This window comes from Choloepus didactylus, chromosome 3 (assembly GCF_015220235.1).
Source record: "Choloepus didactylus isolate mChoDid1 chromosome 3, mChoDid1.pri, whole genome shotgun sequence".
Lineage (NCBI taxonomy): Eukaryota > Metazoa > Chordata > Mammalia > Pilosa > Megalonychidae > Choloepus > Choloepus didactylus.
The window spans coordinates 53,233,535-53,377,713 of NC_051309.1; the positions used below are offsets into that span (position 1 = coordinate 53,233,535).

A 144,179-nucleotide genomic window follows, 5' to 3' on the forward strand; every position below is an offset into this window, starting at 1 on the left:
TTCCTCTGTGTGGTGATTCAAGAACCCGGCTTCTTTCATCTTGTGGCTCAGCCTTCCCCCAGGGCCTCATTATACAAGCAGAAAAGGAAAGAGGAGGGGAAAGGCACCCACATTTCTGATCACATTCGATTGGTGAGAACTAGTTACACCAGACCTCACCTAGATGACAGGGAGTCTGAGAAATGCAGCCCCTGGCCAGAAACAACTCTATTTTCTGGCAGGTAGAGGATAAGTGGGAAGTTTTGGTTTATAGTTAACCTTCCTTTGCCATAGGGAGCCTCCACTTTCCCTCCAGTCAAGGAAAGAAACTTACATGTCTCACGTGGTGAGAGCAGCAAATTGCACTCCCCCATTTCTTTACAGTTAAGAACTGAAGTCTGTTGATCTCAAGCAAAACCCAAGTGCTCTGAAGACTGGCTAAAACAGAGACAAGGGCCATCAGCTCCATGGAGAAGTTCATTACTTCTTTTATGCTGTTGGAGACATTTAAACCCTCTCTTTGGAATGAACTGTACAGTAAAAAAAAAAAAGTTCAGATGTTTTCTAGGTAGCAAACATGGTTTTTTGAGTATTACCATAAGCAAAGCAACTTAAATGTCCATCCAAAGGGGGAATAGTTAAGTAAATTACATATAACCATGCTGTGGAATAATATATATCTATCAAAACTCACATTGCAGAAGGTCATTTATTGACATGAGAGAATGTTTTCACTATGTTAGGCAAAAAAAGCAAATCACAAAAGAGAATGAATAACTTAATAGATTACTAAATAAAATTTAAAGAACTAAACAGGACTACACATTCTTATAAAAAGAAGCCTGCAATAGAATGCATCATTGTTCAAAACACTTGTTGCTCCTCTTGTGTAAACCCTGCCCCACCAAGACCCATTTGGCCACTGTGTTTGCTGCTTGTGAGTGGAAATCATGGGCTCTTCCATGAGATCTAGATAGAGGCTGCTCCTGAGCCCCAGATTCATGAGGAAGGAGCACAGCTGCAGCTGACCTGCGATGGGCATGCGATGTGAGCTACAAATAGACTTTGTCCTTATAAAACATGAACCTAGCTTATCCTAAAATGGCACAGATGTCTTGTGAAAAATGAATGAGCATAATTGAGAACTTGAAGTGGCATGAAGGGTTTCCTCTTTATTTCTTCTTTTAGCTAGAAGCAGAATATCTTCATTATACCATAAAATCTTTTATCTCCTAGTGGAGATTCTTGCCTTCTGATAAAAAGAAAAATAGTCTCAATATGTACCAACTGAACTTTATGTGTTCATGCACCAAGAAATAGGGATGAAAAAAGAAGCAGTGGGCAGTGCTATAATAGACCTCATTCATTCCCATGTAAAATAAGAAAGCAAATGGCAACTTGAGGTCAAAGAAGAGACCTCAAATGAAACAAAATAAAAAGAGAAAAATGGAAAGACTGTGGCCTTCAAAGTTAAATTAAAACCAGATTGTACATATGAAAACTAAGGTAGCAACATGTTTACAATTTCATATGTACATATTTCAACTGTAAATATGAAAGTTGAGGTAATCCATTCACATAATGGATGCATTAACACAGAAGGTCAAACAGGAACTACTATAATGACACTGTTACCTTCAGTTATATAACTCATATCCTGTATGTCATGAGTAAAAATTGTATAGAAACTGTAGCTAATTAAATAGCAACAAAATTCAATGGAGGGCAAGGTAGTTAGTTCAAAGTTCATATCAGCATTCTATTTGAGGCATGATATTTGGGAATGAAAATAAAAGCATTGCTATAGGAACAATTATTCCAACTACACAGGAAAAGATCAGGAATCATGGTAAACTTTCATGCCACAATGTACTGCAGAGGGATAAAAATATCAAGTCAGAAAAATGATCACAAACAAAACGGTAACATTATTTTCTCTTTGTAGAAGAGTAAAAAAGACCTCTAATGATATTTCCCTGGTATGCTGAGTGCCATTCTTGCCTCTGTATTTGGGAAAAGGTCAGAATGAGTTACAGAAAGCTAAGAGAAGGCAATTAAAATGATCTCAGGATGGAAATGCTATTGATATAATTGCCAAACATGTACTGAAAACCTACCATGTGCTTAGCATAGGCTGAACATTACAGTGTAAACAAATAGTAATACAGGTGACCATTTACTGAACATGGGCTGGATGCCAGGCACTGTGCTTTCTTTATACCTCAAAACAACCATATATACATATATAAAGTAGGTTTTTGTAGCAGAGATGGCCAGCAATTACCAAAACCTGGTTTCTTTCTTTCCTGGGCATATAGTTAGAAAGCATTTTCCATACTTTCTTGCAGTAAGGTGTGATCAAAATGTTAAAAAGAAAAAACAATCACTAAGACCAAAAATTGAGTTCAGAGTGGAGAAAAAACACTGCTTTCTTAGTAGAAGTAAAGCTTTTCATAGCCCTTAGCTTTGAAAGGGAACAAACATCAACAAAGCACCTTCTAAGCACACAAAACATTTAATTAGACTTTTCATATGGGTGCATGGAAAATAAACATGTACAAGCAAAGAGGAAGGAAAATGCAGGGTCTGATGTTTTTAGCCACTGAAGTCTTTCATATGTTGAAGAATGCTCATAGTAAATGACTGGAACTCCAGGTGTGCTGGTTTGTATATATTATGTCCTCCAGAAAAAGCCATATTTTTTAATGCAATTTTGTGGGGCCAAGGGTATTAGTGTTGATTAGGTTGGAATCCTTTGATTCCATGGAGATGTGACTCAATCAACTGTGAATGAAACGTTTGATTGGATAATTTCCATGGTGTTGTTACCCTGCCCATTCAGTGTGGGTCTTAATTAAATCACTGGCTTCATATAAAAGAGTTCACAAACAGAAGGACCTCAGAGCAACTGAGAGTGACATCTTGGAGAGAGGTGCAGCTGACACAGACATTTTGAAGATGGCCATTGAAAGCTGACACTGACATTTTGGAGAACGCCATTTTGAAAAGCAGACACCAACCACGTGCCTTCCCAGCTAACAGAGGTTTTCTGGATGCCAATGGCCTTTCTCCAGTGAAGGTACCCTACTGTTGATGCCTTACCTTGGACACTTTGCAGCCTTAAGACTGTAATTTTGTAACCAAATAAAACCCCTTTATAAAAGCCAATCCATTTTCTGGTATTTTGCAAACAGCAGCATTAGCAAACAGGAACAGATTTCAGGAAAAACATTTTTGTAAAATATAAGTAGGATGAATTGTATTTTAAAACAGCTTTATTGAGATAATTCACATACCATAAAATTTGCCCATTTAAAGTATACAATGCAGTGTTTTCTAGTGTAATCACAGGGTTATGCAACCATCACCATAATCAATTTTAGGACATTTTCTATGGCTCTCATAAAAGAAACTCTGGACACATTAACCCTTTTTCTTCCCCAGCTGTCTCCCCAGCCCTAAGCAACAATTAATCTACTCTTGATTGTTGTGAATTTGCTTCTTTTGGGCATGTCATATAAATGGACTCAAACAATATGTAATCTTTTGTGACTGGCCTCTTTTACTTAGCACAGTTTTCAAGGTTTGTCCATGTTGTAGTATGTAGTATGTATTGGTACTTCATTCTTCTGATTGCTGAATAATAAACCAGTGTATGGATATGCCACATTTTGTTTATTCATTCCTCCATTGATGGACATAGAAGCTGTTTCCAATTTTTTGGATATTATGAATAATGCTGCTATGGACATCTGTGCACAAGTTTTTGTATGTTCTCATTTCTCTTGGTGGGTCACATCTCAATTTAAATAATCTAATCAAAAGGTCTCACCCACAGTAGGTCTACCTCCACAGGAAAGGATTAAAAGAACAGGATCTTTTCTGGGGTACATAACAGCTTCAAACTACCACAGCAGCTGTGCTGGTTTGGATATATTATATCCCCCACAAAGCTATGTTTTAATCCAATCTGTGAGATACTTGGATTAGTTTGTTTCCATGAAGATGTTACTCACCCAACTCTGGGTGATACTTTTGATAAGATTATTTCCATGGAGGTGTGGGCCCCGCCCATTCAGGGTGTGTCACAGACAGAAGGAGCTCAGAGCAGCTGAGCGAGACTTTTGGAGAGACACTTTGGAGATGACAGATGCTCAGAGATGCTTGGAGGTGTGGAGAGAAGGACATTTGGAGATGCTAAGCTAAGGACACACAGAAGCTGAGAGAGGAGCTGAAACACAACCTGGGATCAGCAGACACCAGCCACGTGCCTTCCCAGATGACAGAGATGTTCCAGATGCCATCGGCCATTCTTTAGTGAAGGTATCCTCTTGTTGATGCCTTAGTTTGGACACTTTCATGGCCTTAGGACTGTAAATTTGTAACCAAATAAACTTCCTTTATAAAAGCCAATCCACTTCTGGTATTTTGCATAATGGCAACTCTAGTGAACCAGAAGAGCAGCCTTGTCAAAAATCTATTGACAGTAAATGAGAAGGTTTATTTCTGGGCCCTCAAAACTGTTTCACTGATCTATCTCTCTATCCTTGTGACAAAGTGTACTTAGCAAGTAATTAAGTAATCTGGAACTCTTTCCTCAATACTGCTAAGAAATTATAGCCACCATTACTTTCAAGTAATTCTAATGCTTTTTTAGACCCTCCACCATTGTTTAATTCCAAAGCAAACTTTCCAGAAGTGATAAATGAACTCACTAAAAAGTAAAGCGAATTAAAATACATTGTTTTCAGAAGGTTCTTTAAAAATGTCAAATTTCCTGATATTTGGGGAGAAATGTCCTGCCCAGTTCACCCTACTATTAATTAAAACATCTCCCACCTTCTCCTTAAAGATGGGTACTCTCAAATATTCATGGAGCTGGGAGAGCAGTTTGCACTCACATCAGTTGTTTTCTCTCGCCTAACCATAGAAAATCCTGCCTTCTCCAGAATTTTTGGCCATGATTCCAGAACGCAAGTTGTTTGCTACCAAAAGCTGAGAAGGACTAGCGCAATCAGGTAGGACTCGCCAGAAACCGCAGGCCTCCGCAGCGCTGGCTTGGCCTTGACACCGCGCGGTCGCGTAAGATGCCCGAAGCTGTTTGGATGCCGGAAGCACTAGATCCGGTATCATGGGCTTTCTCCCTCAGCTCAAGCTGCCGGATCCGCGTCTCCAGTCTTTCCCCTCCATCTTCTACCTGCAAAGCTCCCCCGTGGCTTCGTTTCAAAGTGGGCACTGGTGGCACACCTGTCCCAAATTGCACTTGTTTCCACACGCTCGGCGCTGGTAACGCTCCGCCTACCAGGCTGCTCGGCGAGCGGCCCGGGCCACATCGTTCTTGCCCGACGGCAGGTTCCAAGGTCCCTAAGTAACCACGCCCGGACGCATGTCTCTGCAGTCTGTATTCGCGTCCGGGAGAAGGCAGTTGCTGGGACGCGGCTGGACTCGGGCAGAAACAGCCCTGCGAAGGAGCGGAGACTGGGGTTGCCCGCGGCGGAGGAGCGCGCACAGGCGGCGCCCGGCCGGCGCGGGCAGGTCTGGGTGTGGAGCGAAAGGGGCGGATGGGCCGCTGGCCGCACCCAGCTCTCGGCTCGGCACGCGGGCCGGCTGGCGGCGGACTCCACGTGGGAACTTGGGGTCCGGAAGCAGCCCCGGAGGACTCGGCTGTAGACGGCGCGCGCGGCTCCCACGCTCGGGGCGCAGGGCGGGTGCGGCAGAGTTGGCCCGCGGTGCTTTCCTGCAGAGCGCCTCTCTACGACGCGGCGATGCCCTCCCTGTGGAGAGAAATCCTCCTGGAGACCCTACTGGGTAAGCTGAGGCCGCCCTCGCCGAGGTCGCGGATTCCCGCGCCCCCTCGCCCCCTCGCCCTGCCTGGCGCCGCTGCGCTCGGCCGGCTTGGCTATGCTCCGGAAGGGAGTAAAGCGCCCTCTGTGCCCAGAATGGAGATGCTTATCGTCCCCTGGGAACTTCGGCTGTCGACGGGAATGAAAGAAAAGACCTAGATTTAAGTTCCGAAGCCGAGGATTCGGGAGTTGAGGCCCTCCCAGTTCCCTTGCAGCTCTGGGATTGCGCCCAAGGGGCACAAAGTCTCCACTTGCGGGCCTTGAACCCGCGCGGCCTTCTATCGCCCGGGAATCCCCTTACCCGTGACCTTTGAGTTTAACTTAATAAAATTCAGTACTGAACTTCAACTTTCGGAAGTTAAGGGCACCTGTTTCCCTCGGGGGCTGCAGGTGCGCACAGGCGGTAGCTGCTGCCATAAGCCGTGCGTGGGGGTGGGGGGTGCAGGAGTTGCCTCGGCGGCGGCTGCACACTTCGCATTTGGTGAGACGCATCGGATTCGAGTCCCCTTTGCTTACTTAGCAGCTTTGCAAAAAGTCTCAAGGACGATTAATAGTGTAATCCTGCTGGGGCGGTAAGATGAAAATCATAGTTCCCAGACAAATGTTTGAGAGATTGCTAGAGCCCCACGCCCTCTGGCCTGGGAGGGGCGCCTTCTTGAGAACTTAATTCTCTTGGAACCAGTGATGCTCAGGAGGGTCCCAGGCTCTTTCTCTTTTTCCGATTCAGTATCTCATAGGTAGCGAGGTGTAAAGCGACTAATTTAGGTATTAGGTGTTAGGTATTTCATATGCTTGATCTCCTTTAATCCTTCTAACAAACCTGTGAGGTGGTTAAAAGTCATATTTTGCTGATTAAAAAAGGGCGGCTGGGAGAAGTCACTTGGGAGAAAGTTTACCAAACAGTGAAAGTTTACTCTGCAGGCTATTTGGAGCCAGACTGCCTGAGTTTCAGTCCATTCTGCTATTTGCCACTTGTGTGACCTTAGGCAATTACGGAACTTTCCCAATCTCGGTTTTTATGTTACGTTGTTTTGTTGTTGTTTGCATTTGTAAGAGCGGAGTAAAAGTAGTACCGGCTTCATGGGGGTGTGAGAACTAAGAGAGGATCCCTGTTAAATACTTAGCTCACAGCCTAGCGCATGATAAGTGCCTGTTCGTATTAATTATTCTTATTGCTCAATATTACGCAGTTAGTAATTGGCAGAGATGAAACCGAGTTCAAATCTGGATGTTCCAGTATGCCTCACTACCTCCTCCTGGTTGAGTTTAACAGGTTTATACACAAGAAGATGATTGTCCTAACCAAAGTGGCTTTGGATGTAGTCTGGGGTAGGAGGAGGGAGTCCTGCTATGTTGTGCTCTTTTTAATTTTTGTGATTTATCACATTGGATAGGGGTCAATTTGCATAAGGAAAATTTTTTAAATGAAGACGTTTTCCTTTAATTTATCCAAACATTTCATGTTCATGAAGCCATTTATTTCAAAGCAAATCTTAGCTTATACTGTTAAAAATATGAGGACATTTAGAAGATGTTTGTCAGGGAAAACTCACTGGTATCAAAACTAGTTGCTCTGTATTTGACAAAGCTCCTTTCTCACACCCGTTTGTTTCGTTGAATGCTAACAGTTACCCTCTGAGGTAGGCAGTTTCTTATTAGTCCTGGTGGAAACCAAATTCATCTCTGGTAGTCAAAAGGAAGAGGCTTAAATAAAGGGACTACTTACAGGGTCATGGACAAGGTTAAAGGAACAAACAAGGGATGTTGAGGGTCTCGCAGCAGAAGGAAAGCCATTCTCAATCTGTGTCTGACTGGCAAAAGGGAAGGATTTTGTTACTGAAAGGAGGGCAGCCAGGAGGGACAGGGCTACTGTGTGAAATAAAGTGAAGTTACACTTGCTGTCTTTTAAAATTTTTTTATAGGGTATGTTTCTTGGTCTCTCTACCATGGCCTGGGACCAATGATCTATTACTTTCCTCTGCAAACACTAGAACTCACTGGGCTTGAAGGTTTTGGCATAGCCTCTCTTTCTCCAGTACTCCTAACAATGACTCCTTTCTGGAAGTTGGCCAACAAGAGGTGGATGCTAACTCTGCTGCGGCTAATTACTGTTGGTAAGGTTTAGAAGTGTTTCCTTTTTTTTTTTCAGTTAAAAATCAAGTGAATTTTTGTGTAAACTGTTCTTTGAAAGCTAAATGCTTGAATAAAAATCAAATAATTCTCTTCCCCTTACCTTACCTCAGAAGAGTTTTCGTAAAATTGGAAGATTAGATCAAGAGTGGACAGGTTTTACATTTCTAACTTTGCCAGGTTGGAAAAGCCTAAAAATCACTGAAAAGAGGAGAAGGAAGATACCTGAGAGTCAACTTAGGTCACTTCTTGAGCATATTGTGTTCTTCTTTTTTAAACATTTTATCATGGTAATATATATATATCATAAAATTTGTCCTTTTAACCATGTTAAGTGTACAACTCAGTGGCATTCAATATATTTGCAATATTATGCTACCATCACCACCATCTATTACCGAAACTTGCTCATCCCCCAAACATCCTCATTTCTTCTTAATTCTGATCTGCTTTCTGTCTCTATGAATTTGCTTATTCTAGATATTTCATGTAAGTGGAATCATACAATAATTATCCTTATGTGTTTGGCTTCTTTCACTTAGCATAGTGTTTTCAAGGTTCTTCTATGTTGTAGTATGTATCAGAACTACATTCTTTTTATTGACTGAATAATAGTCCATTATATGTATATACCACATTTTGCTTATCCATTTATCTGTTGTTGGACACTTGGATTGTTTCTTTTGTGAATGATACTGCTATGAATCTTGGTGTACAATCATCTGCTTGAGTCCTGATTCTCAGTTGTTAGGGGTATATACCTAGGAGTGGAATTGCTGGGTCATATGGTAATTCTATGCTTAACTTTTGGAGAAACCTCCAAACTGTTTCCTATAGCAGATATACCCTTTCACATTCTCACCAGCAATATATGAGGGTTCCAATTACTCCATATCCTTGCCAATGCTTGTTATCTATTTTTTTAAACAATTGCCTTCCTAGTGGATATGAAGTGGTATCTCATTGTGGTTTTGATTTTCATTTCCCTAATGGCTAATGATGTCGAGCAACTTTTCATGAGCTGATTGGCCATTTGTGTATTGTGCCAGTTTGAATGTATTGTGTCCCCCAAATGCCATTATCTTTGTGGTCTTGTGGGACAGACGTTTTGGTGCTGGTTAGATTTGCTTGGAATGTGCCTCACCCAGCTGTGGGTGGTGACTTCGGTGGGATACTCCTATGGAGGTGTGACTCCACCCATTCAGGGTGGGCCTTGATCAGTGGAGCCATATAAAACATGCTGACTCAAAGAGACTGAACACAGTGCAGCTGTGAGTGATGTTATTTGAAGAGGAGCAAGCTTGCTAGAGAGGAATGTCCTGGGAGAAGCCATTTTGAAACCAGAACTTTGGAGCAGATGCCAGCCATGTGCCTTCCCAGCTAACACAGATTTTCCAGACACCATTGGACATCCTCCAGTGAAGGTACCCTTTGTTGATGGACACTTTATGGCCTTAAGACTGTAACTGTATAGCCAAATAAACCCCCTTTTTATAAAAGCCAATCCATCTCTGGTGTTTTGCATTCCGCAGCATTAGCAAACTAGAACAGATTTTGGTACCAGGAGTGGGGTGCTTTTGCTGCTGAGTTTGCAAATACCAAACATGTTGGAACGGCTTTTTAAATGGATAAGGGGGAATTTCTGGAAGAGTTGTGAGGAGCTTGACAGAAAAGGCCAAAACTGCTTTAAAGAGACTGTTTGTGGAAATATGGACTATAAAGATACTTCTGATGAGGACTTAAACAGAAATGATGAATGTGTTGTAAACTGGAAGAAAGGCGATCCTTGTTTTAAAGTGGCAGAGAATTTGGCAAAATTGAGTCCTGGTGTCAGATGGAAGGAAGAATCTGGAAGCAACAACTTGGAATACTTAGCTGAGGAGATCTCCAGACTACGTGTGGAGGACGTATCCTGGCTTCTCCTTGCAGCTTATAGTAAAATGCGAGCAGAGAGAGAGAAACTTAGAACTGAACTCTTGGGTTCAAAGAAACCAGAAGTTGATGGCTTAGAAAATTACGGGCTTCCAGTGGGTAGAATCCCAGAAGCTACAGCCCAACCTGAGGACAAGCCAAGATTGGATAAGGAGTTAAGCAGAAAGGATTTGTGGAAACTCCTATTGTCTGATGGCTTTGACCCCTGCATGCTTCATGCAAAGCCAACAGAATTTTTGCGAGATCTTTATAGACGGAGCCATTGCCGGTCTGCACTGGAGGAGACAGACAAGGAAAAAATTAAAGGAAAAATCTCTTTAAAGACAGAGCCATGGAGGTTGAGGTCTGGAGTCAAGAGGTTTAGGGCTGGGAGAGCGGAGCAGCCCACATGCATGGAAAGGGTGAGTTTGCCCTGGAGGTCGAGGGCGGGCTTTCCGCCTCGATGCTCGGGAAGAGTTTTGCCACCTCAGGTCCCAAAGAGGGTGGAGCACATTTCCAGGGAATTGAGGAGAGCCTGGCTGCCACCACACTGTTCTGAAGGGGTTGAGCGTGTGCCCCGGAGATGGAAGGGAATCCGGGAGCTGCCCCGAGGTTTGAAGAGGGTGGGGCCGAGAAGGTGGTCTCCCCAATGTGTGGAAGTGTTGGAGCACTCACCCAAGCGTTTGGAGAGGAAAGGGCTGCCGAAAAGGCCCTTGGGAAGGGTTAGACTCCCGCTCTCTCAAGCCCCAAGGATGCAACATTGTTCTGTAAATGACTCTCAGACTTTGAAATCTAATGGAGTTTGTCCTGCAGGTTTTAGGAACTCTTTTGGTCCTGTTAACCCTGTTTTCCTTACTGTTTCTCCTTATGGCAATGGAAATGTTTATCCTATGAATGTCTCTCCTTTGTATATTGGAAGCACATAACTTGTTCTAGGTTCACAGATCCACAGCTAAAGGAAAATTATGCCTTAGGACTGACCACGTCTAAATTGATTTTGATGGGATTTTGTACTTAACTTTTGTTACTGAAATGATTTGAGTTTTTGTGGTATTGTGATGGAATGAATGTATTTTGTATTTGGAAAGATAATGTCATTTTGGGTTCCAGGGGGTGGAATGTGCCAGTTTGAATGTATTGTGTCCCCCAAATGCCATTATCTTTGTGGTCTTGTGGGACAGACGTTTTGGTGCTGGTTAGATTTGCTTGGAATGTGCCTCACCCAGCTGTGGGTGGTGACTTCGGTGGGATACTCCTATGGAGGTGTGACTCCACCCATTCAGGGTGGGCCTTGATCAGTGGAGCCATATAAAACATGCTGACTCAAAGAGACTGAACACAGTGCAGCTGTGAGTGATGTTATTTGAAGAGGAGCAAGCTTGCTAGAGAGGAATGTCCTGGGAGAAGCCATTTTGAAACCAGAACTTTGGAGCAGATGCCAGCCATGTGCCTTCCCAGCTAACACAGATTTTCCAGACACCATTGGACATCCTCCAGTGAAGGTACCCTTTGTTGATGGACACTTTATGGCCTTAAGACTGTAACTGTATAGCCAAATAAACCCCCTTTTTATAAAAGCCAATCCATCTCTGGTGTTTTGCATTCCGCAGCATTAGCAAACTAGAACATGTATCTTCTTTGGAGAAAGGTCTGTTCAAGTCCCTTGTGCATTTGTTAATTGAATCGTGTGTCTTTTTATTGTTGAGGATTTTTTATATAGTCTAGATATTAAACCTTGTCTCAGAATTTTTTATTTTTTATTTTATTTTTTATTTTTCATACAGTATTATGTATTATGTACAGTATTATGGAAACTGTTTTCTCCCATTATGTAGGTTGTCTTTCAGTTTCTTGATGATGTCCTTTGATGGACAACAGTTTTTAAATTTGGTGAAATCCAGTTTATCTGTTTTTTTTTCTTTTGTTGTTTATGCTTTTGGTATCATATCCAAAAATCCATTGCCAAATCCAAGGTCATGAAGATTCCCCCCTATGTTTTCTTCTAAGAGTTTTGTTTGGTTTTAGCCCTTATATTTATGTCCTTGATCTATTTTGAGTTAAATTTTGTATATTATGTGAGGTAGGGTCCAATGTCATTCTTTAGCATGTGGAAATCCTGTTTTCCCAACACCCATTTGTTAAAAAACTTTTCTTTCCCCATTGAATGGACTTGGTAACCTTGTCAAAAATCAACTGGCCATAGAAGTGTGAGTTTATTTCTGGACTTTCCGTTCTATTTTATTGATCTATATGTTGATCCTTATGCCAGTGCATTTTTCCTTTTAACTATGACAAGATTCAAGCACCATTAAAAATTGTTAAATGAAAATAAAAACTTCTGTATGACAAACACCACAAAACAACAACAAACTAGGTCAAACAGTGAACTAGGAAAAATACTTACAACTTTTGCTCAAAGGGTTAGTTTCCTAATATATATTGAGTCTCTACAGATCATTATTTTAAAAGATCAACAACCCAGTTAGAAAAGTGGGTAAAGGATATAATCAGTTCACAGAAAAGGATATATGTGCTGGTTTGAATCTGTTATGTACTCCATAAAAGACTATGTTCTTTTAATTCACTCTTGTGGGAGCAGACCTATTGTGGGTGGGATCTTTTGATTAGGTTGTTTTCATGGAGATGTGATCCCACCCATTAAAGGTGGGTCTTAATTAGTTTACTGGAGTCTTTAAGAGAGCTCAGGGAGGGAGAGAGGGCCCAGAGCTGATGCAGACCCAGGCACTTGGAGATGCAGACAGAGAGGCATTTTGGAGACAGCCGTTGAAACCAGAACCAGGAGAGAAGCTAAGAGATGAAATCCAGAGTTTGCCCTGGAAAAGCTAAGAGAGGATCCCCAGACACTTTAGAGAGAAATGCACTGGGAGAAACAAGCAAGAATGCACAGGAGCTGAGAGAGAGAAGCTAAGACAGAAGCCCAGAGACATTTTGGAGAAAGCAGTGGAAATCAGAATCTAACCCTGGGAGATGACCAGCAGACTCTGGCCATATACCTTCCCGTGTGACAGAGGAACCCCAGATGCCATCAGCCTTTCTTCAGAGAAGGTATCATCCTATTGATGCCTTAACTGGGACATTTTCATGGCCCTACAGCTGTAAATTTGTGAACTAATAAACCCCCATTGTAAAGCCAGTCCATTTCTGGTATTTTGCATTCTGGCAGCTTTAGCAAACCGGAACAATATACAATTGGTTCCTAAAAATATAAGAAGATGTATAACAATATAGATACACACATGAACATATATAGTTTTTTATATCAGATTTGAAAAAAACAATATCTGATAACACTGTTTGTGGGAGTGGGAAAACAAGCACTTATGTATTACCGGCAGGAATGTGAATTGGCACAATCTCTATAAAGGGTAATTTAGCAGTATTTACCAAAATCACAAATGTATATACCCTTTAACCCAGCAATTCCACTTCTAGCAATAGATACTGCAAATATACTCACAATGTGTAAAATAATAAAAATGCAAGGTTATTTAATCATTGCAGTGATATATATGTAACAAGATTGGAAATAACCTAAATGTCATCAATAAGGGATAGATTAAGTAAATTATGATTATGAAACTTGGAATACTATAGAATACTATTTAGCTATTAAAAAAGAATAGAACATTATTTATGTAATGAAATGGAATGTTCTTCAAAATATATTAAGTGAAAAAAGGAAGCACTGAACAGTGTTTACAGAATGCTAACATTTGTGTAAAAATGGTTGGATGAAAATATATTTAGTATTTGACTAAACATACATTAAATATCTCTCACAGGAGTAAAAAAAACTGATAGCATTAGTTGCTCACAGGGTAGAGAATACTTAGAGACAGGTATGGAAGGGAGACTTTACACTGTATACCTTTTGTTGGTTTGGAATATTGGAATATATTACTATGCCGGTTTGGATATATTATGTCCCCTAAAACTCCATTATCTTTGAAGCAATTTTGTGGGGGCAGGCATATTAGTGTTGATTAGGTTGGTTTCTTTGATTGAGTGTTTCTATGGAGATGTGACTCAATCAATGGGACGAGACCATTGATTGGATAATTTCCATGGAGGTGCTACCCTATCATTCAGGGCGGGTCTTTATTAAATCACTGGAGTCCTATAAAAAAGAGTTCACAGACAGAAGGATCTCAGAGGATCTAAGAGTGACATTTTGGAGAGAGCTGCAGCTAAGAGAGGGCAAAACGCCCTAAGAGCAACATTTTGGAGAACGCCATTTTGAAACGCAACCTGTGAGCAAAGGTATGCCAGCCACTTGCCTTCCGAGCTTACACAGGTTTTCCAGGGGCCAAGGCCATCCTTCAGTGAAGGTACCCTGTTGTTGATGCCTTACCTTGGACACTTTATGGCCTTAAGACAGTAACTTTGTAATCAGATAAACACACTTTATAAAATCCGATCCATTTCTGGTATTTTGCATAACAGCAACACTAGCAAACCGGAACAATTACATTGCCAAAAAATGACAATAAAATATTTTTAAATGTACACCATCAGAAAGAATTGAGATTTTAAAGAGTATTAATAGATATCTGAAGAAGTACTGGTAGTATAAGAGAAGATAAGTGTTCTAGTTTGCTAATGCTGCTGGAATGCAAAACAGCAGAGATGGATTGGCTTTTATAAAAAGGGGGTTTATTTGGTTACACAGTTACAGTCTAAGGCCATAAAGTGTCCAAGGTAGCACATCAGCAATCGGATACCTTCACTGGAGGATGGCCAATGGTGTCTGGAAAACCTCTGTTAACTGGGAAGGCACATGGCTGTCATCTGCTCCAAAGTTCCAGTTTCAAAATGGCTTTCTCCCAGCACATTCCTCTCTAGGCTGCAGTTCCTCAAAAATGTCACTCTCAGTTGCTCTTGGGGCGTTTTTTCCCCTCTTGGCTTCTCTGGAGCAAAAGTCTACTTTCAACGGCCATCTTCAAACTGTCTCTCAGCTGCAGCTACTCTCTCAGGTCCTGTGCATTCTTCAAAGTGTCCCTCTTGGCTGTAGCTCCTCTTCAAAATGTCACTCTCAGCTGCACTGAGTTCCTTCTGTTTGCCAGCTCATTTATATGGCTCCCGTGATTTAATTTAGACCCACCCTGATGGGTGGGGTAACACCTCCATGGATATTATCCAATCAGAGTCATCACCACAGTTGGGTGGGGCATATCTCCATGGAAACACTCAAAGAATTACAATCTAATTAACACTGATAGGTCTTCCCACACAAGATTACATCAAAGATAATGGCGTTTGGGGGGACATAATACATTCAAATTGGCACAGCAAGGTCATGGAGAAAAGGTTAGTAAACAAAACCACCAGACTCTAATCTGATTAAATCTGTGGCTGAAAACTGGACTTCTTGTCCTTCTGCTATGACTCAGTTGGTTTCTCTGAGTTTTTCAAATGGCCTTTGTTTATGACCCATGCCTTATATTTCTTTGGTCTGGAAATGGTCTTTTGACTTTTTTCCAGATATAGTGACAGGAATAACTATGAAATTGCCATCTGCTTTTCTGTTCTCAAAAAAAAAAGCAGAACATGGTAGTGCAGTGAATTCTTTGATTACCCCCAACTGTGTAGAGCTCTTGTTTTTGACAGTGGCTGGGCCCAGAAAGAACAACAGTAAGGATCACTGAAAAATACCCCCTTTATAAGATGGTGTCCATAAGAATTGAAAGGCTTGCCAAATGATCATGAAATTTTCAGCTCCAGAAAGAATAGAAATGAAGCTTTCTACCCTATTCTGAGTATAAAGTAATTGAGTTCAACTACTATTGGCTTACAGCATCCTTATGAGAATTATGCCCTGAGTGACTGTTGCAGGTTTCATTTTCTCATAGTGTTCCCCAGCTGGCTTCTGTGGTAATGATCATATCAGTGGCTCTGCTTCATCGCCTTGCTGAGTGCTGCCTGTGCTGGCCTTACCTGCAGAGCCACAGACTGAGCAGATGCTGGGAGAGTTCTTCATTATTCAAGTCCAGTTCTGGACCAGTAACTTCTGGTGGCCATATGGAATGTGATATTAACTACGCGCTTATGGCATTTGACTGGGACTTTCCCTGTTGTTCCCCACTCACCTCCATCCTCCATGAAAACCTGTCACCTTGAGCAAAAGTAGAATTATATTTGGGAAAGTGAAGTAAGTGGAAAAAGTGACTCAGAGTTGAGGGTGAAGAGGCCAGTGTCTGCCAAGTACTTTTCCAAGTAAGCATTGAGCTTTGTTGATACTAAACAGAGGCTGAAGCAATCCCTTCAGATGCTTCTTAAAACTCCCTTCAGATGCTCCTTAAGAATGTTAAACACATTGTTTTAAAGAGCATAAGGTATTCCTACATATCTACAGAGAAGGTCTGAGTGTTACTGTGCTATCTTGCCTCTGGCACTTCAGATAGCTTAGGTTAATTACTAGGTAATTATGGAACTAGTTCATTCTCCTGTCAATTTTTAAAATTCAATCTTATTGAGATATATTCACAAACCACACAGTCATCCACAGTGTACAATCATTTGTTCACAGTACCATCATATAATTGTGCATTCATCACTACAGTCAATTTTTGAACATTTTCATTACCACACACACAAAAAGAATAAGAAAAAAAAAATTAAGGTAAAAAAGAGCACCCAAAGCATCCCACATCCCCCATCCCTCCCTAATGTTCATTTACTTTTTTCCCTCAGTTTTCTACTCATCTTTCCTTACACTGGTTAAAGGGAGTGTGAGGTTTTCACACTCACACAGTCACACAGTGTAAGCTACATAGTTATACAATCGTCGTCAAGAATCAAGGCTACTGGGTTGCAGTTTGACAGTTTTAGGTCTTTCCTTCTAGCTATTCTAATACACTAAACATTAAAGAGGGATATCTTTATAATGCCTAAGAATAACTTCCAGAATGACCTCTCGATTCTATTTGAAATCTCTCAGTCACTGAAACTTTATTTTGTTTCATTTCTTTTCCCCCTTTTGGTCCAAGAAAGCTTTCTCAATTCCATGATGTCAGGTCCAGGGTATCCCTGGAAGTTATATCCCACGTTGCCAGGGAGATTTACACCCCTGGGAGTCATGTCCCACGTAGGAGGGAGGGCAGTGAGTTCACCTGTCGAGTGGGATTAGAGAGAAAGAGAGGGGCCACATCTGAGCAACAAAGAGGTTCTCTGGGGGAGACCCGTAGGCAAAATTATAAGTAGGCTTAGCCTCTCTTTTGCCGTAACAAGCTTCATAAGAACAAGCCCCAAGATCAAGGGCTTGGCCTACTATATTGATAGTTCCCAATGCTTGTGAGAATATCATTAATTCTCCAAGTGGGGAAGTTTAATATTTCCACATTTTTCCCCAGTCCCTCAAGGGGGATTTGCAAATACATTTTTGTTCTCTGCTCAAATTACTCTGGGATTTATCGGGGCTTCACATTAACCTGTACAAACCAACCAGATTTCACTTCCTATTCGAAGTTCCATGTAATTATGGTATTTGAACAAACTAACCATACAAGTTAAATTTTATAGTGTGTTACAGAAAATACAGATTTTGCACCTAATAAACATCTCTTCCTTTGGTTTCACACAGAAGTTGAAATTTTAAAACACTGTCAATATCATCTTTTACCCTTTAGTCTGATTTACCTTAGTCCTAATCAAGTGCCTTTCGTTCATATCTCTAATTGAAGTCTGATCTCTTTTTCAGACTCTTTAACATTTACTATATGGGGTAGTGCTGACATTCATAGCTGCTGGACTCTGGCTCTGTGTCTCAGGTACCACACAGATACCCAAAATTCCAGGGACCAACCAGGTTATACACAAAGAATTTAGAAATAGCCGTTACAACTCAGAAATAGATGTAACTGCTGTAAGAGTTTACAATCTAGGAACCTTTACAATAAGCCTTCCCCTGATAACCTATGCTCTCAGATTCAATTCTCAAAGTTTGCACATTATAGTTAGCTCATATTAGTGAGGCATTATACTGTTTTTCTTTTCATTTCTGGTTTATTTTACTCAACATACTGTCCTCAATGTCCATTCACCTCACAACTCCATTTCTTCTTGTAGCAGCTCAATATTCCATTGTATGTATATACCACAGTTCACCATTCCATTCATCAATGTACCCTTAGGTCACCTCCATCAACTGAATTGTGAATACTGCTGCCATAAACCCCATTGTGCAAATGTCCTCTTGTGTCCACTTTTCAGATCTTCCAAGTATAAACCAAATAACAGGGTTGCAGGACCATATGGCATCCTCATGCTTAGCTTCCCATTGAACCACCACACTGCCTTCCAGACTGGCTACAACAATCATCAACGGTGATTATGTACATCCCTTTCTACACATTTTCTCCAGCACTTGTATAGATGCTTTATTACATACCATATATTCCATCCTAAGTAAACAATCAATGGTTCCTTGAATAATCACATAGCTATGCATTCACCACCACTATCTATATGAGGACATTGCTGTTTCTTCCACAAGGAAAGAGGAAGAGGTGAAAAAAGAAAAAAGAAACAAAAAAAAAAGAAAGGAAAAAGTGACAAATAAAAAAGTAACAAAGAAAAAACAAAATTAAAATAAAATACAATAAAAAAGTCAGACAACAACACCAACACCAAGAATCCCATACCCCTCCCTTCTGTCTCCCTCTTATAGACATCCTTCTTTGGTATATTGCCTTTGTTACAATTAATGGAAGCATATTACAGTGTTACTGTTAACTATAGACTCTAGTTTGCATTGATTGTATTTTTTCCCCAATACCATCTCATTTTTAACACCTTGCAAAGTTGACATTCATTTGTTATCCCTTATGTAAAAACATTCTTACATTTGTACATTTAATCACAATCATTGAACACTCTAGGTTTCACTAAGTTCTTCCATCCCAGTCTTTATCTTGTATCTTTCCTTCTGGTGTCCTACATGTCCCTAATCTTCCTCTTTCACCCATACTCACAGTCATCTTTGTTCAGTGTACTTACCGTATGGTACTACCATCACCCAATATTGTGCTATCCATTTCTGGGTCTATACAATCAATCCTATTGAACATTCTTGCGGGGACTGAGCTTGTGCCTCGACTTACCAGGCCTGGGCCAGGGGACTTGATATCACCCCCTGGGGAGGGTAGTAGGTACGGGCGTGAGTGCCCTCTGCAGCCCCCCCGAGCCTGAGGAGCGAGGTCAAGGCAGCTCCCTTTTCCTCACCCAAAATGCCACTGGCAGGGGAGGCTTGCCGGAGGAAACCGCCTTTCTCCCAACTGCCCTTTCCCCACTACCTTATCTTACCCACCCACTCCCTGGTGCCAAGGCCACTCCTGCCACCGCCAGTGCGCATGCACCGTGGCCAGAACAACCCCCGCCCGCTGCAACGGCTCCTGAATCCTCTCAGAACCAATCCTAGCCCCTCTCCCTTCAATATTGCCATTTTAGGCTACTTCACCTCCTTTCCAGCCCTGCCCCTCTTACCAGCCTATATAACCTGTAATCACCCCTGAATAAATCTCTTTGGCGCATACCCCTACTGGATGAAGAGTGTTTTTGTCCTTATCGCCGCCCTCCTTGCACGCCTCTCGCCGAGGACTCTGGCCAACGTCCTCCGCCTCGCCCTCGCCTCCGGGAAAGAGCCCCCGCCGCCGGTACCCTTAAGCAGCCCCGAGAGCTGAGGGCTCGGCTACCGGCCGCCACTCCCCCTAGAAGCAGTAACCCCGACCGCAACTGGTGCCCCGTGTGAGGAACGTCTCCACACGACAGTTTGGCAGGTCACTCGCTCGCCCGGACGCCTCTCCAGCTTCCCATTTCCTCGCCTGCAAGGTAGGGCCGCCTCTCCCTCGCCGCTTCCGGAGCCGTGGGAGGTTCCTTGCTCCGAAGCCGCTCCTCCCTTCCCCCACGCTCTCTTCATCCAGTAGGAACTCCTCCCTTCCCCCACGCTCTCTTCGTCCTTTTGTATGCGCACTTCTATGACCCCCGTTCCTCCTAACACTCTCCCTCTTCCCCTCCATTACTTTGCTGTAGTTCTTTGTATCTTTATTTCCTCATTTGGTGCCGTGTGCCTCTTTGCAACTGCCCCCCCTGACTGCTCTCGTTGCCAAAGGGCACTGCTTTCCGCTCTCGCCGTCTCCTTCGGCCTTGCAGCCACAGTTTATCTCATTCTCTCTGCTCGATAAACTACTCCTCCTTCTCCTCCCTGCCAGCCGGCCGGCCCGGCTCGGGAGCAACTCCCCCTCCTCTCCCCTCAGCTATGGGTAATCGTATATCTACATGTCAGGCACCTCAAGTTCGTGCTCTGGCTGGTCTCCTAGACACGCATCGCTGTAAAGTGTCTGTCCGGCAGCTGCAGATATACTGGGATCTCCTGCTGCCCTTTAACCCATGGCTCACCACTTGCCATCTTTGGGACCCTGTTACTTATGATCGCCTTATTGATCGAGTCACTAATGCCATGGAACATGAGAGCAAGCGTTTCCCTCCCGGCTTGCTCCCCACCTTGATAACCATCCGCTCCTGCCTTCAAGGCTCCCTCCCCCCTGATAGAGGCCCCATTAAATCCAAAGAGGCCCTATCAACCCAGCCAACAGACTCAGATAGCAATACTAATTCAAATCATGACTCGGACACGGAGTCCTTAGTCGAGCAGATTAACAACGCGCTCGAGGTGACTCCCAAAAAGCAAAATAATACTGCGCCACGCCAAGATGGCGAACTTCCTCCTTCTTCTTCCATCGAGGGGAGGAAATGCTCCGGTGATGACATCAGCCCTAAGCTGGGCCGGAAACCACATATGCTTTACCCCGCCCTTCCACAGGGCGGAGCTAGTCCACCATCTTATGCCTTGGGCCCCACCCTTTCACAGGGCGGGGCTGATCCACCATCTTGTGTCTTAGCCACGCCTACCGCGCCGCCATCTTGCGACGCTTGGGGCCTCCCACTCCCGCCTCTCCCTCCGGCGAGCTCCCCTTCGGAGCCGCTACCGGCAGCTGCCGCCGCTCCTTCCACCCTGCCGACTAACAACCCCTGGCTGCCTTCAGCACCTCAAGGCAACCCTTGGGGCAACGCTCCCCCTACCCTCACTCCCGCGCCAAGCCCTCTGCAAGCGTGTCCTCCTTTCTCTCGTGCTTTTCGCTGTTTTCCTCTTAACCTTGCCCCCACCCCACAGAGGCCGCATGACTGGTATCCCATTGACTTAGATACTATCAAGCAGCTTCGCAAGGCCGTCAAGGAGGACGGGTTAGGTAGCCCATATGCTTCCCAAATACTACAGGATCTCGCCATGAACTATTGCATCCCCCAAGACTGGGCCTCGCTTGCCCGTTCAATTTTTAACCCCGGTCAGTTTGTTGACTGGCGTGCTCACTTCCAGGCAGAAGCAACTAAGCAAAGTGAGCAAGATGCAGCCCTTGGAGTCTATCATCCCCCCGAAGCCTATTTGGGCACTGGAGCGTTTCTAAATGCATCTACCTATATTAATGCACCTGCCACCTTTTGGCCTATCCTTTGGGGAATCGCCTTACGCGCGTTTGCCAATTGCTCTGCCTGTCGGCCTAATAAATTTACCAAGCTCTTCCAGGAGCCGAGTAAGCCTTTCACCACCTTTGTCTCCAGAGTCGAAGAAACCTGCGCTCGAAAGGTAAGTAATCCCCAGGCCCAATATTACATGTGCCCATCCTCAAATCCTGGAAAATCGTACTGTAATTCCCCCAACGAGTACTACTGTGCATACTAGGGGTGTGAAACACTAACCACTAATTGGAAGCCTCCTGTTCCTGATCATTACCTTACCTTAAAGTGGGCCCCTACAGGGTGCAAACTCCCTACTGTTAACTGGCTCGGCCAAGAAAGTAAGGAATCCTGCACACATCTTAATCTTACAGTGCAGCTCCCCACTGATCCCTCCTGGTTACTCGGTCAAACTTGAGGCTTCAGAATCTATGAGAAAGGAGTCGACCGAAGATCACTTATTCTTATAAAAAAGGAGGCTGTAAACCAACCAGGCCAAAATACTGCTTTGAAAACACCCTCTGGCATAGGTCCCAATAAAGTCATTAACCCCCTTTTTCCACAGCTCTCCAGCCGCACCTTAGTTCCAACTAAACGTACTTCAACTACATCTCAAACTCCACCACCCCAGCTTCCTCTGCCCCCCTCTCGTTATTCCTCTCCCCTCCTCAGCCTCATCCAAGCCGCCTTTGCCTCAGTAAACTCCTCCAACCCCAATTTTACCTCCTCCTGCTGGCTCTGCCTCTCCACCTCTTCCTCACTGTACGAGCCCGTTGCCTCCAACCTCTCCTTTTCAGAAAGCACAGAAGACAGCCCCTCGGAATGCAGTTGGAATACCTCTGCCGTCCCCCTGACCTTTCATTCAGTCTCCTATACAGGAAAGTGCGTCCGCCCTCGCTCCAGTAACTCTCCCGACCTCACTGCCTGTGCCAGCTACTCATCTCCCAGCAGCTCGGCAAAATTTCTCATTCCTCATAACTCCTCCCAATGGCTCTGCTCCTCTACAGGACTTACCCCCTGTCTCAGCACGAATATCATCAGCGAATATAAAGAAACTTGCCTCCTAATTGTCCTTATCCCTAGGGTCTTATACCACAGCGAAGAAGACTTCTTCCTCCGTCTGGAAAGAACTGCAGCTCCTACCCCACTGCGAAAGCGAGAGCCCATCACCGTCCTCACAATTGCCTCCCTCCTAGGTCTTGCCGGCGCTGGCACCGGAATCGCTGCGTTAGCCAGTCAAGGCTCCGCCCTAACTCACCTCAGGGCGGCTGTTGACGAGGACATTCGTCACCTACAAAACGCTATTTACCATCTAAAAAATTCTGTCAATTCCCTCTCTGAAGTCGTGCTCCAAAACCGCCGAGGTCTTGACCTTCTCCTCCTCAAAGAAGGAGGCCTCTGCGCTGCCCTAGGAGAAGAGTGCTGTGTTTATGCCAATTCCACAGGTCTCGTCGAGGACAGCCTGAAAAGAGTCCGAGAGGGACTGGAAAAGCGTAAAAGAGATCGTGAAGCCACCAATTATTGGTCCAGTTTTTTCACTCCCATCCTCCCATACATCCTTCCTTTTCTTGGCCCCCTATTAATAATTATTCTAGCTCTCATCTTAGGACCCTGCATCATACGCAAAATTGTCCAGCTTGTAAGAAAACAAACAGATGCCATTTTTTCCTCGTTCGTGCAAATCCAGTATCAGCGACTCGCCACCTCTGACGCCCCCCACTCCAAGATGACAGCCAACCCTCCGCGACCTCAACGCCACCGGTCAACCCATCGACCGCGAGGCCCTTCTCAATCACCTGAACATCGCTCTCACCTCGAGTTCCAGCTTCTCTGAACCCCTGAACTTTAAACCCATGAACTTTAAACCCCTGAACTTTAAACCCCTGAACTTTAAACCCCTGAACTTTAAACCCCTCACCTTCTCCCAGCCCGCTGCAGCGAAGCCATTGTCAAGCGCCCGGGCACCACACCAACACTGAGCTCCAGCCTCACTGAGCCACCGTCAACCCCTTTTTCCCTTCCCTTACCTCCCCCTTCCCTCACCCTTAGTGGGCCTCTCCGGTAAAGCCTCTTCCTCTAATTAGAAAAGAAAGGGGAATTGCGGGGACTGAGCTTGTGCCTCGACTTACCAGGCCTGGGCCAGGGGACTTGATATCACCCCCTGGGGAGGGTAGTAGGTACGGGCGTGAGTGCCCTCTGCAGCCCCCCCGAGCCTGAGGAGCGAGGTCAAGGCAGCTCCCTTTTCCTCACCCAAAATGCCACTGGCAGGGGAGGCTTGCCGGAGGAAACCGCCTTTCTCCCAACTGCCCTTTCCCCACTACCTTATCTTACCCACCCACTCCCTGGTGCCAAGGCCACTCCTGCCACCGCCAGTGCGCATGCACCGTGGCCAGAACAACCCCCGCCCGCTGCAACGGCTCCTGAATCCTCTCAGAACCAATCCTAGCCCCTCTCCCTTCAATATTGCCATTTTAGGCTACTTCACCTCCTTTCCAGCCCTGCCCCTCTTACCAGCCTATATAACCTGTAATCACCCCTGAATAAATCTCTTTGGCGCATACCCCTACTGGATGAAGAGTGTTTTTGTCCTTATCGCCGCCCTCCTTGCACGCCTCTCGCCGAGGACTCTGGCCAACGTCCTCCGCCTCGCCCTCGCCTCCGGGAAAGAGCCCCCGCCGCCGGTACCCTTAAGCAGCCCCCGAGAGCTGAGGGCTCGGCTACCGGCCGCCACTCCCCCTAGAAGCAGTAACCCCGACCGCACATTCTGTACTCTTTCAGCATCAAATACCTGATCTTTACCCTCTTTCTATCTCCTGGTATCATCATTTCTACACTCGTCTCCAAACCTCTCTCTCCTGTCTTTTCTATCTGTCTGTAGCACTCCCTTTAGTATTTCTTGTAGAGGAGGTCTCCTATCCACAAACCCTCTCAGTGTCTGTTTATCTGTAAATATTTAAAACTCTCCCTCGTGTTTGAAGGACAGTTTTGCCAGATATGGGATTCTTGGTTGGCAGTTTTTCTTTTTCAGTATCTTGAATGTATCATACCACTGCCTTCTCTCCTCCATGGTTTCTACTGAGAAATCCACACTTAGTATTATTGAGCTTTCTTGTGTGTGATCGATTGCCTTTCTCTTGCTGCTTTCAGAATTCTCTCTTCGTCTCTGACATTTGGCAATCTGATTAGTAAGTGTCTTGAAGGAGGTCTATTTGGATCAATTCTGTTTCAGGTATGCTGCGCTTCTTGGACCTGTAATTTTATGTCTTTCCTAAGAGTTGGGAAATTTTCATCATTTCCTCTATTATTCTTTCTGCCCCTTTTCACGTCTCTTCTCCTTCTGGGACACTGGTAACACGTATCTTCGTGTGTTTCATGTTGTCATTCTGTTCCCTGAGCCCCTGCTCATATTTTTCCATTCTTTTCCCTATCTGTTCTTTGTGTGTAGGATTTCAGATGTGCTGTCCTCTAGTTCAGTAATCCTTTCTTCTGCTTCTCCAAGTCTGCTGTTGTATGTCACCATTGTGTTTTTCATCTCTTCTATTGTGCCTTTCATTCCCATAAGTTCTGCCAGTTGTTTTTTCAAGCTTATGAATTCTTATGGTCACCCAGTGTCTTCTCTTTATCCTTCATCTCTTTTGTCACATTTTCTTTCAACTGTTGATTTGATTTAGAAGATTTGTTTGAACACCTTTAATTAGTTGTTTCAACTCTTGAATCTCAGTTGAAGTGTTGGTTTGTTTCTTTGATTGGGCCATATCATTGTGTTTCCTGGTGTGGCTTATGATTTTTTGCTGTCTAGGCATCTGATTTTTTTGGTTAGTTTATTGTGGAGGTTGTTTTCTCTCTTTTGCCTTGAGTTTTCTTGTTGGTTTTCTTTGATCTCTGTATTTCTTTGTTTTTCTCACTGGCAAGTTGTCAGTATTCCTTTGCACTTTCCAGACTGTCTAGAATACGGCACTGTTTAGTAACTTAATCGTCCTTAGAGGCTGCTTTGCCTCCAAGCATAGGCTGCATCCACTCGGGTTAACTGAAACGGTGGAATTTTTATGCCCTCACTTTGCTGGCCAAAATCTGGCTCGATGTGGGGCTACAGAGAATTCCCTCAGCAGGCCCAGTACTCTAGCCATCCCCAAGGCAAGGAAATGACTGTCGCTGCTGCTTCCCTCAAGGGTGGGGGAAGAGTTTTCAGACCCAGTCCCTGTATGTTTTCTCAGTCTCTTTGTCCCTCACTGACCTGGGCCTTGAAATGTCCTCCCCTATTCTCTGGGTTTCAAACAGTGGGGGTATGTCTCACTGCTGTGTGAGATTTTAAAATCTTTGTCCCTGGTGGGAGGGTTCCCGTCTTCTGATTCTCTGCCTCTTCTGCACTGAGCCCGGGTGAGGGGGATGGGAGAGGACTGGCTGGTTTGGGATGGAAGATTCCTACCTGATATTTCTTTTCTTTCTTCAATTAGGCATCTTCAGGGTCCTTCTCCAATCTATATCCTCCTCCAGAATTTCAAACAATTCAGAATTGTCCTTTTATTCATTGAATCTCTGGAGAGGAGTTTTCAGTAGCTGTTTATGTCACCATGTTGATGATGTCACCTCTCTCTCCTATCAATTTAAGTTATTTTTGACCTTAAAGATTTTGACACACTAGGATGGCTATAACAAAAAAGACAGACTATAACAAGTATTGGTGGGGATGTGGAGAAATTGGAACCCTCATTCATTGCTTGTGAAACTATAGAATGGTATAGCCACTTTGGAAACAGTTTGGCAGTTCCTCAAAAGGTTAAACATAGAGTTACCACATGACCTAGCAATTCCACTCCTAAGACTACATCCAAGAGAAATAACATATATTCACAGAAAAACTTCTAATGAATGTTAATAACAGCATTATTCATAAAAGCAAAAAGTGGAAACAACCTAAATGTCTTTCAGCAGATGAACTGATAGGCAAAATTGGTATATCCACAGAATATTATTATCCAACCATAAAAAGGAATGAAGTGGAGAATGAAGATGGTGGCATAGAGAGGAGTGGAAGTTAGTTAGTCCCCCTGGAACAACAAATAAACAACCAGGAACATCTAGTAAATAATCTGTAATAACTGCTGTGGGACAACCATGACTGTCCACACATCATACACCAACCTGGATTGGGAGGAATGCCTGAGATTGCAGCATAAAATCTGTAAGTAAAGACTATGGACTCAAGCTGGGAGCTCCCTTCCCCCACAGCAGCCCAAACTGTAAAACCTCGCTGTGATAGAGAGGAGCTGAACAAGCAAATATACCTCAGTCCAGCTCCAACTGGGATTTTGATTAACAAACATGTGCTGCTCAATACAAGCTACAAATCCCTGACAAGCAGAAAGAGGCTTTTAGTGACAACTGACCTTAAAGAACTGGAGGACTTCTCTGTTCCATGAGGAGGAGCTCAGAGGATTGGGTGCTGTCTCTGGCCAGCAGGTAAAGCTGGGGGGACCCCTAGACTGGCTCTGAAGTGGGTCTTTCTGTCCCTTTTTCTTTCTTTCCACCTGGGCAGTTCAGTGGAGAAAGCCACAGCTATTTTCAGTTCACAGCTCTCTGACCCAGACAAGGGTGGAGACAGCAGAGTCAGAGAGACAAAGAACCTATTTAAATGCTGATGATCACTCCCTAGGGTGTGTATCCTCCCTAAGAGGAAGGACGTGATGCCCAGTCCTACTACCGGCTTCCCATTCAGAACCAGACCCCAGAGCCTGGGGGAAAACAGCCAAAACAGAAACTAAGGACTAAGGGGGCCACACCTCCTTACACCAATCAGAAGTGACCAGGCTGACAGGTGCCACATGCTGGGCAGGTTAGGAAAAGCACAGCAGCTTGAAGCCTCACAGGGTGTGCTGGTTTGAATGTGTTATGTCCCCCAAATGCCATTATCTTTGATGCAATGTTGTGGGGCAGACATTTTAGTGCTGATTAGATTGGAATTCTTTGAGTGTTTCCATGGAGATGTGCCCCACTCAACTGTAGGTGATAACTCTGATTAGATATTTCCATGGAGGTGTGGCCCCACCCACTCAGGGTGGCTCTTGATCAGTGGAGCTATATAAATAAGCTGACAGGCAGAGGGAACTCAGTGCAGCTGAGAGTGACATTTTGAAGAGGAGCTACAGCCAAGAGGGACACTTTGAAGAAAGCACAGGAGCTGCAGATGAGAGACATTTTGAAGACAGCCATTGAAAGCAGACTCGTGCTCCGGAGAAGCTGAGAGAGGACAGATATCCCAAGTGCAACTAAGAGTGACATTTTTGAGGAACTGCAGCCTATAGAGGAACGTGCTGGGAAAAAGCCATTTTGAAACCAGAACTTTGGAGCAGACGCCAGCCATATGCCTTCCCAGCTAACAGAGGTTTTCTGGACACCATTGGCCATCCTCCAGTGAAGGTACCCAATTGCTGATGTGTTACTTTGGACACTTGATGGCCTTAAGACTGTAACTGTGTAACCAAATAAACCCCCTTTTATAAAAGCCAATCCATCTCTGGTGTTTTGCATTCTGGCAGCATTAGCAAACTAAAACACAGGGTGTGTCAATCTTCTAAGACACACCCTCAGGGAAACCTGATACTGAATATTTCTGCCTTCTGAAATCTGAACCTGTTCTGGTCTGGGAATACCTAATTGGGGTAACCAAGGAAACCAGATGCCTAGACAATAGAAAACTACAACCTATACTAAGAAAAACAAAGTTATGGCCCATTCAAAGGAACAAACTTACGCTTCAACTGAGATACAGAAATTGAAAAACTAAAGCTAAATCAATTAAAAAAGTTTAGGGAAGAGATGGCAAAAGAGATGAAGCGTATAATGAAAACATTGGGTGAATGTAAGGTAGAAACCAAAAGTTTGAGAAAACAACTGGCAGAATTTATGGAAACGAAAGACACAACACAAGAGATGAAAAACACAATGGAGACATGTAACAGCAAATCTCAAGAGGCAGAAGAAAACACTCAGGAACTGGAGAACAAGGCCCTGAAAGCCTACACACAAAAGAACAGATAGGGAAAAGAATGGAAAAATATGAGCAACGTCTCAGGGAATTGAATGACAACATGAAACACATGAATGTACATGTCATGGGCGTCCCAGAAGGAGAAGAAAAGGGAAAAGGGACAGAAGCAATATTAGAGGAAATAATCAATGAAAATTTTCCATCTCTTATGAAAGACATAAAATTACAGATCCAAGAAGCGCAGCGAACCCCAAACAGAATATATCTGAATAGGCCTACGCCAAGACACTTAATACTGAGATTATCAAACATCAAAGACAAAGAGAATCTTGAAAGCAGGAAGAGAAAAGCGATCCATCACATACAGATGACGCTTGATAAGACTGCGGATTTCTCAGCAGAAACCACGGAGGCAAGAAGGAAGTGGTGTGATATATTTAAGATACTGAAAGAGAAAAACTGCCAAGAATCCTATATCTGGCAAAACTGTCCTTCAGATATGAAGGAGGGTTTAAAATATTTTCTGACAAACAGACAATGACAGAGTCTGTGCACAAGATACCTAATCTATAGGAAATACTAAAGTAAGCACTACAGACAGATAGAAAAAGATAGAAGTGAGAGGTTTGGAACACAGTTTTGGGTGATGGTAGCACAGCAGTGTAAGTACACTGAATAAAGATGACTGCGAGTATGGTTGAAAGAGGAGGGTTAGGAGCATGTGGGACACCAGAAGGAAAGATGAAAGATAAAGACTGGGACTGTATAACTCAGTGCAACCTAGAGTGCTCAACAGTTGTGATAAAATGTACAAATATGTTTTTACATGAGGGAGAACAAATGACTTTCAGCCTTGCAAGGTGTTAAAAATAGGGTGGTATTGAGGGAAAATATAATCAATACAAGCTAGAGACTATAATTAACAGAAACATTGTATTATGCATCCTTTAATGCAACAAAGGCAATATACCAAAGCTAAATGCATATAAGAGGGGGACATAAGGGAGGGGTATAGGACTCTTGGCATTGGTGATGTTGTCTGATTCTTTATGCTACTTTAGTTTAATGCTCTCTTTCCTTTTGTTGCTTCCTAGCTGTCATTTTGTTTTGTTTTGTTTTCTTCTCTCTTTCTTTTTTCTTTTTCTTTTGTCTCTCTACCTTCTTTGACTCTTCCTCCTTCTTTGTGGAAGAAATGGAGATGTCCTTATATACATAGTAGAAAGTGTATTGTGATTAGATGTCCTTATATAGTTAGATAGAATACATAAATACGTGGAACCATCGATTGCTTACTTAGGACAGAATGTATGGGGTATGAACAAAACTGTCTTAAAAAAATGGTTTGATGAAGAAACCTTGAGGACACAATATTGAGTGAAATAAGTCAGACACATATTGCATGGTTTCACTGATATGAACTAATTATAATATATAAACTCATAAACATGAAATATAAGTTACCAGGATATAGAATGAGGCTTAAGAATGGGGAGTGTTTGCTTGTTATGAGCAGAATGTTCAACTAGGTTGAAATTAAGGTGATGGTAGTACATTGTGAGAATAACTGACAGTACTGAATGGTGTGTGAATTTGGTGGAAAGGGGAATCTCAGAGTCACATATGTCACCAGAAGGAAAGTTGGAGGTTTAAAGATGGGAATGTATAAAACAGTGAATCCTGTGGTGGGCAATGTCTGTGATTAACTGTACTAGAAATCTCTTTCATGAACTAGAACAAATGTATGATACTATAGCTAGAAGTTAATAACAGAGGGGCATATAGGGAGAAAAGTATACCTATTGCAAACTATGTACTACAGTTAGTAGTACTTTAACATTCTTTCACCAACAGTAACCAATGTCTATACCAATACTATGAGTCAATAATGGAGGAGGGGTGGTTAGGGGTATGGGAGGATTTGAGTTTCCTTTTTTTTTTTTGTCTCTGTTTCTTTTCTTGAGTAATGAAAATGTTCTAAAAATTAAAAAAAAATTAATTGTGGTGATGGATGCACAGCTGTAGGATGGTACCGTGGGCAATTGATTGTATACTTTGGATCTTGGATAATTGTATGGAATGTGAACAATCTCAATTAAAAAAAAAAAAGGAATGAAGTACTGATCCATGCCATAACATGGATAAACCTTGAAAACATGCTAAGTGAAAGAAGCCAGACACAAAAGATCACATATTATATGATTCCATTTATATGCGGTGCCCAGAATAGGAAAATCCATAGAAAGAGAAAGTATATTAGTGATTACCAGCTGCTAGGGAAGAGGCGGAAATGGGGAGTGAGTGCTAATGAATATGGGATTTCTTATTTGGGTGATGGAAAATCTGGACTTAGATAGTGGTGATAGTTGTATAACTTTGCGAGTATACTAAAGACCACTGAATTGTACACTTTAACATGGTGAATTTAATGGCATGTGAATTATGCCTCCATAAAAACATAATCATATGTTGACTTTATTTTTCCTGAGTATAAAGGTGGTATTAGACACAATAGTTCTCAAGTGCAGATAATCGAGTACCAAGAGTTACTCAGTGCATGACTGTCAGAAATGCTTAGCTCTCCTTACATTTGTTTGTAGGCAGCATAGCCTCCTTCGAGGCTCCAAGTGCTGAACTTCGACTGGCGGTCCTTGCACTTGGTGTGTCTTCCTCGCTGATAGTGCAAACTGTGACTTGGTGGTCAGGAAGCGGTTTGCAGAGGTACGGTTTATATCTTTTACACCTGTAGATGATCAAGCATGGCCAGTCACCAGTGGGAAACTTGGACATCACGAGTTCCAACAAAGTTTTGAGCTCCATTGTTTACATTCTGTATGGCCTCATAGAAGCCTCCCCACCCCACCTTTTTCCCAAAACTAGATGTAAATACTTGCCTTCAATCTCAGTAATGTTTTGAAAATTAAGGAATCATTAAAAATTGCCTATTAAAGGGCTATTTAAAGTATAAGTTATGAACAGTACTGCAAATGCTCGAGACTATTTCTGACACTCATTCTATGAAGCTCTATGAAATTAATGATGGACATAGCATGATGATTCCACATGAAAAGTCTTTTAAAATAATTTTACCCTTACAGGTACCTGAGAATCTGGGGATTCATTTTAGGACACATTCTTCTTGTTGTTCTCCGCATATGGTACACTTCACTAAACCCAATCTGGAGTTATCAGATGTCCAACAGAGTGATACTCACGTTAAGTACCATAGCCACACTTGATCGCATTTACACAGGTGAGCGTATGCCCAATTTATTTACAGATTTTTTTCCTCTGGCATAGTTTACCTTTCCTATCTATCTGAATGTAGACCTCTTGAAAAGATGACTTATAAAAATAGTTTTTTTGCACTATATCTCCATTTCAACTTTTTCTACTCTGAAATAGTAACTGGCACAGCTAGTGGGCTATTGTCTGAGCAAAGGCACCTTCTCCTTGCCAGTACTGACAGAGGGCAAAAATAAAAGAACCATCTCTGGCTTGTAACACCACAGCAGTGGGAGAGTAGAACAAGGCCTCATACTCCCAGCTCACTTCCAGGTCTGTCTTCTTCCTCCTTCCCTTGGGACTGTGCTTTCCAGGATGGGATCTTCCATCTCCCAACTTTCATGACACCCCAGGGCATCTCCAAATACTGTGGAATGTTACTTGTGAGCTTGGGTTGTGGGAACTGCTTCATTATTTTCCAGGGGCCTGAAGATAATTAAGCTCCAAATCTCAAACTTGAAAAGAAAGAAAATCTTGTGAATCCACATCACCTTTCAAATCACCTGGAATTGATTGCAAGATATATGCATACCCGACTTCGATATTTGTATCACACAGTAACTTGAGACATTTCTAAAAAGAAGGAAGAAGGGTTACTGGATTTTAATTTTCTTGCCCCTGGCTTTTTGTGTAACTCTCAGTCTGTCTCTAACTGTTCTTTTGTAAATTCAAGGAGAAAGCTCACAAATTAATGAAAGTTTAGAGGGTGGTGGCTCACTGTGAACAAAGTGCTTGCGTAACTCCTTTCTGTCCCCAAGTTTGGCATGAAATAAGGTTAGCGAGTATAGGGAGAAAGTATGCAAGTAATTTGGTCATGTAACATTAATTGGAATATTTAGAATTTGGTCTAGTCCCCAGTTGATGTTTCTACATCTTGAGGTAGAAACTCAGGCAGCAAATTACACACATTCAGCCAGATAAGGATCTTCCCTGGAATATCTGATCAGTTTTATGTGATTTTTACTGAAAATTTGTGGGGTTCTATGGGAGGGACACCCACCACAGGACACAGCATTTTACTTAGCAAATGCAGTTTAAGTACCTCTCTTCTCCCAAAACTCTTTGCTTAGCCCCAGGCCCCTGGCCTCGCTTTCATCTCTGCTCCTTCTTCCTCTGACTCCTCTATGGGCAGAATAGCTTTCTTCTTTTTTGTGAAATGGTGCAGCCAGCTAGACAGGCAGGCCCCAAGGCTTCTTTCTATTCTAAAGGGGGCTTCATGGTGTCACAAAGCATCTGTCCAACAGGCTCTCTGTCTCTACAAAGAAATTCTCCTGTTGGCATTTTCTCCACACAGTTACATTTTTGTATGTGAAGTCACTGATGCCATGAGTTGCAGTCTCTTAAATAATACCATGAAGTGTAGTAAAATGCACAGGTACTGGAGCCAGGCTGCCTAAGCACAAATCCCAGTTTATTTTTAGTAGCTGTGTGATTGTGGAAAAAGTTTCTTAATCACCCTGGGACTCAGTTTTCTACTCTGTACAATGGGATTAGTAATAGAGCTTACCTTTTAAAGTTGTTGTGAAGGTTAAATGAGTTAGTGAAAAGGACTCAGAGCAGTCCTGGGGCATAGTAACTGTTTAATAAATATACAATTAATACTCTGGATAGAGAGAGGGTTAGATGAGAGCCCTGTTATTTTGGAAGGAAGTAGCCTGGTTGTGATGATTAAGTTCATGTGTCAACTTGACCAGGTTATAGTGTCCAATTGTTTGGCCAAGTAGGTGCTGGCCTGATTGCTTCTGTGAGGATATTTCATGGACTTAAATCATCAGTAAGTTGACTGCATCTGTGGCTGATTACATCTACAATCAACTGAGGAGATTGCCTTCAACAATGAGAGATGTCTCATCTAATCACTTGAAGACCTTTAAAGGAGAAGTGATGATTCCAGCAGCCAAAAGGGAGAATTTCCTTCTCTATTTTAGTCAGCCAGCTACTCCTGGGGAATTCATCAAACTTTCAGAGTCCCTAGCTTGCAGCATGCCCTATGGAATTTGAACTTACCCATCTACACAGTCGTGTGAGACAATTCTCATAAAAAATCTCATTATATATATATATCCATCCTGTCAGTTCTGTTTCCCTAGAGAACCCTCACTAATACAGCTTTGGTACCAGGATTGGTTCATGAGGAACAGAATGTTAAGGGAGAGATTTCTGAATTGGTTCTGGGGTTTTTGGAATTGGTTCTCTGGTTCTGAGTAGATTCAAAGGCACTAAAGACTATTTCCAGCAATCAAGATGGCACTGATAGTCCATGGTGTGAGATGGCAGTAAAGATACACAAAATATCACCACTGGATATGGATGCTCAGATGCTTATAAGGGGCAAGGCTCTAGGTGAGAGTGTTTTTGACACCTTAATAGAGTTTTGTCAAATTAAAATATATAATAATGTTGGCTGGTTTTCCCTAAATATGCTGGATGAATAGAAAGGGATGAGCTCAAGGCTTCAAATTAGCTATTAAGCACTGCATGAAGGGCGTGAAAGTTTCTATGTGTGCCTTGAAAGAAAATCTTCTTGGGGTAGCTGCAGACTTGAGATTTCTGAAAACCAGACCCAGAGTCTTATTGTGCAAGTGGCCAAATTACAATGTAAATTGAATTCCTAACCTTGAAAGGTGTCTGCTGTTAAAAGTGAAGACATTAGTTCGAAAGGAATGGGATCCTGAAAGTTGGAATAGGGACATATGAGTTGGTGATGGCAGTGGGGACATTGAAACCCAAGATTCTACTGAGTCTTTCCCAGATAAACCTGTAATGGTCTTCCCTGAGGAACTAGCCTTCTGACCTCCAGTCTGCCATGAGGAACCTGCCATCCAGCCTCCATCTGGAGAGATGAACTCCCTGTGCCCGATAAACCTATAACCACCTTCCCTGAGGAAATAGCCCTCACTCCTCTGTCTGAAGAGATTAACCCTGTTTCACTGATGCAACTGCAAAAATGTCCTGAGATATTTGGTTTATAAGACACTTCTAATTTCTCTTGTGACCTACCCTCATCATCCCTCTTTTCTTCCAGCCCTATAACAAGTCTGAAGTCCCAACAGGCCCCAAAAGGTGAGGTACCAAGTGTGACCCATGAGGATGTGTGCTACACTCCAAAAGAACTGCATGATTTTCCAATTTATATAGAAAGAAATCGGGAATATATGTAGGAATGGATATTAATGGTGTGAGATAATGGTGGAAGGAACAAAAAGTTGAATCAGGCTGAATTTATTGATATGGTTCCACCAAGCAAAGATTCTGAATTCAGTGTTGTAGTTTGAGGGGTTATAAAAGGCTCTAACAATTTGAGTAGTTGGGCCAAAGCATGGACCAGAAGGTGGCCGACATTACCTGGGGTCAAAATGCCAGAACTGCCCTGGTATAATGTAGATGAGGGGATCCAAAAGCTTAGAGAGATTGGAATTTTAGAGTGGATTTCATGTAAGACCTGGTCACATTCCACAGGAATGTCGAGACACAGCTTTCACCAGGACTCTAATGAATAAATTTGTGAGACTAACTCCATCATCCCTGAAGAGCTCTGTAGTTGCTCTTCTCTGTAGATCAGATATTACTATGGGAACTGTTGTCACTGAACTTGGATCCTTAAACAAAATGGGTATCATCGGATCCCAGGTTGGCAGAAACCAAGTGCCCACACTTAATTGTCAAAGACAAGATGGGTGTGGCTACCATAGTGGATAACAGAGTCAAAGCAGTAATCAGAATAGTCCGACTTGATGAAGTAAGAATATAGGTGACTAGCCATCTATTTTACCTCTAAGTACTCCATGATCTACTAGCCAATGCCATAGTTCTCTGTGATTCTGAGAAACGGAATCTTAAGGGTGAGATTTCTGAATTGGTTGTAGGGTTTTTGAAATTGGTTCTCTAAGCTGATTAGATTCAAAGGCACTAGTGACTCTATTTCAAACAATCAAGATGGCACTGATAGTCCATGGTGTGAGTTGGCGATATACATACACAAAATTTAAGAACATGATCTTTTCTGAACATACAGCTTCAAACCATCACACCTGATCTGTTTAGTGGAGGAGTTCTAGGTCAAGTGAAAAAAAATCTAACTTGAATTACAGAAACAGAGTCATGGCCCCTCAGTCAATTCCCAGACTTGAGACAGTTTAAAGACCCAGAATCCCCTGAATGAAGGGAAGACTGGGCCTTTTTGGGGAAGGACCCTGCTATGCTTCCAAAAATATATACTGTTAATCTTCCTCCCAGCCTTCCCTAAAGGGATCTACAGCCTTTTACCAGGGTGTTTTGGTTTGATAAAGCTGCTGAAATGCAATATACCAGAAATGGATTGGCTTTTACAATGGGAGTTAACTAGTTCACAAATTTACAGTTGTAAGGCCATGAAAATGTCCCAGTTAAGGCAATAACAGGATGATACCTTCTCTGAAGAAAGGTCAATGGCATCCGGGTTCCTCTCTCACATGGGAAGGCACATGGCTGGCTCTGCTGAACCTTCTCTCCCAGGTTTAGCTTCAGGTTTCAGTGGCTTTCTCCAAAATGTCTCTGGACTTCTGTCTTAGCTCCTGTGGATCCTTGCTTGTTTCTCCTGGGGCATTTCTGTCTCTCTTAAAGGACTCCAGTAAATGATTAAGACTCACCTTGAATTGGGTGGGTCACATTTGATTATATTTTATGGCAACAAATATAATCAAAAGGTCCCACCCACAGGAGGTCTGCCCCCACAAGATTGGATTAAAAGAACATATTCTTTTAATAGATTTTAATAGGATACATAACAAATTCAAACCAGCACACAGGGTAACTGTGTTTGGGGAAAGGAAATGATCAGACATTTATGTGATTATTAGACACTGACTCAGAAGTGACATTAATTCCAGGAGACCAAAATGTCACCTTTGTCCACTGGTCAGAGTAGGGGCTTATGGAGGTCAGGAGTTTTAGCTCAAGTCCATCTCACAGTGGGTCTCTAGACCCATTCTATGGTTATTTCCCAAGTTCCAGAATTTGTAATTGGAGTAGACACACTCGAAAACTGGCAGAAATCCCCACATTGGTTCACTGATGGTAGACTGAGGGCTATTAGGGTGGGAAAGGTCAAGTGGAAGCCACTAGAACTTCCCCTACCTAGCAAAATAGTAAATCAAAATCAATACCAGATTTGTGGAGGGATTGCAGGATTAGTGCCCCATCAAGGACTTGAAGGAAGCAGGGGTGGTGATTCCTACCACATCCACATTCACTATCCTGTTTGGCCTGTGCAGAAAACAGATGGTTCTTGGAGGATGACAGTGGATTATTGTTAACTTAATCAGGTGGTAACTCCAAAATTGTAGCTCCTGTTCTAGATGTGGTATTGTTGCTTGAGCAAATCAACACATCGCTTGGTACCTGGTGCGCAGCTATTGATCTGGAAAATGCTTTTTTTCCCTTCAATTTCTCTTAGTAAAGGCCACCAGAAACAGTTGGCTGTCAGCTGGCAAGGCCAGCAATACACCTTCACTGTCCTACCTCAGGGACATCAGCTCTCCAGCCCTATGTCATAATCTAGTTTGCAGGGACCTTGATTATCTCTCCCTCCCACAAGACATCACACTGGTCCGTTATATTAATGATGTCATATTGATTGAAGTCAGTGAAGTAGTGAGCAAGAAGTAGCAACTACTCTAGATTTATTAGTGAGGCATTTGTGTGTCAGAGGGTAGGAGATGGATCCAACAAAACTTCCATCCACCTCGGTGAAATTTCTAGGTGTTCAGCAGTATGAGGTATGTTGAGATATCTCTTCTAATGTAAAGGATGAGCTGTTGCATCTGGCTCCTTCTACAACCAAAAAAGAGGCACAATGCCTAGCTGGCCTCTTTGGATTTTAGAGACAGCATTTTCCTCATGTGGTTGTGCTACTCCGGCCTATTTATTGAGTGATCTGAAAAGCTGCTAATTTTGAGTGGGGACCTGAGCAAGGAGATACTCTTCAACAGATCCAGGCTGCCATGCAAGCTACTCTGCCACTTAGACCATATGATCCAATGGATGCAATGGTGCTGAAATGTCAGTGGTAAATACTGGTGCTGTCTGGAGCCTTTGGCAGACTCCTATAGGAGAATCACAGCATAGACCCTTAGGATTTTGAAGCAAAGCTTTGCCATCCTCTACAGATAACTACTTTCCTTTTGAGAAACAGCTTTGTCCTGCTACAGGGCCTTAGTACAGACCAAACATTTAATGATGGGCCACCAAGTTACCATGAGACCAGAGCTGTCTATCATGAGCTGAGTGTTGTCTGAATGCCAAGTTAGCTGTGCAGAGCAGCACTCCATCATAAAACGGAAGTGGTATATAAGAAACAGGGATCGAGCAGATCCTGAAGGCACAAGTAAGTTACATGAGTAAGTGGCCCAAATGCCCACTCTTGCCACATTACCTTCTCTTTCTCAGCTTACAGCTGTAGCCTCTTGAGGAGTTCCTTACAATCAGTTGACTGAGGAAGAGATAACTTGGGCCTGGTTTACAAATGGTTCTGCATGATATACAGGTGCCACCTGAAAGTAGACAGCTGCGGCACTATAGCCTTTTTTTACGACATCCCTGAAGGACAGTGATGAAAGGAAATACTCCCAGTGGGTGGAACTTTGAGTAGTGTACCTGGTCATTCATTTTGCTTGGAAGGAGAAATGGCCAGAGGTGCATTTGTATACTGATTCGTGGTTATGGCCAATGGTTAGGCCAGATGATCAGGACTTGGGAGGAACATGATTGGAAAATTGGTGCAAAGAGATCTTGAGGAGAGGTGCATGTATAGACCTTTCTGAGTGGGCAAAAAACATAAAGATATTTGTGTCCCTATAATGCTCACCAGAGGGTGACTTCAACAGAGGGAGATTTTAATAATCAAGTGTTAAGTTGTTCTGTGGATACCAATCAGCCTCTTTCCCCAGCCAGTCCTCTCATTGCCCAATGGGCTCATAAACAAAGTGGTCATGGTGATAGGGATGGAGGTTATGCATGGGCCGCTGGTAGTCCTGTCTGGATTGGGTTGTTGTAGTTGTCCATGACTTTAATCACAGAACACAGTACTGCTAAGAGATGCCCTAGAGTATCTTCTGTATTCCAAGCAAACTCCTCCTTACCTCTAATGAATAGCAACATGGACTTCCACTCACTAAAGCCAACCTGGTCACAGCCACTGAGTGCCCAGTCTGCCAGCAGAAGAGACCCATACTCAGTCCCCAATATGGCATGATTCCCTGAAGTGATCAGCCTACTACCTGGTGGTAGGTTGATTATATTGGACCACTTCCATCATGGAAGGGGCAGCAGTTTGTTCTAACTGGAATAGACACATACTCTGGATATAGGTTTGCCTTCCCTGCAAACAATGCTTCTACAAAAATTACCATCTGTGGCCTTGCAGAATGCCTTATCCACCATCATGTTATTCCACACAGCATTGCTTCTGATTAGGGAACCCACTTCACAGCCATTTAAGTGTACGAATGGGCACATGCTCATGGAATTCACTGGTCTTACCATGTTCCTCATCATCCTGAAGCATCTGGATTGATAGAATGGTGGAATGGCCATTTGAAGACTCAATTACAGTGCCAACTAGGTGGCAATACCTTTCAGGCTGGGACAGTGTTCTCCAGGAGGCTGTGTATGCTTTAAGTCAGCATCCACTCTATTGTGTGGTTTCTCCCATAGCCAGGAATCACAGGTCCAAGAATCAAGATGCACCACTCACTAGTATCCCTAGTGATCCACTAGAAAAAAAATTTCTGTCCTGTCCCTGCAACTTAATCTCTGCTGGTCTACGGATCTTAGTTCCAAAAAGAGGAGTGCTTCCACCAGGAGACACAACAATGATTCCACTGGACTAGAAGTTAAAACTGCCACCCAGCAACTTTGAGCTTCTCATGTCTCTGAATCAACAGGCAAAGAAGGGTGTCACTGTACTAACTGGGGTGATTCATTCTGGTTATTAAGGGGAAATAGGACTGCTACTATTTATTAGAGGTAAGGAAGAGTTTGTCTGGAATATAGAAGATACTCTAGGGCATCTCTTAGTAGTACTGTATTCTGTGATTAAAGTCAATGGACAACTGCAACAACCCAATCCAGATAGGACTACCAATGGCCCAGAAACTTCAGGAATGAAGGTTTGGATCACTGCATAGGCAAAAAACCTTGACCAGCTGAGGTGCTTGCTGAGGGTAAAGGGAATAGGGAATGGGTAATAGAAGAAGGTAGTTACCAATATGAGCTACAACCAGTGACCAGTTACAGAAATGAGCACTGTAATGGTTATGAAAAGTTTTTCCTTGTTTTCTTATGAGTATGTTTGTATATATACATAAAGCAAACATCTTTGTTTTCTTCCCTGTCTTATCCCCTTATCATATGACGTAAGTTTCATTAGTTTCATGTCATGGTGTTTAAGTTATAGGATATCAAGTTTAAGACTGAATATTATCCCGGGACCTGCAGCCTATCCTGGGGGAGAGTTAATGTGTTTCTGGTTATATGCAGGACAGTTGAGTATTGTTAGGTGAAAATATGACTATTATCATTTTTATTTGGAGATTAAGTATGGTTTAAGTTGCCTGCCAAGTTGGCAAGGGGTAGACTGTGATGGTTAAGTTTGTGTCAACTTGGCCAGGTTATGTTGTCCAATTGTTTGGTCAAGCAAGCACTGGACTGAGTGCTACTGTGAGGATATTTTGTGGACTTAAATCATCATTAAGTTGATGGCATCTATGGCTGATTAGGTCTACAATCAACTGAGGAGATTGCCTTCAACAATGAGAGAAATCTCATCTCATCCGTTGAATTCTGATGATTTCAGCAGTCAGATGGGAGAATTTCCATCTCTACTTCAGCCAGCCATCTTCTCTTGGGGAATTCATCAAAAACCTTCATCTGAATTCCCAACTTGTGGCCTGCCTTACTGAATTTGGACTTGCCTATCCCCAAAGTTGCGTGAGACAATTCTTGCTACAAATCACATAATATTAACATTGTATATGTATATATATATATATCTCCTGTTGGTTCTGTTGCCCTAGAGAACCCTGCCTAATACACTGCTCTACTAGAAATGTTCCACTCAAGATGGATTATATTTGTTTCCCAAACATGCCATTTGCTTTTTCTGCATGTATTTTTGCTCATACTGGTAATTTCACATGGGGTCAATAATCTTTTGCATTTTCACTTGTCAAATTCCAAAATGGCTTGTTGTCTCTTAACCATTCCTGATCTAGCCCAAAATAATCTCTCCCACTGAATAGGTCTCAGAACATTTGTTTCACATAGAACTTGCATGTCTCATTTCCCTTTCTAAAGTAAGCTCCTTGAGGCCAGGTGTCATTTCTCACTGGGTAAAATTCTGTTAAACTAAATATGTGGGGTAAATTTTCATGTAACTGATTGTTCTTTATTTTTTTATTCTAGATGGTGACTGCAGTAAAACAGAGGGAAAGAAGACTGAGGAGGCGGTCAAGGGGATGGTCTCTAGACCTAATTGGTTGTTAACAGGGGCTGCCTTTGGTAGCCTTCTGTTCCTCACTCACTGGATTTTTGGAGAGGTCTCTCTTGTCTCCAGATGGGCAGTGAGTGGGCATCCACATCCAGGGCCAGATCCTAACCCGTTTGGGTGAGTTTGGATTTGGAAGCAATCAAGAAAAAAGACAGTTGTTCTTGGAGGAAGGAATCCCTCCTCTTTTGAGCAGTTAGGTCTGAGGTAGCCAGATATTTCATTGTCTACACTTTCTAGATAGCAGAAACATTGTATGAAATTATTGCTTACTCTGGACATGAAGGAGCCAGAATGGTATTTGCCTCTGTGCTGAAAGGTTGCTGAAAATGTGACCATACCCAGAAATGGAGGACTGAGGATTGCATGGCTAAGTAAGAGGTGCATAGAAGAGCACCGTCAGTGGCAGGGAAGGTATGGCATTCCCTGGCCATTTCTTCTCCTTGCTCCCACCTTGTAGGTATGGCCATTTGGGAGGAAGAGTCCAGAATGCTCTGATGAGAGGGTCCAGGTTGAGATACATATCTCTTCTTTGCAAAGGAGAGGAGCTTTAGAGGGCGTCTGATTCCTATGGCACCTTGGGGCTTTCTCCAATAATGGGACACACAGGGCATTAGCACCAAGTCTAAGTGCTTGGTCTTCATTGATCCTCTCTCTACTCTTCCTGACATCTCTTATCTCCTGTGGTCAGGTTCAGCCTTTCATAAGGAAGTTTGGAGGAATGCTTAAAAGATCTGCCACATAGGTCTTTTCTCTCTTGTAGTGCTGAAATGTCCACAACTGGATCTTTCCCCAGCAGGCACCTGAGCATATCCACAGGCTTCTCACACTCAGCACTTCCTTGTCTGGACTCAGTATTTTCCAGTCCCCCAAACATGCTCTTCTTATCCATGCCTTATCCACTCTGTCTATCTACCCCATCACCCAGGCCGGAAACAAAGTGTCATCCTAGATTTGTATGTCTTCCTCATTTTCCCCATCTAATTTGGCTCCAAGTCCAGTTGATTCTACTACTTTTCTCAAATCCATCCCTTCCTTTCTTTTTTCAATCACATCTGCTTTAGTAGAGCCATCATTATTTTTCTCCCAGGCAATTGCAATTGTGTCTTAATGGTCTCTCTTCAGTGTGGCCTTCTCCTTACTGCTCCAGAATGCTCCCTCTAAAATGCAAATCCGACTCCATCACTCTCTTGCTTAAAACCTTTAGCAGTTTTTCTACCCATGTAAGGACCCCCACTTACCTTTCCCGATGCTCCTTACCTTATCCCTTTGCCTCACCTGGTCTGAACCCACTTGCAGACCTGGGAGCCCCAGGCTGTTCCAGCGTCCACTGCATGCACATGCTGTTCTCTCAGCCTGGGGTGCCCTCCCCGCCTTGATGCCCTGGCAAGCTCTCATGCCCCCTTTACGATCCCCTCAAGCATCTCCTCTCTGAAGTCGGCTCTGATTATCCCAAGGGCCACATACTGCCTTGAATCTCTCTTTCTTTTATATCCCCTAATACTTTTCTCTCTTACAGTTACTTTTATATATTTCTCATCCTTTCTAGAAACTAAACTCTTTGATAGCAGGGAATGGGGAAAGGAACTAATATTTATTACTTACTCTGTTTCAGGCCCTGAACTAGGAACTTTTCATGTATTACCTCATTCAGATTATGGACTCTTCATCCTGACTGCTCTGGCACAGTCGGAGGGAGGGAAAGAAGGAAGAAAGGAACAAAGGGAGGGAGGGGAAGGGAATATGTTGTTTCTGAATTTCCCCATCAAAACAAGCATAAGTTGTGTGGAAGAGGAAAAGGAGAACTGAACCAGGAACCCAAGGCTGGATTCGGGGCTGGCAACTCACCATTCAACCTTGGGTCAATCACATTACCTCACTAGCCTTGTTTTTCTCACCTGTAAAATGAAGGTTTTCTTTTCAGACATTTTATAATTCTGTATGTTGGGAGGAGACATTGAAGGTGAAGATGTAGCTTATGAGACCAGCATTTTCCAAATTGTGTCCTGTGGTATGTTAGTTTCTTGACATGTTAATAGGCACTCTGGAAAGAAAAAGGCTTCTACATCAAATAGGTTTGGGAAAGCTTGCATTTCATATTCCTTTCTTTGAAAATTCACTCTATAAGTAATATATTAGAGGTCCTTGGAAGTCTTAAATCTGGCATTTCCCAAACTTATTTGAATGTGGAGTTTTTTTTTAAAGCACTTATTAACACCTCATAAAATTGATGTTCAGAACCCTGTTTGAGAAGTGTTGCATTAGACCGTCATTGCCCACCACCATTGTAGGAATTGCTTCCTAAAGTTCACTAGATTCCACTTAAAGGAAGGGTTCATAGATAAGTTTTGGTGGGAGAAAGGTGAGGGAGAGACTCAGCATGTGCTGAAGGGACCTTGGGAAACCAAAGGAGCAGTGCAGACATGTGCTGGGCCCCTAGAGGGTGAAGGAGGGGACACTGTCTTGGTCACACACTTTCCTGCTTTCTGTTTCCTACCCTAGCACTCCTGATCTCCTTCCCTCAGTGTCCTCCTTTGCAAAATGGAAACAATAACAGCTCTTGCCTTTATGCACACATAAAATTCTTAAAACAGTGTCTGGTATTAGTAAGTGCTATATATTTTAGCCTAATTTACATTTTAGCTACTGAATTGAGTGTGACATTGGAGCTATTATTGCCACTAGATTTCCTCTTAAAGTTTAATTAAATTCTTCCTTCCTCCTTCCACAAGTTTTTACCAAAAAAGCAGAAAGAATGAAATAATTTGGGGTTGTTTTAGAAGACACACAGCTATCAATTATTTATCAAACTGACACTATTCCCAGGGAGACAGACACTATAGATAAAAGCTATATTGAGGTAAAGAAAAGAAACAAAAAAAGGCAAACTAAAAAGAAACTATTCCTGATTATTTTTTATTCTGCCTTTTGGCAGAATCATTTTAAAATGGCACATGGCCAACATGGACTATAACTTAATAGTCTGAGAAAACTCAATTACTGTTTTTACGTTGACAGTGAAAAACTGCCGTTGTCATTTTTCTCATCAGAGTTTTTATTACCTCAATGTCCTGGATGTATATAGAATAGTTCTCAATGGGCTCTCATTATCTCATTTTATATTCATATCTCTTAGATGTACCTAAAAGTGGAGTATATTTCTGTTTTATACTTGGAACAATGAAATGTTAATCATATCAAATGTCTTAGAGCATATGCTTTTCGACAGAGGTGCAGTGCTGCTGGGCTTGGCGAGCGGATTGATGCTTTCCTTTTGTTCGTGGTTTCCTGGTATCACTTTCATCTGGTGGGTTACAGGTATGTTGAACTCACCTGCAGACATGCCAGTTATTCTGCTTGGTTAGTCAATTTACTTGTACATGTGTGCAACTAGGCTGGCAGTAAATGACTAAAACAGCCATACAAATACGTGCCGTTGCCAAGTGGGCTACTCCAGCCAGCCGTAGCAGCCATAACCCAGCTGTCACCAAGGTCCCTGGTGACTACTGGCTCCAGTTCCTGCTTCCCCCTCTTCTCCTGTGGCTGTCCCACTCCCCCTAGCTACCCTGCCACAATTCTCCCCTCAAAATGACTTACACAAAGCACTTGTAAAATTAGCAGATTTTACTGAAGGTTTGAGAAGATAGAAGGATTATACATTGCTACGTTGCCACCTCAAAAGTGATTTCCTAGGAATTGGTAAAAATGTTATATTGCTCCAGTGTTGGCTCAACAACATAAATTTACTAAGTGCCCACTGTGGACAGGCAGACTGCATAGCCCTCAACACTAGGTAGGGGCTGAATAATGAAGAAACTGACTACAGACTTGCTGAAGCAGAACATCTATAAATACTGCATCAGTCACTCTTCTTTTGGGCCATGTGGTTGGGTAGTAATTTACATATTATAGGACAAGGGGCAGCAAATTAAATGGAGTGAAATTTCTTTAGAAAGCTCCTTAACAAAAATGTCTGCAAACTACACTGATTTTCCATGTTTTCTGAAGTCTTGGATCTGGGTAGTTAAATTTAATGGATGTATTTTTGATAATTACAGATAATTTGTTTTTACTGGTGTTAAGATCTTAACACAAATAATCCAAAATTACTGCCTTCTCTCCCTCTGCCTTTCCTGAAAAAATAGCGTCAGACTGAGATTTACTAGTCCTGCACTCCACCTCTGTTTGTGTCAGAAACTAGCTCTGGGACCTCGAGCAAATCATTTTAACCTCTTAAGACTTCAGTTTTCTTATCTGTCAAGAGATTGGACCAGTTTACCCCTAAAGTCCCTTCTGGGACTTTCTAAACGGCTATAAATAGGTCATCCTATAATCCTATTGTGCTTATTTCTTCTTTTTTTAAATGGAAGCAACTATTGCTGTTTGCTGCCTGATTTCTTTTTTCTTCTCTTTCTTACAAACAGGGGTGGCTTCGGCTGTGGGTCTCCTTTACCTGCCCACGTGGGCAGCTGCTCTTTGCGGCTGTGTACTTGCCATCTTCACGACATCCATATGGCCTCAAGTGCTTGGACATCTAATCAGCTCAGGGACAAACCCTGGGAAGACCATGACCATTGCCATGATATTTTATCTTCTAGAAGTGTTTTTCTGTGCATGGTGCACAGCTTTCAAGTTTGTCCCAGGAGGTGTCTATGCTAGAGAAAGATCTGATATGCTTCTGGGTGAGTACATTTGAAATGCCTAGATTAAAGTAATTCTCAAAATATACTTCAGGACTGACCAAGATTTAGCACTTTACATGACTGGTGGAAATAAATAGGATGGTTGTGCCTCTTTTAGGAAAACAGACTTTCTTGATTAAAAAAACCTTGAAGAATGTCTAAATTATTACTTAAAAACAAATTTTTTAACTCATCAGTGAGTTTCAGTAATAATTATTACTGCATAGGCCTTTTTAGTGAATTAGTTGTGAAAAAATTCTAATCCATATTAAAGTATGAGAAAAGTACTGTTAACACTTGTATTATGATAAGTTGGGAAAAGGTATGATCAAGATGCTCATATTGCTACTTCAGTGTTAGGCTCATAAATATAGAGAGATTGTGAGTTTTTGTTCCCCTGAATTTTATCTGTGATTTTTATTTATCATATTTTTACCAATGAAATATATTTTGCATATATGTATCTTAGTGTAAATGATAAATTCCTAAATCACAGAATAAATACATTTTCTATTTTAGTGGAAATGAACTTATGTATCATATTTATTTTATTTTAATTTTTTTTAATCTTCATTTTATTGAGAGATATTCACATACCACGCAGTCATACAAAACAAATCGTACTTTCGATTGTTCACAGTACCATTACATAGTTGTACATTCATCACCTAAATCAATCCCTGACACCTTCATTAGCACACACACAAAAATAACAAGAATAATAATTAGAGTGAAAAAGAGCAATTGAAGTAAAAAAGAACACTGGGTACCTTTGTCTGTCTGTTTGTTTGTTTGTTTCCTTCCCCTATTTTTCTACTCATCCATCCATAAACTAGACAAAGTGGAGTGTGGTCCTTACGGCTTTCCCAATCCCATTGTCACCCCTCATAAGCTACATTTTTATACAACTGTCTTCGAGATTCATGGGTTCTGGGTTGTAGTTTGATAGTTTCAGGTATCCACCACCAGCTACCCCAATTCTTTAGAACCTAAAAAGGGTTGTCTAAAGTGTGCGTAAGAGTGCCCACCAGAGTGACCTCTCGGCTCCTTTTGGAATCTCTCTGCCACTGAAGCTTATTTCATTTCCTTTCACATCCCCCTTTTGGTCAAGAAGATGTTCTCCGTCCCACGATGCCAGGTCTACATTCCTCCCCGGGAGTCATATTCTACGTTGCCAGGGAGATTCACTCCCCTGGGTGTCTGATCCCACGTAGTGGGGAGGGCAGTGATTTCACCTTTCAAGTTGGCTTAGCCAGAGAGAGAGGGCCACATCTGAGCAACAAAGAGGCATTCGGGAGGAGGCTCTTAGGCACAATCATAGGGAGGCCTAGCCTCTCCTTTGCAGCAACCGTCTTCCCAAGGGTAAAACCTATGGTAGAGGGCTCAACCCATCAAACCACCAGTCCCCTATGTCTGTGGTCATGTTAGCAACCATCGAGGTGGGGTAGGCCAATACCCCTGCATTCTCCACAGGCTCCTCAAGGGGGCACTACATCTTTTTTTCCTTGTTTTTCTTTTTTTTTTTTTAACTTTCCCTTCTTTTTTAAATCAACTGTATGAAAAAAAAGTTAAAAAGAAAACAAACATACAATAAAAGAACATTTCAAACAGACCATAACAAGGGAGTAAGAAAAAGACAACTAACCTAAGATAACTGCTTAACTTCCAACATGTTCCTACTTTACCCCAAGAAAGTTACCTAATATAGCAACATTTCAGTGAACTTGTTCCTACTATATCCATCAGAAATTAACAGACCATAGTCATTCCTGGGCATCCCCAGAACGTTAAATAGCTTATCTGTTCTTCTTGGATTATTGTTCCCCCTTCCTTAATTGCTCTCTATTGCTAGTTCCCCTACATTCTACATTATAAACCATTTGTTTTACATTTTTCAAAGTTCACATTAGTGGTAGCATATAATATTTCTCTTTTTGTGCCTGGCTTATTTCGCTCAGCATTATGTCTTCAAGGTTCATCCATGTTGTCATATGTTTCACGAGATCGTTCCTTGTTACTGCCGCGTAGTATTCCATCGTGTGTATATACCACATTTTATTTATCCACTCATCTGTTGAAGGACATTTGGGTTGTTTCCATCTCTTGGCAATTGTGAATAATGCTGCTATGAACATTGGCGTGCAGATATCTGTTCATGTCACTGCTTTCCGATCTTCCGGGTATATACCGAGAAGTGCAATTGCTGGATCGAATGGTAACTCTATATCTAGTTTTCTTAGGAACTGCCAGACTGACTTCCAGAGTGGCTGAACCATTATACAGTCCCACCAACAATGAATAAGAGTTCCAATTTCTCCACATCCCCTCCAGCATTTGTAGTTTCCTGTTTGTTTAATGGCAGCCATTCTAACCGGTGTTAGATGGTATCTCATTGTGGTCTTAATTTGCATCTCTCTAATAGCTAGTGAAGCTGAACATTTTTTCATGTGTTTCTTGGCCATTTGTATTTCCTCTTCAGAGAACTGTCTTTTCATATCTTTTGCCCATTTTATAATTGGGCTGTCTGTACTATTGTCATTGAGTTGTAGGATTTCTTTATGTATGCAAGATATCAGTCTTTTGTCAGATACATGGTTTCCAAAAATTTTTTCCCATTGAGTTGGCTGCTTCTTTACCTTTTTGAGAAATTCCTTTGAGGTGCAGAAACTTCTAAGCTTGAGGAGTTCCCATTTATCTATTTTTTCTTTTGTTGCTTGTGCTTTGGGTGTAAAGTCTAGGAAGTGGCCGCCTAATACAAGGTCTTGAAGATGTTTTCCTACATTATCTTCTAGGAGTTTTATGGTACTTTCTTTTATATTGAGATCATTCGTCCATTTTGAGTTAATGTTTGTGTAGGGGGTGAGGTAGTGTATCATATTTAAAATTTCATGAACTTAGCCCAGTTTAATATTTTAAAAATTATTTTCTGGCAGTATTAAAGTTATTGACATATACCAGACCAACACAATGTTATCTATATTTTAGTTTAAGTAATATATGTCAAATGTTTCCAGAATAGACTCTGTGAATGAGGAGACAGAACGTACTAATAGTAGGATCCACTTCTTGTTTGTTTGCACATTGATTTTTCCATTTGCTTATTTATTCATTAACAATCTACTATGTGCAAGCACAATTCCAGGTGCTGGAGATTCAAGACACATACTGTCCCTTCCTGGAGCTCTAGTCTAGTGTGGGAAACACCATACATAAAATTGGACAAATACTTATAAAATTACAATTTGGGTTAGTGCTGTGAAGGAGAATTGTAGGCTACTTCTTATGTCTTTGGATGTATCCAACACTCTGTGCATTTTCATGTAAACTTTTAGGCCCCATGCTCTAGACAACTCTCAGAAGAGGCTGAATTGGAAGATTCATTTTAAAATTGCATGAAATATTTTATCAGCAACTTCTGAGGGTTTTATATGTTTGATAATTACCCAAGCTTTCAGTTAATTAGAGAAATACATTGCTGAATTTCCTCTGGTATAATCTTGCCCTTGCGGACTTTGTATTTCTTCTGGTTTCTTTCAGGAGTGTGTGCTCTGTCCTGCTCTCTCTTCCTGTCCAGTGCCCTGCTTTTTTTCTCACTCCAGCTTGCTTAGGGGTCTACCATGTGGAGAAAACAAATGAAAGTAAGAGCCCATAAATATTCCATTCTATGCATAAGTTGTTTCTTCAGAATGTTATAAACGATGAGTTTTTTGAGTTCCTTTTCACTGCTTATGAGGTTGCAGAAGCAATGCTTCGTTACAGCTTCATGCAACTGAGAATTTGTTTAGTAAGCATTGCCATTATACTGATAAGTCCACAAAAAACAGGGAACATTTGTAATGTTCACAATAGCTTTTATATCAGAAATTAGCTATAAATTTATTTTCTAGGCTTCTCCTGCTATTTCCTGGAAATCAGACAATTTTTTTTTGCTAGCCCTCCACTATGCTTTACCCTTACTTACCATTTTCTAACTTACATACTTTCAATCATACCTGTTTCCATTCTTATTATGTACCATTTTAGAAGTATGTAGACTTTATAAGCTGCATTGTAATGTGTCCTAGTTTAGCTCAGCTTTATTGGTGCAGTATGCATTCTGGCATGCATCCGCTGTGAGGACCCTGTGCCTAGATTCCCTGTATCCCAGGCCAGAAATACAGCCACAAACACTGCCATCTATAGGATCTGCAAAGGCTCTGGTGTGCTCTTGACCTTGATACATACATGGTCTCTTAGGTGGAGGAGACTGAGTTCTGAAGCCAGTTCAGAAGGCTCCTTGCTCTCGTGCTCCATCCTCCCCTGTCCAATCATCAGTCATTTCCTCCATGGTCAGTGGCTTACACTATCAGCAACCTAACAGCTAGGAAGCACTAAGGAAATTAAAAGAAATCCCTCATCAGGAAAAGGCTGGGTTTCCGTCATTTATAGCATGATACCTAGAATCCTGGTTGACTTCTTATGATCACCCTAATTTTCAAAATTACTACTAGAGTAATAGCTTAGGGACTGAAATTAACTTAATAATTGAGTTTTCAGGTTATGTTTATTTAAATGAAATCTCAGCTCCTGGAATTTACTATTTGAAGAATTTTGGGATGAAAATATATTTCTTTCTTCTTTTTGTCAGTAATTGACAATCTAACAGGCAGAAAATCAGTAAGGATGTAGTTGAACTAAACTGAACATCAATCAATTAGATCTGATTGGCATTTATGGAATGCTTCAACAATTGAGAAATACACCTTTACCAAAATAGACCGCATTCTGGACCATAAAACATATTTCAGCAAATTTTAAAAATAGAAATCATGCAAAGTGCTCTAGACCACAATGGAATCAAACTAGAAACCAATGACAGAAAGACAGCTGGAAAAATCCCCAAATATTTGGAGACAACACACTTCTAAATAATACATGGGTCAAAGAAGAAGTTTCAAGAGAAATGTGTTCTCTCTTTCTCCTTTTTCCTTTCTTTCTTTCTCTTCTAACAGGGGCAGTGATGCTACTTATTGGGCTGAATATGCTAATTGGTCCTAAGAAAAGCCTTGAATTTCTTCTTCAAACAAAGAACAGTTCTAAAGTTCTTTTCAGAAAGAGTGAAAAATATATGAAACTTCGTAAGTATAGTTTTGCTTTCTTTTTTAAAAGCATTTTATTGTATAAATTTTCAAATATATGAAAGAATGGTAATAAGCCTAAATGTACCCTTCACCCAGCTTCAACAATTTATCAACATTTGACCCATGTTGTTAACAGCTATCTTCCCTAATTTTTTCCTGTGGAAGTATTATAAAGCAAATTCCTGATGTCATATTTCATGACATCATATTTCATGAAATACCTCATGAAGTATTTCACCCATTGTTCTGGTTTGCTAATGCTGCCACTATGCAGAATACTAGAAATGGATCGGTTTTTATAAAGGGGGTTTATTTGGTTACAAATTTACAGTCCTAAGGCCATAAAAGTGCCCAAACTGAGGTATCAACAAGGTGGTGATACCTTCACTGAAGGACAGCCGATGGCGTTGGAACACCTCTGTTAGCTGGGAAGGCAAGTGGCTGGAGTCTGCTGATCCTTTGATCCCAGGTTGCGTAGCTTTCAGCTTCTGATTCCAGTGGCTTTCTCTTTAAGCATCTGGGAGTCCTCTCTTAGCTTCTGCAGGACAAACTCTGGGCTTCATCTCTTAGCTTAGCATCTCCAAACGTCCTTCTGTCCACATCTTAGCGTCAGCATCTGTGTTGGCTCTTGAGCTCTCTTAAGTAGTTCAGTGAACTAATCAAGACCCACCCTGAATGGGCGGGGCCTCACCTCCATGTAAATAATATAATCAGAGTTCTCGCCCACAGTTTGAGTGGATCACATCTCCATGGAAACACTCAATCAAAAGTTTCTGCCCAAATAAGACTAGATTACAAGATCATGGCTCTTCTGGGGGACATAATATAGCCAAACTGGCATGCCCATAAATACTTCTGTATTAGTTTTGTTTCACTTCTAACAGTTTTGTTTCACTTCTAAAGATGATTAACAGGTAAAATTTCCAAAATGCTTTATTCTAATATTTGGGACAATTCATTCCACTTCTCATTTTCTGTGGATTGAATGGGTTAATGTTTGGATTATGGATGTACTAGAAGATCAAACATGAAATTAGTTTTTTATTCAAGGTCTGACTTATTTCAAATGGACTGGATTAAATTAAAAAAATATTAACTGTCTACAATGTGAAGATAGTGCATTATGGTATAAAGAGAAAACAGTTTAAAAAGCTAAATAAATTTTCAATGTATTTCTTTTTTTTAAAATTCATTTTTATTGAGATATATTAACATACCATGCAGTCATTCAAAACAAAGCATACATTCAATTGTATACAGTACCATTATATAGTTGTGCATTCATCACCAAAATTAATTTTTGACATTTTCATTACCACACACACAAAAATAAGAATAAAAATTAAAGTGAAAAAGAACAATTAAAGTAAAAAAGAACACTGGGTGCTTTTTTTTTTTTTTTCCTTCCCTCATTTTTCTACTCATCCATCCATAAACTAGACAAAGGGGAGTGTGGTCCATATGTCTTTCCCAATCACGTTGTCACCCCTCATAAGCTACATTTTTATATAGTCATCTTCAAGATTCATGGGTTGTGGGTTGTAGTTTGATAGTTTCAGGTATTTACTGCTAGCTATTCCAATTGTCGATGTATATCTAAAAGAAATGTCACAAGTCAGTAAGAACATTGTATAAAAAGTTCATACGTATGTCATCATAATTTGAAAACATTATATTTAAATTCAGGAGAAAATGTTTTTTTCTTGTATTCTTATGTTTTAGATATACTTTGAAATCAGCTTCTGGCAGTTTTTGTTTGTTTTTAATTCTGACAATCCTTGTCTTTCAATTTGAGTGTTCAATCTATTTTTATTGTGATTACTGAAAAATATTACAATTTATTTCTATCATGGTTTTACTTTTTCTACTTTCTCTAGATATCTTTTTCCTCTTTATTCTTCTTACTTTTTTTTTTTTTTTATGTTGACCAGGTTTTGTTTTGTTTTGTTTTTCTTATCTCTCTCCCCCATACTCCTTGATCTACTTTGAAAGTTGTACCCTCAATTCCTATTCTTTAGTCATTAGTTAGTTTTCTCTCAGAACATGGAAGATACTATACCCTGTCTCTAGCTTCCACTTTTGCTCTTGAGAAGTCAGCTGTCAGTGTAATCACTGCTTCTTTGAAGATAATCTGCCTTTTCTCTCTGACCACTTTTAAGATTTTCTCCTTGTTTTGATGTTCTGAAGTTTCACTATGATATATCTGGATGTGGATTCTTTTTTCCATCCTATGTGAGAGTCTTTTGGCTTCCTGAATCTGAAGAGTGATGTCTTTTGTCAATTCTGGAAATTTTTCAGCTGTTATTTTTTTCAAATATTGCCTCTTCCCCCTTCTTTTTCTTCTCTCCTTTTGGACTCCAAATATATATATGGTGGAGCTTTTTATTCTCTTCCTTATGTCTGTTAACCATTTTTATATTTTTGACCTCTTTGTTTTTTACACTGTACCCTGTATAATTTCCTCAGATTTATCTTTCAGTTCACTAATTATCTGTTCAGCTTTGTCTAATCTGTTTATAATTTTAATTATTGTAATTATATTTTTAATTTCTAGAAGTTTATTTCCTCAAAATTTTTCCTAATTATTTATTATAGTCTCATGTACCTTAGTCATATTTTTTAATACCCTCTTTTATTTTTTAAAACATATTAACCATATTTTATATTCTGATTTTGAAAGTTCCAGTATCTGAAATCTTGGGGGCTTGATTCTGTAGGAGATTTTTCTTGCTATTTCCTGCTCATAGAGATTTGTTCTTCTCTATTTTATGATTTTTTTTTAAACTTGAAGCTTATGGTCCTTGGAACATTTTTATGTATGGGTTAGGTATGCATGTCACACATGAAAATTAACCCAAGGACTGAACATTTCCCCTTTGCAAGGATTAGACATTTTCCCTATTTGTGAATAGACTCAATACAATCATAAAAGTGATTTTTAAAAAATCAAACAGTCTCTTTTAAACAATTATTTCTTTCTGTTTAGTTTTGTGGCTGCTTGTTGGTGTGGGATTGCTGGGACTAGGACTGCGGTATAAAATCTATGAGAGGAAATTGGGCAAAGGGGTAAGTAAAATTTTGAAATAGTATTTTATATGATAGTATGTGTGTGCCTATGTACTCTGCCATTCTGATTCTTTTCTATACCTGAATCTGATAGCTTCAGGGCCCTGGATTTCATCTTCTTAAACTTTAGATCACAGGCTGATAATATAGTGGAATTATTTTATGAAGTTGCATTATTCAGATAGCATAGACCCATCTATTAGAGGCTAACTGCTCATCATTTTGCCACATGAAATTATTTTTGTCATTTATGAGTTAACAAATATGAATGATGTAATGAGGAACTATTTTGTTATAGGGTTGTCTATACTCCTTTATAGTATTACTGAAGAGAACAATGTGAGATTCTTAGATTTAAGAAAAATATTACGGACAATTCTTGATTTTACAGATTATGGGTTGTTTATGTATTAGGGCATTGTGAAAGTTTTCATGTCTCCTTCTTTCCCCTCTTGCTGTCTACAATTTAAAATATTTTATTGTCCCTTTCTCTTCTAGTTAGTTGGGCAGGAGCAAGAGAGTAAGTCATTGCAATGCAAGTCCATCTTCCCTGATTAAAAGTTTGATGCATTTAAAAATGAAGTTAGAGTTACAGTTTTGGCTAAAATGGAGGATATCTAATGTCATCCAGGGATTCTTTTTCAGAAGGACTAATTTGATTTGTATTCTATACCTGTTCTGTCATTTATCATTCATTCATTTGATAAATTTTTATTAAATGTTGCATATGTGCCTAGTGCCACAGATACGGAGATATACAAGTTGGATGAGATGCTTGCCCTCGTAGAGTTTACATTCTAGTACAGGAATGAGGCAGCATTCAGATGAACAAATAAATAAATCCCTTCACTTTACATAGGGATGCTTTGAAGGAAATAAGATTACGGAGTAGGGAGTAACTGAATCTGGGTGGTTAGAGAATGCTGAAGCTTGGTGAGCAAGGGGAAATGGTAGAAATGAAGTTGGAGAGGCTGGTGAGGGCCACATCACAAAGTGCCTTGTAGAACACAATAAGGAGTTCTCATTTTATTTTACTTGCATTGGAAGCCATTGGAGTATTTTAAGTAGAGAGTGAAGAAACCTGATAGACATCTTTGGCTGCTCTGTGAAGAATGAATTGTAGGGAGAAAAGAGTGAAAGCAGGGAGATAAGTTATGAGGCTTTTTCAGTTGTCCAGGAGAAAGAAAATGGTTGGTTGGGTGGGTATGGTGACACTGGAGATGGAAAGAAGTGGATAGATCCAGGATATATTTTAAAAGCAAATTGATAGGCTTTGCTGATGAAGCAGATGTTAAGGAAAAGAAGGAATCAAGAATGACTATTAGGTTTTTGGTTTGAGCAACTGGATGGATGGTAGTGGTATTTACTGACATGGGAAGAATGAGGGAATAATAGGGTTTGGAGTGATGAAATCAATAATTAATTACAGAAGTATAGTTATATGAAAAAGGATAGGTTGATGAAGATAACCATTGAGCTGTGAAATCTCTGTTGATGGTCCACTCCCTTTTTATGATAATCACAAAACTGAATAATCCTTCTTATATGAAGATGAACTGCCCAGACCATTTATAGTAGGACATGCACATTGAGCTGTTGAAATAAAGAGTGGCCCTCCTGTGCAAAGTTAGTACAACTTATCCTTCTCTCAACCTGTGCTTGTATGGTACAATTTGAGTTGTTTTTTCACTTGTGTTATTTTAATCCAGCCATTCTCTTTTACAGGATTCCTGTTGTAGTTCAGTGGGTATTCATTTGAGATAGATGGTTAGGGTTGGATGGTGCATTTTCTGACTAAGCTCATGGACGGAAAAGAGGAGCTCTCAAAAGGGGCTGTGCTCTTGAACCTTGCCTTCCTTGTATAGTAGAGGTGTAATACCATTCACAATTAGTTTAGAATTGTCAGACCACTTTATGAATATGCTAAAGATCCCTATATATCCCTTTGTGATTTCATTCTTCTCCCCTTATACTGTCTGAATATAGTGTTTATCATTTCCATGCATTTCATTTTCTATGATTCTTTTAGTAATAAGTTTTTTTGTTAGAGAAGTTGTACATTTACAGAAATATCATTCATAATATACACAGTTTCCATATACCACCCTATTATTAACACCTTGCATTTCTGTGGTACATTTGTTATAATTCATGTAAATGATTATGGTCCATCATTTACAATAGGATCCATTGTGTTGTACAGTCCTATGTTCTTTCTTTTAATTCCTATTCTAGTAAGATATATGTGATCTAAAATTTCTTATTTTAACCACATTCACATATATAATTCAGTGCAGTTCATAACATTCACATTGTTGTGCTACTATCACCACCATCCATTATCAAAACTGTACAATCAACACAAGTAGAAATTCTGAACAATTTAAGCATTGATTTACCATTCTCTACCCCCCACATGGATTTTGACTCTATGAGTTTGCTTATTCTAATAATTTTGTATCAGTGAGATCATAAAATATTTGCCCTTTTGTGTCTGGTTTATTTCATTCAACATGATGTGTTCAAGATTCACCTGTGTTGTTGCATGAATCAGAACTTCATTCTTTTTTTTTTTCTTAGTAGTAAGTGAAAATTTTAAAGCAGTTTTACTCAGATATATTCAGACTTCATACAATCCATCCAAAGTGTCCAACCAGTGGCTCTCAGTATAATCACAGAGTTGTGCTTTCATCACCACAATCAAATTTAGAATATTTTCATTACTCCAAAAAGAAAAATCCCTTACCCCATGTAATGCCCTCTTGTTGACACTTAGCATTGGTCTGGTACCCTTGTTACAACTGATGAAAGAATATTAAAACTTTACAGTTAACTATAGTCCATAGTTTGCATTAGGTGAATTTTCCCCCCATATACCACCTTTTTATTAACAACTTGTAATAGTGACATACATTTGTTCTAGTTCATGTAAGAACATTCTTATATTCGTACTATTAATCACAGTCATTGTCCACAACAGGGTTCACTGTGTTATCCAGTCCCATGTTTTATCCTCTACCTTTCCTTCTAGTGACATATGTGACCTAAACTCCCCCTTTCAAACCACATTCACACACAGCTCAGCCTGTTAATTATATTCACAATAATGTGCTACCATCACCTCTATCCATTTCCAAACATTTGCAGTCAATCTAATTAGAAATTCTGCACAAATTAAGCATCTGCTTCACATTCTCTACCTTCATTCTATCTCCTGGTAACCTACATTGTAGATTCTAACTCTATGAGTTTGCTTATTTTAATTAGTTCATATTAGTGAGATCATACAGTATTTATCCTTTTGAGTCTGGCTTATTTCACTCAACCTAATGTCCTCAAGGTTCATCCATGTTGCTCTGTGTGTCAGGACTTCATTCCTTTTTAATGCTGAATAATATTCCATTGTATGTATATACCACATTTTGTTTATCCATTCATTGGTTGAAGGACATTTGAGTTGCTTCCTTCTTTTGGAAATTGTGAATAAAGCCGCTATGAACATTGATGCATCCCTATGTTCGAGTCCCTGCTTTAAGTTCTGTTGGGTGTATACCTAGAAGTGGATTGCTGGGTCATATGGTAGTTCTGTTTAGCTTTCTGAGGAACTGCCAAACTTTCTTCCACGGCAGCTGCATTATTTTACATTCCCACCAGCAATGAATGAATGTTCCTATTTCTCCACATCCTCTCCAACACTTGTAATTTTCTGTTTTTTTTTAAAGTAGCAGCCATTCTAGTGGCTAATGGTGTGAAATAGTATCTCATTGTGATTTTGATTTGCATTTCCCATTAGGCTAATGATGTTGAGCATCTTTTCATGTGATTTTTAGCCATTTCTATATCCTCTTTGGAGAAATGTCTATTCGAGTCTTTTGCTCATTTTAAAACTGGGCTGTCTTTTTATTGTTGAGTTGGAGGATTTCTTTATATAATCTGTGTATTAAACCCTTTTTGGATATGTGGTTTCCAAAAATTTTCTCCCATTGTGTAGGTTGTCTTTTCACTTTCATGATAAAGTCCTTTAATGCTTAAAAGTTTTTAATTTTGATGAGGTCCCATTTATCTAATTTTTCTTTTGTAACTTGTGCTTTGGGTAAAGTCTAAGAAGCCATTGCCTAACACAGTATCCTGAACAAACTTCCCTATATTTTCTTCTAGGAGTTTTATAGTCCTAGTTCTTATATTAAGGTCATTGATCCATTTTGAGTTAATTTTTGTATGTGGCGTGAGATAGGGGTCCTCCTTCATTCTTTCGCACATTGGTATTCACTTGTTACAGCACCATTTGTGGAAAAGATTATTCTTTCCCAGTTGACTGGACTTGGCAGCCTTGCTAAAAATCAATTGGCCATAGATGTGAGGGTCTATTTCTAAACTATTAATTCAAGTCCATTGGTCCTTATATCTATCTATCCTTGTGTTAGTATCATGCTGTTTTGACTGCTGTAGCTTTGTAATAAGTTTTAAAGTCAGGAAGTGTGAGTCTTCCAACTTCTTCTTTTTCAAAATGGTTTTGGCTATTCAGCGCCCCTTACTCTTCCAAGTAAATTTGATAATTGGCTTTTCCATTTTTGCAAAGTAGCGTGTTGGAATTTTGACTGGGATTGTGTTGAATCTGTAAATCATTTTGGGTAGAATTGACATCTTGAAAATATTCAGTCTTCCAATCCATGAGCATGGAATGTCCTTCCATTTATTTAGATTTTCTTTGATTTCTTTTAGGAATAGTTTTGTAGTTTTCTGTGTGTAAGTCCTTTACCTCCTTGGTTAAACTTATTCCTAGATATTTGATTCTTTTAGTTGCTATTGGAAATGGATTTCTTTTTCTTGATTTCCTCCTCAGATTGTTATTACTAGTGTATGGAAACATTGCTGATTTTTGCATGTTGCTCTTGTACCCTGCCACTTTGCTTAATTTGTTTATTAGCTCTAGTAGCTTTGTTGTAGATTTTTTGAGACTTTCTATATGTAGGATCATGTCATCTGCAAACAGTGAAAGTTTTACTTTTTCCTTTCCAATGGATGCCTTTTATTTCTTTTTCTTGCCTAAATGTTCTGGCTAGAACTTCCAGTACAATGCAGAATAACAGTGGTAACAGTGGGTATCCTTGTCTTGTTCCAGATCTTAGAGGGAAAACATTCAATCTTTCACCATTGAATATGATGTTAGCAGTGGGTTTTTCATATCTGCCCATTATTGTGTTGTAGAAGTTTCCTTCTATTCCTGTTTTACTGAGTGTTTGTTTCAAGAAGGGATATTGGATTTTGTCAAATGCTTTTTATGCATTAGTAGAGATGGCCATATGGTTTTTCCCCTTCATTTCATTAATGTGGTATATTACATTAATTGATTTTCTTATGTTGAACAACCCTTTCATACCTGGGATAGATCCCATTTGATCATGTTCTGTAATTCTTTTAATGTGCTGTAGAATTCGATTTGCTAGTATTTTGTTGAGGATTTTTTCATCTATATTCATAAGAGAAATTGGTCTGTACTGTTTTTTCTTGTGGTATCTTTATCTTGCTTTGGTATTAGGGTGATCTTCACCCCATAGAACGAATTAAGTAGAACGAATTAGGTAGTGTTCCTGCCTGTTCAATTTTTTGGAAGTTTGAGCACAATTGATATTACTTCTTGAAATGTTTGGTAGAATTGACCTGTGAAGTCGTTTGGTCCTGGACTTTCCTTTTTAGGGAAACTTTTGATGACTGATTGAGTCTCTTGTGATTGGTCTGTTGAGAACTTCTATTTCTGCTAGAGTCAGTGTAGGTTTTTTGTCTCTGGAACTTGTCTGTTTCATCTAGGTTGTCTAATTCATTGGCATATAATTGTTCATATATACTTTTATAATCCTTTTTATTTCTGTGCGGTCAGAAGTAATGTCCCTGCCTCTCATTTCTGATTTTATTTATTTGCATCTTGTCTGTTTTTTTTTTTTTTTTCCTGTTAATCTAACAAAGGGTTTGTCAATTTTATTGAATTTTTCAAAGAACCAACTTTTGGTTTTGTTAATGCTCTCTATTGTTTTTTCTTCTCTGTTTTATTTATTTCTGCGCTAACCTTTATTTCTTTACTTATGCTTGCTTTGGTTTTGTTTGCTTTTCTTTTTTTTTAGTTAATCCAAGTATGCAATTAGGTCTTTGATTTCATCTTTTTCAGTGTAAGCATTTAGGGCGATGAATTTCCCTCTCAACACTGCCTTTATTGCATCCATAAGTTTTGATATGCTGTGTTTTCATTTTCATTCATCTCACCATATATACTAATTCAATTTGTAATTTCTTCTTTGACCCAGTGATTGTTTAAGAGTGTGTTATTCAACCTCCATGTATTTGTTGATTTTCCAGTTTTCTGCCTGTTACTGATTTCCAGCTTCATTCCATTGTGGTCAGAGAAGAGGCTTTGTATAATTTTAATCTTTCAAAATTTATTGAGACTTGTTTTGTGACCCACCATGAGGTCTAATCCTGGAGAATGAGCCATGAGCATTGAAAAGAATGTATATCATACTCTTTTGGGGTACGTTGTTCTGTAATGTCTAAATTCTGTAAATGAACTAAATGTAACTTCTCTGTTTCTTTATTGATCCTCTGTCTAGATGCTTTATCTATTGATGAGAGTGGTGTATTGAAGTCTCCAGTTGTTTTTTGTAGAGACATCTGTTTCTTCCTTCAGTTTTGCCAAGTGTTTGCCTCATTTATCTTGGGGCACCATGGTTAGATGTATAAATATTTATGATTGTTATTTCTTCTTGGTGGATTGACCCTTTTATTAATATATAGTGTCCTTCTTTGTCTTTTGTAACAGTTTTTGACTTAAAGGTCTATTTTGTCTCATATTAATAAAGCTACCTCAGCTCTTTTTTGGTTGCTCTTTGTATGGCTTATCTTTTTTGATCTTTTCACTTTCAACCTATTTTTGTCTTTGGGTCCAAGATGAGTCTTTTGTAAACAACATATAGTTGGATCATGGTTTTTTTAAATCCAGTCTGCCAATCTGTGTCTTTTGATTGAGGAGTTTAATCGATTAACTATTCAGTGTTATACTTTAAAGGCAGTTCTTACTTCAGCCATTTTGTCCTTTGGTTTTTATGTGTCACATTTTTTTCTCTCTCTCTTTTCCTTTATACCATGCTTCATTTCTATGTAATTGACCTTTTTGATGTATCTAACTGATCCCTTTCTCACTTCTGTTTCTGTATACTTTTAAAATACTTTCTTTTTGGTTACCCTGGTGTTTATATTATATAACCACTATTTATAACTTACTAATTTGAAAATATATCAACTTACCTTCAATAGCATACACATTCTCTGCTCCCACAGTGCTCCATTTACCCTTTTACGTTGTTTCTGTCCCACATTACTTTTTATATTTTGTGTGTCCATTATCAGGAAATGATTTTTTCTTGTTCAATTGTATTCTGATTCTTATACAGATTAAGGAGTAGAATTATAAGGACATATTATTGAGGATACAGTACTATTGGGTTTTGCATTTACCCTTTTAGTTATCTTTACTGAAGATTTTCACTTATTCCCACTACCACAAACTACTCTCCTCCCATCTGTTCCTTCAACTTGAAGAACTTCCTTTAGCAATTCTTGTAGGGTAGATCTTTTGTTGATGAACCTTTTCAGTTTCTATTTATTTTAAACTCTCCTTCATTTTTGAAGGACAGTTTTGCCAGTGTTTCAGTTTGCTAAAGCTGCTGTAATGCAATATACTAGAAATGAATTGGCTTTTACAACGGGGATTTATTAACTTACCATTACCATTCTTAGGCTGTGAAAGGTCCCAATTAGGGCATCAACAGGATGATACCTGGACTCTGAAGAAAGGCTGTTGGCATCTGGGACACCTCTGTTACATGGGAAGTCATGTGGCCGGCATCTGCTTGTCCTTCGCTCCTGGTTTCCATTGCTTTCAGCTTCTGATTCCAGTGACCTTTCCTCTGAGCTTCTGGATCCTCTCTTAGCATCTCCAAGGCTTCTCTCTCCAAGCTTGCTAAGTGTTTTTCTCCCTCTGAACTCTCTGGGCTTTTTCTGTCTTTTATCCTCATAAAGGACTCCAGTAAAGGATTAAGACCCACCTTCAATTGAGTAGGTCACATCTCAATTGAAACAACCTAATCAAAATGTCCAACCCACAAGTGATCTATACCCCCAGGAATGGATTAAAAGAACATAGCTGTTTCTGGGGTACATAAAAGCTTCAAACCAGCACAGCCAGATAAAGAATTTTTGACTGGCAGTTTTACTCTTTCAGTACCTTAAATATATCATACCACTGCCTTCTCTTCTTCATGGTTTGTAATGAGAAATCAGGACTTAGTCTTATTGAGGCTCCCTTGTATCTGATGTATCATTTTTCTATTACTGCCTTGAGAATTCTTTCTTTTTCTTTGACATTTGACATTCTGATTAGTATGTGTCTCAAAGTAGGTCTATTAGGATGTATTCTGTTTGGAGTATGTTGCACTTCTTGGACAGGTATGTTTATGTCTTTCATAAGAGCTTGGAAATATTTGGCCATTATTTCCTCAAATATTCTTTCTGCCCCCTTTCCCTTCTCTTCTATTCTGGGACACCCATGATATGTACGTTTGTATGCTTCATGCTGTCACTCAAGTCCTGGAGACACTGTTCAATTTTTTCTATTCTTTATCTGTTCTTCTGACTGTATGAGTCTGATTTTTCTGTTGTTTAGTTCACTGATTCTTTCTTCTGCTGTTCAAATCTGTTGTATGCCTCCAGTATATTTTTAATCTCCATTCTCATCCTCATAATTAATGTTATGTTTCTTTTTAAGCTTTGGAATCCTTCTTTCTGCTCACACATTTTCTTCTTAGTATCCTTTAGCTCTATATCCACCATTAGTATATTTTTATCCATATTTTCCTTCATCTCCTTGAATTGATTTAGGATATTTGTTTGAGCTTCTTTGATTAGTTGTTCCAAATTCTGTGTCTCCTCTAAAGTTTTAATTTGTTCATTTGACTGAGTCATTCTTCCTGTTTATTATTAGGGATTCTCATTTTTTGCTGATGTTTGAGCATCTGGTTATTTTGATGTGTTAACTCTGGAGGTCAGTTTCTCCCTCTTCTCTAAGGTTTTATTGTTTATTGGCTTTGTGTTAAGGCTCTTCTTTGATGCTTGGTCCAACTTATTCTGGATATTTAGAGTAGCCTGTGTTTAACTGTTCAGATTTTCTCAGCTCTTCTGCATGTGATTCTCACCCTGGATATGCAGTACAATTTTTAAGATTGTCCTTTTGTGTGCAATTATTTCACCTCCAGGAGAAAGCTTTCCTCTGTTCCTTATTTGGGAATCTTGATATGTTCTGTTTGTTTTTGCACAGGCATTCCCCCCTAGCTCCTATGATTTGTTTAAATTCTCTCTTTCATTCATTGTCCCCTTTTCATTATACTTTTCAGTTCTGGGACCCATTCTGTCTTACTGCAATTAAGTTTCCCACCTTTTTTTTTCCCCGGAGGCTTTTTTTCCCCATTAGGGTATCCTGCTGCAGGGAGCCAGATGGGGCCCATCCAGAAAGGTCAGTTTTGTTGTTAGATGGTCCAGCAGATAGAGACTGGATTGAGTGTTTGTACACCTCTTGCCAGCTGTTCTGCCACCGTCCCTTTTCTCCTGGGGGCAGTTTGTCTGTGGTGCTCCTCATGCACTTGTGTTCTGCCCTGGGACTCTGCTGACGTGGGTCGCTGTACCTGAATATGCATGGGGTTCACTGTTGTGAGTGGCTCTATGGTCTGCATCTGCAGCAGGAAAGACCCAGGTTGTGCTGCTTCTGTGTGACTCCCAGGCTGCCTGGGATCAAGTAAGGGGGAGGGTTTGGACTGGAGGTCTGGGATGTAAATCTCCTACCTGAATTTTGTTGGCTTTTGTTAAATTTTCTTTGATTTAGCATTTATAGAGTTATTTTCCAGTCTTTGTTGTACTCCAGAGATCCAAGCCAGTGGGATTCGTCCTTTTATTGATCTAAGTTGATCTGAGAGACTTTAATCTGGGGATGTCTTAAGTTCCCATTTGGTGATGTCACCTCCATGCATTTGTTTATGTTCTTACTCTATATGATGTATCCTCAGGCAATATTGTTTTTATCCATGCTTTTATACTTTATGTAAATAACCTATATGTTTTGCAACTCACTTTTTTACCTAAAATCAGCCTTGTGAAATTCGTCCATGTTGGGACATGTAGCCCTAATTCATATTTTAGGTCTGCATGGTATTCCAATGTGCGTATATAACACCATTTATTAATTTTCCTTTTGATGAACTGCAAGGTTGTTTCTAATTTTTTGCTGTTATAAAAAATTCTTATCATAAATACTTACTTTCCAAACATTCCTCCATTCCAAGCTTAAGCTACAAGTTCAAAGGAGATTTATTGTGAGAATACCGTACAGCAAATACCTCCTTGTCTTTAGGAATTAAATGTGAGTGATTGTCTGGGGATATTCTTTTGCTGAAACTTGGGAAATATGAATTTTACTAGAGAGAGGTGGAGAAAACAGACTGCCATTGCTCACAGTCATCCTAAATTGCCACTGAAACAATTCCTTAGGCACCAGTCCAAGAGATCTCTGCTGCCATTTGGCCTTTCAGGTTTGGATACGACAATGAAGGATGGTCTAATTTAGAAAGATCAGCTCAACTGCTCAATCAAACAGGTAAGTCTTACTGGAGTTAGTTCCAGTTTTTGAGAAACTACTGTCATCAATTTTATTTTGAGCAAGATCATAAGTCCTAGGAAGACGGGTTGCTGAGTCACACACTAATCTCCTCTTAAAAAGGCTTTACTTTCTGGACAGCTGCAGCAGGAGGACTAAGCTTCTCTACATCTGTCTTTCAGAGCAATGCACTTGACTCTGAACAAAGCCTCATACTGGGTATATACAGGGATTGTTGTCATGCCATTGTTATTAGAGATGCCCCCTGCTTCTTGTGGCTCATGTCATTGAAGACCTACTGTTGAGGACTTAGAAAACTGTTGGATTTAAATGGGCAGAATGGGCCACTGATGCTCATTTGTAAAGCAAATTGATTTCATGCCATGTCACGCTCATCTTTGAATGAAGTATGAAGCATCCTTTAAAATATGTGGGAGTTTAGTTCTTAGATCTGCTACATGGTGTGTGGCTCAAGAGAAGTAAAGGGATAAACTGTTCTTTTTATTCCTATTGATAAGCATGTCTCCTGAGAAATTTTTGACTGTATGATTGTAATGCTGAAACAAAATTTCTTTGGCCCTTAGTCTTTGTTTACTTCCTATCATAGGCCTTCAAGGCATAACTGGTCAGTGTTTGAAAAACCAATAAACTAATTTCTGTGTCCATATCATGAAGTGTTTGCCCTAGAATAAAATGATATTTTGAACTACTGTATAGTTTCTGAACATAAAGTGGGTGTTTAATAAAGGCATTAAGATTATTTGAAATTTGAGGTATTTAAGTAAGATGTTAAGAATATTTGAAAATTTAGAAAATTCATGTTTTTAACTTTTCCTGTATTTCTCAAGGTGTTTCAAATTTTAATTACTTTCCAAACATGGGAAAATTCCTTTATATTTTAGATATGAACCACTTCACTTTAGCCACTTGTTAATAATTACTTTATTTTTAAAAAAATTATGAGCAAAGACAAATGGGCTAAGGGTCAAGTATAAAGTTTTTTTTTAAATGCAATTTTATTGAAATATATTCACACACCATACAGTCCATCCAAAGTATACAATCAGTGCTCATAGTATCATCACATAGTTGTACATTCATCACCAAAATCAATTTTAGAATATTTTCATTATCCAAAAAAATAAAAATCAAAAAGAAAAGAAAAAAGAAAACCCAAAACATCCCTTACCTTTTATACCCCCTATTATTGGTGCTTACTATTAGTGTGGTACATTTGTTACTGTTGATGAAAGAATATTAAGATATTAGTGTTGACTATAGTCTGTAGTTTGCAATGGGTACATTTTTTTTCCATATACCACTTGTTTTGGTTTGCTAGAGCTGCCATTATGCAAAATACCAGAAAGGGTTTGGCTTTTATAAAGGGGATTTATTAGGTTATAAATTTATAGTTCTGAGGCCATGAAAGTGTCCAAACTAAGGCATCAACATGAGGATACCTTCACTGAAGAATGGTCGATGGTGCCCAGAACATCTCTGTCATCTGGGAAGGCATGTGGCTAGTGTCTGCTTGTCCTTTGCTCGCGAGTTGTGTTTCAGCTCTTCTTTCTCAGCTCCTGTGTGTCCTTGCTTCTCTCTCCCAGAGTGTTTCTTTCTAAGCATCTGGGGGTCCTCTCTTAGCTTCTCTGGGGCAAACTCTGGGCTTCATCTCTTAGCTGAGCATCTCCAAGCATCCTTCTGTCCATATCTCCAAGCATCTCTAAATATCTCTAAGCATCCCGTTGGCTCCTACTGTTCTTAAAGGACTCCAGTGATCTAATTAAGACCCACCCTGAATGGGTGGGGCCACACCTTCAGGGAGCTATCTAATCAAAATGTTTCACCTACACTAGGGTGATTCACATCTCCATGGAAACAACCTAATCCAAATATCCCACAAGGTTGGATTAAAACATGGCTTTTGTGGAGGACATAATATATCCAAACCAGCACATCTCACCTCCTGAACCCCCAAAAGACATGTTTTTCCATGTACAAAATACATCCATTCCATCACAATATCACAAAAGTGTAAATCATTTCAGTAGCAATAGATAAGTACAAGTCTTATCAAAAGCAGTTATAGGCATGGTCTGTCCTAAGGCAAAACTCTCCTCTGGCTGTGGACCTGTGAAACTCAGAACAAGTTTATCTGCTGCCAATATACAAAGGAGTGGTAGTATTAGGATAAACCTTCCCATTGGCATAGGGAGAAATTGAAAGGAAAACGGGTCATGGTACTGAAACAGTTCCTAAAACCCACAGTGCAAACTTCATTAGATTTCAAAATCAGAGAGTCATTTATAGAATGACATTTTATCCTTGGGGCTTAAGAGAGCAGCAGTCCCATCCTTTCCAAAGGCTTACGCAGAAGCTTTTTTTTCTGCAAACCCTGGGGTGAGTGTTTCAACACATCCACACACTGGGGAGATCACCTTCTTCTCAGCCCCACCCTCCTCAAACATTGGGCTCTTCCATCTCCAGAGCATACACTTAACCCCTTCAGAACAGTGGGGTGGTGGCCAGGCTCTCCCCAATCTCCAAGGAATGTGTTCCATCCTCTCTGAGGCCTGGGTTGGCAGCACTCTTCCTGAGCATCGAGGCAGAAGGCTCACCCTCTGCCTCCAGGCAAACTCACCCTTTCCATGTGCACAGGTAGGTCTATTCTCCTGGCCTGAGATTTCTCGCCTCCAGACCTTAGGTTCTATGGTTCTGCCTTTGAAATCATCCCTGTCTCAATTTGTCCCTTCTCCGTCCCCTCCAGTCCAGACTGGGAGTGGTTCTGTCTATACAGCTCTCACAAAAAAATTGTTGGCTTAGCATGCAGCATACAGGGGTCAAAACTGTCAGACAATAGGACTTTCTGCAAATCCTTTCTGGGTAACTCCATCTCAAATCCAGGCTTGTACTGGAATGGCTGGCTGTTTCCAGGTTTCATTAAATCCTCACATGGGGCTGTAGCCTCTGGGGTTTCACTTTCTGGAAGCTCAGAGTTTTCCAGACCATCAATTTCTGGTTTCTTTGAACCCAAGAGTTCAGTTCTCAGCTTATCTCTTTCCTCTCACATTTTACTATAAGCTGCAAGGAGAAGTCAGGCTGCATTTTCCATATTTAGTATTGAAATCTCTTCAGCTAAGCATCCTAGCTCGTTTCTTTCAAAGTATGCTTTCCATCCAACACCAGGACTCAATTTTGCCAAATTCTCTGCCACTTTAAAACAAGGATTGCTTTTATTCCTGTTGGCAGTTACACAGTCATCATTTCTCTTTAAGGCATCATCAGAAATATCTTTAGAGTCCATATTTCTACCAACAGTCTCTTCAAAGCAGTTCAGGCCTTTTCTATCAAGCTCCTCACAGTTCTTCCAGAATCTTTCCTGTATCCATTTAAAAAGCCATTCCAATATGATTGGTGTTTGCAAACTCAGCAACACCCCACTTCTTTGGTACCAAAATCTGTTCTGGTTTGCTAGAGCTGCCATTAGGCAAAATACCAGCAATGGATTGGCTTTTATAAAGGGGGTTTATTAGGTTACAAATTTACAGTCTGAGACCATAAAAATGTCCAAACGAAGGCATCAACATGAGGATACCTTCACTGAAGAACAGCTGATGGCATCCAGAACCCCTCTGTCAACTGGGAAGTCACCTGGCTGGCATCTTCTTGTCTTTGGCTCCCAGGTTGTGTTTCAGCTCCTTCTCTCAGCTGCTGTAAGTCTTTGCTTCTCTCTCCCAGGGCATTTCTCTCTAAGCATCCTGGGGTTCCTCTGTTAGCCTCTCTGGGGCAAACTCTGGGCTTCATCTCTTAGCTGAGCATCTCCAAGTATCCTTCTGTCCATATCTCCAAGCATCTTTAAGCACCCCTGTTGGCTCCTGCTCCTCTTAAAGGGCTCCAGTGATCTAATTAAGACCTATCCTCAATGGGCGGGGCCACACCTTTGGGGAAATATCTAATCAAAATGTTTCACCTACAGTAGGGTGATTCACATCTCCATGAAAACAACCTAATCCAAATATTCCACAAGACTGGATTAAAACATGGCTTTTGTGGGGGACATAATATATCCAAACTGGCACACCACTTTATTATTAACTCCGTGTAATGGTGCCGTACAATTGTTCTAGTTCATGACAGAACTTTTAAATATTTATACTGTTAATCACAGTCATCGTCTATCACAAGATTCACTGTTACACACTCCATGTTTTAGCCTCTTGCTTTTCTTCTGATGACATAAATGACAGTAAACTTCCCCTTTCAACCACATTCACACAAAATTCAGCACTGTTAATTTCAAGTATAAAGGTTTTTCTTGTTTTTTTAATTATATTTTTAAATTGTAGAAGATAACATATGTACATAGAAGTGATAACTTTCCAACTGCAAATCAAGTAGTTAGAGAGCAAATTTCAAAGAATATCATGGGCCACAGTTCCAGTTTCAGTTATTTCCCTATTGTGAAATATAACATACATACAAAAAGGTAATATCTTTCTAAGTATGATATAACAAGTAATTATATAGGAAATTTCCAAAGTTTGTATGAGTTACATTATCACAGTTCCAGTTATTTCCTTATTGTGAAGTATAACATGCATACAAAAAGGTGATAGCTTTCAAATTACAATTTTTTGAAAAAAATTCAGTTTTATTGAGATATATTCACATGCCATACAATCATCCATGGTGTACAATTGACTGTTCACAGTATCATCATATAGTTGTGCATTTATCACCCCAGTGAGTTTTTGAACATTTTCCTTACTCCAAAAAGAATAAAAAAAAGAATAAAAATAAAAGTAAAAAAAAACACCCAAAGCATTCCATCCCCACTTCATCCCATCCTATTTTTCATTTAGTTTTTGTCCCTGTTTTTCTACTCATCTGTCCATACACTGGATGAAGGGAGTGTGAGCCACAAAGTTTTCACAATCACGTGGTCACATCATGTAAGCTACATAGTTATGCAATCATCTTCAAGAATCAAGACTACTGGGTTGCATTTCCACAGTTTCAGGTATTTCCTTCTAGCTATTCTGATACACTAAAAACTAAAAAGGAATGTCTATATAGTGCATAAGAATGCCTTCCAGAGTGATGTCTCGACTCAGTGTGAAATCTCTCAGCCACTGAAACTTTATTTTGTTTCATCTCGCTTTCTGCTTCTGGTCAAGAAGATTTTCTCAATCCCATGATGCTGGGTCTGGGCTCATCCCCGGGAGTCATGTCCCACCTTGCCAGGGAGATTTACACCCCTGGGAGTCATGTCCCACATAGTGGGGAGGGCAAAATATGCATATAATATTCTATTGTATGCATACACCACAGTTCACCATTCTGTTCATCAGTCGATGTACTCTTAGGCCACCTCCATCCATTGAAAATCATGAATACTGCCACCATAAACGCCAGTGTTCAAATGTCCACTCATGTCCTTGATCTCAGATCTTCTAAGTTTATACCCCGTAATGAAGTTGCATGACCTTGTAGCACCCACATACTTAGTGTTTTGTGAAACCACCAAACTGTCCTCCAGAAAGGCTGTACTATTCTACTTCTCCACCAACAGTAAATAGGTACATCACTTTCTCCATGTTTTCTCCAGCACTTTTATCCCTCTGTTTATATTTTTCCCTGAAATTTTATAGAGATATATTCACATACCATACAATCATCCACAGTATACAATCATTTGTTTACAGCATCATCATATACTTATGCATTCATCACCATGACCAGTAGTTGAATATATTCATTATTCCAAAAAAAAAATTTTAAAGAGTAATAAAAAAGGTAGAAAAAATACCTTAGAATACGATATAATAATAAGGTCAGGAAGACTCCCATACTACCAAGAATCCCATACCTGTCCTTTATATCCTCCTCTCATAGACATTTAGCTTTGGTATATTGCCTTTGTTACATTTAATGGAAGCATATTACAATGTTACTGTTAACCATAGACTCCAGTTTGCTTTGATTATATTTTTCCCCAATACCATCTCTTTTTCAAATTGCAATTTAACAAGTAGCTATAGAACAAATTACAGGTTACAGCTCTGCCGTCTCAGTTCTTTCCTTCTAGCCATTCCAACACCCTAGCCACTAAGAAAAAGGAAATTATTTAGAGATCCAGTATTCATAATCCTTTGTCAAATTCCATTTTGTCTGTTGCTACCCCTTCCTCTAGTTTAATAACTTTCCCAATCCTCAAGGATGTCTAGGCAGTGACCACCCTAACTTGTTCATGTTGGAAAAGGGTGCCAACTTTATAAGAAAAGGAGACACATTTGGTTGATGTTCTTGAAGAGGCTGTTGCCTCTGGATTTGGGGACTTAGCTGGCATAGGAGTTCTCTGAAGGATTTTAGTTTCTGAAGAATAAACTTAGTGAGTGAAACTTTATTACAGAGTCTCAGATAGGGATCTGGGTATTCTTTAAGGTTTTCAGGACTACTGTTGACTTGGGCTAATCATACTGTGGTCATTTGGCATATCTAGGTGAAACTTAGTTAGGAGTAACCTCCAGGATAGCCTCTTGACTCTATTTGAATTCTCTTAGCCACTGAGACCTTATTTTGTTGCCTTTCTTTTCCCCTTTTTGGTCAAAAGGGCATTCTCAATCCCTCAATGTCAGGGTCAGGTTCATTCCTGGAATTCATGCCCCATGTCGCCAGGAAGACACATTCATCTGAGGGGTCCTGTCCCATGTTGGGGGGAAGGTGATGAATTCATTTGCAGAGTTAGGCTTATAGAGAGAAAGTCTACATTTGAGCAACAAAAGTTCTCTAGAGGTGACTCCTTATCAAGTATAAAGTTTTGATAAATCTTTTTTTTTTTTCCATTGCTCTGGTTAACCAATATGTGCATTTTTTTCCCTGAATAGGTGCAGATTTCATAACAATTTTGGAGAGTGATGCTTCCAAGCCCTATATAGGGAACAATGACTTAACTATGTGGCTAGGGGAGAAGTTGGGTTTCTATACTGACTTTGGTCCAAGCACAAGGGATCACACATGGGGGTGAGTATACCTTGGGAATTCATCCTGAACAAAGCCCTGAAAGACTAGGCAGCCGAGGCTTGGAATGGAAAGTTGAGAGTGTCATAACCTTATCCTAATAATATGTCTCAGTGATGCTTCTTGAGGGACTAGGACATGCTGAAGAATAGCTATTGATGAGATCTTCACACAGGGCTGATAGCCCAGCGTCCCTCCTATTTGGTGGTACTGAACACAGTTCTTAGCAGAACTGGTGTGGCTCATTTGGCACTCTCTCCTTTGTAACTCCAGAGTCAGTTAAAAGTGTCTAATACACCACTGAGTTTAGATCCCAGAGCAGTGGTTCTAAGCAGTGGGTGATAATGCAGTCACTGGGAGTTCTGAAAAATTATTGATGTTTGAACCACATGCCAGATTTTCTAAGTCAAGAGTCCCTAGAGTGTGGAGCCTGGGCAGGAATATTTTTAAAGGCTCCATAGATATTTTTGGTTAAGAACTCCTGAATGAGGGACAATAACATATTTTTGTGAATGGCAATACCTTACAGCTTAAAGAAAAGTATTTTTCAGAATAATAAGTCTAAGCGTATCTTCAGCAAAGTTTTATATAGCATGTGCTAAGCTTTCACTAAAGAATATTCTAGGTAAGGTATAAATGAAGTTCTTTTCCAGCTTCCCCAAAGAAGTTCTTATAGTTCAGAGTTTAAAGTGAAATCCTAGGGATCCTGTTCCAGTTTGCTAATCCTGCCTTATGCAAAATACCAGAAATGGATTGGCTTTTATAAAGGGGGGTTATTTGGTTACAAAGTTACAGTCTTAAGGCCATGAAGTGTCCAAGGTAAGTCCTCACAATTGGGTACCTTCACTGGAGGATGGCCAAGGGTGTCTGGAAAACCTCTGTTAGCTGGGAAGGCACGTGGCTGGTGTCTGCTGTCAATGGCCATCTTCAAAGGGGCTCTCTAAGTTGCAGCTCCTCTCTCAGCTCCTGTGCGTTCTTCAGAGTGTCCCTCTTGGCTGTAGCAAGCCCACTCCTTCTGTCTGAGCTTATATAGTGCCCCAGTAAACTAATCAAGGCCCACACTGAATGGGCAGGGTGACACTTCCATGGAAATTATCCAGTCGGAGTTATTGCCTCTAGTTGGGTGGGTCGCATCTCCATGGAAACACTCAGTTGAAGAATTGCAATCTAATCAACACTATATGTCTGCCCACACAAGATTGAATCAAAGATAATGGTGTTTTGGGGGACATAATACATTCAAACTGGCACAGATCCTTTTAGTGAATTTGAAGTACATTTTGTGTTCAGCCAATACTTTGGAACAGGACCATGTGGATTTGATGTAGGATTTCCGTATTAAAAATGCAAGATATAATCCCAAAAAAAGTATGACAAAGCTACTTGAGCTAATAAATGAGTTCAGCAAAGTGGCAGGATACAAGATCAACATGGAAAAATAAGTAGGGTTTCTATATACTAGTAATAATCTATCCGAGGAGATAATCAAGATAAAAATTTCCATTTGCGATAGCAGCTAAAAGAATTAAATATCTAGGACTAAACTTAACTAGGGGTGTAAAAGACCCATACACAGACAGCTACAAAACATTGCTAAAAGAAATCAAAGAAGACCTAAATAAATGGAAAGACATCCCACGTTCGGGGTTTGGAGGGGTTTTATGTCATTAAGATGTCAGTTCTACCCAAATTGATCTACACATTCAAAGTAATCCCAATCCCAATCCCAATCCAAAAAGCCTACTTTGCAGAAATGGAAAAGCTAATAATCAAATTTATTTGGAATGCAAAGGGACCTTGAATAGCCAAAAAATCTTGAAAAATAAAAATGAAGTGGGAGGACTCACTTTTAAAACATATTGTAAAGCCACAGTGGTCTTTACTGGTGTAAAGATAGACATATTGTTCAATGGAATTGAATCGCAAGTACAGAAATAGACCCTCAGGTCTATGGTCAGTTGATTTTTGATAAGACTCCCAAGTCCACTCAACTGGGACAGACCAGTCTTTACAATAAATGGTGCTGGGAGAATTGGATATCCATATCCAAAGGAATGAAAGAGGACCCCTATCTCACACCCTATACAAAAATTAACTGACAATGGATCAAAGAATTAAATATAAGAACTAGGACTATAAAACTCCTATAAGAAAACATGGGGAAGCAAGTCCAGGATCTTGTGTTAGGCAATGGTTTCTTAGACTTTACACCCAAAGCACAAGCAATGAACAAATCTAGATAAATGGGGCCTCCTCAAAATTGACTACTTCTGCTTCAAAGGATTTTGTCAAAACTGGGAAAAGGCAGATGACTCAATGGGAGAAAATATTTGGAAACCTCATATCTGACAAGGGTTTGATATCAAATATATATAAAGAAATCCTACAACTCAGCAATAAAAAGATGAACAGCCCATTAAAAGAATGGGCAAAAGACATGAATAGATACGTTTCCAAAGAGGAAATACAGGTGGCTAAAAAGCACATGAGAAGATGCTCAGCTTCACTAGCTAGTATGGAAATGCAAATCAAAACCACGAGATAGCATTTCCCACCTACTAGAATGGCCGCTATTTAACAAACAGGAAACCAGAAATATTGGAGAGAAAGTGGAGAAATAGGAACACTTATTCACTTCTGGTGGGAATGTAAAATGGTACGTACCTCCCCTGTGGAAGACAGTTGGGCAGCTCCTCAGAAAGCTGTTGAGATGCCTTATGATCTAGCAGTCCCGCTCCTCAGTTATATACACAGAAGATCTGAAAGCAGGGACGCAAACAGACACTCGCACACCGATGTTTCTAGTGGCATTATTCACAACTGCCAAAAAATGGAAACAACCCAAATGTCCATTAACCCATGAGTGGATAAACAAAATGTGGTACATACATATAATGGAATATTATTCAGTGGTGGGAAGGAATGAAGTTCTGAAGCACATGATAACAAGGATGAGCCTTGAGGACATCATGTTGAATGAAATAAGTCAGACACAAAAGACAAATATTGTATAATCTCACTGATATGAGCTAATTATAATATGTAAACAAATAGACATAAAATCTAGAATATAGGTTACCAGGGTATAGAATGGGGCTAGAGAATGGGGAGCAGTTCCTTAATATGTGCAGGATGTTTCACAAGGTGGACTTAAACGTTGGGTATACATAGAGGTGATGGTAGCACATTATTGTGAGTATAACTAATAGTGCTGATTTGTGAGTAAATGTGGTTGAAAGGAAAGGTCACCAGAAGGAAAGCTAGAGGTGAAAACCTGAGAATGTATAACACAGTGAATCTTCTGGTGGACAATGACCGTGATTAACAGTACAAATATATATATTTTTAATATTCATTTTATTAAGATATATTCACATACCAGGCAGTCATACAAAACAAATCGTACATTCGATTGTTCACAGTACCATTACATAGTTGTACATTCATCACCTAAATCAATCCCTGACACCTTCATTACCACACACACAAAAATAACAAGAATAATAATTAAAGTGAAAAAGAGCAACTAAAGTAAAAAAGAACACTGGGTGCCCTTGTCTGTTTGTTTGTTTGTTTCCTTCCCCCACCTTTCCACTCATCCATCCACAAACTTGACAAAGGGGAGTGTGATCCCCATGGCCCCCCCAATCCCACTGTCCCCCCTCATAAGCCACGTTTTTATACAATTGTCTTCAAGATTCATGGGTTCTGGGTTGTAGTTTGATAGTTTCAGCTATCTACCACCAGCTACCCCAATTCATTAGAACCTAAAAAGGGTTGTCTATATTGTGCATAAGAGTGCCCACCAGAGTGACCTCTCGGCTCCTTTTGGAATCTCTCTGCCACTGAAGCTTATTTCATTTCCTTTCACATCCTCCTTTTGGTCAAGAAGATGTTCTCCATCCCACGATGCCAGGTGTACATTCCTCCCTGGGAGTCATGTTCCACGTTGCCAGGGAGATTCACTCCCCTGGGTCCCACGTAGTGGGGAGGGCAGTGATTTCACCTTTCAAGTTGGCTTAGGTAGAGAGAGAGGGCCACATCTGAGCAACAAAGAGGAATTTGGGAGGAGGTTCTTAGGCACAATTATAGGGAGGTCTCGCCTCTCCTTTGCAGCAACAGTCTTCCCAAGGGTGAATCCTGTGGTAGAGGGCTCAACCCATCAAACCACCAGTTCCCTATGTCTGTGGTCATGTTAGCAACCATCGAGGTGGGGTAGGCCAATACCCCTGCATTCTCCACAGGCTTCGCAAGGGGGCTCTACATATTTTTTTCCTTGTTTTTTTTTTTTTTTTTCTTTTTTACCTTTTTTTTTTTTTAAATCAACTGTATGAAAAATAAAAAAATTTAAAAAAATTTAAAAAAAAAAACATACAATAAAAGAACATTTCAAAGAGACCATAACAAGGGAGTAAAAAAAACACAACTAACCTAAGATAACTACTTTACTTCCAACATGTTCCCACTCTACCCCAAGAAAGTTACCTAATATAGCAACATTTCTGTGAACTTGTTCCTATTATACCCATCAGAAATTAACAGACCATAGTCATTCCTGGGCATTCCCAGAACATTAAATTTACCCATGATAGCTTATCTGTTCTTCTTGGATTATTGTTCCCCCTTCCTTAATTGCTCTCTATTGCTAGTTCCCCTACATTCTACATTATAAACCATTTGTTTTACATTTTTCAAAGTTCACATTAGTGGTAGCATATAATATTTCTCTTTTTGTGCCTGTCTTATTTTGCTCAGCATTGTGTCTTCAGGGTTCATCCATGTTGTCATATGTTTCACGAGATCATTCCTTCTTACTGCTGTGTAGTATTCCATCGTGTGTATATACCACATTTTATTTATCCACTCATCTGTTGAAGGACATTTGGGTTGTTTCCATCTCTTGGCAATTGTGAATAATGCTGCTATGAACATTGCCATGCAGATATCTGTTCGTTTCATTGCTTTCCAATCTTCCAGGTATATACTGAGAAGTGCAATCGCTGGATCAAACAGTAACTCTATATCTAGTTTTCTAAGGAAGTGCCAGACTGACTTCCAGAGTGGATGAACCATTACACACTCCCACCAACAATGAATAAGAGTTCCAATTTCTCCACATCCTCTCCAGCGTTTGTAGTTTCCTGTTTGTTTAATGGCAGCCATTCTAATCGGTGTGAGATGGTATCTCATTGTGGTCTTAATTTGCATCTCTCTAATAGCTAGTGAAGCTGAACGTTTTTTCATGTGTTTCTTGGCCATTTGTATTTCCTCTTCAGAGAACTGTCTTTTCATATCTTTTGCCCATTTTATAATTGGCCTGTCTGTACTATTGTCATTGAGTTGTAGGATTTCTTTATATATGCAAGATATCAGTCTTTTGTCAGATACATGGTTTCCAAAAATTTTTTCCCATTGAGTTGGCTGCCTCTTTACCTTTTTGACAAATTCCTTTGAGGTACAGAAACTTCTAAGCTTGAGGAGTTCCCATTTATCTATTTTTTCTTTTGTTGCTTGTGCTTTGGGTGTAAAGTCTAGGAAGTGGCCGCCTAATACAAGGTCTTGAAGATGTTTTCCTACGTTATCTTCTAGGAGTTTTATGGTACTTTCTTTTATATTGAGATCCTTGGTCCATTTTGAGTTAATTTTTGTGTAGGGTGTGAGGTAGGGGTCCTCTTTCATTCTTTTGGATATGGATATCCAACTCTCCCATCCCCATTTGTTGAAAAGACCATTATGACCCAGTTCAGTGACTTTGGGGGCCTTATCAAAGATCAGTCAGCCATAGATCTGGGGGTCTATCTCCGAATTCTCAATTCGATTCCATTGATCTATATGTTTATCTTTGTGCCAGGACCATGCTGTTTTGAAAACTGTGGCTTTATAATAAGCTTCAAAGTCAGGAGTGTAAGTCCTCCCACTTGGTTTTTCTTTTTTAGAGCGTCTTTAGCAATTCGAGGCATCTTCCCTTTCCAAATAAATTTGATAACTAGCTTTTCCAAGTCTGCAAAGTAGGTTGTTGGAATTTTGATTGGGATTGCATTGAATCTGTAGATGAGTTTGGGTAGAATTGACATCTTAATGACATTTAGCCTTCCTATCCATGAACATGGAATATTTTTCCATCTTTTAAGGTCCCCTTCTATTTCTTTTAGTAGAGTTATGTAGTTTCCTTTGTATAGGTCTTTTACATCTTTGGTTAAGTTTTTTCCTAGGTACTTGATTTTTTTAGTTGCTATTGAAAATGGTATCTTTTTCTTGAGTGTCTCTACAGTTTGTTCATTTCTAGCATATAGAAACATTACTGACTTATGTGCATTAATCTTGTATCCTGCTACTTTGCTAAATTTGTTTACTAGCTCTAGTAGCTGTATCATCGATTTCTCAGGGTTTTCCAGATATAAGATCATATCATCTGCAAACAATGACAGTTTTACTTCTTCCTTTCCAATTTGGATGCCTTTTATTTCTTTGTCTTTCCGGATTGCCCTGGCTAGCACTTCCAGTACAATGTTGAATAACAGTGGTGACAGCGGGCATCCTTGTCTTGTTCCTGATCTTAGAGGGAAGGCTTTCCGTCTCTCACCATTGAGTACTATGCTGGCTGTGGTTTTTTTTTATATATGCTCTTTGTCATGTTGAGGAAGTTTCCTTCAATTCCTACCTTTTGAAGTGTTTTTATCAAAAACGGATGTTGGATTTTGTCCAATGCTTTTTCAGCATCTATTGAGATGATCATTTGATTTTTCCCTTTCGAATTGTTAATGTGTTGTAATACATTGATTGATTTTCTTATGTTGAACCATCCTTGCATGCCTGGAATGAACCCCACTTGGTCATGGTGTACGATTTTTTTAATGTGTCTTTGGATTCGATTTGCAAGTATTTTGTTGAGGATTTTTGCATCTATATTCATTAGGGAGATTGGCCGGTAGTTTTCCTTATTTGTAGCATCTTTGCCTGGTTTTGGTATTAGATTAATGTTAGCTTCATAAAATGAGTTAGGTAGTGTTCCATTTTCTTCAATGTTTTGAAAGAGTTTAAGTAAGATTGGTATCAGTTCTTTTTGGAAAGTTTGATAGAATTCCCCTGTGAAGCCATCTGGCCCTGGGCATTTATTTGTGGGAAGATTTTTGATGACTGATTGGATCTCTTTGCTTGTGATGTGTTGGTTGAGGTCTTCTGTGTCTTCTCTGGTCAGTCTCGGTTGTTCATATGTTTCCAGGAAATTGTCCATTTCCTCTACATTATCCAGTTTGTTGCCATACAGTTGTTCATAGTATCCTCTTATAGTTTTTTAAATTTCTTCGGGATCTGCAGTTATGTCACCTTTTTTATTCATTATTTTGTTTATATGGATCTTCTCTCTTTTTGAATTTGTCAGTCTAGCTAGGGGCTTGTCAATCTTGTTGATCTTCTCAAAGAACCAACTTTTGGTGATATTTATCCTGTCTGTTTTTTTTGTTGTTGTTCTCTATGTCATTTATTTCTGCTTTAATCCTTGTTATTTCTTTCCTTCTACTTGGTTTAGGATTGGTTTACTGTTCATTTTCTAGCTTCTTCAGTTGATCCATTAGTTCTTTGATTTTGGCTCTTTCTTCCTTTTTAATATATGTATTTAGTGCTATAAATTTCCCCCTCAGTACTGCCTTTGCTGCATCCCATAGGTTTTGGTATGTTGTGTTCTCATTTTCATTCATCTCTATATATTTAGCAATTTCTCTTGCTATTTCTTCTTTAACCCACTGATTGTTTAGGAGTGTGTTGTTTAACCTCCAGGTATTTGTGAATTTTCTAAGTCTCTGATGGTTATTGACTTCTAATTGTATTCCTTTGTGGTCAGAGAATGTGCTTTGAATAATTTCAATCTTTTTAAATTTATTGAGGCTTGTTTTATGTCCCAGCATATGATCTATTCTGGAGAACGTTCTGTGAGCACTAGAGAAGTATGTGTATCCTGGTGATCTGGGATGTAATGTTCTATATATGTCTGTTAAATCTAATTCATTTATCAGATTGTTTAGGTTTTCAGTTTCCTTGTTGGTCTTCTGTCTGGTTGATCTATCTATAGGAGAGAGTGATGTGTTGAAGTTTCCCAAAATTATTGTGGAAACATCAATTGCTTCCTTTAGTTTTGCCAGTGTTTCTCTTATGTATTTTGTGGCACCTTGATTGGGTGCATAAACATTTATGATTGTTATTTCTTCTTCTTGAATTGCCCCTTTTATTAGTATGTAGTGGCCTTCTTTGTCTCTCAAAACATCCCTGCATTTAAAGTCTATTTCATCTGAGATTAATATTGCTACACCTGCTTTCTTTTGGCTGTGGCTTGCATGAAATATTTTTTTCCATCCTTTCACTTTCAGTTTCTTTGTGACCCTGTGTCTAAGATGAGTCTCTTGTATGCAGCATATTGATGGTTCATTTTTTTTGATCCATTCTGCGAATCTATATCTTTTAATTGGGGAGTTTAATCCATTTCCATTCAACGTTATAACCATGAAGGCATTTCTTGAATCTGCCATCTTATCCTTTGGTTTATGTTTGTCATATATATTTTTCCCCTCTGTCTATTAATATCCTTTAATGTACCCATACCGAATCTCTTTAGGACTGAACTTTTCTCCAAGTCTCTCTCTCCTTTCTTTGTTTTTCTGTCTGTAGGGCTCCCTTTAGTATCTCCAGTAGGGCAGGTCTCTTGTTAGCAAATTCTCTCAGCATTTGTTTGTCTGTGAAAAATTTAAGCTCTCCCTCAAATTTGAAGGAGAGCTTTGCTGGATAAAGAATTCTTGGTTAGAAATTTTTCTCAGAATTTTAAATATATCATGCCACTGCCTTCTTGCCTCCATGGTGGCTGCTGAGTAGTCACTACTTAGTTTTGTGCTGTTTCCTTTGTATGTGGTGAATTGCTTTTCTCTTGCTGCTTTCAGAACTTGCTCCTTCTCTTCTCTGTTTGACAGTGTGATCAGAATATGTCTTGGAGTGGGTTTATTTGGATTTATTCTATTTGGAGTTTGCTGGGCATTTATGATTTGTGTATTCATGGTATTTACAAGATTTGGGAAGTTTTCCCCAACAATTTCTTTGAATACTCTTCCTAGACCTTTACCCTTTTCTTCCCCTTCTGGAACACCAATGAGTCTTATATTTGAACGTTTCATATTATCTATCATATCCCTGAGGTCCGTTTCGATTTTTTTGATTTTTTTCCCCATTCTTTCTTTTGTGCTTTCATTTTCCATTTTGTTGTCTTCCAGGTCACTGATTTGTTGTTCAACTTCCTCTAGTCTTGTACTATGAGTATCCAGAATCTTTTTAATTTGGTCACCAGTTTCTTTATTTTCCATACGATCATCTATTTTTTTATTTAGTCTTGCAGTGTCTTCTTTATGCTCTTCTAGGGTCTTCTTGATATCCTTTGTATCCTGTACTATGGTCTCATTGTTCATCTTTAGTTCTTTGATTAGTTGCTCTAGGGACTGTGTCTCTTCTGATCTTTTGATTTGGGTGTTTGAGCTTGGGTTATCCATATCGTCTGGTTTTTTCATATGCTTTATAGTTTTCTGTTGTTTTTGGCCTCTTGGCATTTGCTGAACTTGATAGGGTTCTTTTAGGATTTGTAGACCAATTGAAGTCCTTATCTCTAATTTATCAGATCTACAGCTTCTTGGTGTACACTTTCTCTAACCAACAGGTGGCGTCCATGAGCCACCTGTTATCCACAAGCCAGTTCTCCCCCTCTTTGCCTTTGTGGTGAGTGGGGGAGTGAGTCTTGTGGGGTCCAATTGGTGTACCAAGCTTGCGTGTGTAGTTGGTGTTGCCCGCCCTGTATATGGGGCGTTTGTCTGGGCGGTCAGGGAGGGGGGCTGGCTCTAGCAATCAAATCTCTCTGGTGTTCCTGGAGTTTTAAAGCTGCTGCAATAGTCTAATCCTTCAGTTGAGTCCTGCCACAGTTTGTCTCTGCCACTGACCCACAAGTCCTTGGTATTGGCGTATGGCCCCTAAGACTTGCGAGTGGGTCCCTCTTCCAGGCCGTGCACCCCCTGGTCCTCTGTTGAGGGATGAGTGTGCTATGTCACAGGTGAGTGCCATCCCCCCAGGGCAGTTCTGGGCTGCTGGGCTGTGTAGGGAGGCTCCCAGTCTGCTGAAATGATGGCTGAATGGGGCTTTGTTAATTCACACAGCTCCACCTTCCCAGTTCTGGGACAACCAGCTGAGGGTGCAGGGAAGGCTAATGTCAACGCCCAGTTTTGTGCTGTGTGCATGCTATTTGAAGCACTTCTGTCACACTGGGTTGTCTGGGGCAGCTCTGGGCTATGGGGCTGGCAGTGGGCAGGAGTGTTTCCTGTCGTCCAGGGTGATGGCTGTGAGCGGACACCCCCCTTTTCTTGGGAAGTTGTGGTGTTTAGTGAATTTCCTCAGCCACTGGATTATTGCCTTTTGTCTCAGAGCTCTCTTAGTTCTTCTCTCGTCTTGACCTGCCCAAATTGCAAGTCTTTGAGGCTTCCTGTAATGGGCTTCTTAGCGTAATTGTTTTAGAAACAGAAAAAGAAAAGATTAAAAAAAAAAATAAAAGCCCTCCTCGCAGATCTAATGGGTTATTGAACTGCTAAGAGACAAAGCAATTAGGGCCATGAAGGAAAGATCCAGGGGGCAGGGAGATCAGTTTTTCTTTGGGATTTGCATATGAGCCTCAGGGCCTGAGCTCTGCCCTTCCCCTTTCTATGTTCACCAGAACTCCGAAAAGCCTCCACTTTTATTTTTGAGTTTTTCTTGCTGTTTTTTGCTATGCCTGTCTCCTCTCTGCTGGGCTAGGCTGCTCTCAGATTCTCTGGTATCTGGTCTCAGTCTATCTATGGTTGGAGTTTGGATCAGTAGAATGAGTTTCCGGTAAGAGCTGCCACTGCAGTTCTCCCTTCTCCTTCCCGGAGCTGAAGGCCCCTCCTCCCACGGGACTGAGCCTGGCAGGGAGGGGCGCTAGTCCCCTGTCTGCAGAAACTTACAGATTTCGCCGATCTCAGCAGTTCGACTTTTTCATGGGTGTTGTGTGAAGTATGCCCAAAGTCAGATTGCTCTGCGGTGTACAGTCCACGCAATTCGTGGCTTTCTACCTACTTTCCTGGAGGAGTAACTAAAACATACAGCTCAGCAATCTGCCATCTTGCCCCGCCTCCACAAATATTAAAAAAATTCTCTTATGAACTAGAACAAATGTATGACACTATTACAAGGAGTTAGTAATAGAGGAGTATTTAAGAGAAAATGTACCTATTACAAACTATGGACTATAATTAACAGTAATATCTTAATTTCTATCATTAATAGTAACAAATATACCACATCAATACTAAGGGTCAACAATGGGGGGGGATAAAGGGTATGGGATGTTTTTGTTTTATTTTATATTTTTATTTTATTATATTATTATTGGAGAAATGAAAATGTTCTAAAATTGATTGTGACTGCAGAACTATGTGATGATTCTGGGAGCCATTGATAGTATACTTTGGATGGATTGTATGGTGTGTGACTGTATTTCAAGGAAACTGCATTTCAAAAAAATGCAAGATATAATAGCCAAAAATGGTTTTGAAATTCTTTTTCAAATGTGCCTTCAGGAAAATTACCTTGCCAAATTAAAGGTTTATTTTTTAATGAAATGAGCTTTAAAACAATCCAATTAATAAAGCTTCAGAGAAGGTTTGGTACCAACTCAAAATACCTGTGTCTTTTTAAGGCTTTTGGCATCTGTAGCACACCGAGCCATGATTGTCTAGTGGGTGGGTTATCCCTTGCTGCTGGGTTCTCCTAGAACCTTTCTTTGACTGTGTCTCTGCATGAAGTTTGCCGGGAAGATGGAAACAAATTGCCAATCAATTCACTTTTCTTTTTTTGCACCTCTGAGGAAAGGTTTGTTAAAAAAGGAAGTTGAAAGGAATAATGCATATTTTAATTGGGTACTGTTAGGTCCTGGGCATTTTTGAACTTGTTGCACATACAGTGCTGAGTACATTATTCCAGCCCTTCACGGGTTCACTGTCTAGCAATGTAAACAATTACTCGCAGTACGCAGTTATGAGAGGTACAACAGAGGTTGTACGGGGCTTTGCCGGAGTATGGAGAAGGGGCACCTCAAGCTGAGTGTGGTTTTGGAGGAGAAGCTTAGGCTGACTCTTAAAAGATCAGATGTTTTCCAAACAGACAAGAAGGAATGAGAAGACTATATTTCATCCACAGAACCAGAAGCAGCTTAGTGTGAATGGATTGGATAGGTTTAGGAAAATGGTAGACTTGTGAGGCTGGAAGGTAGGAGGTCCTAGATCCCCAAGGGCTTTTGATGTTACTCTAAGGAGTTTAGTCATTTTAGATGTAAAACCCGTGAAGGATTTTGATTTGTGTTTTAGAAAGGTCAGGCTCAAGGCCGTGTGGAGGAAGAATGTAGGAAGCTAAGATTGCAGGTCAGGCGCAGTTCCTTTCAATTTTTGCAGCTAGAAATGAAGAAGACCTGATGCATGTGTGGGGATGGAGAGCCGTGGAGAGATTTGAGGGCTACTTAGGGGGCAGTTGAGGGAAGATTCAAGGGTGGCTGTTATGCTTTTGGTTTTGAGAGTTTGGTAGGATGATGGTCCTATTCCATGAGATTGGGAGAAGGCTTGGGGGAGAAAAGGATGATTTTGAAAATGTTGATTTTGAAGTGACAGTAGGACCCCCAGACCTAGATGTCCTTGAAGTAGCTGGGTGTTCACATCTGGATCCCAGGAGAGGGGACCAGGCCAGGCACAGCCTAAGGACACACTTGCTGGTGGTACTTGAGGCCCTTGGTGTGAAGGACAGCATTGCTAAGACTGCATGGAAAGGAGAGTATGGAGAATGGGACCCCGGGAGGGATAACCTCTCTGTGAATGATTAAGTTCTGAATGAAATTTTTTTATCAGTTTTACTCACCCACCATCCTAAGTGTACAATCAGTGATTCTTGGTATAATCACATAGTTATGCATTTACCACTACAGTTAATATGAGTACATTCTCATTTCTTCCAAAGGAAAAAAAAGTCCCATATCTCCTTATATCCCCCAGTTATTGACATTTAGCTTTGGTATAGTGCCTTTGTTACCATTAATGCAGTATTACAACATTACTGTTAACTATAGACCTTAGTTTACATTAATTGTATTTTTTCTATATACCACCCTATTATTAACATCTTGTAATAGTGATGTATATTTGTTCTAGTTTTCTAATATTTATACAATTAATGACCATCATTGACCACTCTAGGTTTCACTGAGTTATACAGTCCCAGTTTTTATTCTCTAGCTTTCCTTATGGCAACATGCATGACTCTAAGCATCTTCTTTCAACCATGCTCACTCTCTGCTTTGTTAATTACACTTGCAGTATTGTGCTACCATCACATAGTGTTGTGCTATCCATTTCTGAACCTTTACAATGAGCCATATTGAACATTCTGTACTCCTTAAGCATTGATTGCCCAATCTCTGCCCTCTTTCTATCTGCTGATAACCTGTGCTCTCTAATTTAACTCTCAGAGTTGGCTCAATTATAGTTAGTTCATAATAATAGGACCATGCAGTATCTGTCCTTTTGTTTCTGGATTATTTTGCTCAACATAATGTCCTCAAGGTTCATTCACATTGTTGCATGCCTCATGACTTTTGTCCGGCGCCGCCCCGCTCGACCCCTGTTCCCCGGCCGGCGAGGGGAGAAACAAGGGATGAGAGAGAGAGAGATGCAGACCACGCAAACTGACCTGGCTGGAAGTCACGACTCGAGCCACACGGCGGTTGCGAGAGCAAGTCTTTTACTGAAGCTAGATAAGCATTCTCTGTTACAGGTTTCCACGCGGGGCAGAGTGCCTCGCGGGAGAGCAGCCTCGATGTGGCCGTCAGGTACGGCTCCTAGTGGGCTGTCTCCCCGAGGTTCGCTTGGGCAAACTCTTAAGTACTCTACTCATAACCAATGATCTAGCGCCGCGCATATGCACTCAATTGGCAGATAGGAATAGTGAGTGTGCACGTCATAAGCGGAAGCAGGATATGGGCGCCATCTTGGCTCATTCGATGGGCGGGGGGACTTTGGAGCAGGTTTACAGCGCATGCGCTATGCCCGTCCCGGGAGACGGCTCTCCACAGACTTTGTTCCTTTCTTCAGCCACACAATATTCCATCATATGTATACACCACAGCTTACTCTTCTGCTTATTAGTTGCTAGACTCTTGGGCCACCTCCGTCCATTGGCAATCATGAATACTGCTGCCGTATGCATCAGTTTGCAAATGTCTATTCATGTCTCTGCCTTCAGTTCTTCCGAGTACATATCTCATAACATGATTGCTAGATAATATGGCAATTCTATACTCAGCTTCCCGAGGAACCACCGCACTGTCCTCCAGAGGGGCTGCACAATTCTATTTCCCTACCAACAGTAAATTGGTATACCTCTTTCTACACATCTCCTCCGGCACTTATAGTTTTCTGTTTATTTTTTGAACAATTTTATTCACACACCATACTATCCATCCTAAGTGTACAATTAACGGCTCCTGGTATAATCACATAGTTATCCATCCACCACCACAATCTGTATGAGAACATACCCATTTCTTCTGAAAAGAAGGAAGGTGTTCCGGTTTGTCAAGCTGCTGGAATGCAAAATACCAGAAATGGATTGGCTTTTACAATGGAAGTTTATTAGTTCACAAATTTACTGTTCTAAGGCCATGAAAAATGTACAAATTAAGGCATCAAGAGGTAGATACATTCTCTGAGGAAAAGCTGATGGCATCCAAGTTTCCTCTGTCACATGGGAAAACACATGGCTGGCTCTGCTGAACCTTCTCTCCCAGGTTTATCTTCTGGTTTGAGTGGCTTTCTCCAAAATGTCTCTGGGCTTCTGTCTCAGCTCGCATGGGTGCTTGCTTGCTTCTCCCAGGGGCAAACTCTGGATTGCATGTCTTAGCTTCTCTCCTGGTTCTGCTTTCAATGGCTGTCTCCAAATATCTGGGTCTGCGTTGGCTCTGAACTCTCTTCAAAATGTTTCTGCCTTCTATCCTTTCATAGAGGACACCAGTAAGCTAATAAGATCAACCTTGAATGGGCAGGGTCACATCTCCTTGGAAACAGCCTAATCAAAAGATCCCACCCACAAGAGTGGATTAAAAGAACATGGTCTTTTAAGGGGTACATAATATATTCCCCTTTTATTTACATTTAGCTTTGGTATATTGCTGTTGTTACAATTAATGAAGAATATTACAGTGTTACTGTTAACTATAGATGCTGTTTTGCTTTAATTGTATTTTTTCCATATGCAATCCCATTTTGAACACCTTGTTATAGTGACATACATTTGTTCTCATTCATGTAAAGACTTTCTTATATTTGTACAATTAACCACCATCATTGTCCACTCTAGGTTTTGCTTAAGTTATACAGTCCCAGTTTTTATTCTCTACCTTTCGTTCTGGTGACATACATGACTCTAGCCTTCCTTTTTCAACCATACTCACACTCAGCCTTGTTAATTACACTTACAGTATTGTGCTACCATCACACAGTATTGTGCTTTTTCCGATCCTTTACAATCAAACTTATTGAACATTCTGTACTCCTTAAGCATTGATTGCCCAGTCTCTGCCCTCTTTCTATCTGCTGATAACTTGTGCTCTCTAATTTAACTCTGAGTTTGCTCATTATAGTTGGTTTATATTAGTGACACCATACAGTATTTGTCCTTTTGTTTCTGGCTCATTTCACTCAAAATAATGCCCTCAAGTTTCATCCATGTTGTTGCATGCATCATGACTTTATTCTGTCTTACAGCTGCATAATATTCCATCATATGCATATGCCGTATTTTGCTTAACCACTCATCCGTTGATGGACATCTGTGCTGTTGCCATCCATTGGCAATCGTGAATAATGCCGCTATAAACATCAGCATGCAAATGTCTGTTCACGTCCCTGCTTTCAGTGCTTCTGCGTATATTATGCCTAGTAATGGGATTGCTAGATTATATGACAATTCTGTGCTCTGCTTCCTAAGGAGCTGCCAAACTGCCTTCCAGAGCAGCTGCACCATTCTACATTCCCACCAACAGTGAATAATTGTGCCTATTTCTCCTCATCCTCTCCAGCACTTGTAGTTTTCTGTTTTTTTGATAATGGCCATTCTAGTAGGTGTGAGATGGTATCTCATTGTGGTTTTGATTTGCATTTCCCTGATAGCTAGTGAATTTGAGCATCTTTTCATATGTTTTTGAACAATTTGTATTTCCTCTTTAGAAAAGTGTCTATCCTTGTCTTTTGCCCATTTTTAAATTGGGTCATTTATCTTTTTGTTGTTGAGTTGTAGGATCTCTTTATATATTCTGTATGTTAAACCCTTATCAGATATATGGATTCCAAATACTGTCTCCCTCAGTTATGATGACTTTTTACTTTCTTGACAAAGTCCTTTGAGGCACTAAAATATTCAATTTTGGGGAGATCCTATTTATCTTTTTCTTCTTTCATTGCTTGTGCTTTGGGTGTAAGGTCTAAGAAACCACCTCCTATTGCAAGATCTTTAAGATACTTCCCTACCTTTTCTTCTAAAAGTTTTATAGTCTTAGCTCTAATGTTTAGGTCTTTGATCCATTTTGAGTTAACTTTTGTATGAAGTGTGAGATAGGGGTCCTTTTTCATTCTTTTGGCTATGGATACCTAGTTCTCCAAGCACCATTTGTTGAAGAGGCTGTTCTGTACCAGTTGAGTGGATTTGGCCACCTTGTCAAAAATCAATTGTCCTTAAATGAGAAGGTCTATTTCTAAACTCTCAATTCAATCCCATTGGTCAGTATATTTATGTTTATGCCAGTACCATGCTGCTTTGACTACTGTAGCATTGTAAATGCTTTAAAATCAGGTAATGTGAGACCCCCCAACTTCATTTTTCTTTCTCAAGATGTTTTGTAGCTATTCTGAATGGAATTTTGTTCTTCATTCATCACCCTTCAAATTTAAACCTGTGATTCAAAACCTCTGAAGTAAGAATTCACTCTTCTAATATTTGAGGTTCTTCACTATAATTGGTGTCTGATATAGTTTAGTAAATTTTTCCTCAAAGTTGAGGGCATTCCTGTGTGTGAGTTTTGTTTCAGAATGATGTTGAGTAAAGGATAGCAGTTAACCCTAAACTGCCTTTATTCTCAAGGTAATGACAATAGTATCCTCCAAAACCAGGGTCCCAAAGACAGGCCTTTTCAGTAGTCACAGAGTATTTTAGATTGGTGATAGACAGAGCAGAAGGTGTGTCTGGGGACATTGGGTTCCTCATGACATTGGCATAATACTTTGCCAAACCAGTAAGTAACAGCATTAGGTCTACCATGTGAATCGATTAATAATAATAATAATAATAATAATAATAGTAATAAAGGTTACTATTGTTCTCAAAGGTTCTTAGTGGTTGGTCAGGATAAGATATACAATCCAAAGAAGATGTGAAGTATGGTTTGTCATAATTTAGGTAATTCATAGAGGTTCTCAGGATTATTATTATTAATTATGGAACATAGAAGAGTGACAGGACACCTGTTCTTGGGGATGCAGAGCTGACAGTCTTCTGCAATGAATTATCATGGATAGCCAGAAAGAAATTATGTTTTTTTGTTTATTCTGCAGTTACTTTGTATTTTGTATCTCTAATGACATTTTTTTTTTCAGGGTTGGAATTGTTTCCTTTATGGAAAAACTGAAAATGTAGTAAAAATTAAAATAAAACGAGCTTTTAAAAAGTCAGCCCCTTGGAATTTCCGCCTTCTGTCTCTGGCTCCCCAGAGGGGTGAGGCCCCGACCCCAGGCTGGCAAAGGGAAGAGGATTTTCGGTCCCTTCCTCTTTACCCCTTATTTTCCCACCTTTATCTCCACAGTGGGAGGCCTGGGAGGAACCAAACTTGGGTTGGTTTAAAGCCTAGAATGTTTGGTAGTGTATTCTTTATTCTTGTGGTCTACATCCTAACTGCCATTTTGATTTGATTTATTTGCCATTTTATAAGAGATTAGTACTTTTTTTTAATATAAAGATTTTCTTTTGATGATAACAGTAAAACTTGCTCAGATTAGAAAATTTGGAAAATACTATTACTATTTTGATTTATTTTCTCAGTGCTTTTTTCCTTTGAACATATAATTTAAATTTTTTTATACAATTGAAATTACAGGGTATACTTTATGTAAAGTAGTACTTTCTACTTTATACAATATAGGAACATATACTGATGTCCTTAAAAAATTTAAAGCCTGATTTTTTAATGGCTGCTTAAGTCTTTAGCTTTAGGTTGGAGTAAGCATGTGAAGATTCCCTTGGAAGAAAGGGGAAATGGAACCATGAGGGAAGGAAGTCAGGCAAGGCTGGGATATCAAGCCGTCGGTAACTGACTGGGTCCTTCACAGGAGCTTTTTATTCAGTGTCTCACCTCTGAGCTGGTCCCCCCAGGCAGGGGTAAGGGAACTGGAGTATTTTACTCCTGAATTCTCAGGCATTGGCTGCTACCCCTTAGGGTACCCGGGCAGGGTGGGGATGGGGGGTGGGGTGGGGTGGGGTTGTTTGCAGCCTGAGGGCAGCCCACTGACAAAGAGAGGCAGGAGTCAGAGGATGGGAACATGGCAAACGCCTGGGAGGGGGTGTGGGAGCACCGCCATCCAACACACATTTGTGATATGCATATTCCATAATTTATTTGTTTCCCTGTTGCTAGATGTTTCCAGTTTTTCACCATTGTAAACCAGCACTGAGCATGTGTGATCTGTATCCTGTTCTCACGGAGCTTATAGTGTGAAGAGATAGAAAATAAACATTACACAAAGGAATAAAAGAATTTGAGATAGTGGAAAGTGCTATGCAGAAAAGTAAACAAGGTATTGAAGGAGAGAGAAAGTGACTTGGTGGGCAGTGATGAGGGTCTCTCACCCTGGATGGGATGCTCAGGAAGGCCTCTGAAGACACCTGATGAGAAGGGCGCAGGATCTGTGGGAACAGCCAGGAGCTGAGGGGTCAGCAGAGGTATCGAGCGTGGTGCAGAGGATGGAGGGGGGCCTGGTAAGAAATGGGGTCCAGGGCAGACACCTGATCATGGAGAGCCTCACAATCCATGCTTAGGACGCTGAATCTAACCCGTGTGATGGGAAACCACGGAGGATGCTAAGGAGGGCAGGGATCTGATTTACATTTTAAAAGGATCATCCTGGATGTTCTGAGGAGGACTAGAGTGGGAGCAGGGAGATGGGTAGGTGCAGTAGCCCAGGTGAGAGAAGAGGGAAAATTCAGGAAATATTCTGGAATAGCGTTGACGGCTTACTGATGGTGTAGATGTCAGGGGTGAAGGAAGTGAAGAATCGGGCAGAGTCTAGGTTTTTGACCTCAACGAGTGATTGTAGAAGAAGCTTTTTAATGGGACTGGAACAGCCAGGAGAGCATCAAGTTTGAACTTAATTTTGAGATGCCCCTGGACAGTTAGGCATTGTCAAGTAGGCAGATGCATGTAAGTTAGAGAGCCATGCCAGGACAGGCTGGGGCTGTGGATTAATCATCACTCTAGAGAATGTTCTGTATAAAGGACTCCATGAAGGCACCAGGGGGTAATACATATAGCTGGAGAAGAGAAGACACTGGAGGCTGAGCTTTGCTCATCATTTTCATACATAGTTTTTAAATTTATAGTGAGGTTGAACATTTAAAAATATATGTATTGGACAGTTTTTAATTTCCAATTTTGTGAATTGTTACTTTGTGCCTTTGCTAGCAAGATAGTAGAGCCCTATATGTTTCAATTAATATTAGAATTATTTATGAAAATACGTTGTCAGAGTAACAATGCAAATAAAATGGATTTTGTGTATTACTAATGCTGATCTTTAGATGTCTCCATAGCAGTCATTAAAACAGTGAACCCTAAGTTATAAACCATGGGCTATAGTTAATACTACTGTTATAAAAATGTGCTTACGTCAGTGGTAACAAATGTACCACATCAATGCAAGGTGTTAATAATAGGGTGATATATGGGAATCTGGATTTTATGCATGATTGTTCCGTAAACCCACAACTTCTCTAATTAAAAAAAAAAAAAAAGTTGGTAGCTGTTGTTTAGCAAGACATGCTAAATAGCAGAGATGCAATGAACCAACAAGCAGTTGCATCTCATCTCTGCCACATCATTGCCCCTAATGTCCCTTGGATGCTTGTAGTATGACACATCCTTGTAGACACATTGTTGTAATAAGACACGTTAGTCTTGTCGCATGTTATGTGGGACCAACAATGATGCACGTATTTCTTTTCATTCCAACACAGGATTATGGTTTTGTCGAGATACCCGATAGTGAAATCGGAGCATCACCTTCTTCCATCACCAGAGGGCGAGATTGCACCAGCCATAACGCTGACTGTCAACATCACAGACAGACTGGTGGATTTTGTGGTGACACACTTTGGGAATCAAGAGTGGGTTTCTTTGGTCTGTCTGATATTACACAAATGTCAAGAAATATTAACACATTACAGTGACTTCCTTTCTTTTCCCAAAGTATTTTTTCCTGTGTTGCTGGTTTTAAAAATCAGGTGTAGAAATACTCTGAGATGCATGCACTCCTTAGCTATAGCACAGGACCGTGGTGATGTTGTGTTAGCCGGCAGCTATCAAGCGCTATCTCTGTGCAGGTGCTGTGCCAAGTGCATTATTCTGTTTACTCTTCATTCTATGTAAGGTAAGTCCTATTATAACACCATTTAATAGATAAATTAGTCTCACAAACTAGGAAGTAGGTGCCCCCAACTCCAGAGCCTGCACATTTTTGGAATCACAGAGTAAACCAGACTACAGAAGAATGAAATTTCCTTTTTCCACAAGACTGGTGCTATGATTAGAAGTTGCTATTGGGATTTGAGGGTACCCAACAATGTTCCTTTTTCCTCTCGTGTTTTCGGAATCAACTCATAGGTAGACAAAGGTGTCTGGCAGGTGAAGTCCAGAATATCACTTTGCATCCTGATAAGCCTATTTGGAAGACATGGCTTAAGTATGCTCCTATAAATGTCCTAATACATCCCCTAACAAAGTATGGAACTGACTCCCTTCCCCAAAAAGCAGGCCTACCCAGCAGGGCCAGGGCCTGGAAAGAGCAGGCCAGGAAACACCCTGTCTGCAAAGTGGCAGGTTCCCAGGAGAAGAAAGAGGAAGGATTTGAGACAAGTATGCTCAGCTTATTCTTCCAAACTTAATTAATTTAAAAAGTCATCCCCCAAAGTAAGGGGTAGGTAGAGAGGCAAGCATAGGTTTTCTAAGAAATCTCCTATACAAGGAAATGTGAGGAATGGGGAATGAGTTTGTTCCCCAAAGAATAACATTCACAGCCAGTGACTTAGTACTGAATAAATCATGAATATTGCCAATGATATACTGTAAAAGCAAAATTAAAAGTTTATGAGTTGAGAACCTAAGATGGCGGCTAGGTGAGACGGAAAAAAACACCTCCGTGAAAAATACTAGATAGAAGCCAGAAAGTGACCCAGAACACCAGTCTCAGCGATGCACCAGCTGGACAAGGTCTGCTAAAATCACAGGGACCGTGCACTTGGTGAAACTGGGAGTCTGCATTCTGAAACCAGTGAGTAAGCTGGCTGAAAGTCCCACGGCTGCGCTGCAGTGTGGGGAAACTGGGGGTTGGCATTTGGAGATGGACTAGTTCTTTTTAAAAAAAACCCAAAAAACTCAGGAGCAGCTGTAGTTATGGTGAGAACCACGCAGTGAAGCACAGCAGGAGAGGGCTGTGCCAACCTCTCAGTGTCTGGCATGGAGGATAGACCGCTGCTGATTCCCTCAGGGCCAGAGAGCAGAGGGGAGAGCCAAAAGGAGAAAGAAACCATGCTGCTTGCAACTGGCTCCTGGTGGGCTGGAGATACTCCTGCCTGGGGCCATATGCACAGCCCAGAGCCGTGCCAGGAAACCCAGTGTGATGGGGAGTGTATCCCACGGCACTGTGCACACGCCACGGTATTGGCCATGAACAGTGGCCTTGGGTGCATACACAGCTAGTTGTCCTGGAGCTGGGAAGGCGGAGCTATGAGAAAAGAGGGGGTTGAGACACCCCATTCATCAGGCTGGGAGTGCCCCTGCGTGGCCTGGCGGCCCGGGGCTTCCCTTGAGGGACAGCGTGCACTTGTGACATAGCACAGCCTTCCCTCAGCAGAGGTCCTGGAAGATCACAGCTGAGAAGGCAGGCCCTGCTCAGAAAACCCAGGGATGCTGCGTCAATGCCGGCAACTTGTGGGTCAGCGGCAGAGAAAATGTGGGGCAAAACTGAAATGAAGGCTTAGACTCTTGCAATAGCCTTGAATCTCCAGGAACACCTGGGAGGTTTGATTATTAAAGCTGCCCTGCCTCCCTAATCACCCAGACACATGCCCCACAAGTTGTATTTTTTACAACTTGAAAGAACCCTGTCCAGCAAAGCAAATGCCAAGAGGCCAAAAACAACAGAAAATCTTAAAGCATGTGATAAAACCAGGAAATATGGAGAACCCAATCCCAAACACCCAAATCAAAATATCAGAAGAGACACAGTACTTGGTGCAATTAATCAAAGGACTACAACCAAAAAACAAGAGTATGGCACAGGATATAAAGGACATGAAGGAAAACATGGCATAGGATATAAAGGACATAAAGAAGACCCTAGAAGAGCATAAAGAAGAAATTGCAAAAGTAAATAAAAAAATTGAAGATCTTATGGAAATAAAAGAAACTGTTGACCAGATTAAAAAGACTCTGGATACTCATAATACAAGATCAGAGGAAGCTGAACAAAGACTCAGTGTCCTAGAGGACCAGAGAACAGGAAATGAAAGAACAAAAGAAAGAAGGAGAAAAAAATAAAAAAAATTGAAATGGATCTCAGGGATACTATAGATAAAATAAAATGTCCAAATTTAAGACTCATTGGCGTCCCAGAAGGGGAAGAGAAGGGTAAAGGTCTAGAAAGAGTATTTAAAGAAATTGTTGGAGAAAACTTCCCAAACCTTCTGCACAATATAAATACACAAAGCATAAATGCCCAGTGAACCCCAAATAGAATAAATCCAAATAAACCCACTGCAAGACATATTCTGATCAGACTGTCAAATACTGAAGAGAAGAAGCAAGTTCTGAAAGCAGCAAGGGAAAAGCAATTCACTACATACAAAGGAAACAGCATAAGACTAAGCAGTGACTACTCAGCAGCCACCATGGAGGTGAGACGGCAGTGGCATGACATATTTAAAATTCTGAGAGAGAAAAATTTCCAACCAAGAATACTTTATCCAGCAAAACTCTCCTTCAAATTTGAGGGAGAGCTTCAATTTTTCATAGACAAACAAATGCTGAGAGACTTTGCCAATAAAAGACCTGCCCTACTTCAGATACTAAAAGAGCCCTACCAACAGAGAAACAAAGAAAGGAGAGAGAGATACAGAGAATTTTAACAGACATATATAGAACCTTACAGCCCAAATCACCAGGACACACATTCTTCTCTAGTGATCACAGATCTTTCTCCAGAATAGACCATATCCTGGGACATAAAACAAGCCTCAATAAATTAAAAAAAAAAAAAAAAAGAATATATTCCAAGCACATTCTCTGACCACAATGGAATACAAATAGAGGTCAATAATTTTTTATTTGTAACTCCACTGTTTACATCCTACATGATATAAAATACACAAACTCTAATGATAAATCAGTGGTTTTGGACTCAATGTAAAATGTGTAATTTTTGACAAGAACTATATAAAGTTGGGGGGATGGAGGAGTATAGGAACATAGTTTATGTGTCCTATTGAAGTTAAGTTGGTATCAAAGAAAAACAAGATTGTTGTGGATTTAAGAGGTTAAATTTAAGCCCCACAGTAAACACAAAGAAATTATCAGAGAATATGGCCATAGAGATGAAAAGTAGAGTATGGGTTATGAAAAGTGGGGGAAGGGGCAATGGGGAGTTAAGAAAGGAGTGTAGGGTTGCTGTTTGAGGTGAAGGGAAATTTCTAGTAATGGAAGGTGGGAAGGTGATAGCATTACAAGATTCTAAATGTGATTAATCCTGCTAATGGAATGCTGGGGAGGGGGTGGAATGGGAAGATTTAGGCTGTATATATGTTTCCACAATTGAAAAAAAAAAAAAAAAAAGACAGTCTAAATAGATGACAATTGAATGCCAAGGATGACCCTGGATGGGATCTGAGGATGGAGGACAGGAGGCTCAAAGGGACACAGCTGAGACATAAGAAAAAAAAAAAAAGGAAATATAGAATGTAAGCTTTGTATCAATGTTGAATTTCTTGAACTTCTTAGCTGCGCTTAATGGGATTGCATAAAAGAATGTCCTTGTTCATGGGAATTGTATATGTGAGTTATAGTGTTCAAGGATGTGTGCAGCTTGCTCTCATATGTTCAGAAGACAGAGCAATAGATGCTGGATGATAGGGAGGGAGGGAGGGAGAGAGGGAAAGAAAGAAATAGCGGTGTGACAGGATGTTGAAGTTGGTGGATTGGGATATGGGGGAGGGGGGTCAGGGTATGCTGGAGTTCTGTGTATGGGGTTTGTATTGTTTTTGCAGCTGTTCCTATAACTGAATTTGTTTCAAAATAAATTTTAAAAAAAAGTTTATGAGTTATGCTTTACCATACTAAACCATTATGATTTAAAACAATGATGCAAAGTGGTCTAAAATAGGCATGCATGTCCTGTCCTCAGTAATTATGCAGGAGGCCACAGAGCTTTAAATTTACATATAGAACATTAGAAAAACAACATTATTGTACTGGAAGTAGAAAATTAACATGTCTGCTATCCTTATTTTCCTGGTTACCTCACTTTTTCTCACAATTATGTTGATCTGTGAAAGCGTATTTGAATGTTTTCTGACCTAAGTCAGAGCACAAGTAATATAAACAACCCATCCAAATATAATTAATATGAACCACTCACTAATCGGACTTCTGCTTATCTCCTTAGAAATAAGAAGGGTATCTGTAGGATGGATGATATAGAGGGCCCAAATCTCTTTAAAAACTGTTTGAAGAAATGCTTTCTGTTTCTCCCAGTAATGTTCATGCAGCAAATACAGGCATTCAAAAAATCACTCCACTACCTTAAATTGCACTCTGAGTTGGATTTGTCTGTTTAAAAATAGGTACTTTAGTGTCTAAGGTTGCAAAGTTTCACTTACAATTTTACCTAAGAAACAGTTGAATCTACTCATTCCCTTTTCCCTTTGCATTTTTCCCATGCCCTTTAACTCCTCCCAACCTCCTGCACAATGTAAAGAATAAATGTTAAGAGGTAAAAGGGGAAAAAAAATTAACACGACATCTTAGGAATGAGATTGGACGAGACGAGGGAAGGATTGCCTTATCTTTCTGTTGACCACATGTTTAAAGCTCCCTGAGTAACACCATTACTTGCTAATTTACTCACTTTATTTAATAAAACACAACAGCATCAACAATAGTAGTAATAATAGCTGACACTTTTTAAAGACCAATTTTCCAGGGAGGGAAGCAGTATATTTTAATGTTAAGAGACTGGGTTGTAAAATCAGACAGTCTGGTTTGAATTCTAATTCTGTTACTAGCTGTGTAAGCTTCACAAACTTATTTAACTTCCTTGAGCCTCAGTTTCCTGATCTGCCAATAAGGGACAATAATCCTACGTACTTCATAGGGTTCTTGTAAGAATTAAATGAGATACAGTAAGTGCTCCATTAGTACTGGCCATTATTATAAAATCAAATCAGACAACTGTAATGTAAGGTATACAGGAAAGCTTTAAAAAGAATTTCATTCATCAGACATGGATTGAACATACGCTGCATGCCGAGCACAGTGGTCGTTACGATCTCGGTCTTTAAGGAGCCACCTCCTTGGTTACTCCTCGGAAGAACTGTTTGTGGACACTGCTATACAGCCTCCCAAGCACATGAGAGACTTAGCACCTTGAATGATTTGTGAAGCTATTGCTGCATATTTTTGTTTGCCTTTATTTTCTATAATACTGGATACAAAACTTAATAGTCGATATAAAACTTCTCACTGCTCATAAATAGAGATTTAATTTTCTGTGGATTATGGCATACAAATGTGAAATCACATTAGAAATGAATTACAAAATGCTTGTGCATGTTATTAGCTGATCCAACACAGCTTCATAAATTACTGCCTACACAAATATCTCTTACAATCAATAACTAGGAAATAACAGTACTTCTTGAAATCATTTAGGTAAACACCGTAACTAAACTTGATGTTATTTCATGTAATTAATTTAGCCCATCAGGTAATTGCTGTTTGTTTGTTGTTGTTTTTTTAATCTATAACATGTATCATGTACAAAGAGGAAATAGTGCAGTATCTGTAGTCTGGAGACCTGTGTTCTAGTTTTTGTTCTGTTGCAAGATAACCTTGGTAGGTTCAAGTTCTTGTGCCTCTAAGAATGAGATAAAATTATCTTATGCACCCCACATAATAGTGTTATTGGGCTGATCAAATATTAGCAGATAAGAAAACAAAACATACTTTCTTTCTTCTCACACATACATATACTTTTTATTTTAATCACCACATAACATTTACCTGCTGAGGAAGATATGAAACTAAACTCATAGATTACTTACCAATAATACATTGCTAAAATGTATTTGTATGAAAACACTGTCTTGCAGTTTTCTAGATCTTTCTAGACCTGGATTTGAGTCCTAGTTCTGTGTATCAGAAGGAATAGAATTTACTGCTTATCTGATGAAGGGACTACTTTCTGAGATGTTGAAAGGGACAAAGGAACAAACGAGATGCTGAGGTCTCAGAGACACTAGCCACAGTGGGAGTCATTGCCACCCCTAAGGGCAGAAGGGGCAGAAGAAACAGTGTTCCCAGAGCGCAGTGGGATCTGGAACCACGCAGAGGGGTCACTTGGTGTGAGGAATGCGGCTGTTGCCAGAGGTGCAGCCACAAAGGAGGGAGGGCGTGGGGAAGAAGTACCCCAACTGCTCTATCATCTCACCTTTTCATCTCCCGATGGTGCCAACAATTGGCCAAACCCAACTAGAAACCAGCAGACAAGAGAGCCCAGAACATGAAATCTGCAGGGGCAACCTCCCATGGCATAGAGGAATGCAGAGAATGTATCTGCGCAGGGGAGGTGGAGAATGACCAAAGGCAAATTACTTTACCTTGTTTAAAAACTAGAGCTAATGCTGCCTCTCCGTTATTGTGAGAATTCTATTTCAAATGGCACGGTACCTGCCATACAGTAGGTGTTTAACAAATGGTCATTCTTTTTCACTCTTCTATTCTTGAGATGGCTTGTAATATTACTTAGGTGTTCTTACATGCTTATCCAAGCTTAATCCTGTCTTCAGATCTTATTGCAATGAGATTTCTCCAGTCTTATGTTCGGTGATCTCCATCTTCCTTTGCCATTTTTTTTCCTTAATGCTTATTTGTTGGCCATCTTTCTATGTAAATGCTTGTGTTGGTCTACTGTCTGCTTGCTCTTGAATGCATTCCTTGCTTTTATTTTTCTCTGCTATATAATGCAAGGAACCATATTCCCCAGACCCCCTTGCCTTTTGGCTTCTGGGTAGGTTTAGCCAATGAGAGGCACTAGTGAAAGATTGGAGGGTATAAGGAGAGAAGCCAGGTTATTTCTCCTCTCTCTGCTTCCTCTGTGTCTCTGGCAGAGGCTGAGTCTCTTCTGTGGCTCCAGTTCCACCCTTCGTGGTCCCAGCCCCTCCTCTGTGGCTCCCCCTCCCACCAGTCAGTTCTAGAATCTAGTAATATCATCTCTTCCTGTGGTTGCTGTTGCTAATCTCTGGTTGCCTCACCCACCCCTCTTTGGCTTTCCCTCATCCAGGTAACCAGTTCCCTATGCTAATTTCATTTTGATTGAAACACCTAGAATGGTTTCAGTTTTCCCAGCTAGATCATGTCAAATGTGATGTCCTTTTTCTCAAACAGATTGACTGTTAACCTCCACCCCCTCCTAAAAGCTTGATCTCCCTGCCTAATTACCTCATTATACATCTACAGTGCTTAGCATAGTACAAGTACCATGTTTAGTCAGGGTTTGGCCAGGGAAGCCAGGGAGGGTTTTAGAACGTGTTCAATTGAAGAAGCAGAGTGGGTCACATGAGCCCGGTGTGTTCTGTGAATGTTGGGATTCTCCTTCTTACCAATATTCCTGAATTTTTTTTTTTTTTTTTTACTATGTGTTCAGCTGTAATACTGATGACTAGGTCTCACATTATTGATATAATCTCTTCTGATGAAAAGTTGAACAAATGCTGTTTTTTAGAATTGATATTTAAGTCAACTTGACTCCAAATGATTTGTGGAGAAGGATCATGTTCTTAGTCAAAAGTTTGTCAGCCTTCTCAGGTGGAGCACTGTATCTCTGTCTTGTGCAGTTGTGTAACATTAAGACATCTGCTCAAGTAGGAATTACTCTGGTTTTGTGCACTATTTGAAGATATTCACTGGGAACTTAGGTACCTGACTATAAAAATTAACTTGCAAATTCAATAAAGAGATACCATTTTTTTTTTTTTTTTTTTTTTTACATTTTTTAGAGATGACCTGGACAGGAAACTTCAAGCTATTGCTGTTTCAAAACTACTAAAAAGTAGCTCTGATCAAGTGATATTCCTGGGATATATCACTTCAGCACCTGGTTCCAGAGATTATATACAACTAATTGAACATGGTGATGTGAAGGTAACACAATCTTAGTAAGGTTTCAGATTTGTTAAGTAAAATGCTTCTTTTCATGTTAAAAATAAACCTGTAATTTAATGTGCTCTGATTTATCTACTGCTACATAACAAACCACCACAAAACATACTAACTTTAAATAACAGCAGTCATTTATTTGCTCACAGATCTGTGATTGGCACAGGGTTCAGCAGGTACAGATCATCTCTGCTCCAGGTTGCCTTAGGTGGCTTAACCAGGGACTTTCAAGATGGCTCATTTACATGGCTGCCAAATTGGTGCTGGCTGTTCACTAGGACCTCAGCTGGACCTTTGGGCTTGGGGTCTTTGAACCTCTCCATGGGCTTCCTCCTTGCAAGCTTCCAAGAGTGAGTGTCCAAAAGAACCAGGCAGAACCTGTATTGTTTTGTATGGCCTAGCCTTGTAAATCACATAGTGTCACTTCTGCCATAGACACAAGCCAGAGTCAACTGAAAGAAATGTAAACCTCACCTCGCGATGGGAGGAATCTCAAAGTCACATTATAAGAGCACTATATAGGATGTGAGATGTTGCTGTGACCATGTTTAGAAAATACAGTCTTCCACTGTATGACAGTTTATGATGATACTGAGAATGAAGTATAAAATGAAATGTCACACAGAGGTGCTGCCTATCAGCTAGACAAGGCCTCACCAAATGACACTGAATTAGTCTTTACCTTTTCAGGTCTAAAACACTTGAAATCATCAGTATATCTAGATGTAATCATGCTCTCTGGAGCTGACACAAATAAAATCCTCAAGAGACTGATTATACACTAGAATGCCAAATACATTAATTTATAATGAGAAATATAATTTTTATATATAGGTAAGCCTTATATAGATTTTTTGGTTCTTTTCATTTTGCTTTTAACTTCATGTCTTGAGATAATATTTACAGAAAAAAAAAAACCTTATTTAAATCATGTTGCTTTTACTACTTTAACTCTTAACATTATATACCAAGTTCTTGGAGAGACAAAGGTGAGAGAGAGAATGGCATAATGGGGATTTTCTGCATGTGACAGAAAACACAAAATAACAGTGGCATAAATAAGATAGAAGTTTATTTCTTTATGTAAAAGGCTGGATGGGCGATTCAGCACTGATGTGGCACTTGTGGTGTCAGGAATCTGTGCTGTTTCCATCTTGTGGCTCCACTTTACAAGGCCTACTTTCCCAGGTTCACCTCATGGTCCAAAATGAGGTCCATGATCCATGTTTCAGTTACCAGGATAGAGGAAGGGACAAAGAAGGAAGAAAAAGCAAATGCACATTATCTCTAAAGGCCAGTTCAAGGAAGATGACCCCAGCACTTCCACTCACATTTCATTGGCTGGAATTTAGTCATATGGCCACACTTTGATGTACAAGAGGTTGAGGTTTGTAATACTTAATTTCAGTGGCCATGTGCCCAGTTAAAAATACTATACCTTTGGAAGAGGGACAGAACAGATATGAGGGAGCATGAGTTAGTCTCTGCCACACTGGATAAAGTAGAAAGTGGAGTCATCATTTTTGGCTTTGGTCAGAGGGTTTATGATGATGACACATATTATTATAGAGAATGCATAAGGGAAAAGTTTTGCAAAGAAGATGAATTCAGCTTTGGACTGAGTTTGAGTCATACTGGAGATGTCCCATAGGCAGTTGGACATAGGGATCTGGAATTCAAAAGGGCAGTCAGGACTAGAGAGATTAGGGAGTCGCCAGCCTATAGGTGATCATTGAAACCATGGAAGTGGATGAAAGTGCAAAAGGAAGACCAAAGATCAATTCACATTTGATGTGGCTATCATGGGGGTGGTGGGTGAGGAAGAGAAGGGAGGTTAACTCAGGAAAAAGATGAAGGAAAAGAACTGGAGAGTGTGGCTCACAGAGGCTACATTAGTTATTTATCACTGTGTACCCAACCACCTCAAAACTTTTAGCTTTAAACCATAGTTCATTGTTTCTCATGATTCTGTGGGTTGACAGGGCGGTTTTCTCTTCCTGTCTGGGTTCACTCAGGCAGTCAGGGTGGCGGCTCGGCTGTGGCTGGAAGGTCTGAAATGGCTCCACTTACACATCTGGAGCCTTGGTCCTGGCTGTTGGCCTGGGCTTGCTCCACAGCATCTCTCATCATTCACTAGACCAGCTGGGATTCCATGTACCAGCTGTGTGACCTTGGGCAACTTATTTAACTTTTCTGGGCTTCAATTTCCACATTTGTAAAGTGGTGATGGTAATATCTATTGCATCATAGCATTGATATGAGGATGGAATATACTATAATGTCTGCAAAACCCTCAGCCTTGGATGTAAGAGTCACTCAATAAATATATGTGTCAGATAAATGTGTATGTTAGAACGTGGTCTATTAAGTACAAAAGAATATTAGACAAGATAATATATTGCAAGTTGGAGGAAAAACTGCATCCTAATAAAGAGAGGGCATTTTTAACGTGTGTGTGTGTGAGACAGAGAGAGAGAGAGAAAGAGAGAGATGTATGGTGTTAGGTAAGAGGAATTTAATTTGATTTTTATTTAATCCTCTGTTGGTTTCTACGACCACTGTCAGAAGCTATGTCAAGATTTGCAACAGATTTTCTTATAGCTTTTTCTATTAGGAAGTTTATTAATGTGGAGAGGAGTTTTAACCATAAATGCTTGGATGAACAGATTTTACTCTTTAAGAAATGAGTTTTTAAATTCTGCAGTCTTAAAATTTGACAGCATCTTTTAAGACCTAATAAAATAAAATGATAGTTAAACAAATTCATTGTTTGTTATTCCCAGTATGTACAGCTGGATAACTAAATTTTTATCTCTTCCTAAGGCAAACCAGAATAGTGCTTTTTTAAAATCATCTTTTAAATTTATAATTTAATTTTAAAACATATTACCATTTTCTTATGTATATAAAAAGTATATATATATATAAATAAAGATTAATGGAGTAGCATCCATGTGTTCACCACCAACTTTAAGGAAAAAAAATAAGCAATAGATAAGTAAATTGTGGTATTTTTTTTAGTGATTTAAAATGCATTTTAGTTAAATTTTAATAGTAAAATTCAGAAGTGGCAACAGGTCAGTATGTTTTTATTTATAGGATTTTTAAAAGAAGAAAATTGACACTTCTTTAATTCAGTATAACAAGTCCATATTTAGAGTTTTCCTAACACATTATAGAAAAAAATGTTTCTGTTCTTCTCTGATGAAAAATAACCCTAATCTCAAGCTTTCAACTCCAAAGAGTCATGATTTCCTCCAAAATGTGTTTATTTCCATGATTCAATTTCACAAATGCATATTGAGCACCTACTGAATGCCAGGATTCCTGCGAAGTACGCGGGAGACAAAATTGAGTACCTCTGCTTAGGAAGGGGAGGGTGGAGACACAAATAAACAAGTACCTCTAGTGGAGTGGTATAGCTGGTGGGTATAAACTACTCCACAGAATGACAGATGAAGATGTGGGAAGTTCTCCTTGGGTTGGGGGGGGGGGATGCCTCAGAAAGATGCAGGGAGCCACAGACTATATTATAATCACTGATTTACGTGCTATGATGGTAAAGTTCATGTTGACTAGTTTGTAGTCTCTGGTTGTTTGGTAAAGTGAGCATTGGCCTAATTGTTACAGTGAGGATATTTTGTGGATTTAAATCATCAGTAAGTTGGTTGTACTTATGGCTTATTATATCTGCAATCAACTGAGAAGATTGCCTTCAACAATGAGAAAAATCTCATTCAAATCAGTTTGAAAGCCTTAAGAGCAGAATTGATGATTTTAGGAGTCATGAGGAAGAATTTCTGTCTCTATTTCAGACAAACAGCTTCTCCTGGCATTTAAAAGTTTCACTGGAGTTCCCAGCTTGTGGCCTGCCCGACAGAATTTGGACTTGCCAGTCCACACAATTGCATGAGCCAATTCCTATAATAAGTTTCATAATATGTGCATTATGTATATATCCTGTCAGTTCTGTTTCCCTGGAGAGCCCTAACTGATACACCTGCCTAACTCCCTCTCTAGACCACCTCCATCTTTGTATTTGAAGCGTCTAGTCCAGGAACCAGATGGGCACATAGCACGCGCTCAAGAAATACCTGTAGCAGGAGCAAATAATTTGGACCTTAGAAGATGAGTAGAAGCCAGGCAGAGAAAATAGCATGCACAAAGGCATTGCTATCTCTGGCTAACACATTTTCTTGGCAATTCAGAACACAGGACTGTTTTTATGCTTTAAACATTCTCTGCTCTGCTTTTTATTAGGATATTGACAGCACAGATCATGACAGATGGTGTGAATACATCATGTATCGAGGGCTGATCAGGTAAGCACAGGTGTTTGATTGTTTTTTTAATCTTTTATTTTAACCTTTGGGTCTATTCTAGAAGGAGAACCTTAATGAAAGCAATTAATTTTTGTTACTTTTTATAAACATTGATTTGGCTAGTTATGCAGTTTAATGCTTTTTTTTCAAGGTGTGGCCTAATAATTTAACAAGGAATAACCATTCATTCGTTCATTCATTCAGCAAGCATTTATCAAATATCTATTGTGTGCCAGGCATCGTTCTGAACAATGCAAATATAACAGGAAGAAAACAAAATCCTGGATTCTTGTAGAGCTTACATTGCAATGAAACAGATAGAAAATAAGAAAATAAACTATAGAGTATGTCAGGCATTAATAAGTACAATGAAAAAATATGAATAAAGCTGGGTAAGAAGGATGGGGAGTATGGAGTTGGCTGTGGTATATTACTTAGAGTGGGCAGAGTAGACCCTTCTGATGGAGTACCTTCATTTTCTAGGGCTGCCATAGCAAAGTGCCACAAACTGGGTGGCTTCTAACAACAGAAATTTATTCTCTCATAGTTCTGGAGGCTAGAAGTCTGAAATCAAGGTGGCCACAGGGCCATGCTACTGCTGAATGTTTTAGGGAAGAACCTTTCTTTGCCTCTTCCTGCTTCTGTTGGCCCCAGGAATTCTTTGGCTTGTGGCAACATAACTCCAGTCTCTGTCTGCATCTTCACATGAACTTCTCTTCTACCAGTGTAGACATGCACGTGGCATTCTCCTGTCTGTGTTGTGTGACTGTGGCTCTTCTCCTCTTCTTATAAGGACACCAGTCCTATTGGATTAGGGCTCACCCTTATTCAGAATGACCTCATCTTACTTGATTACATCTGCAAAGACCCTATTTCATAAGTACCAGGGTTAGGACTTTTGGGGGGCACGTTTCAGCAATAACCTGGGGTGACGTTTGGACCACAGCCTGACTGAAATGAGGGAGTCAGTCTGCTTACCTCCTTGGGAAGGGCACTCAGGCAGAGGGACAGCGAGTGCAAAAGCTCGAGAAGGGGTATGTTTGACATATTTTGGTAATAACGAGGAGACCAGTGTTGCTGGAGTGGAGCCAGATAGGAGGAGAGGTCAGAGAGGTAAGGGGAACAGATCATGTAGACAGGGATTGATTATCAGGTCCCTCCACTTTCAGGGCTCTTCAGTGGAGGGAGAGTTGCTGCGGTCTGGAGACCTTTCCTGAAACTCACGGGGGCTCTTCCTGCTAGTACAGAACAGGTTTGGAAATATTTGAGCCAAAGCCTTTACTTCCCCGGACAGTTCTGGGAACTCTGGGGTGGGCTTCTGGGGTAGATCTCGTTGAGTCTTAGACCCTCATCCTTATAGAGCGAGTCATCACCTGGAGGCATCTTGGCATTGCCTGAGGGTAGGAGCTGACTGCTGAAACTGACCACCCTGTAAGTAACGTTATATTCTCAGATCTGTGTGTCTCCATTTATGAAGGAATACGGTTGCCTTCCAGGGATGACACAGGATTGCAGAGTCAGTTCTTCTCCCAGTGGTGGTTCTGTTATGAACAACCTGAATCCAGATTGCTCAGTTAGAAGTTACTGTCCTGTGAAAGCAAACGTTCAGGTCTTCTGCTCTGTGCCCCGTTTTTCTTTTAACAAATATCGATTGAGATTAGTCTCCACCAGGCACCAGGGATATAGCAGTAAACAAAACAGGCAAAAATCCCTACTCCGGTGGAGGGAATAGGGACAATAAACCTAATAAATAATTCCATTATATTGTATTTTTAGAAAGAGAAAAGTACTGTGGGAAAAAATAGAGCAGAACGGTGCATTGGGAATACAGAAGTGAAACTGTAACTGGGGTGGTTGGGTAGATCTTATTGAGATAATGATACTTGAACCAAGATTTGAAGGAGTGAGCCATGTGGCTACGTGGGAGAAGACCCTCCCAGGTAGAAGGAGCAGCTGGTGCAAAGGCTCTAAGGCAGGAGTGTCAAGTGGGTTTTAGGAAAAGTGAGACTGCAGGGACTGGAGTGTGTGTGTGTGTGGGGCGGGGGTGGCGATCAGTTGAGCTAAGTGGAGAGTGTGTGGGCAGGGAGGGAAGGGTGTAGAGATTGAAAGGTCCTGCAGACCCTTACTAAGGACATTATTTTGAGTAAATGATGCCCTTTCTTGGTTCCTGGACGACTCCATCTGCTTACTGAGGAGGCCCTTGAGGTGCTAAGGTCACTCTGGTTATACTATTAATTCAGAAACCCTAAAAGGCCCAGCACATCCCAAATGGCAGCAGGGCAGTTAGCTTGACTACAATTTTGGTGTTTCCAAAGAGTTAAGTTGGGAAGGGTTATACTAAACTGTATAGACTAAACTTTACAGAAAGTAAAGTACTTTATGTCTTAGTTTGAAAACTGTTTCTGTTAAATGTTTGTTTTAAGAGGTTGTCTTAATAGGGATATTAGAATTTTTTAGAAAACAGTTTATGTTACAGACTGAAATAGGTATAATTACAAGTTGTAAAATTGTTGGTGGTCCAAGACCTTTATTGCCTTTTCTTAGGAAAGTTGGATGGTGTGGATTTATTTTTTATATATATTTTGATACATTCATGAATATATGTGAATTCAATATGACTATTAAAGATGGGAAGGTAATTTTGAAGATACCCAAATTATTGAAGTTAGGGACTACTACTTCTTCAGTTTCTGTCCAAAGAGACAGTTCTATAAACTTTATCTCATCACCTAATTCAATGCTGTGCACTTAGTAGGCTCTTAACGAGTACTTACTGAGCAATAATAGGAGAGTCTCCATTTTAGTGGAAGATTTGGATTGTCTGGTTCCTTATCTTGAAAGACTTTTGGAGTGTCCTTGAATGCAGTGTCTATGAATGGCTTAGAACTTTGATCTTAGAGATTTGGGAAATGAATAACCTGGATTTATTAAGATAGGGACCTAGAAATCCAGGGAACAGCATGGATTTGGGACCTGATCTTAGATGAATACATTAACCTACCAGACAGCTCACACCCACACCTGATGCTCAGGCACAGCTCTTCTGTTTTCCTTTGTGATGGTCAGACTTGTTGCCTCTATGTTCCCTAACTGGGATTCTGTTTCTGTTTTGAAGATAGTTACAGGTTTTGTTTTAAGTGGTACTCTACTACCTCCCTGGTCCAAGCCCCCATCATTTTTCACCTAAGTTATTGCAGTGGTCTCCTGACTGGTCCTCCTGCTTTGACCCTTTCCATGGAGTCTATTGCCTACATGGTAGCTGTTGCAGACCTCTGCCCAAGACCCTCTGATGGATTCCCATTTCACTATTAGAAAAAGTTTATGTCTCTGCAATGGCCTACGAGGAAAGCCTTGCATCATCTGCCCCACCTCCAACTCTAAGCTCATCTTCTGTCATGTTCCCGTTTCTGCTCTCTGTTCCAGTCGTGGTGGAGTTGGTCCTCAGGGATGCCAAGTACATTCAACCTTGGGGCCTTGCATTTGCCCTTCCCTTTCCTTAGAACACTCTTCCTTCACTATCTGTATGGCTTGTTCCCCTCCACTTTATTCAACTTTTTACTCAAATGTCACTTTATCACAGAGGTCTGCCCTGACCATCCCCATATAAAATAACAAACTCTTCCACCCAGTACTCACTGTCCTCCTTACTCTCCTTTTTCCTATAGTACTTGTACATTTATCACCACCTGATAGATTTTATAGATACATACATACATACACTCTTTTTTTTTGTTTTCTTAGAGGCAATTTTATTGAGATATATTCACACACCATATAATCCATCCAAAGTATACTATCAATGGCTCACAATATCATGTAGTTGTGCGTTCATTGCCACAATCAATTTTAGAACATTCTCATTACTCAAAAATAAAATAAAAATAAGAAAGAACACCCAAAACATCCCATACCCCTTATCCCTCCTATTATTTATATATGGTTTTTGTTTTTATTTTATTACTCATCTGCCCATACACTGGGTAAAGGGAGTGACAGTCACAAGGTTTTCATAATCATATCACATGATAAAAGCTATATAGTTACACAATCATCATCAAGAATCAGGTCTACTAGATTACAGTTCAACAGATTCAGGTATTACCTTCTAGCTATTCTAATATACTAGAAGCTAAAAAGGAATATCTATATTATGCATAATGATAACCTCCAGACTCTATTTGAAATCTCTTAGCCACTGAAAGTTTTTTCATTTCATTTCTTTTCCCCTTTTTGGTCAAGAAGGCATTCTCAATCCCATGATGCCAGGGTGAAGCTCATCCCTCAGAGTCATGTCTCCTGTTGCCAGGGATTTTACACCCCTGGGAGTCATATCCCATGTAGGGCAGAGGGCAGTGAGTTTACCTGCAGAGTTGGCTGAGAGAAAGAGGCCACATCTGAGCAACAAAAGAGGTTCTCTGGGGGTGACTCTTAGGCATAATTATAAGTAGGCTTAGTCTCTCCTTTGCAGTAACAAACTTCATAAGGGCAAGCCCCAAGATTGAGAGCTTGACTTATTAAATTGGAAGTCCCTAATTCTTGTGAGAATATCAGGAATTCCCCAGGTCAGGAAGTTTAATATTTCCACATTCCCCCCCAGTCCTTCAAGGGGACTTTGCAAATACTTTTTTATTTTCTGCCCAAAATACTCTGGGATGTATCAGGGCATTACATTAACCTGTACAGAATAACAAGATCTCTTTCCCTATTCTAGGTTCCATGTAATTATGTTGTTTAAATAAACTGACCATACAGGTTAAATCTGTGCTACAGAGACTATACATTTTGTACCAAATAACCACCTCTTAAATAACAGTCAAAATTCAGGAATGGATGTGACTGCTGTAAGGGTTTACAATCAACGAGCCTTTACAATAAGCCTTATTGAACATTCTGTAATCCTGCATCGTCGATTGCCCAATCTCTGCCCACATTCTATCCCCTGATAAACTGTGCTCTCAAATTCAATTCTCAGCACTTGCTAATTATAGTTAGTTTATATTAGTGAGGGCTTACAATATTTGTCTTTTCATTTCTGGCTTATTTCAGTCAACATAACGTCCTCAAGTTTCATTCACCTGGTTGCATGCTTCACAACTTCATTCCTTCTTGCAGCTGTTCAATATTCCATTGTACAAACATACATTTTTAATTTGTCCTCCCTGACTAGAATGAAAATTCCATGAGGCAAGGACCTTGCTTTGTTCACTGCTTATCCCCTGTATTTAAAACAGTGCCTTGTACATAGAAAAGATTAAATATATATTTATTCATTGACTGAAATGAATAACTGAAGCTGAATTGATTTTTTTGGAGGAGGCAAGATGTAAATAAAATACAATGAATTCTTTGTTGCTCTCTGTGCCCCCATTTTTCCATCTGAGCTTCTAAATAAGAACTATTTAGATGATGTCTGTGAAGTGCTTTGGATTTTCTAGAGAACTGAAAGCTCTAAGTAAAAACAAGATGCGGAGTTTTTTTTTCAGACATAAAATCTTTATTTTAGACTTGTAAGTGTGGATGAAAATATGCCTGTAGTATTTGGATTTCTAAAGGTAAGAAAGAATTTAGGCATTAACTCCTGTCATTCTGAAGAATTCCTGTTATTGACTCAAAACATAATTGTGTGGGAGGCAATTTATATGGAAGAATATTCATTAGTATAAAAAGGTAAAGTGAAGTTGCCAGGTATATTTAGTTAATTAAATCTATGTGAATGTTCCTCATTCATTTATATCATAAAAGCAATATTATGGTAAATATTTAGTCCTAAGCTAGATCTAGTTGTGATATACAGAGTCTGAGGCATTAGAAATATGAAATTAGTTTGATAATGAAGGTGCTATTTTCTAGGTCTCATCAGATTTCTGTATGATGGTAAAACCTTTACAAACCATTTCTATTTGTGCCACAGATTGGGTTATGCAAGAATCTCCCATGCTGAACTGAGTGACTCTGAAATTCAGATGGCCAAATTTAGGATCCCTGATGACCCCGTTAATTATAGAGACAACCAGAAAGTGGTCATAGACCACAGGGAAGTTCCCGAGAAAATTCATTTCAATCCCAGGTGAGTGAGTTTCTTTATGTGTAGACTGTAGTTACAAGACACCACATCCCCTCTAGGGAATCTAAATATTACCTCAGGATGAGCTACAAATTGCATCTGGTTCTAGAGGTTCATACCAGATAAGGTATCTCATAGTAAATAATATAAATCCCATTTAGGATGAATTTATGGTGTCTGCTTTCTGAGATAGAGAAACCTGTTATATTCCCAACCTCTGGTAAAGAAGATTACATTACCATCACTGTCATGGTCAACACCATCATGATAGCTACTATTTTCTTTTTAGATTTTTTTAACTTTTTGTTTTGAAATAATTTAAACCCTACAGGAAATTTGCAAACGTTAATACAAAAATAACACAGAGAATGCCACTTATACCCACTACCCAGATACCCAGATTTACCAGCTTTTAACATTTTGCCACATTTGGCCTTCCTCCCTCCCTCCTTCCCTCCCTCTTGCCCCCTCTCCCTCCCTCCCTTCCTTCCCTCCTTCCTCCCACCCTCCTTTCCTTCCTTCCTTCCTTTCCTTCCTTCCTTCCTTCCTCTCTTTATATCTATCATCTACCTACCTAATTTTTTAAATCTTTCGGAGTAGGTTGCATACATCATTCTCCTTTGCCATTTAATACTTCCATGTATCTTTTTTAAGAACAAGGGTATTCACTTATGTAACCACATTAATTACAGTTATCACATTTAAGAAATTTAACATTGATATAAAGCATACAGTCTATATTTCAATTTTTTTCCCTTTTCCCAATAATGTCTTTTGGGCATTTTCTTCTCCATTATTAGATCCAGTCCAATTGCATTTAATTGTTATCATCTCTTTGGTCTCTCTCTCTCTCTCTGTTTAAATTGTGGTAACATATATATAACATAAAATTTGCCAGCTCAACCACTCCCAGGCATACAGTTCAGTAGTGGTGTTAATTATATCAATGATGTTGTGCTACCATCACCACCATCCATGACCAAAACTTATCCATCACCCCAAATAGAAACTCTACACCCACTAAGCATTGACTCCCCATTCTCTCTCCTCATCTCCCCTTGCCCCTGATAACCTGTAATCTGCTTTCTGTTTCCATGAATTTGCGTATTTTAGTTATTTTATAAAAGTGGAATCACACAATATCTGTCTTTTTGTGTCTGGCTTATGTCACTCAACATGATGTCTTCAAAGTTCATCTATGTTGTAGCATGGATCAAAACTTCATTTTTAGGCTGAATAATATTCCCTGGTATGTACATACCACGTTTTGTTTATTCATTCATCTCTTGTTGTTCAGTTGGGTTGCTTCCACCTTTTGGCAATTGAGACTAATTATTCTAATATTTGAGTGCTGTTGTGTCCCACACCCTATTCTAGATGCTTTGTGTGTGTTATCTCAGTTAATCCTCATTGGCTTGGTACTCTTTTATCCCCATTTTATAGATAAGGAAGCTTAGATTGAGGAAAATGAAGTAACCTCATGAGGGTTGCATGGCTAGTAAGTGACAGAGTTACTAAATGGGAAGGAAATGCCAAAGTAGATTTTATATATGTACAAATGTAACATGATTAACATTTCAGGTTTCATGTCTTCTTCAACTAGGAAATGGATATTACTTAAACTGAGGGCTGGAAAGAAAATCTAGACTTATTTTTCAGCAATGTCATCAGCCAACAATTCTTAAACAGTTATAGTGTCCTTTTGGAATGATACATAACCACAAAAAGTGGACTTTGGAGGTTAAAACTTTAGTGTGCCTTTCCATATGCTTGAATCCTTTCTTTTATTTCATTTGCTGTTTTATAAATTGATCATCTTTCCTGGTTTTATAAGTAAAACCACAATGGATTGTGTTTGAAATGTAACATAAGAACATATCCTTCTGAATTGTTTTTATATACCACTTACTTTTATTTTTTAGATTTGGATCTTACAAAGAAGGACACAATTATGAAAACAACCATCATTTTCATATGAGTACTCCCAAATACTTTATATGAACTATATTTAAAGCAAGAAATCATTGACTGGGAAAATCCAAGGAAAAAGTATGTAAGATAAGAGGAAGAAATTAAAGAAAGTGGGAAAATTCACATGAAGAACTCAATTTTTAAGAAATATGGTGTCTCTGCAGCGGGAAATTCCATCAATTCATAAAATATGTTGCTTAATATAAACATTTCTCCTAATGATTTTTCTTAAGTATTTTATAAAGTATAATGTGAGGTAATATAAGAAATTTTTATTATTAGAGATAACATAATAAAAATGTCTTAACTTTTTAATGTTTTAAAATAAGGAAATTGATTTATTGATAAGCTGGAAGTATTACACACACAAAAAACAAGTAGCCTTAAATCCTTCTTGGGACAAGGCAGGGAAAAATGTTTAAAGATTAAGTCTAATAGTTGGAAGAATTATGTGTATCAGCGGCAGCGTCCCCATCCTTCCCTGAGCTGTGATGTAATCATGTCTTTATCCCCTACATGCATCACTCCGTGGGAATACGCGACACCCCATGCTGATGTGTCTGGACAGTCAGGCTGCCAGGCTCTCAGAGAACATGACTCAGCACACAGAGGGGTCTCATGGAGAGAATTTTCTTCCCTAGAACGCAACAGGAAGGTGATGGGGAAGATTCAGTTCAACAGCACTGTCTCTGCAGGGAACAGTGATTTTTTTTTTAAATCCTATTTTTTTATTGTTGAATATAACATATATACATAGAAGTGATAACTTTCCAAGTACAATTTAACAAGTAGTTAGAGAGCAAATTTCAAAAAATATTACAGGTTACAGTTCTACAGTTTCAGTTATTTCCTTATTATGAAATATAAGATATATACAAAAAGGTAATATCTTTCAAAGTATAATTTAACAAGTAGATATATAGGAAATTTCCAAAGTTCTTATGCATTATAGTACCATAGTTTCAGTTATTTCCTTATTGTGAAATATAACATACATACAAAAAGGTATAGCTTTCAAATTGCAATTTAACAAGTAGCTATAGAACAAATTTCAAAGGATGCTATGTGTTATGGTTCCACCATTTCAATTCTTTCCTTCTAGCTGTTCTAGTACCCTAGCAACTAAGAAAAAGAAAATTGTATAAAGATTCAGTATTCATAATCCTTTGTTAAATTCCATCTTGTCTGTTGCTACCCCTTCCTCTAGTTTAATCACTTTCCTGATCTTCAGGGATGTCTAGGCAGCGACCACCGTAACCTGTTCACGTTGAAAAGGGGTGTCGACTCCATGAGCAAAGGGGAGACATCTAGCTGATGAGGAACAGTGATCTGAATGTTGATCATGGAGTCACAGAAGGCCTTAGAACTGGAAAGGCTTCAAATGTTTTATCTTTTTGGGGCAGGGCTAGGAATTAGAAGAGAAACAATCTCCAAAGGTTTTATGTCACACTCTAAGGGGGCACTTTGGATCTATTTAAGAAAAATGTATTGCGCACATTGCCACATGCAAAACTCTGCCATATTAAAACCCCTGTGGTGGTTTGGAAAAGAAAGAAGTGTCCATCAGAAGAAGCTTGAAAGAAAGCATAAAATTAAACCTAAAAGAAAGTAGAATAAAGGAAATAAAGAGCAGAAATTAATGATATGGAAAAAAACATACAATTTTGAAAATAAATAAAACAAAAAGTTGGTTCCTTCAGGAAGACAAATAAAATCGAAAACTCTTTGGAAAGATCAAAAAAAAAAAAAAAAAAAAGACTAAAGTTACCAAGATCAGGAAAGACAAAGTAGATCTTACATACATTATAAAGAAAATAAGAAGATATTATGAACAACTTTATGCCGATTAATTTGCTTTAAAAAACAAGGCTTACCACAAGTCATACAAGAAGAAATAGGAAATCTATTCAAGAAATTGAATTCATAATTTCCAACAAAGAAATGTAAATCAAAACTTCTGAGCCACATCATCAAGGTCAGAGGCAACATGAGTTCCGCGGTTTCAGTCTGCCCTCAGGGAAGCTGTGCCGGTGGCTTCTGGCTTGTCCTTACCCTTCCCCCACTTTACTTCCATCTTCCTTTCCCCAGAGCCTGCTGGACTTGAAGCTCCAGCATCAGACCTGAAGACGATAGCATTGCAGAGGCTGCCTAATCAGTTCCCACAATTGCAGATCACATCTCTATGACAAATCTGTATCTCTCTCTATAGTCCAATAGTTCTGCTTCTCTGATTGAATTCTGACTGAACCAACTTCCCCACAAAGAAAACTCCAGGCCCAGGTAACTTATCAGTGAATTATACCAAATACTTAAGGAAGAAATAACATCAATCTTATAGACACTTTTCCAGAGAACAGAAAAGAAGAATACTTCCCAACTTGCATGAAGTCAACATAATACTAATATCAAAACTGAAAAGAAAGTTAAAAGAAAGGAAAATTACACGTATCAGTCATTGTATATAGATGCAAAATTCCTTAACTGAATGTTAACCAGCCATTTTCAGCATTGTATAAAAAGGTAATGCTTTATGACCATGTTAGAGATTTATACCAGGAATACAATGTCAGTTTAACACTTGAAAATCAACCAGTATATTCTCCACATCAACAATATATATAAAAAAGCATTCCCTAAAACTCAATACCTGTTTATGATAAAAAACAATTTCAGCAAATTACAAACAAAAGAAAACTTTCTTAATCTAATTAAGCATATATACAAAATCTTATAGCAAACATAACAGCAAATTATTGAATATTTTCCCCCTCATTGAGGCATGAAGTATGATGCCTACAATCACCACTTCTATTTTGACATTGTACCAGAGGTCCTAGCCAGTGCAATAAGGCTAGAAAAATAGACAAAAGCTATTAGAATTGAAAAGAGAGAAATAAAATTGTCATTATTTTCAGAGAATATGATCATTTATGTAGAAAATGCAAAAGAACTTTCAGATAAACTATTAGAGTTACTGGAAGCAGAAATCAAGTGGAGAACACCCAAGTTAGGATAAACTGGGAGAAAACCAGCATTCAAAAGAACTGCAAGCCTGCTCCAAGTCGTCCAAGTTCTTGTTCCTTGGACCAGCAGCAGTGTCATCACCTGGGGAGCTTCTTAGAAATATAGAATCTCAAGGCTCACCTCAAGTCTACTACATTTGTATTTTTGCATTTTAACAAGATCCACAGGTTGATTTGTATGCACATTAAAATTTGAAAAAGCCTGATTTTGGTGGCCCCCACACACAAAAATGTGTGTGTGTGTGTGTGTGTATACACATACATATATTCTCAGGCCCTCAACTGGGATTAAGGTGATTCTGAATGGCTAGTGCCCCCAAGCACATGGTAAAAAAAAATAAAGAAAATGAAGAACAATTTAAAATCCTCTTAGGAGGAAGATAATAGGCCTCTAATTATTTCGGCAAATAATTTTTTTTAGGCACAATGTCTAGCACACAATCAGAGATGACTGAGTGCACAAGGAGGTAAGACACCACTAGCCATGGTCAGCAGAAACAACAGACAAGGCAAACCGACATTCTGAGACTTCAGATACGGGATTTGTAAACTACAGACTATAAAACAACTATGCTTACTGTGTACAAGGACATAAAAGCCAAGCTTGAATATTTCGGCAAAAAACTAAAACTCTAAAAAGTGACATACTAGATTTGTAAAAAATAAAATAAAATTCCAGACTGTCAAAATTACTATAAATGAAATTAAGAATTCAATGAAATGGCTTAACATCTGAAAAGACAAATAGCCAAAGAGAATTTGTGAGCTGGAAGATAGGTCAAAAAAAATTCATAGGTCCAAAGGTTGAAGGCTCCCAGGGAAAAAGGATAAGGGGAAATTTCAAATGCATCTGTTTAATATTTGCAAAGATGCTATCTCTGTTATTCATGTAAATAAACACATATGTAATAATCCTTTTGCACCTTCATATGGTAGGGTGCTTTGTGCAAGTCAAGGTACATACCCCAAACTAGTTTTCACATGAAGTAAATGGAGCACTAGTATTATGTAATTCTCTTAGATTTAATGATTCCAAAGCAAGCAGAGCAATTCAGCACGCCTCTAACCATCCCAGCCTCACAGACGCTTGCTGTTGCTGAATGCTAAAGTAAAATAAATGCCCAGTTATACTGAGTGGGGTTAGGGTATGGCTGACCAAGTTTCTCTGACTGCTGGGCTCTTCTGAGCAGATCCATTGGTCTGCCTTGGAGTAGTAAGCTCAAGTCTGTGGTAAATTGGGGGGAGCCATCCTGGGACTGATGGGAATGGCTTTGGAGACCTTGATAATGTGGTGGAATTTGAAATGATTGGAAACTGGTATGATCTGTGAATCCAGAAATATTAAATATTGTCTTAGTTTTCCCTGAGCCACTATGACAAATACCACACAATGTGTTTGCAAAACAATGGGAATTTCTAGGCTCATGGCTTCAGAGCCTCTAAGGCTTGCTTCCTCCCTGAGGTCAGCAGTGTTCTGACTGGCCAGCAATCTTTGGGGTTCCTTGGATTTCCCATTACATGGTGATGTCCTCTCCCTTCTCTGTGATCTTCTGGTTTCCCCTGAATTCAGGTTTCCAGCTCCTACCCATGTCTTTTGCTCTATAAGACCACTATTAAAAAAATTTAAGACCCATACTAATTCAGTTGGCCACACCTTATCTAAAAATCACATCTTCAAAGGGTCCTGTTTAATGGGGTTCACACCCACAGGAATGGGATTAAGATTAAGAACATGTTTTTTCCTGGGGTACATAACTCAGATCTACCATAAATATGCCCTCAGTTTTATTTTTAAGATTGCTAAGGAAATCTATAAAAATTAAATCAATTCTGTGGAATTTTGGCCTTCTTGTTATTTATAACACCATAGCCCATGTTCTATAATTAGGTCCAGGATGATAAGGAGCTCTGGAGACTTAATTCCTCTTTAATTCTCCTTATTTTTTTAAAGAAGGAAAGTACAGATCTCTCTATTCATGTTTGCACTGCTTCCAGGTAGAATAAAACACTATATAAACATTTCTTGCTTATATTTTTTTTTGCCAAACAGAAACTTCCTAACAATATCTTTGTAAACATTTTCTAAGATTTCTGGCAGTTTTCCATTTAGTTTTTTTTTTTAATTGCAGAATATAATATATATACATAGAAGTGACAACTTTCCAAGTGCAATTTCACAAGTAGTTAGAGAGCAAATTTCAAAGAATATTGTAGATTACGATTCCACAGTTTCAGTTATTTCCGTATTATGAAATATAACATATATACAAAAAGATAATGTCTTTCAAAGTATGATTTAACAAGCAGATAGATAAGAAATTTCCAAAGTTATTGTGAGTTATAGTACCATAGTTTCAGTTATTTCCTTATTGTGAAATACAACATATATATATAAAAAGTATAGCTTTCAAATTATCATTTAACAAGTAGTTATAGAACAAATTTCAAAGGATGCTTTGGGTTACTGTTCCACCATTTCAGTTCTTTCCTTCTAACTATTCTAATACCCTAGCAACTAAGAAAAAGAAAATTGTATACAGATTCAGTATTCATAATCCTTCGTTAAATTCCATCTTGTCTGTTGCTACCTCTTCCTCTAGTTCAGTCACTTTCCCGATCTTCAGGGATGTCTAGGCAGTGACCACCCTAAACTGTTCAGGTTGGAAAGGGGTGTCAACTTTATGGGAAGAGGGAGCACATCTAGTTGATGGTCCTGAAGAGGCAAAAATGTGGAATGCTTCACGAATTTGCGTGTCATCCTTGTGCAGGGGCCGTGCTAATTTTCTCTGTATCATTCCAGTTTTGGTATATGTTCTGCTGGAAGTGAGCACTTCCATTTAATTTTGTTTTTTTTAAAACAACTTAGCTAACTAGCAAAATGTTCAATTTGGGTTTTGTTTTCTTTTTTCCTGTTTCTTTTCATTTTGAGGTGAGAATGTTTCTTTATTAGAGAAGTTGTGGACTTACAGAAAAAAGCTTGCATAAAATACAGGGCTCCCATATACCACTCTATTATTAACACCTTATGTTGGTGTGGTACATTTGTCACAATTGAAAAAGCACATTTTTTATAATTGTACTATTAATAATTGTACATCAATTGATTTAGTTTCCTTGTTTGTGTTGTATAGTTCCATGATTTTTTTTTAAATGTTTATTCTAGTAACAAATATACAACCTAAAATTTCTCCTTCTAACCACAGTCAATAGGTAATTCAGTGCTGTTAATGACATTCACATTGTTGTGGTACCATCATCACCATTACCAAATTTTCCATCATTCCATACAGAAACTCTGTACATTTGAAGCATTTACTTCCTATTCCCTACCCCCATCCCATACCCTGGTACCCTATATTCTAGATTCAAACTCTGTGAGTTTACTCATTCTAATTATTTCATATCAGTGAGATCATACAATATTTGTCCTTTTGTGTCTGGCTTATTTCACTCAACTGATATCTTCAAGGTGCATACATGTTGTCACAGGTATCCAAACTTCATTCCTTTTTTTTTTTTTTTTTTTTTTTTTTAAATCATCATTTTATTGAGATATATTCACATACCACGCAGTCATACAAAACAAATTGTACTTTCGATTGTTTACAGTACCATTACATAGTTGTACATTCATCACCTAAATCAATCCTTGACACCTTCATTAGCACACACACAAAAATAACAAGAATAATAATTAGAGTGAAAAAGAGCAATTGAAGTAAAAAAGAACACTAGGTACCTTTGTCTGTTTGTTTGCTTCCCCTACTTTTCTACACATCCTTCCATAAACTAGACAAAGTGGAGTTTGGTCCTTATGGCATTCCCAATCCCACTGTCACCCCTCATAAGCTACATTTTTATACAACTGTCTTCGAGATTCATGGGTTCTGGGTTGTAGTTTAATAGTTTCAGGTATCCACCACCAGCTACCCCAATTCTTTAGAACCTAAAAAAGGTTGTCTAAAGTGTGCGTAAGAGTGCCCACCAGAGTGATCTCTCGGCTCGTTTTGGAATCTCTCTGCCACTGAAGCTTATTTCATTTCCTTTCACATCCCCCTTTTGCTCAAGAAGATGTCCTCCATCCCACGATGCCGGGTCTACATTCCTCCCCGGGAGTCATATTCCACGTTGCCAGGGAGATTCACTTCCCTGGGTGTCTGATCCCACGTAGGGGGGAGGGCAGTGATTTCACCTTTCAAGTTGGCTTAGCCAGAGAGAGAGGGCCACATCTGAGCAACAAAGAGGCATTCAGGAGGAGACTCTTAGGCACAAATACAGGGAGGCCTAGCCTCTCCTTTGCAGCAACCGTCTTCCCAAGGGTAAAACTTATGGTAGAGGGCTCAACACATCAAACCACCAGTCCCCTATGTCTGTGGTCATGTTAGCAACCATGGAGGTGGGGTAGGCGAATACCCCTGCATTCTCCACAGGCTCCTCAAGGGGGCACTACATCTTTTTTTTTTTTTTTCCTTGTTTGTCTTTTTTCTTTTTTTTTTTTTTTTTTAACTTTCCCTTCTTTTTTCAAATCAACTGTATGAAAAAAAAAGTTAAAAAGAAAACAAACATACAATAAAAGAACATTTCAAAGAGACCATAGCAAGGGAGTAAGAAAAAGACAACTAACCTAAGATAACTGCTTAACTTCCAACATGTTCCTACTTTACCCCAAGAAAGTTACATAATATAGCAACATTTCAGTGAACTTGTTCCTACTACATCCATCAGAAATTAACAGACCATAGTCATTTCTGGGCATCCCCAGAACGTTAAATAGCTTATCTGTTCTTCTTGGATTATTGTTCCCCCTTCCTTAATTGCTCTCTACTGCTAGTTCCCCTACATTCTACATTATAAACCATTTGTTTTACATTTTTCAAAGTTCACATTAGTGGTAGCATATAATATTTCTCTTTTTGTGCCTGGCTTATTTCGCTCAGCATTATGTCTTCAAGGTTCATCCATGTTGTCATATGTTTCACCAGATCGTTCCTTCTTACTGCCGCGTAGTATTCCATCGTGTGTATATACCACATTTTATTTATCCACTCATCTGTTGAAGGACATTTGGGTTGTTTCCATCTCTTGGCAATTGTGAATAATGCTGCTATGAACATTGGCGTGCAGATATCTGTTCGTGTCACTGCTTTCCGATTCCGATTCATTCCTTTTTATAGCTAAATAATATTCACTTGTGTATGTCTTAGGGTTCCCTAGGGAAACAGAATTGATGGGATATACACCCAGGAAGGTGGCCCACCTGTCACTCTGGGGAGGCAGATACTGTCAACCTCTCTTTCCAAGGCCCAGGGCAGCAAAATCAAAGTATCAGTTTTTGAGCAAGGGGCAGGACAGAGAATGGCTGGAGCTCTGGAGAGCCATCTCCTGATCCCTACAGTGACTCAAAGGGACATTCTTCCCTGGTATTGAGAGATTTTTTAAATAGGAATTGGCTCACATGACTATGGGGATGGGCAAGTATAGATTCCACAGGGCAGGCCAAAACTGAGAACTCAGATGAAGGTTTTGATGAATTCCCCAGAAGAAGCTGGTTGACTGAAGTAGAGACGGAATTTCTTCCTTCTGTCTGCTGAAATCATCACTTCTCCTTTGAAGTTCTTCAACTGATTGGACGAGACTTCTCTCATTGTGGAGAGCAATCTCCTCAGTTAATTGTAGATTTAATTAGCCACAGATGCAGTCAACCAACTGATGATTTAAATCCATGAAATAGCCTCACAGTTAACAATCAGGCCAGTCCTTCCTTGATCAAACAATTGGACAACATAACTTGGCCAAGTTGACGATGAACTTAACTGTCACAGTCCACCCCTTGTCAACTTGGCAGGAATACACATCTCCTTAAACTATACTTAATCTCCAAATAAAAATAACAGTCATATGTTTACCTAACAATACCCAACTGTCCTGTGTCCAACCAGAAACATGTTAATTCTTTCCCCAGAAGGGGGTACAAGTCCTTGGGTAATACTCAGTCTTAAGCTTGATATCCTGTAATTTAAATACTATGATATAAAGCTAATACAATTTATGTTATATGATAAGAGGATAAGATAGGGAAGAAATCAAAGATATTTGTTTTATTTACATATACAAAAATACTCATAACAAAACAAGTAAGAAATATTCATAACTATTAAAGTCCTCATTTCTGTAACTGGTCACATAGTTTTACTGGTATTTATAACTACCTTCTTCCACTATCCATTCCATATTCCCCTTACCCTCAAGAAAAACCTCAGCTGGAAGTGGTTCTGTGTGTGGTGGGGTGACCCAAACCTTCATTCCTGAAGTTTCTGGGCCATTAGTAGTCCTCTCTGGATTGGATTGTTGCTGTTTTCCACTGACTTTAATCACAGGGCATAGTAGTACTAACAGACCTCCCATGTGTAGTAGTAGTCCTATTTTCCCTTGAAAATCAGCATCAATCACCCCAGTCAGTGCAGTTATCCCTTCTTTGCCTGTTGATTCAAAGGCATGAGGAGCCCAAAGTGGGCAGGTGACAGTCTTAACTTTCAGTTCAATGGACTCATTGTGGTGTCTCCTGGTGGAAGCACTCCTCCTTTTGGAATGAAGACCTGTAGAACAGTAGTGCTTAAGACTGCAGGGACAGGAAGCAAATTTTTTTTTTCTAATTGATCACTAGGGGTAATAGTGAGTGGTGCCATTCTTATTTCCACCTCTTGGTTACTGGACCTGTGATTCCTGGCTATGGGAGAAAGAGCACCACCATAGAGTGGACATGATTTAGAGCATATACAGCCTCCTGGAGAACACTGCCCCAGCCCAGAAAGGTATTGCCACCCAGTTGGCACCTTAATTGAATCTTCAAAAGACCATTCCACCACTCTATCAACCCAGCTGCCTCTGGATGGTGGGGAACATGGTAAGACCAGTGAATTTCATAAGCATGTGCCCATTCCCTCACTTCATTTGCTGTGAAGTGGGTTCCTTAATAAGAAGCAATGCTGTGAGGAATCCCATGATGGTGAATAAAGCATTCTGTAAGTCCATGAATGACAGTTTTGGTGGAAGCACTGCATGCTGGGAAAACAAACCCATATCCAGAGTGTCTGTCTCTTCCAGTTAGAACAAAATGCTGTACCTTCCATTATAGAAGTGGTCCAATATAATGAACTTGACTTGCCACCCAGTAGTAGGCTGATCACCTCAGAGAATGGTGCCATATCAGGGCCTGAGTGTGGGTCTCTGCTGCTGGCAAATTGGGCACTCAGCAGTGGCTGTGGCCAGGTTAGCCTTGGTGAATAGGAGTCCATGTTGCTGAGCCCATGCGTAACTTTCATCCCTACCCCCATGACCACTTTGTTCATGAGCCCATTGGGCAATGACAGGAGTGGCTGGGGAAAGAGGCTGATTGGTATCCACAGAATGGGTCATCTTATCCACTTGAGTATTAAAATCTTCCTCTGCTAAAGTCACCCTCTGGTAAGCATTCTGTGGGACACAAATGTCTTCATATTTTTGTCCACTCAGAAAGGTGTATCACATACCACTCTGCCAGACCTCTTTGTCCCTAATTTTCCAATCATGTTCCTTCCAAGTCCCTAACTAACCATCCAGCCAAACCATTGACCACAGTCCATGAATCAGTATACAAATGCACCTCTGGCCATTTCTCCTTTCAGGAAAAGTGAACAACCAGGTGGACTGCTTGAATTTCTTTCCACTGCGAGGCATTCCCTTCACCACTGTCCTTCAGGGATATTCAAGAAAGGGGTTATAGTGCTACAGTTGTCCACTTTTGGCTGGTACCTGTGTATCATGCATACAGTCTGTAAACAAGGTCCAAATTTTCTCTTCCTCAGTCAACTGACTGTAATGAACTCTCCAAAAGGCCATAGTTGTGTCCTGGGAAAGAGACGGTCATGTGGTAGGAGTGGAGGCCATGGGAATTTGGGCCACTTCTTATGTAACTTACATGTGACTTCCGGTCCATTTGAGCCCTGTCTGATATATACCACTTTCATTTGATGATGGAGTGCTGCCGTGCAGGCCCAACTTTATGGCTTTGTTGGTCTTGGAATGCCCAGTTCATGGTGGGCAACTCAGGTGTCCTGGAAACTTGTTCTGTGGTTCAACATTCATTCTCTACTGAGGCCCAGTAGTAGGCCAAAAGCTGTTTATCAAAAACAGAGTAGTTATCTGCAGAGGATGGCAAGGCTTTGCTCCAAAATCCTAAGGGTCTGCATTGCATCTCCTATAGTGGCCCACCAAAGGCTCCAGACAGCATCTCTATTTGCCACTGCCACTGACACTTCCAGCACCATTGGATCCGCTGGATCATATAGTCCAAGTGGCAGAGCATTGCTCACCTGACCTCCATAAACCCCTACACTGATAGTGGACCACAGTGACATTTTGTGTCTCCTGGAATTAATGTCACTTCCAAGCCAGAGTCTAATAATCCCTGAAATCTCTGATCATTTTCTTTCCACCAATACAGTCTCCCTGGTAAAAGCCTGTTAGTCCCTTTGAGGAAGGTTGGGTGAAAGAGTAACAGTATAAATTTTTGACAGTAGAGCAGGGTCCTCTTCCAAGGGAGCCCAGCCTTGCCTTCATTCAAGGGGCTCTGGGTCTGTAAACTGTCTCAATTCTAGGAACTGATTAAGGGACCAAAACTCTCTGCTGTTGTAATTTAAGTTAGACTTTTATTTACTTGACCTAGAACTATTCTGCTTATATAGATCAAATGTGATGGTTTAAAGCTGTATGTACCCTAGAAAAGATCATGTTCTTAAATTTAAGCCATTCCTATGGGTGTGGACCCATTGTAAGTAGGATCTGATCATCTCCATCATGTTTAAGGATCCAAGTTTGGTGACAGCAGTTCCCACAGTAATATCTGAGCTACAGAGAAGAGCAAGCACTGAGCTCTTCAGGGATGATGGACTCACTCTCACAAATTTATTCCTCACATTCCTGGTGAAAGGTGTATCCTCTGGACATTCCTGGGGTGGGAGAGCAAATATTACATGATAAAATCCACTTTAACATTCTAAACTCTCAAAGCCTTACGGATCCCCTCATCTACATTATACCACAGCAATTCTGGCTTTACAACTTCAGGCAATGTAGACCACCTTTTGAACCATGCTACAGTCAACTCCCTGAACAAACTGTTAGAGCCCTTTCTAACCCCTTAAGCTTCAACAATGAATCCAAAATCTCTGCTTAACAGGCCCATATCAATAAATTCAGCCTGATCCAACTTTATGTTCCTTCCACCATTATCTGATGCCCTTAATATCCATTTCCACATATGTTCCCCTGAACTAAGTCTATATAAATTGGAAAAATCATGCAGTTCTTTTGGAGTGTAGTGCACCTCCTCATGGTGCAGATTTTGTGACTCACATTTTGGGGCCTGTTAGGACTATACAGTCTAGTTAAACAACTGGAGGAAAAGAGAGGTAGGGGGATGGGTCATGAGAATAATTGGCAATGTCTTGTTAGCCACTACCTCTGGGCATTGCAATGCAGTTTCACCTGGTGAAATAGGATTCATCTCTCCTGACAGAAGTGAGGACTGTTTCCTCAGAGGTGGTGGTTGCATGTTTATCAGGCACAGCAGGGTTAATCTCTTCAGGTGGAAGTTGTATGGCTGATTCTTCAGGGCAAATTGGAGATTGGGTGGCTGATTCTTCAGGGCAGATCATCACAGGTTTATCAGGCAAAGACTCAGTAGAATCTAGGGTTTCAACGTATCCACCAGTATTATTATCAACCCATGTGTCCCCATTCCGATTTTCAGGATCCCGTTCCTTTCCAATCAATGCCCTCACTTTAAAGGAGCAGACACCCTGCAAGGTGGGAAATCATTAAAATTGTAATTTAGCTATTCACACAATGCGACTCTGATCTGATTTTCAGAAATCTCAAGACTGCAGCTACATGAAATAAGATTTTCTTTCAGGGCACACATAGAAACTTTCACAACTTTCATGCAGTGCTTAAGTTGGAAATTTGAAGGCTTGAGTTCATCCCTTTCTTTTACAACTGTAAGTAGCATTTTTAGGAAAAACCACACAATATCATTATACTTTTTACATCACAAAACTCTGTTAAGGTATCAAAACACTGTCACACTGAGCCTTGCCTCTTATAAGCATTTGAGTACCCATGTTCAGTGGTGATATTTTGCATATCTCTATTGACAACTCACACCATGGACTATCAGTGCAATCTCTATTGTTGAAAATAGTCTTTAGTGCCTTTGAATCTAATCAGCTTGGAGAACAAATTCCAAAAACTTCAAATCAATTCAGAAATCTCTCCCTTAATATTCTGTTTCTCAAGAACAACTCCCACTTCTCAAATCTGTATTAGTCAGGGTTCTCTAAGGAAACAAAACTGACAGGATATATAGACATACATATTATGTAAATATTATGAGATTTTTAAAACAGGAATTGACTCATACAGCTGTGGGGATAGGCAAGTTCAAATTTCGTAGGGCAAACTGCAAGCTGGGAATTCTAATGAAGGTTTTTGATGAATTCCCCAGGAGGAACTGGCTGTCTGAAGTCTCCCTTCTGACTGCTAATATCAGTTCTCCTTTAAGGCCTTTAACTTATTGAATGAGACTTTTCTCATTGTTGAAGATGATCTCCTTAGTTGATTGTAGATATAATGAGCCATAGATTCAGTCAAATTACTGATTATTTAAATCTAAGAAATAGTCTCACAGCAATAATCAGCCAGTGCTTGCTCAACCAAACAACTAGACACTATAACCTGGCCATGTTGACACATGAACTTAACCATCACAGTGTATATATCAAATTTTGTTTATACATTCATCAGTTGATGGACACATGGGTTGCTTCCATCTTTTGGCAATTGTGAATAATGCCATTATGAACAATGATGTGCAAATATCTGTTTGAGTCCCTGCTTTCAATTCTTTTGGGTATATACATAGATGTGAGATTGCCATGTCATATGGTAATTCTATAATTAACTTTCTGAGAAACTGTCAAACTGTTTTCCACAGCAGCTGCACTATTTTACGTTTCCACCAGCAATGAATGAGTGTTCATATTTTGCCACATCCTTTCCAACGTTTGTAATTTTCTGTTTTGTTAAATAGTTTTCTTTCTAATGGATGTGACCTGGTATCTCACTGTTGTTTTGATTTACATTTTCCTAATGGCTAATGATGTTGAGCATCTTTTCATGTGGTTTTTGGCCATTTGTACATCCTCTTTGAAGAAATTTCTATTGAAGTCTTGCCCATTTTTAAATTTGGTTGTTTATCATTTTGTTGTTGAGTAGAAGAATTTCTTTACATATTAGGGATATTAAACCTTATTGGATATGTGCTTTCCAAATATATTCTCCCATTATGTAGGTTGTTTTACTTTCATAATAAAATCCTTTGTTGCACCAAAGTTTTTAATTTTGATGAGGTCTCTATTTATTTTTTCTTTTGTTCCTTCCACTATGGTTGTAAAGTCTAAGAAACCTTTGCCTAACACAAGGTCCTGAAGATGTCTCCCTATGTTTTTGTCTAGGGGTTTTACAATTTTGTATCTTATATTTAGGTCTTTGATCCATTTTGAGTTGATTTTTGTATATGGTGTGAGGTAGATACACCTTCATTCTTTTGCAAATGGAGATCCAATTTTCCCAGCACCATTTGTTGAACAGACTATTATTTCCCAATTGAGTGGTCTTTGCTACCTTGTCAAAAATCAGTTGGCCATAGCATAAGAGCAAGATGGCAGCATAGAGAGGAGAGGAATTTAGTTAGCCCCTGGAACAGCTAATGAACAACCAGGAACAACTAGTAAATAATCTGGAATAACTGCTGGGGGACAGCCGTGACTGTCCACACATCATGCACCAACTTGGATTGGGAGGAATGCCTGAGATCACAGCATAGACTCTGTAAGTAAAAACTGCAGACCTGCACCAAGAGCCTCTCCCCCATGGCAGGCTGAGCTGCAAAACCTCTCTGTAGTATAGAGCAGCCCAGCATTCTCTGAGCAAGCAAATATAGCTCAGCTGATCTCCAACTGGGGTTTTAATTAACAAATGTGGACTGCTGGATACAAGCTACAAACCCCCAACAAGCAGATAGACTCATCGGTCCTGGGAAGGGGAGCCCAGAATACCAGGTGTTACCTCTGCTGATGAGTGAAACTGGGGAGCCATGTACTGGTGCTAAAAGGGGGCTTTCTGTCCCCTTCTCTCTCTCTTAACCTGGGGGGCTCAGAGGAGAGAGCCACAGCCATTTTCAGTCCACAGTACTCTAACCCAGACAGGGGTGGAGATAACAGAGTCAGAGTGACTATTCAAATGCAGATGATAACTCCCTAGGGGGTGTATCTTCCCTAAGGGTAAGGAGGTGGGGCCCAGTTTGCCCTTCAGTACCAGACCCCAGAGCCTAGGGGAAAACAGCCAGATCAGAAAGTAAGGAGGCCACACCTCCTTACACCAGTCAGGAGTGACAGGCTGACAGGTGCCACCTGCTGGGCAGGTTAGGAAAAGCACAGCATTTGGAAACCTCACAGGAAAGTCTGTCATTCCTCTAAGATACACCCTGAATATAACCCATTCTGAGATCTGAACCCTTTCTGGTCTGAGAAAATCTGACTGGGGTAACCAAGGAAACCAGATGCCTAGACAAAAGAAAACTACAATCTATACTAGGAAAAAATGAGATATGGCTCAGTCAAAGGAATAAACTTACACCTCAATCAAGATACAGTTGAGATATCGTTTCACTTTAATGAAATAATCTATTAAAGATTTTCAAAGAAATATGCTAAATCAAATAAAAAACCAAATCAACAAGTTCAGGGAAGATATAACAAAAGAGACAAAGGCTAGAGAGAAAACACTGGGTGAACATAAGGTAGAAATTGGAAGTTTGAAAAAAACTGGCAGAATCTATGGATATCAGAGGCACAACACAAGAGATAAAAAAACACAATGGAGACATACAACAGCAGATCTCAAGAGACAGAAGAAAACAACCAGGAACTGGAGAACAAGACACCTGAAATCCTACACACAAAAGAACAGATAGGGAATAGAATGGAAAAATATGAGCAATATCTCAGGGAATTGAATGACAACATGAAATGCATGAAGGTACAAGTCATGGGTATCCCAGAAGGAGAAGAGAAGGGAAAAGGGGCAGAAACAATAACAGAAGAAATGATCAATGAAAATTTCCCATCTCTTATGAAAGACATAAAATTATAGATCCAAGAATTACAGCATATCCCAAACAGAAAGATCTGAATAGACCTATGCCAAGACACTTAATAATCAGATTATCAAAGACAAAGAGAAAATCCTGCAAGCAGCAAGAGAAAAGTAAACCATCACATACAAAGGAAGCTTGATAAGAATATGTGCTATTTCTCAGTAGAAACCATGGAGGCAAGAAGAAAGTGGTGTGATATAGTTAAGATACTGAAAGAGAAAAACTGCCAACCAAGAATCCTATATCCAGCAAGGCTGTCCTTCAAATATGAGGGATAGCTCCAAATATTCTCTGACAAACAGACAGCAACAGAGTTTGTGAACAAGATACCTGCTCTACAGGAAATACTAAAGGGAGCACTACAGAAAGAAAGGAAAAGACAGGAGTGAGAGGTTTGGGACACAATTTTGGGTGATGGTAGTACAGCAATTTAAATACACTGAACAAAGATGACTGTGAGTATGGTTGAAAGAGGAAGGTTAGGAGCATGTGGGACACCAGAAGGAAAGAGGAAAGATAAAGACTGGTACTGTATAATAACTCAGTGAAACCTAGAGTGCTCAAGGATTGCGATAAAATGTACAAATATGTTTTTACATGAGGGAGAACAAATGAATGCCAACCTTGCAAGGTGTTAAAAATAGGGTGGTATTGGGGAAAAATGTATAATCAGTGCAAACCAGAACTGCAGTTAACAGAATCATTGTATTATGCTTCCTTTAATGCAACAAAGGCAATATACCAAAGCTAAATGCATTTAAGAGGGGGACTTAAGGGAGGGGTATGGGACTCTTGGCATTGGTGATGTTGTCTGACTCTTTTATTCTACTTTAGGTTAACTCTGTCTTTCCTTTTGTTGCCTTTTAGCTGTCATGTTTTTTTTTTCTTTTTTTTTTTTTCTTTTTCTTTTGTCTCTCTATCTTCTTTGACTCTTCCTCTTTCTTTGTGGAAGAAATGGAGATGTCCTTATATAGATAGTGGTGATGGTGGTGAATGCATAAATATGTGACTATACGGGGAACCATCGATTGTTTACTTAGGACAGAAAGTATGGTGGGTGAACAAAACCATCTTTTAAAAAAATGGGTTGATGAAGAAACCTTGAGGGCACTGCATTGAGTGAAATAAGTCAGATACATAAGGACAAATATTGCATGGTTTCACTGATATGAACTAATTATAATATGTAAACTCATAGACATGAAATATAAGTTACCAGGATATACGAGGTTAAAGAATGGGGAGCAGTTGCTTATTATGAGCAGAATGTTCAACAAGGTTGAACTTAAGTGTTTGGAAATGGACAGAAGTGACGGTAGCACATAATTGTGAGAATAACTAACAGTGCTGAATGGTATGTGAATGTGGTGGAAAGGGGAAGCTTAGAGTCATGTATGTCACCAGAAGGAAAGTTGGAGGTTAAAGATGAGAATGGTATTAACACATACAGCAACTGTTAAACAAACAAACAAACAAACAAAAACCTGAAAAAGAGCCCAGACTTCAATTAGAGATATGATGAAGCAGATCTGGTTAAGACTAGGGCAAATTGGGCCAAAGGGTAAAGGTTGAAACTGACTGTGTGTTAAAACTTCAACTTCCATGGGAGACCAAGGGAAGAAATGTTTATTTGGTGTAGGATTTATATTTTCTAAACAATATAACTTCTACAGTCAGTTTGTTCAAACACCACAATTACATAGAACTTTGAATAGGAAGTGAGATATGGTAGGACTGAATAGGTTAGAGTGAAATAGCAACACATCCCAAAGTAATTTGGGTGGAGAATAAAAATATATTTTCAGGACCCCCCTGAGGAGCTGGGGGAGGATGCGGAGGTGTTGGAGTTCCTCACATGGATTGTTGCTGATGTTCTTACAAACATTGGGGACTAACAGCTTGATATGCTGAGCCCTCTGTCTTGGGACTTGCCCTTATGAAGCTTGTTACTGCAAAGAAGAGGTTAAACCTGCTTATAATTGTGCCTTAGAGTCTCCCCCTGAGTGTCTCTTTGTTGCTCAGATGTGGCCCTCTCTCTCTAAGCCAACTTGGCAGGTGAACTCACTGCCCTCCCTCCTACATGGGACCTGACTCCCAGGGGTGTAAATCTCCCTGGCAACACAGGATATGACTCTGAACCTAGCATCGTGGGATTGAGAACATCTTCTTGGCCAAAATGGGGATGCAAAATGAAATGAAATAAAGCTTCAGTGACTGAGAGATTTCAAATGGAGTCGAGAGGTCACTCTGGTGGATATTCTTACACACTATATAGATAACATTTTTTATGTTTTAACATACTGGAGTAGCTAGAAGTAAATACCTGAAACTACCAAACTCCAACCCAGTAGCCTTGACTCTTGAAGATGAGTGTATAATAATGTAGATTACAGGGGGTGACAGTGTGATTGTGAAAACCTTGTGGATCACACTCCCTTTATCCAGTGTATGGATGGATGAGTAGCAAAATGGAGATGAGAACTAAATGAAAAATAGGGTGGGATGGGGGGATGATTTGGGTGTTCTTGTTTGCCTTTATTTTTTGTTCTTATTCTGATTCTTTCTGCTGTAGGGAAAATGTTCAAAAATAGATTGGGGTGATGAATGCACAGCTGTATGATGGTACTGTGAACTGTTGATTGTACATCATGGATGATTGTATGGTATGTGAATATATCTCAATAAAACTGAATTTAAACAAAAAGATGGGAATGTATAAAACAGTGAATCTTGTGGTTGACAGTCTCCATGATTAGCTGTACAAATATTAGAAATCTCTTTCATGAGCTAGAATAAATGTATGACACTATAACTAGAAGTTAATTACAGAGGGGTATATAAGGAAAAATATGTACCTATTGCAAACTATGTACTACACTTAGTAGTATTTTAACATTCTTCCATCAATAGTAACAAATGTACTATACCAATACTATGAGTCAATAACAGAGGGGAGTGGTTAGGGGTATGGGAGGAGTTGAGTTTTCTGTTTTTGTCTTTATTTCTTTTCTGGAGTAATGAAAATGTTCTAAAAATTGAAAAAAAATTGTGATGGATGCACAACTGTGCATGGTACTGTGGGCAATTGATTGTGCATTTTGATCTTTGGATAATTGTATGGTATGTGAACTATCTCAATAAAATTAAATTTTTTAAAAAACCAGTTTGCCATAAACGTGAGGGTTGATTTCTGAGCTCTCAATTCTATTGGTATATATGTCCTTGTGCCAGTACCATGCTGATTTGATTACTGTGACCCTGAAATAAGTTTTAAGATTGGAAAGTGTGAGTCCTCCACTTCATTCTTCTTTTTCAAGATGGCTTTTGACTATTCAGGGCCCCTTTCTCTTCCATATAAATTTGATGACTGGCTTTTCCATTTCTACAAAGGAAGTTGGAATTTTTATTGGGAATGCGTTGAATCTGTAAATTGCTTTGGGTAGTATTGACATTTTAATGATAGACTTCCAATCTGTGAACACAGTATATCCTTCCATTTATTTAGGTCTTCTTTAATTTCTTTTGGTAATGTTTTGTAGTTTTCTGTGTACAAGTCCTTTACATCCTTGGTTAGATTTATTCCTATTTTGATTATTTTAGTTGCTATTGTGAATGAAATTTTTTTCTTGATTTCTCCTTCAAATTGTTTATTGCTTGTGTATAGAAACACTACTGAGTTTTGGATGTTGATCTTGTACCCTACAACTTTGCTGAATTCATTTATTAGCTCTAGGAACTTCTTTGTGAATTTTTCAAGATTTTCTGTACATAGGATCATATCATCTGCAAATACGGAATGTTTTACTTCCTTTCCAATTTGGATGCCTTTTATTTCTTTTTTTTTGTCAATTGCTCTGGCAAGAACTTCCAGTACAATGTTGAATAACAGTGGTGACAGTAGACATCCTTGTCTTGTTCCTGATCTTAGAGGGAAAGTTGTCCATCTTTCACTATTAACTATGATGTTAGCTGTGGGCTTTTCATATATGCCCTTTATCACGTTGAGGAAGTTTCCTTTTATTCCTAGTGCGCTAAGTGCTTTTATCAAGAAAGGGTGCTGTATTTTGTCAAATGCCTTTTCTGCGTTGCTTGAGATGATCATGCAGTTTTCACCTTTATTCTGTTAATGTGGTGCATTACATTAATTGATTTTCTTATGCTGAACCAACCTTGCATACTAGGGATAAATCCCACTTGATCATGTGTATAATTGTTTTCATGTGCTTTTGGATTTGGTTTGCTAGAATTTTGTTGAGGATTTTTGCATCTGTATTCATAAGAGATACTGGTCTGTAGTTTTCTTTTCTTGTGGTATCTTTATCTGGCTTTGGTATGAGGGTGATGTTGGCCTCATAAATAAAATGAGTTAGGGTGTGTTCCCTCCCTGTTTTGGCTTGCTAAAGCTGATGAAATGCAATATACCAGGAACAGACTGCTTCTAAAAATGGGGATTTATTAGCTTACAACTTAACAACATAAAGGCAAACAACCCAATTAAAAAATGGGGAAAAGACTTCAATAGACATTTCTCCAAAGAAGAAATACAAATGGCCAGAAGGCACATGAAAAGATGTTCAACATCATTAGCTGTCAGGGAAATGCAAATTAAACCCATGCGATACCATCTCACACCCAATAAAATGGCTTCTATTAAAAAACAAAAACAAAATAAATGTTGGAGACGATGTGGAGAAATAGGAATATTCATTCATTGCTGGTGGCAATGTGAAATGGTGCAGCCACTGTGGAAGACAGTTTGGCAGTTCCTCAGAAAGCTGAGTATAGAACAACCATACGACCTATCAATCCCATTTCTAGTAATATACCCAAAAGTATTGAAAGCAGGGACTCGAACAGATATTTGCACACCATGTTCATAGCAGCATTATTCACAGTTGCCAAAAGATGAAAGCAACCCAAGTGTCCATTGAATGGATCAATAAAATGTGGTATACACACACAATGGAATATTATTCAGCATTAAAAGGGAACAAAGTCCTGATACATGTGACAACATGGATGAAACTTGAAGGCATCATGTCGAGTGAAATAAGCCAGATGCAAAATAGCAAATATTGTTTGATCTCAGTGATTTGAAATAATTAGAATAAGCAAAATCATAGAGTCGGAATCTAGAATATAAGTTATCAGGGGAGGGGGTGGGGATAGGGAATGGGGATTTAAGGCTTAGAATGTACAGGGTTTCTATTTGGAATGATGGAAATGTTTTGGAAATGGATGGTGATGATGGTATCACAATATCATGAACGTAATTAGCAGCACTGAAATATATATCTGAATGTGATTAAATGGGGAAATGTTAGATTGTATATATGGTAACAAAATAAAAATTTAAAAAAATCCATGGAACTACACTACACAAACATTGAACCTTAAGTTAAAGCATGGACTATAGTTAATAGTATAATTATAAAAATGTGCTATCATCAATTGTAACAAATGTTCCACAACAGTGCAAGGTGTTAATAATAGGGTGGTATATGGGAATCCTATATTTTTTGCATGATTGTTCTGTAAACTCTCTAATGAAGGAAAAATGGAAGCATTGATGAAAAGTTCAGATAATTAGAGTATCATGTTCTCTGAACAGTCTTGTTGATTGGTATTACTACTTCAAAATAAGGTAAATATAATAATAGGAAAAGAAGAGAAATAACTTAAACCTAATGGTATAGTCTTTTTTCATTGGCGTTTGCCTTAGTATACCTTATTCGGAAAACCCGCTCCCTCATCAAAGTAAAGAACGAGAACTTCATTGTATTGCTCCTTTTATAAGAGATGGGACAATTGTAGCAGGGCCAGATACTGCCCTTAGTGTACACTGCTGGATTAACCTTAACTTGAGTACTGAACAAGCAAGGGCCTTAACCCCTGGAAGAAGCACCATTTATTTGAGATTAGTGGGGATGGGAAAGTAGTCAGGAAATAAACAGCCATGGAGTACCGAAATAAATATGAGCCATTTTGTTGACCAATACAAATCAGTCCTTTGGAAGCTGATTTTAGATTGAGACATTATCCAACAAAAGCAAGAGCATGTTTCACAGCAGTTTCCCTGTACAGTACAAACGGCTTTTTTGAGAGCATCTTCAAGTACATGACATTTGCTGTAATGCTCAGATTTGGTTGTCGGAAATTCTGGGGTTCTCTGGCAGAAGGAACTTTGTCTTTTCTAACAAGCCATGCTTCCACTTGTCTTTATTGTAAAATTTCTAAAGATTCTTCCTTTCTCAGTAAAGCCTATTGCCATAGTATCCTTTAGATTTAAATTTATGCCTTATGTGTTTGCAAACACCTTGTCTCTTCTCTTTCCAAGTGCTGAGATTTGTTTTATTTACTGCATATAAACTTGCCTCATTTTCCACCAAATAGCAAAAGCACAAGAATACTGTGGAAATCTATATTCTCCATGAGCAGGGAAAAATTTCCTTCCAGTTGCTTCTGAATGTAACCATGCTGAACAGCAAATCACTTACGCAGAGCCAGGACTTCAAAGCACCGGCAAAATTAAAGTTCAATCAAAGTATTGTTCAATCGGAACATTTTTGCTTTTCGGCTGTCAAGTACCACATGTACCTGCCACAGCTAGAATTTTCATAAAAGGAACAACATGAGGGCTAGACTGCATTTCTTAGAAGTGATGGTAGCTGTTATCATGAAGGACAAAATTAAGGCAGAAGAAAAGATTATAGCAGTAGAGTTAACTGAAAATGAAAGGCAGTGTGCCTGAGCACTACGGAAGAATATTAGTGGGGATGGTGAGCTGTGCCCACCTGATGTATCCCTCTATTATCTCCTTTATTGGCAATGCCTGATGTTCACAGAGATTTTTGTGATTTATGAAGTGCATCTAGCCTGCCTTTCTGGCAAGGAGAGCCAGTGTGGCTCAGTTGAGTGCCCTGGTTTCCAAACTGGGGTGTCTTGCCCCTGGAGCTCCGTAAGACAATTCTCTGGGGTACAGGAAAATATTAATTAGAACTATTTTGTTCCATAGTATTTTAGTATTTTAAATTTCTATTTTTGGGTTATGTTTTATAGCGAAGCTATTCAAAGCGAGGCCCATGGTTAGGCAGTATCAGTGTCATCTGGGAACCCTGTTAGAAATGCAAATTCTCCGGTCCCATCCCGGACCTGTTAAATCAGAAACACTGGGGGCAGGGCGTGGCAATCTATGCTTTCACAAGCTCTCCAGTGATTCTCATGCACACCAAAGTTTGAGAAGCAAACTGGTTTCTAATGAATACAATATTTTGAGAGATACGCTCAGAATTCTTTACTGGTGGCATGCTCAAACAAAAAAGTTTGAGGAAGATGCTACAGTAGAAACTTGCTTGGTCAGGAATCTCAGCTTCTCCTCTTCCCTTATTTGCTAAGTAACCCCTTGGTGGGGAAGGTCATTAGCCTCTTTTACTTCCTGGGTGAGTGTAAACAAGTTACTCAAATCACTCTGAAAAAATGAGAATGAGAATGCACATGACATACATATTTTCACTATCTCACAGGACTGTTTGGAGAGTTAGGTGAGTTCCTGTAAACAAAAGTACTTAAGTCAGCCTTGAGCACATGAAAGATACTGGGTTTCTCTTTTCCTGTGTGTCTGTGGACCCCCCCCAGCATCAATATTTTGGTATAAGTTCTTCCAGCTGATTGGGTAAATATATGAGACCCCAAACACATCAATATGTTATATGTATAGAAGCCAAAAAAATCTCTTAAAAATCTCTGAAAAATTACACTCTGTGAAGACTTTGCCATACAGTCAGTTGAAGACAGTTAGTGAGGTTATTCAGCATAAATTTTGCTTTTTCCAAGAGTTGCATATCGTTTTTCATTGAAATTTCAAGCTGCAAGAAATAGCAGTGTCAGTAATGCTGCAGATTGTAGCAATTCAACCTCGCGTTGCTGTGGGGAACAGCTAGTAAAATCAAGTTGCTGATCATCCTGATAGAGCAAGTAGTTAGAGTTCTGTCTAAGGCCACGCATACAGCTGAGTTAGTTAATGGGCAATGATGAAAAGTGTTGGTCAAAGTTTTCACTACGAGACCTAGGAAAGTATTCCTAAACTTTAGTGGTTCATAAGATTCACCTGGGGGTATTCTGTAAAAATGGTAAATTTCTGGATCTCATACCAAGAGATTTTGATTCTGTAATTATGAAGTGGGCCCAGCAATCTGCATTGTTAACAAGCACACTAGATGATTCTTTTGTAAGTGGTTCATGTAGAAGAGTTTATAGGACTTGAATCACAGATGTTTTAGAGCTGATAAGCACTTTAGAGCTCATTTGGTGTACCATGTAACCTTTTCCCCTTCATAAGAGCAGAGGTAATTGAACATTTAGATAATTATATGACACATTAATGTATCAGATTCAACAGAACCATAACTTTTAAGAAGGGAAATACTCCGGTAACTTAAAAAATGATGTAACTATTAATAGCAATAATTCTTTGCAGACTGAGGCATAGATAAGATTGTCAGTGTGTACTATTCAATTCCCTACTCTTGATTTTAAAGCTACCTTTCAAGAAAACATATTGGAATGCAAGGGAGGAAGAATAAGTGTTAGTCCAGGGATAACTTTGAATCCACTCATGTTTTTAAAATAATTAATTAGTAATCTTGAGTACTTTATTAGTAATAGATTTCCTGGTGATATAAATCACAATTGAGACACACCATTGGGCGAGTGCCTGCTAATTTTCTACCAATATTTCTTTCTCTCTTTATCCTTCATAAGTACTCCCAAATTTTAGCTATACACATGAATACCCAGAAAAAAGACTACATTACCCAGCCTCCCTTGCATGGGAGGCATGGTCATAGGACAAAGTTTTTGCCAATAAGATTTAAGAGGAAGTACGGTTTGTGACTTCCAGAAAGTGCTTTTAAGAGAAGGGCATGCCCCTTCCCTCCCCCTTTTCTCCTTTCTGCTGGCTGGAACATGAATGTGAAAGCTAATGCAGCCATCTTGGACTATGATGGGGAAGCCATGTGTTGAGGGTAGCACTGGCAAGAAAGAGATAGAAGGAACCTGGGTCCCTGGAGATCCTGGAGCTGTCATGGGATCCTTGAACTGCCTACATTTATCTGTGAGAGAGATATATTTCTATCTTTTTTAAGCCACTGTTTTTTCCATATTTTTGATCATGTGTTACAACCTCAAGTTGAAAGCTCCTTATCTAGTCTGACTGTTTTAGTTTCCTAGGCTGCTTAAAGCAGATACCATGAAATAGGTACTGTGTGTCTCTCCATTGTTCTACCTCAGGTTTTTTCCAGAAGCAGTGGGTGCTTGCTCAGCCCTCCTGCAGGTGCAGTCTGGAGGTGTAGGAGAGAGCACATTCTTGGTGACTGTTTTCTGATGGGGCTAGTGGATAAATGCCCCAGCCTCATGTCCCATGGACGAACCTCTTCTCAGAAGCCCAGCAGAGTTGAGCCCTTGTTGCCTGTAGTAGCTTTGATATTTCACCCTTTACTGTGTTTTCCTCTTTACTTCTCTCACTTTTTCCTGTTCTCTCTCTCCCGCTTCTTGGGTTTGCCACCCATATAAACTACCTGCCTCCAAGACCTCATCTCAAACTCTGCTTTTCGGGGAACTCAAACTAAGACAATGGGGATTCAAGGACAAAACTATAGACTGTTGATTTCTAATTTAATTACAATGTGTTGGAAAACATACATTGAACAATTTCAATCCTTTTAAATTTATTGAGACTTGTTTTATGGCCTAGAATATTGTCTATCCTAGAGAATGTTGCATGTGTACTTGAAAAGACTCTATATTCTATAGCCACTGGGTCGAATGCTCTATGTATGTTAGACTGAGTTGGCTAAGTGTTGTTCAAGTCTTCTATATCCTTGCTAATTTTCTGCCTAGTTCTATCAGTTGAAGTATTGAAATCTCCAACAATAATTGTTGATTGTATATTGCTTCTTTTACTTTTGTTAGTTTTTGCTTTGTGTGTTTTGGGGCTCAGTTTGTTACAGGCATATGCTTTATGACTGTTACATATTTCCACCACAACAAGTCAAATGAACCCTGCTTTGGCTGCACCAGAAAAGCTGCTGGTCCTCAGGGCACAGCAGGCCCTGGAAGAATCCGTATGCTCACCAGGCCAGGGAGATGGGAGAGTCTCCAGGCCAATGCCGCAGAGTCCCGTGTACTTACCCAAAGTCCAGCAGATTTTCAAGCCTCAACATTTCTTAGATTTTTGTGTATCTTTCGTTGGTTTCCAGAGCCCTGAAATGGTTGTTTCTGTCCATTTTGTCCAGTTTTACAGTTGCTTTTGGGGAAAAGGATTTAGCTGATCTCTTTACTCTCTCATTGCCAGAGGTTGCACCTTATTTTTTGATTGTATAGATTAAGCAGTATCCACTTTACTCCTGGATTCTGTAGCTCTCTGTTGTTCAGGTTTCTGATAGTTACGCCTTGTCACTGCCTCCTTTGCCTGGGGACCCGTAATTCCCATTGCTATCAGTGGTCTTAGATCCGTATTGGCACCTCTTACATCGTCCTTGGCCTGGAGGCACTATTTCTAGAGAGGACAGAACTACTAAAGTTTTCAGGATGCTGATGCCCCTTTCACCAGTGTATTCCTTGTGGCCAGGCCTGCCCATGGAACGTAACTTTCTAATAGGTTGTCCAGACCTATGTAGTAAATCTATTCTAGTTCGCCTATTTTCTGACGCTTTAATCCTTCTGACCCTTTTGAACACATGGTCATTTTGGAATTTCTACCTTAGTTTTGGCCATCACTTTTTCCAAGCGTTTAGGAGCTACCTAGCAGTGTGTTGACCCTATTTCTTGGGGTTCTTTCTAGGTTTCAATCCTATACTTTGGGAGGGTGCTCCCAAACTGGTAAATTCTCCCTTATCTTGAACCAGCACTCTCAGAATCCAGTCCTACTGCCTACTCTGACAGCCAGTGTTTGCTCATCAGGTTGTGTAGCTCCCAGGTTGCCTGAGGTTTGCCCATCTTTAGCATGGAAAGTCCCCATCCCAGGAAATCCCTCACCCCGAGACAAACTGGTTGGTGAGAGAAATTATATTGGTGGTAGGGAATGTACCAAAGAACAGTCCTTCCTTCCTATATCATGGTCAGTATGTCCACTATTGTGTTTGTTATGACTCAATCCTAGTTATTGGCCAAGTGGTCAGGAGGGGAGGTGGAGGCACATCTTAGGAGTTGTCTTAGGGAGGAGAGGCCTCTGCATAATCTTCAGGTAAGGGAGGAGCACTAGTCCTAATAGGGAGGACTGGGCCACTTCTGTAGGCTTAGAAGTTTCAAGGAATCTGAGAATTCAAGATTTCCAGATGGATCAACCAAATGGCCCTATCCTACATGTAAAGATTTCATTATTTCCCAATCAGGGCCCTGACCTTGGCAGAGCAGTTTAATTTGCTGTGAAGCAGATACTTTTACAATCAAATCCTAGGCTTAGGCCTCAGCTTTCTCTGCCTTCAGTTGCAGGGGATGAAAGCCTTTTATGTGCTACAAAGGAGGCCCTCTGGCTTTCAAGCTTGGCTTTTAATTGCCAGTTAATCACTCTCAGCCTTTCTTTATCCTTTTCAAGAGTGCTAATTCATCTTAGCAACTGCCACCCAATTCCACTGCCCTTATAGTTTCTATTTCCCCTATATTTCTTAAATGCCTGTTATATCTCACTTGCTAGTACCTTCCCTTCCACCAATAGAACCTTCCAGTTTACCAGTGTGTAAATTTTAACATTTGCACTCATTTCTTTTGCCAAAGGCTTTCTGTGCTTCGACTACCACAAGTGAGTGGTCTTTGTCATTCATCAGTCATTCAATTTGGGCCACCTTGGGACTTGGACCTGACTTTGGGCAAAGCAGCTCCCTTCAGCCAATGCTGTCCTCCAAGGAGGCTGACAGCTGAGGGCCACCTGCCACTCTTGCACTCATAGTAGGTATGGGTCCAAGTCCTACATTTCTGAAGGAGGGTCTGGGAAGCCAGCACAGTACCCACCTTAAAAACATCATCATCACTCATTATCATTATCAGTGAGATTTAATTTTCTTACGTTTTTTGAGGAGCCCTTTATATAAGAGCATTTCAATCAAATTTAACTAAATATTTACTTCTATTATTATACCTTGTTATAAAATATGTACTATTATGCCTTGTTTCAATTATGTGAGCCAACCCTCCCCCATCCCACCCCACCCCCTTTTTTGCTTAAGCTACTTTGGCTGGATTTTTGTCATTTGCAACAAAAGAGTTCTGACTAAAGGCAACAAAAATAATAATAACAGCCACAACAATTTCTAGAATGTTTACTGATACTGGGATAAGTGCTTTACATACAGTGTTTTCTATTGCTGCTGTAACAAATTACTACAAATTTAGTAGCTTGAAATAACAGAGTTTTATTATTTTACACTTCACGAGGTTAGAAGTCCAAAACAGGTCTCATGGGGCTGAAATCTAGGTGTCCTTAGGGCTGCATCCACCTGGAGCCCCTGAGGGAGAATCCGTGCCTTGCCTTTTCCAGCTTCTAGAAGCTGTCTCCACATCTTAGCTCATGGCTCCCTTCCATCTTCAAAGCCCAAGATCCTCTCACTCCAGTCTCATCACATGTCCTCGTCTGCCTGGTTCTCCTGCCCCTACTCTAATTACATTGCCATTTGGATAGTCCAGTTTAATTTCCCCAGTTTAAGAGCCTTAACTTAATCATACCTGCAAAGTCCCTTTTGCCATGTAAGGTAACATATTCACAGGTTCCAGGGATTAGAACGTGGACATCTTTGGGCATGGGGTGGGCAGTATTCTTCCTAACACACATCAATAATCTGATTTAGTCCTCACGATGGTCCTCTGAGGTAGGTGGTATATTATGACCATGTTAAAAAGAAGGAAAGTGCTGCAAAGAGAGATCAGCTAATGTGACCTATAATAATGTGACCTAATAATAATAATAAACCTGTGCCACTTCATTTCCAAAATCTGTGTGTTTCATCATTTGCTATCTCACCACCTGGTTTCAACAGACTTGCTGGAGTCTTGGAGAAGAAAGCATGGCTAGGTTTGATGGGTGTATCATTTTTGGGGTTCCCTCTTATCTGATGAATTGAAGAAAGAATGGCTGAGTCACCTGAAACCCTTGGATCCTGAGATACAGTGAAGAAAAGCAGCCTAATTCTGTAATTCTTCCCAAATGTTGGCTTAATGCATCCATAGGGCAGTCTGGGTTTCAAGCCAATAGAGTCTGGCTTATGAAACAGGACAAGTATCTCACAAAGTCTCAAACACTAGCTTCTTTAACAAAACTAATAGGAAGCAGCAGCAGCGGTATGAGATGTAGTGCCAAGCTGAAATTCTTCAGGCCCTCAAGTGGGAGGGGAAGGATATGCCCAGAGGAGCAATTGACTTTAATTTGGGAATAAAACAAAGACCAATGAGAAAGCAGACAGTTCCCAGCTGACAAAACCCCAGAGGATTTCAAGTTGCTTGACACCCCTAGAAAGGGCCCTAAAGGATATTAAGCACTGAGTGAAAACTCTTTTTAACACTCAGCTATGGGCTTTCAGATCTGGAAAGCCCTTCGTCGTAAAGGTAGCCCACTGGGACACAGCATGCAGAGACAGAGTAAACGCTGCTAACTCTTTTCCTTATGAAATCACTCCCTCTGGCTATCCACAGTCAAATTCTAGATAAAGCAGAGCCAGTTATTAACATTATAAGCTGGAGACTGCACAAGCTTGGGGCTAGTGGAAGCTATGGAGGAACTTGGTGGGTGATGAGGGAGGTACAAGAAAAACCATGCTGCCCCTAAATATTTCTCCACTTTGTGCAGTTATGGCAGACAAAATGGCCATCAGCAAAGAGTCAGTCAACTCTTGATTCATCAAATGTTTATTGAGTTTCTGTTATGTGCAGGAGACAATGCTGTGTCAAATACATACTCTTGTTCTGAAAGAGATAGCATCCCAGGTGAGGAGACCATGGTAGAGTAGAATAGAAGTTTCCAACACATGGAAAGATAAGGGCTAGCAGAGATAAAGGAGGCCCACTGGACTTGGGGGGGAAGGAGAGCTGGACCTGCTCTGCTCTCTGAGCCAGGACTCCCCTGGTTGTAGGTGACGGAAACCTAAAGTGAACCACAAAAGGGAAATGTATTGTCAAGAGACCAATTCCCTGGAAGAGCAGGGGCTTGGCCAGGCCTGCAAGTTACTGGAACCAAGAACTAGAGAGCCATCAAGACAAGGCTGTTGCACGGGCTGTTCCCAAGGTCTTGAAAGCTCTCCATCCAACTTAATTTATCTCCTATCAGTCATTCCTGTGTCAGCTCCAGTTACCTCCTTAGGGAGGCCTCCCCACCCCCACCCCCCTGACTGGACCACACCCAGAGTTCCTGGCTGCTCTATTCAAGCCTTTGGAACAAATTAAAAAAAGGTAACCACCCTGCCAGGATAGACAGTGTCATGTGTGCAGAACAAGGTGCCCCTTCCTCTGGGCACACACAGCTTCATACCAGAGCTCATGGCATGGTGAGCAGAGCACAAGTGGGATTTCAGCCCCCACTTGCCTCCTTGGCTGGGCGACTTTGTAGTGCACAAGGTACACTACACACAACTGTACATGGCAGCCAAACTAGAGCCTCTATTGTATGCTCTCAGAAGACTGTGGACCCTTCCTGCTTACTACTTGTCAGAATGGCAGCTATACTTTGATTGTATGATTATCTGAGGAATCCCCTCCCACCCTACAAACTCATAAGTTCATGAGGACTGTTATTGGGGCGGTTTTTGCTCAATTTTTTATTCCTAGAGGCTAGCACAGGGTCTGGTACATTGAAGGCCCTTGATAAATAATGGTTGTTTCGTGAATAAATGAATGAACAAGCAAATGAGTAGTTCTGTTTATAAATTTCTCTTGGACTGGCTTTTGGGGTTCACAGAGAGAAAAGGCTGTTGTT

The 144,179-nt window shown here is 39.9% G+C and overlaps 1 protein-coding gene and 1 non-coding gene across 2 annotated transcripts; one reads left to right on the plus strand and one right to left on the minus strand.

The window, feature by feature from the left end:
- Nucleotides 1-5,396: 5,396 nt before the first annotated feature.
- Nucleotides 5,397-113,195, plus strand: CWH43 (cell wall biogenesis 43 C-terminal homolog). The gene is made up of 16 exons (XM_037828936.1): nucleotides 5,397-5,787; nucleotides 7,745-7,936; nucleotides 30,978-31,098; nucleotides 31,476-31,630; nucleotides 41,104-41,305; nucleotides 44,415-44,503; nucleotides 45,610-45,867; nucleotides 50,859-50,984; nucleotides 53,974-54,053; nucleotides 64,641-64,746; nucleotides 71,631-71,766; nucleotides 92,119-92,268; nucleotides 100,429-100,573; nucleotides 104,849-104,910; nucleotides 110,822-110,977; nucleotides 112,897-113,195. The coding sequence occupies exons 1-16, from the start codon at nucleotides 5,541-5,543 to the stop codon at nucleotides 112,973-112,975; spliced, it is 2,304 nt and encodes a 767-aa protein (XP_037684864.1). The 5' UTR covers nucleotides 5,397-5,540; the 3' UTR covers nucleotides 112,976-113,195.
- Nucleotides 113,196-118,691: 5,496 nt separating this feature from the next.
- Nucleotides 118,692-118,799, minus strand: LOC119530665. The gene has a single exon (XR_005216061.1). It is a non-coding gene; the product is annotated as a U6 spliceosomal RNA (small nuclear RNA).
- Nucleotides 118,800-144,179: the final 25,380 nt, after the last annotated feature.

Excerpts from the sequence above, each read along its gene's own strand:
- CWH43 (XM_037828936.1), top strand. The coding sequence starts at position 5,541 with ATGGGCCGCTGGCCGCACCCAGCTCTCGGCTCGGCACGCGGGCCGGCT. Across the intron at positions 71,767-92,118 it reads ACAAGGGATCACACATGGGG|GATTATGGTTTTGTCGAGAT; the intron begins GTGAGTATACCT and ends ATTCCAACACAG. Across the intron at positions 110,978-112,896 it reads AAAATTCATTTCAATCCCAG|ATTTGGATCTTACAAAGAAG; the intron begins GTGAGTGAGTTT and ends TTTATTTTTTAG.